This window comes from Apodemus sylvaticus, chromosome 10, assembly GCF_947179515.1.
Source record: "Apodemus sylvaticus chromosome 10, mApoSyl1.1, whole genome shotgun sequence".
Classification (NCBI taxonomy): Eukaryota; Metazoa; Chordata; class Mammalia; order Rodentia; family Muridae; genus Apodemus; species Apodemus sylvaticus.
In genome coordinates this window covers 3,515,562-3,659,740 of record NC_067481.1, presented here as the reverse complement: position 1 = coordinate 3,659,740, position 144,179 = coordinate 3,515,562, and the positions used below count along the sequence as shown (strand labels likewise).

At 51.4% G+C, this 144,179-nt stretch overlaps 1 non-coding gene across 1 annotated transcript; it reads left to right on the top strand.

The window, feature by feature from the left end:
- The first annotated feature begins 118,415 nt into the window (after positions 1-118,415).
- On the top strand, positions 118,416-118,488 carry Trnak-cuu (transfer RNA lysine (anticodon CUU)). Its single transcript has one exon. It is a non-coding gene; the product is annotated as a tRNA-Lys (tRNA).
- The last annotated feature ends 25,691 nt before the right edge of the window (positions 118,489-144,179 follow it).

Sequence of the window (144,179 nt, the reverse complement as noted above, 5' to 3'; positions counted from 1 at the left end):
AACCCATCCTTCCAACTTCATGTTTGCCCAACCATACATCCATCCATCTATTTATCTAGTCACATGGCCCCCATCTACTCACACCTCCAGCTACTGATCCCACACACCCTTTCATCTACCCACTAACAATCTAGCTTAGCCACCTATCCATTCATCGATGATGTAACCCCAATAAGCATAGTAGATTCTCAGAACCAGGGTGGGGGCAAGACGCATGTACCACTAAGACTGAATGACAGAGCATGCACACATCTTGGCTTGCATTAGACAAACTTGAACCAAAACCTTAGCTCCACGTTCACTATGCGTGGTTGCTTACTTGTCTCTCAGCATCAGATTGCTTGCCTATAAAACGGAGGTCACAGTTTTATCACTGGGTGACTAGGAGAAGCAAGATCATGTACATGGGATACTTGGTTTAGTCTCTGGTCCATGATGAACACTCAATATGAAATGGTCTGTGTCCAGATCATCACCACTGTCATTGCCATCGGCATTAGCCACATCACTGTGGAGACAACAGTTACAGAACCCTCATCTTCCCAGCATGTCCTTCGAGGTACTATTTTGCAGTATTTTCCCACAAAGAGCCAAGTTTCTTTCTCTACATTGCGTGAATCTAGGCTCTGCTGTGTAATGATTTTGGTTAATGAAGCCCCAAGCCTGGGAAGAAGCAGCCTTACATGTTTGTGATTGTTCATTGTCCTATTGTACAGAGGCCAGTGACACAGATATACCCTGCCCAGTGCAGAGTCAGTAAACTAAATTATAGACCTACAGAGAGATAGACATGGCCTGCTTACCCCAAGTGGCCCACAGACCTGAGTGCTCTGTATCAGTCTTGCAGGGAATTTCTATCTGGGAGCTACAAAGAACTCAAAGTATCAAGCAGGCCAACAAATATATGAAAAGAAAAAAGTTCTGCATAGGGAAATGCAAATCAACACTACACTGAGAGTCTTTCTCAGTCAGATGGTTATCATCAGTAAATCAAAGAGCAGGCACAGGTGAGAATGTGGGGAGGGGAACTCTTCCATGCTGCAGCTGGGAATGTCCATAAGGCTGCATGGGGCTGTGTAAGGCTGCATGGAGGTCACTAGAAGCAAACAAAGAAATGAAAAATTTAAAAACAGAGCCACCATGTGACGTAGCTCTGCTCCTAGGTACATGCCCAAAGATTCAAGTCAGCATTTCCAGAGTCACGTGTTCGTGGAGGCCAAGGCAAACAAACAGCCTGGATGCCCACAATAGATGAATGGATAAAGAAAATATAGTAGTATATATGTACACTAGTATTTCATTGTGTCATTGAGAGAGAGAGAGAGAGAGAGAGAGAGGGGGGGGGAGGGAGAGGGAGAGGGAGAGGGAGAGGGAGAGAGGGAGAGAGGGCAATTACATTCTTTTCAGGAAAACAGGTGGAAGTGGAGACTACCTCTTAAGCCAAATAAACCAGATTCAGAAAGACAAATAGCACATGTTTACTTTCATACTCAGACTCCAGATACTAAAATGAAGAGGGATGCGAACGTACAAGTGGGGGGAGGGGACCAGCAGGAGGGGCCCAAGGGACAGGAGCGTGTAACCTGAACAAAGTACATGCTAAACATTTAAGAAAATGCCGTAATGAAGCCTATTCCTTTGTAAACTATAAAAATATATTAAACAAAAACGTCCTATTCATAGCTTAACAGATTACATATTGCGATAATAGTTTAAATGTTTTGGACTGAACAGACTACCTCAGCTCTGCAGCACTATCGACTGCCCTGTAACTCCGAGCTCTGCCCCCCTTAGAAGCCTTCTCACCAGCAGCAGATCCTGCTAAGCTCCATGCCCCTGTCCTCAGCCCTGCCAGCTCACAGAAACATCAAGGGCCATTGCAATTGGAAAGAGCAACGACCCTAGCAGGGAGAGCAGCGAGGCTGAGGAAACACGGTGCTTCCGGTGCTAGCGGCCTCTGGTGCTTCCGGTGCTGGAGATCCGCACGCCAGCCAGTTTGCTAGTCCACCTACTCATTTACTTCTAATTCTAGGGAATGCGGTTGTCAACAGCTCCGGGGAGGGGCTGTTGGGTGAAGCTCTGTCTGGATTGCTAAGAGGAGATTAGGCCTCTGAGGAGGGCGCTGCAGCAGTGCCCCACGGGCACATTAGGGATTCTGAGCAGCGGCTTGCCGTAAATCACTTCCCATTCAGCCCTGCTGTTGAGGGGCTCGAAGGTCGATTTTCCACGGTTATGACAACAAAAACGAAAATTGGGTCAAACTTGAAAGGTATTATCTTCCTCCGAGCTGCTAAATGCACGATAGTAATGAGGTTGGTTAAGCAATCCACCCTGGCAGCCCTGAACTACTCTGACTACGGATGAGCCAGGTGAGTAGGTGGGCAAGGGTTGCCCTGCCACTCCTCCGCCTGCCCAGCGGAAGGACCTGTGCTCTCGGCCTTCTGCCACCAGAAACCTCTCTGGCTGCAGAGATGGGGCATTTGTACTTTTAGCCACTCCAGCCTCTGGGATTCTCTCAGCTGGGAGAAAAAAAAAATCTGGACCAAGGATCCCAGAGTCCAGTCACTGGCGGGGCCAGTCTTGCTCTGGGTCCGCCCCAGTCGTCACAAGCTGGATCCTGGAAGAGCTGGGGTCCTGTGCGTGGTCTGCTGACAGCCCCACCTACAGAAGGATGCCAGTCTTCCACTGGGGCAGGCCCTTTGCAAAGTTCGCCCATCTCAAGACCAAGCATCAACTATGTGTGCACAGAGCCTGCCCACAATCTCCCAAGCCTGGCTATCAGCAGGCTTTGAGTCTGACTGAGGTTATACAGTTCTTACAGAGTGACCTGTCCCGGCCCGCTGTCTTCATCACTAGAAAAGGAGACTAGAGATATTGGAGAGGGGTAAAGGGGAGAGTGGGGCTCTCCCAGAGTGTGTTCTATTTGGAAATGGTTTATGTGTGCAGGGTGCTTGTTAGACAGGGTCTCCTGCATCCTCAGCTAGCCTTGAACTCAAAGTCAGGAAAGGACCTTGACCTTCTCATACTCCTGAGAGCTAGGATTGTAGGTGTGCCACCATGCCTGTCCTGTTTGTGAATTATGTGACATCCATTAAAATGGCTGTCCTCTGTGCACAGGACACACATACATCACCCAGCTGTGGGGAGGGAAGGTGTGGGCATAGCCTGGGGCCATTGCCTGATGCTCCATATGGTCCGAGATCGCCCTTACTATTCACTTCCCAAGCTGAGCTTGATGTGAGGCGGACTGAGGCAGAGTGAAAGGGAAGACCCCAGCAGCTCTGCCAGCATGTCCCAAGGCTCTGCACTGCCGCTGACCTCTGAACCCCAAGATCCGTGCTGAGTCACTGTGCTCAGTCACAAAATGCCACCTACTACCTGTATCCACTTACACGAGAAACCTAGAGTGGCCTAAAGTCGTGGAGAGTCAAAGCCAAGAGGGAGACTCCAGGGGCTGGGGGAGGGGACAGAGCACCTGTGTTTAATGGGCACAGGGTTTCAGTTGGAGGAGGGGGAGTGGGAGGGGCAGGGATGAGAATGTTCTGGAGATCAGCTGGGACGGCCACACTACCATGTGTATGAGCTTTTAATGCCACTTCAGACCATCAAGAAGTTTCGTTTAATGTAGCACAGATTTTACTACTTTCACCATTTTGTATTAGATAGATTCAAAGTTCTGTGTGCATGCATGGCCCATGAGCCCACCAAGACCGCGGCCCTCCCTGAACGCTTCCTTCACGCCCCTTCTTATGTTCCATACCCGCTGAGTGGTGGAGCCACATAAGCCTTGCTTGTGAGCTGTCCCTGCTGTTGACACCGTCACCAGCCTCGCCGCCCCCATGCCCATCCGTGGTGGTCCAGGCCTGCCTTTGTGGAAGGCACCCCAAAGCCACATTTATATTGGTTCCTTTAAAGTTCTGTCTGTCGGCTCAGTCCAGCAGAGCAAAGGCACAACAGGCACATCCCAAGAACCAGTTTCTCAGAGAGCTGCAATTTGGGGTTCTAAGATCTGGGGGAGAGGCATGCTGGGCTGTGGTGAGGGTTCCTGGCCTGGCTAGGCGTCGGCTACCTTTTTGCTGTGTGCTCTCAGTGGGAGTGAGGAAGAGGATGACTCTCCTCATCTGGACACTGATCCCTCCCTAAGGGCCCCACCCCCATGACTTTATCTAACCCGAATATCCTCCCAAGGGCCCATCTCCAAATACCATCCCAACTGGGGGTTTGGGCTTCAGTTCACAGCAGAGCCCTGTTCCCTGCAGATATTGAGCAAGGTGGCAGCCCTTGTGCTAGGGCCCAAGGCCAGTATATGTATCTATCCACTGAGCTCTTAGCAGCTAGAGCTTGGGAACGTGGGGGTGGCTTTAAATTTTCTAGTGGCCTCACCAGAAACGCTAAAATCTAATAAGGGGCATCAATCCTTATGATCTTTTTCATCGAACACAACGTCTTCAAGATGTTTTCCTTCCAACGTGCAATCAATAGGAATACTCTGGTGTAAGACTTTATACCCTGCATCCTGCACTCAGTCTCCTGAAATCTTCGTTTTAAGTGTTCCACACGTCAGTGTCAACTCACCACATTCCCAACACTCCTTGACACTATGGCCATGGCCGCCATGTTGGATGTGTAGGTGAGAGGCTGTATCCCGCATCCCTTAGGATGGAGCACACAGCCAGGGGGTGACGAGAAGCAGTGGTGGTGGTGGTGGGGGGAACAGGAAGGACAGTCCTCTGCCTGTCACCTCCCTCCAACAGTGCATACCAAACCCCTCCACAGGCCAGGACTCTATTAAGCTCAACAGGAGCTCATGAACCACGCAGGACATAAAATCTTCCTTCTATCCAGACTCAGAGTCCAGCAGACCTGACACCAGGGCCACCCATCTGTGACACAGTCGAGGATAAAGAAGAGTTGGGGGTGAGGAATGGAGCACAAGAGAAGGTTCCCCCAACCCCACACCTCTCCTGCAGCCTTCCCAGTTGTGGCTGCCCACACAACTAACTGCTGGTCACTGAAGACAATACAGTGTAACATGATTTTCCCTGTCCAATCACATTAAAATATTAGTGCAGCAGGAGGCCTGTGACTGGACAGGGAAAAGGGAGGCGGAGCTAAGAGTTGCAGAGACAGAGGAGGGAAAGAAGCCAAGATGGAGGTGGAAGGGCAGGAAGAACCTGAACCAGTGTGGCTTTAAATAGATAGTTATGATATCATAAAGGTTAGAATAACTGAGATAATTTGTCTAATCTAGATGGGCAGCTTCTATCATTAGCATTTGGTTTGGAAATTACTGTATCTTCATCTTGTGAATTGAGAATGTATTGATATATAAACCGGACTTGTTAATTGCAAGCTTCTAGAGCTTTGTTTATACTGGGTTGCTGGGTGTTGTGGTGGCTGACCACCGGGTGGGTCATTGCATGGGGCTGGCGTGGCAGCAAAGGGGACTCCGGAGCTCCACCTCTGCCAGAGAGTTGGTGGACAGAGAATAGCTCTGCAGGACTGCATCGAGGTGGAGAGTTGCCCTCACAAGCGCAGGAATGTGCCGGTTTGTTTTTAATATTGGTACAACAATATCGTACCAATATGTCTGTCAAATGCAGAGAGAGGTTAAGGAGAGCGCATGCATGGTAGCCATTTGCAGTATATACCCCCTCCCCTGTGGTATGTGTGTTTGGGTCACCCCCTTCCACAAGACCACTATTGTTCACGCAGACAGGGTCTCTCACCGATTTTGAGCTTATGTCTAGGCTGGCTGGCTGGAGAGCCCCTGGGATCCTCCTGTCTCTGTCTTCCCTGTGCTGAGATTAAAGTGCATGCTACCAGGTCCAGCTGTTTTATGTGGGACCTGAAGATCAAACTCAGGTTCTTATGTCTGCTGTCAAGTACTTTACAGAGTGAGCCATCATCCGCACAAAGTCTCTCTCCACAGCACATTCTTAAAAGACTCCCCTTGTCCCCTGTCAGGGAGCTGCCAGCAGGACTCTCTTGAGTCTGCAGAGGTCATCTCTGTCCTTGAGGGACCCTTCCTTATGACACAGACTAGTGTCTATCGCTGCAACAAATGACCACAGCTGAGTAGCTGAAGACAGCAGAAACATACTCCGGCCCCAGCAGGAGGCCACAAGGCCAAAATCAGTTTCACTGGACATGCAAGGAGGTGACAGAGCCATGTTCCTTCAGCAGGCTGGAAGGAGGGGGTCTTCCTGCTTCCTGCCACCTCTGGAGGCCTCTGGCATCTTTCAGCCTGTGACTGTATCCCTTCAACCTCTGTATGTGGGGTCACAAAAGCTTCTCTTCTGTCAATCAAATGTTCCTCTGCCTCCCTCTCGAGAACACTCGTAATGATGTACAGCGCTCGTCTGGATGGTCCAGGAAGTCTCCATCTGGAGATCCTCACTCACACATGGTGATGTGCGCACCTTCTAGAGACTAAGGTGTGGTATCTTCTGGGATCCACTCTTCAGCCATAGCTAAGCATAAAAACTTTACACAGGAGCTGAGGAGGTAGCTCAGTTGTTAGCGTGCTTGCCCAGCGTGCACAAAGCACCAAGTTAGATCTTAGCATAAACTGCACATGATGGGGCAGGCTTACATAATCCCAGAACTTGAGGAGTAGAGACAGGAGAATCAGAAGTCTGAAACCAAGTTTGGCTCCATACTGAATCAAGGCCAGACTGGACAAAACCGAGACCCTGTTTAAAAACAACAAAAAAACAAACAATAACAGTAACAACAAATGCCTGGATGCCTCCAGGGGTGAGATGAGGTAAAGGAAGCAAGAGTCAGAAAGTCAGATTCCCCCTCCTCAGGGGATAAACATGGCCATTTTTCATGAGGAAATTGTTCTTGGGAAGGTATTAACATAGCCCCATGAGGGTCAACCACCCTCAAAGGTAAAAACTCAAAGCCCAGTTGTGGGGTTGTGGGGAGAGTAAGACAGGTTTGGTCATCAGGTCCCAGCACCCTGCTCATCATCATTGCTGTCATCAACACTTCAGGTGAGGGACCCCAGAAGACACCAGCCAGGCCACCTCACGCTCCACCACAACATCCCAGCACACACCAGCCCCATCATGGCTGCCAGCACTGGATGGGTCTTGGCCAACAGGTGCAAGGCCCCAGGCTTCTCTGGAGAAGTTCAGGGTGTGTGTTGTGCATTTTCCCTCAGGGACTCCAGTGGGCTCCACTCCAGCTGCCCACTACTGTCACCAGGATCCTCCCTCCCCATTTTTCCACACCCCTTCCCCTCCACTTGTTAAAACTGCTTGCCTGAACAAGAGAGATGACTTGGTTGGTAAAGGGCTTGCTTTACAAGCATGAAAACCTGAGTTGGATACCCAGGCCCCAAGGGGAAACACCGTGTGCCTTAGGAGGCAGAAACAAACATATTCCTGCGGCTCTCCTACCAATGAGAATTCTGACCAGTGAGTAACTGGCAAACTTAGGCCAATGAAAGACCTGGTCTCAAAGAAGGTGGACAGTGTTCCTGGGGCTGACAAGCAAGGTTGTCTTCTGGCTTTTAAACACATGTACACCTGAACACGTGCAGGCATGTAGGTGTGCATGCATGTGTGCAAACACACACACACACACAGAGAGAGAGAGAGAGAGAGAGAGAGAGAGAGGCGCAATCCCATGCACCTCAGTGAATACCTGAACCCAAATATTAACAAACCCTATATATACCATCTTATCTTGTACATACAGACTTATGCTAAGATTTAAAAGTTAAACACACAAAGAAGTTTGATCTAGGTAGATGGCTGAGCAAGTAAAAGGTTTGTTATGCACTTTACTGAGTTCAGTCCCCACCTAAAAAGCTACACGCCATGGTATCCATCTGTAACCCCAACAGTAGGAGGCAGAGAGTCAGGTCCCAGGGGTTTGCCAACCAGCCAGTCTAGCTGAAATGACCGCAGACAGCATGCTGCACATCCAGTGAGAGGGCCTACTTCAAAACACAAGTAAAGGGAGATTAAGGATGATTTGAGATATTCGGTGTTGACATCTAGGGTTGTGTGTATGTGAATGCAAACACACATATGTGTACACATGCATACACAGGACAGAGAGGAGGGGGGGTTAATAGTCATAACTAATAGTGAAATAGAACCGTTATAAACATATATTACAAAAGCACTGGTGCTCTAGCTTCGCTTGTGCTACCCTGCAGCCACATGTATCCTGTGACAGTCTGATCAGTTCCATGGCTGAAATGGCTACTAAGTAAACAATAATGGGTACTAAGTAGACAACAATGACTACTAGGTAAGTAACAATGGCTACTAAGGAAACAGCAATGGCTACTAAGTAAATAACAAGAGGATAGCACAAACAATGTGATACATTAGAAGGGGTTAACTTGCACCTCAGGTTGGATAAAGCAGGACAGCAGAAGATTCACCCTATTGAGAGCTCTGTGTAACTTAAAAAACTTAGGAATGTTCATTTCTGGAATATTCCACTACAGCCAAGAGTGGACTCCCGGGTCTTGCTGCCATCTGTTAAGTGGTTGGTCTCTGTATGGTACCAGGCTCAGTGCACCTCATTCAGTCTATGCCAGAGAGGTCTGTCATTTCTTCATTTACAGTTTGGGACAGGAAGGCTGAGAAGGCATTGTCTAGGTCGCACATGCCGGGATGTGGTGGAGGGAGGGTACTTCCTGATCCTCACCCCCAAGCATATCACACCTATAAGTTCCAACTTTGAAAATTCCCAGTTTAGCATGGAGACTAAACAAGGAAACCAAGATACCTGAGGAAGTGAAGAGAAGCTAGAAAAGGAAAAAAAGAAACAGATCCTTCAGGAGCCACTGCAGAAAGAGAAAAAGCCTGGGTGTTTCTGGGTGAGGCTGCCTAGGAGCATAAAGAAGGGCGACACAGAGCAGAGGAATGAGGGACGGCCAGGCTGAGTCCAGGGCCAGTCACCTGCCTGGCCAGATTGAGCACCTTCAGAAGAGGGACAGAGGGTGCAGAGTCTCCGGAATTGTCACTTGGCTCCCATGATCCCCAAATCATGAGCCAGAGGCACACCCAGGAAGCTGTGAAGTGGCCATCTGCTTGGACTGCTGGGAAGGCAGACACTGCCGGGCAGAAGGCTGAGCATGTGACCTCTTCCCTCCCAGCCTGGCCTTAGCTTCCTCACCTTGTTCAATTCCCACCAAGTAGCCCAACTCAGCACCCCAAGATCCTGGACCCAAGTGGGGAGAGAAAGGGAGATAGGAATAAAGTTACACAGAGGCCACTGAGGCATAAACTGAGCTGGCCCCTCCCCATCCGCTCCACCCTGTGCGTTACAGAGGTCGGGGCAGGGGTTCAGAAACCACAATCTCATGGAATGCAGGCCAGGGTTTTCATCACTGAAGAGAAGGGGGGTGCTGGGATTCATGTCTTCTCCCTATGAAAGTTGTCTCTGGGTGACATGGAAGAGGAAGGAGTAGGGGGCAAGAACCTGACCCTGTACTGCTAACCCAGAGGCCTGAAAGGTCTAGATGGCATTGTGTCGCCAAGGACAGCTGCTTAGGGGTAGCTATAGCTGATGTTCTCACTGCCTGATAATCTAAAGGATCCATCCCGGAAATGGACTCCTGCATGGACTCTGATATACTTGGAACCACTGTGGGTGGTGTCAGAGGAACCTGGCCAGAGGTGAGACTCTGCTATCCACTGACAGAGGTGACTGCCTCCCCGATAGACCAGAAGGGACAGGAGTGAGTACTCATAGCTCCTGGATATCCACCTGCTCCTGCTAGGTTCGTCCATTCAGCACCCTCATCTACTTTAGATGGTGGTCCTGGGCCTACTGACGCCCTCCAATCTGCATGGATGACCCTAGGTGACCCCATTAGGATGTACCATGGACATTAGCACTGCTATCCCTCAGCATCCTTTCCACAAGCCATTTGAGGGAGTTCAGACTGGTAAATTCAGGCTCCTACAAGCACAATCCTGAATCAGGTGCAAGGAAACCATTACGCATGCCAGTCTTGTGAAGCCACCAAGTATAACTTCAGCTGCTGGGATGGACCAGAACATTAGGGCTCCATATCTCAGCCTTGGGGGAGGTGCAGAGGAGGAGGGATAGTCCTACTGGCTGCCTCCCAGCCATCCCGTCCACCTCAGTGGTCAATGTGGACCTGGGACAAACAGAAGGCTTCCCTTCCCAGAGTCAGGAGGCATGCCCCCACCACCATGCCTCCCGTGGCTCTACCGTCTGCACAGGGGAGCTGAAATCACAGTGTTCTCTGAGTAACAGCTTTGAGGCAGCACTGTGACACCTCTAGAGTTCACCCAGGACAAGTTATTCACTCCACACCCAACCTCAGACCACACCTATTCAGCAAGGCAGGGATCGTGGGTCTGGCTCTCAGGAGTAGCTGGCTATAGTCTACAGCTCCAGGAGGACATGTCCCAGGATTTCATCAGTGAAATCTTCTCAAAGGTCCAGAGACTCGCTTAACATAGAGGAAGTATCTCATTGACCACTGAACACATAGGGAAAGTCTGACTCAGTGAACACTGCTTTTTGTGACCTAGGAATCCCACAGGGGATTCAAGGGAAACCAAGCAGCGGTTCAGGCCAGTTCTCCACAGAACCCTCTGCTAAAAGGCTTCCTCTCTGTCTCACTGATGTCCCCAGACTGGCCCCTGGGACACAGGATAGATGTTCAGAGTCAAGGACACAAGGAGGGACTGTGGGCCTCAGAGTCCAAGTTTCCTCAGCAGCTGTGTCAGAGGCCTGCAAATGTCCTGACAGGAGGAGAAATATCAGTGGACCCCAGCAGTCATTCAAAGGAACAGGGTAGGGATGGGGAAGGCAGCAAAAAGAAGAAAACAGTGACACCCCTGAGCCCCTATGGGGACTGAGAGGACCTGTCAGGGCACATCCAACAGGAACAGCTGCCATGGGCCAGCCTAGTCCGCCAAGGGAACCCCTATGGCACACAGGGACCTTTGGAGTTCTTGAGTTTTACCTGCTTTTGATTAATCAATCTCATGTGACAGCATGGATGTCCTTCTTGGAGGATCTGCAAGAGACCCAACCTTTGTCCCTTGGGCTTGAAGGTAGGTGTGGCAAGAAGCCCCAGGCTGAATGTTCGAGGCTCCTGAAGGACCTTCATAGGACAAATTCTCAGTTAGGGCATAGGAGGGACCAGGATGTGTGGCAATGCTACCAGCTCCTTCATTGGAGATTTGCCTACAGGGGGCCACTTGAGCCTCACCTCAGGGATGCCTGCCCCACTCTGCCTACCTTCTTCATCTGTCCTCTGGGATAGGGAGCCAACTAATCTCAGCCCGCCCACCCCTCCCTGCTGATCTGCCTTTCAACACTTTCTTCTTTCCCCCCCCCCCACCTCCTCACTGCCTCTCCTGTAGGCCCACCTGGGGCTCAGCTCAGGCACTCTCGGAGCTGAATTGGGTTTTAATGACTCCGGTTCGGGTACGGCAGGCTACCCCTTGCAGTCATTCCCTCCCTATTATTGAGGAACTACACTCTCTGGGCATGGTATGGTATTTGAATGAGAACAGCTCCCAAAGACTCACATGTTTGAATACCTGGTCTCCAGTTGGTGGAACTGTTTGGAAAGGATTAGGAGGTATGGCCTTGTTGGAGGAGGTGTACCACTGGGAGATGTCTTGAAGGTTTTAAAAGACTCCCAGAGTGCCCCTCTTGCTCTCTGCCTCATGGGTGTGGGTCAAGATGTGAGTACTCAGCAGTCCCTTTCTTGGCTAGTGTGGACGCTAACCCTCTGAAAGCACAAGTCCAATTAAATGCTGACTCAGTTGCGGTTTTACTGCTGTGAACAGACACTGTGACCGAAGCAACTCTTATAAAGGACAACATTTAATTGCGGCTGGCTTACAGGTTCAGAGGTTCAGTCCAGTATCATAAAGGCAGGAATGTGGCAGTGTCTAGGCAGGTATGGTGCAGGAAGAGCTGAGAGTTCTACATCTTTCATCTGAAGGCTGCTAATAGAATACTGGCTTCCAGATAGCTAGGATGAGGGTCTTAAAGCCCACACCCACAGTGACACAGCTATTCCAACAAGAACACACCTCCTAATAGTGCCACTCCCTGGGCCAAGCATATACAAACCATCACACACACTTTATTTTGTAAGGCACCCTGGTCATGGTGATCTATCACAACAATAGAAAAGCAACTAGGACATATCAGATCCTCCCTTGAGAGTCTAGCCACTGACACTCTCTTCTGTACCTTTAGCTATATATAATCCTGTCCCAGCGGTGTGTGGTCCTGGATATACAAAAGTATATAGGAGGTGAAAGGTTAGCTAAAAAGAGGGACTCTAGTATAGCAACTTAGTGGGTGGCACCTGTGCTGTGGTGGCTTTTTGGTGACATAGCTGTGATGGGTTACCCGTGTCCTTGTGAGTGACCTTTCCCCATGCGTCTGTAAGTTCATTCATTTACCAAGCTGGACCTGGATGGAATCATTTCTTTAGTCTCTCATTGGTACTATGAACATTTCTTCATGTCTCTCCAGGAGCACAAACCTGTCCTTAACATCCCCAAGTCACCAGGGAGAACCACTCAACCTGTCTGCTGTGGACCAGAGGCCCACATTTCCACAGCACTATCTGTGATCAGGACACAAACATAACCTTCCATAACACCTGAGACGACAATCACTAGGTCAGAATTAGCACACACACACACACACACACACACCCTTGCTGTGGAGGGGAGACACTTGAGGAACTTTGAGCTCTTCCACCCCAGTCTCCTTACCCTCATTCTGGGTTAACAGAACCACAATGTAAGACAGGCACTGGTGTAGCTCTCAGGTTGAGATGAACAATCCAGCCCTGGGCATCCACACCAGCATCTGGATCCCCTAGCATACCCTGACCCTCAAGTTGGGTCCGGAAAAGCATCCTGAAGAGTCAGAATGACAGGGACCAGCCCAGGGGCCAGTTAACAGTGATACACAGAAGTCAGAACTCAAGAACTGCATTTCAGAATAGGTGGTTGTCTTAGGGCTACCACTGCTGTGGTGATCTGGCTTACACTTCTAAATTGTGGTCTGTCACCAAAGGAAATGGAGCAAAAATTCAATCAAGACAGAAACTTAGAGGCAGGAGCTGACACAGAGGCCACGGAGGACTCCTACTTACTGGCTTGCTCTCTATGGCTTGCTAGATTTGCTTCCTTATAGAACCCAGGACCTCTGGCCCAGAAATGGCCCCATCCACAGTGGACTGGGCCCTCCCACATCAATCACTAACCAAGAAAACACCCTACACTTGCTCGTCTGCAGCCTTACCTCATGGAGGCATTTTCTGGATCTAGTTTTCCTCCTCTCGGATGACTTTGGGCTGTGTAAAGTTCAACAAACTAGCAGCTCAGTGGTGCTTCCTGGGACAGAGAGAGGAGAAGCCTGCAGCCCTTCCTGAGTCCCCTGCGGGCCTGAGAACACAGCTCAGAAAAGCCAAAGGCCTCCTCAGGCTGCGAATGTGGCAATGCCTTCCTTCTCACACAATGATGGGTTTCCGTGACTGGAGAGCCAGAAGCAGCAGGAAACTCCTCTAGCCTTTCCTTCCATCCTCCCCGTACAGACGCTACATGCTCAAGCCCATATCCCACAACCTTGCCATTTGCGGACTGGAGCAAGAGGGGTGCCATGGATTCGCAGCCCCTCCCTCTGAGGCATCCATTAATATTCCCTGAGTAATTTGGGGCTGTAATTACAGCAAGTGATTAACAGGCCTGAGGTAGTCTGTCTCAGAGGGAACAGATTAACAGCCCAGCTTGGGGATGCCTGCGCTCACCTCAGAACCAACGGTGCATCTTAAACAGGGCCCTGTGCCCCCGCTAGCTGGTGATTAATGGGAGGGATGTGGACAGAGGACGTTTCTCTGGCACCTGGCACCGGACTGAGTGCTACCCTTGCTGGTCAGGTACAGGGGAGGGGTAGGGAGGGCAGCCAAGGATTGAGATGTGAACCTAGAAGCCCCAGGTGGGATGCCCATCTGCCTCCCCACAGGCCAGTATGGACTCCCGGGCTCCTGCAGCTGCCCAGGAAAGGAAGCAGAGGGAGTTGAAATTCCAGTCAGTAGCCAAGTGCACCCCAGGAGTGGGCACTCAGCCCCTGTTCCCCAAATGGTATACAATCCACGGCTAACCCCCTCTGGCCTCCACACTCCGAGACAACACTCAGTGTTGTGCTAACAGGCAGAGACTCCTGCCAGGACTGTCATCTCCCAAGATCAGGTGCCAAAGTCAAGAAGAACACTTGCCCAGCTGGCAGAGGGAGTTCAGGAGTCTCCAGCTGGGTGGTGACCTCCTGAGAAGGAAGGAAGGAGAAAGGAGCCAAGGGGGCATTTGCAGACAGGTGCACATGCACACATGGGTATGCACGGGAGTAGGGGGTGTCAGTGTGAGACATTAACCACTCACTTAGATGTTGATCTACTTTAGGAAGAGCCTACTGCGTCGAGGACTGTGAAGACAAAAGTCACTCATAGGAGTCATGGTCCTTCCCACGAGGCTCTCGCTCTTGCAGACATGCGTCATCATAAATGCTCACAAGCTCCGTGACAGGGGATACAGGGAAGTCACACCAGTATGTCCACTTAACCCATATGGGTTGGGAGTAGGGACAGGGAGGGTGTATCAGGGGGAGGTGACATTAGACAAACCCCAAAGTCAGGTGCTGACCTGTCAGGCGGCAAGTGTCAGACGCATGACACCATTAGCTGTGGTCACGGGCACACCTATCAGGTCTCACCCCATCCTCACAGTGGGGACTTGTAATGGCAAAACACTGGGTTCCAATCCCAGCCCGTGCTCTCCCCAACCATGTGGCCCTGGAAGGCTGCTGCTCTCCCTGAATTTCTGTGCCCCAATCACACAGGGCAGCCATGGGTCTCTGGCTGTCCGTAGAGCCCCATGCTGAGCTAGCAAGGCATCCTGGCACCCACACATACAACAAGCCACAGCAGTGTCTGCACCCACAGCTCCTTCTTTCAGATGTGTGTTTCATCTGTGGCTGTCTGCACAGACACATTCCTGTCCTAGTAGACCCCTAAGGTTGGCACACCATGACATTTCCTGACCATCTGATGACTGGCCTTAGGATTTTAGGACTTCCAGTCAAAGTGTCAAGCCCAGTATAGACAAGTGACCAGTCTCACCAGCCTTCACAGAGCATTAAGACTGGTTCATGGTTAAACCTGTAATCTCAGCCAACCAATCAGTGTTCTTTCCTAGTAATTTTACATACTGAGAGGGTGACAGGGACAGTCCTCTGCCCCTTTGGGTTTGCTTTTACGGAGTGCTGATGTATAAAGTGGGAACCTGCACAGCCAAGCTGTCTGATCTCCAGCCTGACCCAGACCCTGGGAACCCTGGGATATACAGAGAATGAAATCCGAGTGCCCAGACACGTTCACTCTGCTTGGGTCCCCACATCCAGGGCTCCACTCCAGTCTTCCCACTCAGGAGTGGGCGGAGTCCAGACTCTGCCATAGGGTTGTGGACTCCAGCATGCACAAACTCAGAAGTCGCTCACTCCTGTGAGCTCACCAAAGGCTTCTAGTGCCCCGTCGAGTCCTCGCCCAGCACAACAAGCAGGTTCTAGAATCTTCCGTTTCAGCCCACACTCTCCTGAAGATCAAGTGGGAAAGGCTGCATTCAGGCCTTGCTCTCTCCCTAACGTCTTGGCTCTCAGGTAAGTGGAAGTCCCAGGAAGTCCCATGTGGCAGCCATGTGGCCCGCGTGGCTCTCTCTCTTCCTGTGGTGTGGTTCTTTCAGAAGAACAGAAGATGAGAGACTTTTCAGAGAGACAGGATGCTGCCCCCATTTCTGGACACACAACCAATTCCTCTCTTCTCTGCCTGGGTGAGGGAGTTCTCTGGCCTCTCCAGCACAGCCTCTAGGATCCTGAAGCAGGTGCTGGGTCCCACCCATGCCTCTTCAAGAGAGAAAGAACTCAACAATGGACCAGGGGATTAAAGGTTAAAGAGTGGCTGTTGCTGCTGGAGAGGCGGCTCAGCAGTTAAAAGCACTGACTGCTCTCCCAGAGGACCCAGGTTCAATTCCTAGCACCCACATGGCAGCTTACAACCACCCTAACTCCAGTTCCAGAGAATCAATGTTCTCTTCTGTCCTCTGATAGCACCAGGCATACATGTGGTACACAAACATACATATGCATGCATGCATGCATACATACATACATACATACATCATACTGGCAAAATACTCATATAAACCAAAACATTTTTATAAAAGGGTGGCTTCCACTCTGGACAAAGGGCAGTGCTTTTTGTCTGTATCAGAAGGACTCTTTGCCTCACAAAAACCTGGTAAGCCACCATCTTTTTCCCAGTCCCCTGCGTAGCTGGGGTCTTTGGGAATCTGAGGTATATGGCCTGCAAGCCATGGTCCAGGGTGCACAGTTCAGGGCCCAGAGAGCCATGTGCATCCTCTGAGACACCCATAAAACCTGCCTCAGGTGAGGTCCCTCCAACCCTGTGTCAGCCATCATCGCCTGACCCTGGACACTCATAGGGGTTATCACTGGAGTCATAAAGCCCTGCCTGCATAACAGAGCTTCTGGCACACAGAGAACATGTCACCAGTGTCCACCATCATCACTGATCTTATCTTTCTTACATTCTCAGTGTCTCTGCTCTGTCTCCCCATTCTAGAACATTCTCTGCCAAAAAAAGCAACCCCAATTTATTCTTCATTTTCAACTCAATGTCACTGTCATAAGGCCACAAAGCCCCAGCTGCCCTCAAAGATGAAGCTGCTGTTTTGGGGTCCTCCTGAAACACCCAAGGGCCACTGTCTGCGTGCAGCAGATAAGGTAGGGAGCTCATGGTCACTGCAGAGGCAGCCACCGTCCTTTCTCTCTGCACAGAACCCAGCACGATCCCGGGCACGCCGAAGGCTTTGTCCCTGCAGGATGGCACGGCTCAGTCTGTCACTGGCGAGGTCCCCTTTGTCTCCATCCTTGCAGAAAGCTGCTTTAATGAGAACTCTCACCTCCAGGACCGCAGTCAAGGTCTCTTCCATCCAACCCACCCGGGGCTGGTGGTCCTGTGTGACCAGAGCCAGGAGCGTTTCCCCGGGACGGCAGATAAGGGAGAGAAAGGGAGGGAGCACCAGGCAGAGAGGAGAGCCAGCTGTTGCCCTGTCAGACAGCATTCTCTGGGGATGACAGACGTTCAACACCACAAATGAAGAAAAATGGAGTGTCCCCACTGCCGTGAATACTCCCATTACCTCAGGGCTTAAATAAAGAGCGAGAAGGGATAGGAAGAGCCAGGAAGATGCCTGCAGACTGAGCTCGTGACGAGTCCGAGAACCAGGCTGCTCCTTGGTCCTCCCACATCCTTTGCAGGCTGCACTCAGCCAGCCCCTCCTCCGCCCCACCCTTACCCCACCCCACCCCACCCCACACACACACCTGGAAACCTCTGCCCTGGACTCAGAGGCTGCACTCTGCTCTCTGGGAAGATAACAGAGTCTGGCGGGAGCAAAGCACTGCTTCCCACAGTAGCCGGGTTTTGAGACACCGGAAAGACCCGGGGTACTGCCTGAGGTCAGAGGTCATTTGCAGGACCAGCAGGCAGCCCTCCTCTCATGGTACTCCCAAGATTAAAGCCCAAAAACTTCAGTGAGAAGCTTCAGGTTGCTCAGGAATTCACACCTGGGGCGTTCTAGGCAGTGCACTCAGAGGCACACTGGAAGCATCGCGGGTGAGCACATCTTTCAGGATGCCACAGAACACCATTTAGTCCTTAGAAGAACCAAGTCCTCAACCCAGCACAGCATGAGGGATGTGAAACGCTGCTCAGCTGGGGAGTCTGGAGCAACAGTCCCTGGGGCAGGTCAGATTAGAGAGACAGAGTGGCCATCAGGACCCAAGAGAGAGGGAGGGAGGGAGAGGTCCTGGGATGGGCCAGGGTTTCAGTCAGGGATGCCAAGGGGGCACTGCAGATACACAGGGCTGATGGTCACCGTTATGAAACCTTAATGCCACTGACTGCCTGAGATAGTAAATTCCATATATATTTTTTGAAGCACTTTGCCTCACAATCATGAGGACCCAAGTTCAGTTCCCAGTTACCCCATAAAGAGCCAGGTGTGGTGTGTGCCTGTAAAGCCTGGGACACCCTGATCAGCCAGTGCAGCCTAGTCAGTGAACCAGGTCCCAGGGAGAGACCCTGGCTCAAAAAACAAGTGAGTGGCTTCTGAGGAGTGAGTGACATCTGAGGTTGACCTCTGAGCTCCACACACACTTCCACACACATACAACACATATACATACATACATACACACACATGCATACACATGCATATACACATACCACATACACATATACATACATACACATACATACACACATATATATACATACACACATACATACACACACCACACACATATACATATATACATATACACATATACATAAATACACACATACACACATATACATACATACATGCATATCACACATATACATAAATACACACATACACACATATACATACATACACACATACATACATGCATACCACACACATACATATATATATACATATATACATACATATATATGCACACACATGCACACACATACATATACATACACACATACACCTACATACACACATACACAAATGCATACACACACATCACACACATATACATTATACACGAACACAAAAGAGGAAGAGAGAGAGCAGAGGAGGAAGTGGGAAGGGCAGGTGGACAGGATTCAAGGACAGAGAGGTGCTGGGACCTGATCTAACGAAGCACCCAACCTTGTCTGTCCCTCAGTGGGGAAGCTGTATATACACAGCTCTAAAGAAGCCAACCACAAGGTGCAGAAGCCCACCCAGCCAATGAGGCCTCACCCTCAACTTTAGAGAGCAAGGGGGGCTGCAACGCGACCAGAGATTTCCACTTCTGAAGACCTGTCCCTTCCCCCTCCTCCCCACAAGGGCTTCGGGAGCACTGGACTGCACGTGGCTCCTGGCAGCTCCTACAAGCAGCTTCCTGAACGCAGCTGGCCCTGGGTCTGACCCAGCATTGCTCCTCTGAGTGCAGGCAAGGCTGCCCAGAGCCCCAGACTCCATAATTACATGGAGATAAGACCATCAGGTGTAATTAAACAGCATCCATGGCAGACCACTGGCTCTAGCCCTGCCCCCCACCCCCAATCCTGTCCCCAGGACTACAAAATAAATTATCCTGTGAAGTCTGCAGAGGTTGAACTATGGAAACAATTAAACAGAAATTAAATCTAATTCATTTATACTCTGAGCACAAAGTGGATAATGTAGGTTTTTTTTTTCTCTCTCTCTCTCCTCTTTTTTGCCCTGCCATTGGAGGACGATTATGGGAGATTAATCATGAGGTAACGCAATGAAAGTGATCTATCATGCATTAACATCCGTGGCCGGCTCTACGCCATTGATAACAGCAGCTAGAAAACTTAGAGGTGATGCTGTGCTGGGGAAGCCAGAGAAAGAGGGGCCTGAATGATGTCTGCATGGTCAAAAACCTCTGCTCTCCAGATGTGGCCGTGCTGGAAGATGCCTCAGAGGCCAGGTGAGCTGAATGTGGGATTTGCAGGGCCCTGATTGTCTATCTCCTCCCCCGTGGAATGTTGGGCTCAGAGGAAATGCTGCTGGACAAATGGCCTGGATGAATAAACTAGACCTCAGTTTCCCCAGCTGTAAATTGGGTGGAGCCAATACCTGGCTCCTTCAAACACCCAAGAAGACCAGATGAGCACACAAACAAGGTGATAATGAGGTGAAAGCCGGGAGGAGCAGGTATCTAGCTCACAACTCAGCAAGGCTTGGTCCTGCTTTCAAGAGAAACTATCTGAAAGATTGTCTTCCTAGCTAAGAGAGGACATTTCCTCTGAACAAAAGGAGGAGAGGGCTGCTTGCCACCCGGGGTGTGGTTTCAGAACACTGTGCTTGGAAAGGACCAAGAGAGACCTAGGGTTAGTACCCCCCACCCCCACCCCAGTGCCTGAAAATGCAAGGTCCTCCAAACAGATGCTCTGCAGTTCAACCAAGGTGCCCGGGTGCCAGGAAGCTCAGCTTTGAGCTTGTCATAAAAATAGGGAGGAACAAAGGCCAGCTCCTGCCAAGCTCCCGGGTGGCAGATGGCACTTGCCAGGAGCCCATAACCCACACTGCTCCCTGAGGGCCCACACATCGAGCACGGGCCTCCTGCCACCTCTCCAACAGGTGCTTGGGGACAGGGGAGGGCAAAACCAAGCAAAGCCACGGGCCAGCAGTGTTCTAAGGTCCTCTGACCCCACAGTCCACATGGCTGGGATCCAGCCCAGCTTCCTTCACCTGTGCTCAGGAGACACAGACCTAGGATAAGGACGGGAGGGACAGAGCTAGCCAGCCCTGCAGGGAGAGGCAGCCTCAGTCTGCCGGTCCAGATTTTTCTCTTCTGTCCACAATTTGAGGATCCCCAAGGTCACATGTGGTATCAGGTCAGCTGACTGTTTCCTAGGGGAACACCTTGACAAGGCCCGTGGAATGCCCTGCCTGGTCGGAGAATCTGCATGCCTGGTACCTCAGGCTACCCCAGTTAATCTGTGTGTCTCTGTAGGCCACGGTTCAGTCCTCCTGCTAGAGAGAAAACCAAGGTCAGCCTGGGCCTCATGACCAACATCCTGATGCCGAGGCTCCGGTAGGGTCCATGTTGGAGTGCTGAGCATATTTTGTCCCACATCACTGGGCACATCAGTGCCCCCACAGGACTCCATGTTGGCCTCCCCATCCCCTCTGCCTCCTTTGCATTCATTTGTAAGGAAGGGTTCAAATCTTTGTGAGTCCTTTTCCCAGGGAAGGCTGTTCCTGCAGGAGTGCAATGATTTCCTAGCAGGTCATCGGACATAGGTATGGCTGAGACAACTGCTAAAACTCAGTCGTCCCTAAAGCACCTCAGACACCAGCAACGGCAAGTGTTACCTGTGCCATCAAGGAAACGGAGGCAGAGTTATACAGTACAGTTTGTCCGCAGGCGGGGAAGGAGGGGTGCACGACAAACAGCAAGGGCCAGGGAGAGGAAGTGCCTGTCAGAGGCAAGAGATGCAGAGCGGTCACCAAGATCTTCTGTCTCCAGGGATGACAGGCAGGGTGGGGAGGAGCCTGGAGCCTCGGCCAAGTGCATACACACGGCAGGTACTGGAGCAGCAAGGGTCAGAGGCACAGGATGCTAAAAGCCCAGCACCATTTGCACACCAGGTTGCCCTTGTTACCACGCCCCTCCCTCACCTGCACCCAGCCAACCTCTCCACTATGCCTCAGGCTCAGAGACACGGGCCTGGAATGATTGTTGGCCCTGTGCTTCAGCCCAGCAACACCTCAGCTTGTGCAGCCAGAGCCAAGACCTACGTGCTTCTGCTTTGACCGTGCCTTACACACCCATAGACTTTCACACCCTCACTCACACATGTGAACACGGGTACATGCATTTGCATCTGTGCACAGACACTTCCACACAGGTACACACACACACATGTTCACACACATCATCAGAAACGATTCCATACACATTCATACAGCCACGTGCATAAGCACACACAGACATAGACACGAGGGCACATAAACTTCTGTGGGCTGATAGGTACAGACCCAAGAGTATCCATTTGACATTCCTAGGAGATATGAGGCCTGGTTGGGAACGGCGAAAAGGGCTAGACAGTACCAGAGAGCAGTTTATAGATGGGGATGGGAATTCTACCAAGTGAGGATGGAGGAGGCCAGGGATGGGGGAAGGCAGGGCAGGAGAAGGCACCCACAGGGATGGGAGGAGGTGGAGGGGCAGGAGAAGGCACCCACAGGGATGGGAGGAGGTGGGGGGACAGGAGAAGGCACCTACAGGCCATGGGTCCTTCAGAGAAGGAGTGTATCTTTGTCCTTGATGTCATATCTGCTCACTGGGTCCTGAGGCAGATCAGATGCCCTCACCCGTATCTGACTGAGCAGAGAGTTCTGGGGTCCCAATACCACCCTCTGCACACTGGTTTGCTGGGAGCCTGTTCATATCAATTGTATTTTGTTCAATATTATTTTAAGAGACAATCCTCTGTACACACAGTAGAAGTTTGGTGTTCTTAGTGGCGGCTCAGCACAGAGGCCCTGTCTTTAACTAAGCACTGACTCAGACGGCTAAGAGGTCTGGACCGCCCTGGCTGTCCGTCCAGTGTGTGCATCCGTGCGCAAGCAGGTGCAGGTGTTATCAGTGATGCCTGGGCTTCACATGGCCTGAAGGGGGACTACAGGGCAGAGGGCCAGGGTCCATGCTATAGCCCATTATGCGCTGTGGAAACCACTGTAGAGTGCTGTGAGCGAGGAGTATTTCCCACTGTGCTGCAGGGACTCTTTATCTCTGTCTTCTTAATACCGCTTTGCTAATATAAATTGGTAAAATTTATTCAGTCCATAACATATGCCATCTCATTAATAATTCTGTTGACTCTGGCCTTTTATTGAGTGTCCTAGAGACCCCAGTTTATAGTAGCAGGGTCAGGTCCACACTTGGGGGCAAAAGGGAAGAGAAAAAAACTGTCATTGGTGCCACATCCCAACCCCATCATGGATGGGCAACCTAGACACACTACAAAAGATGGGTGTCAGTGGGTCTGGGGACACCCCTGTTTTGTTGGGGGCCAGCCTTAGCTACAGTAAGGAGGACCAGGGTTGGCACCTGCCACAAGGAAGAGAGAAAGACTCCAGCAGGCATTCAGATGGCTGGACATGCTTCTGTAGTGGGGAAAGACGGTAATTTCCAGATACTGTGTCTCCCTCTCAAAGGTCACACCTTTAAGGAGGTCTCTGCTTTCTGTCTGCTTTTATACAATGTTGCAAGTCTGGGGTCCCACAGTGCTGTCTTGCCAAGGGAATCCCTGCAAAGGCCAGAGTCTCTGTAGACTCGTTCCGAACCAAAAGCTACCTGCAGTTGATACAGACCTGGACTTTGTTTCCAGACTCCATCCCATCACGTCACTGCACCAGCAGCGTGACTTAGGAGAGGTGCCCAGGAACCATCTGAACAGGATGGTGGGAAGGCACAGGGGAAGCAGGCTACCCTCGCTGCTTTCTTAGCCTGTGCCTTGCTACCTCCTAGCTCAGGAAAGTACCCGTGTCTAACTAAGCGTGCTCCCAGCTGTGAGTGTCTCAGGAGCAGAGACAGGAGGCACAGAGGTGGATGTAAGCACTTAGGCAGGATGGAAGATGGCAGCTGCCTGAGCATCCTATGAGGCAGTAAAGACGCCTAGGCCAGCAGCCCCTGCCTCTCCCAGGAGGCTTTAGCCAACAGCCATGCACAGAAGCAAACAGTAAAGAGAAGCCTGCGGGCTTCTGAGGGCTGGAGCCCAGCTCAGGGAAACAGCGTGAGCTTGACTTGTGCGAAGCTCTGGCTTCCCACCCCACACCAAAGAAAAGCAAGTGGCCCCTCCAACAAGGACACTTCCAGGTGTACACTTGAAGCACCAGAAAACTGGGTCTTGGACTGGTTTACATCCTATTCCTAGCTGCGTTGCCCACAACAGCCCTGGGTCCTTCCAAATGACGATACATTATTTGACTTTGAAACTTAGAGAAATTTGAAGCTGGGGAAACAGTTGGTTAGGCATGAAAGTTACACAAACCAAGGCATACGACCTACCCCAGGGGAGAGACAAGGCTAGTGACCACCCAGCCTTCCGAGCCCCAAGCAGCCCTCACTTGGGAAGGTTCCCGAAAAGTCCAGCATCCTGACACCGCCCCCCCCAAGTCTTCCTCCCATCACCCCTTGCAGCCTCAATGCTACGACATGGCTGCCAGGTCTACTTTAAGGGGCCCAGAGCTTTCTAGGCTTGTGAGAATCTGAGACGTGGATTCAAGTCCTCCTTCCATGAATTCTTCATGTTTCCCTGTCAGACCTTAGTCTCTCTCCATTGATAAAATCAAGAGTTAGGTTAAATGATCACTAAGACCTTTCAGTGGTGGGGCCCAGGATGCCAGAGGCCTGAGTTAATGATCCAGTCTGACTGTGAATGAGAAATGAGTCAGACACTAGCTCTCCAGAAGCAATGTCTGGAAGGGTTTCCTACAGGCACACAGCAACCTCAACCTTCTCCCTAGAGCTGATACTCAGAAGCCCTGACTCAGACCATGACACAGGCTTTAAGAGCCTTTTACAGACGCCTCTTAATTCAGCCAGCCAAACCTGCTACCCGGAAACCTGCCGAACTTTGAAGGTGGGAAACCAAGCGACACTTGGGCTCCAGCTTCTGGCCACCCTATCAGATGATTTCTCTGAGACCAGCAACAGAACAGCCATGCCCATCTCCCCATGCCATGAACACAGCTGTGGGCGCCATCTCCCCTAGCCCTGTCTACAAAAGAGGGGAATGCTTGCATCTCCCAGACGAGCCCTAAAACCAGAACAAACCCAAGGGTGGGGGGGCCTTGTACCCAAAGTAAGCATACCCACTTAAGGAAAAGGTTTTAAAAGACCACAGTCTGCTGCTCCAGAAAAAACAGGCAGACTATCGTGGCCTCTCAACACCTGGGCATCTGACATCTCTAGGTCAGCGCTAAATGCTTATTAAGGAAGCAAGAACAAAGTTTGTTTGCTGTTTTAAGACAGGACCTCAAGTAGCCCAAGCTACCTTTAAAATAACTAAAGTAGCCAAGGATGACCTTGAACTTTTGATCCTTATGACTCCACCTTTTGAGTGTTGGGATCACAGGTGTGCACCCCAACACACCTGGGTTATAAGGTGCTGGGGATGGAACTCAGGGATACCGGCATGCTAGGCAAGTCCCTCTACTAACTGCACCAGATCCCCAGACTACATGACCAAGATCCTTAACACGTGATTCACCATCAGACCCAAGTGCTCAGCCATGGACACTAAAGGAGCCCTCTGAGCCCTCTGGGTGCCCTCTCTGGCACTGTGGACTGTGGGATGGGTCACTGGGCAAGTGAGTGGAGGGACTGGATGGCCCTGTGTACTTCAGGACACCGGGAACAAAACCACCTGTCAATAGCACTGCTATAAACTCATGTCTGTGAGATCACTAGAAGGCCACAAATCTTCCAAAGTCAGCCAGCAGGAAGGACGTCCTCTCTACCCAGAAGTCCCTTCCCAAGTCACTGCCTAACCTCCCCAAGTCCCACGTGAGTTTTCCAAAAGTGGACAACATTGCCATCCCCATCGCCAAGAAAAAAAAACAAACACCACCTCCTGGAGGGGCTGGGCTCTGGTGACGTCAGCTGGCTCCTGCACACTGCTTTATTTCTCACACAGGCTTCTTCCAGAAGTGTCGGTGCCTCTGAAAGGTTGTCTGCAACCACACTGTGTAAATGGAACTGACACACCCCTCAGATCCCAGTGTCTGAGGGAGCATCTTTGTTAACCCTTGAAAAGCATATCAGAGTTCCAGTGGGCCGGCCCCATGGCGGCAGGAATGACTTTCCCAGGTTGTTGATTTAACTCCATCTCTTGAAATAACCATTCAAATGGTAGAGAGAGTCCTCCTCCCCAGGGCAGAAATGGCTGCCCAACGGTGTAGAAGGACCACCCCGGGAAAGGGCTTGGGCCCACAGCACAGGTCCCTCTAGCCTTTCGCATTCTTCTCAGCCTGCCTCTCCTCAAGACTCACCTGTAAACAGGGACTCCCGAGCCTCAGGTGACTTCCATGTAAGTTCTACCACCACCCTGAGGCTTCCAGTGGTCCCTGTGTCCTTCACCTGTGATCCAGGGGACAAAGGTGTTACCACATCCACTCTCAGTGAGCTGGACACACCTACCTAGGCATGGGGCCACTCTTGAAAGCAATGGGACTAGAAAGCTTGCCTAGCCTGGCAGCCACTTCCTGTCAGCATGAAGGCACTTAACAAGCACAACCTCAGGCAGGCAACGGCCAGTGAGACTTACCAAAGCAGGACAGAAATAGCGCCCAGGGGTCCCAGTCAGTGGACAGCAGCCATGGGGCTCAGCAGATAGCACCCTTAGGCTCACTGATGGAGCCAGATTCGTTGAAAAGCTGAACTGTGGCAGCATCTAACTTCTTTCCTAAAAGAGGCAGCCCCAGAACTGCCACCCACATGTCCTATTACCTTTCCTGTGACGTTAGATCCTGCAGAGCTGCCATGGGGCTCTGTCTGCCCCACTGACAGCCACTAGTAAAGACTGATGGATGCACAGTGGCCTAGACAGGAACCCAGCTCTATGCATAAATCTGGCCATAAGACAGAATGACCCTGACCTCCAGAGAGGTTGGAGCCAAGATTACTGAAGTCAACAGATTGGGGTAATGGGTAGACACTGTTGCCTCGGATAAAGCCAGCCCCAGAGGTCAGATGTGGACAGAACGCCCGACTCCATTGTACTGCCCTAGATGGTCATATAAGTCAGTACCCACCCCTGGCTCACCCTGTGCCTCAGGGGCTGTGTAGACTAGGAGTCACCTTCCACCTCATCCTGACAACCTAGACTGGGATAGTCACACAGAGGCGAGGGTGTAGAACATGGAAGTCTGGGATACAGGTCAGCCCCTCCCTTCTGTCAGTTCTGCCACCAAGCTGTCGGGGGACTTCTAGGCAGAGGACACAGAGGAGATGAGAAATTGGCCAGCACCCATCCCCAAGGCCCCACCTCTCCTGCTGGACCTCACATCCTCTGCCCACACAGCACAAGGCCTAGTTTCTCCCCTAAGTCTCCAGTCTGCATCCGTGGGTACCGAGAGCTTACCCTGCCTTTTTTTTGCCTTCTGTCAATCGTCCTTCTGTGAGATAGGAAAGTCAGGTCTTTGAGAAACACCTGGGCTGCTGGCTCCCACAGAAGGTGCCTGGCTTCCTAAACCCTACACACACACACACACACACACACACACACACACACACATACACACAAGAGAACGGGATGGGGGTGGCTTCTGCAGCTGTGCCAGGCACCTCTGTGTGCAGAAAGAAGGCTATGCTATAAGCCCCCCATGCGGTCCACTCCCCCCCCCCCGAGCCCCGAGCCCATCCACTCAAACCCCACTCTCCCATTTCTAACCCAGCAGCCAAGAGTGGGCCTGTTACCTAACCACGGCTCAGGTGTGTATGTCTTTCTACACCTCATTCCCTCCGCAGCGCTTTCTGAGCCATGGAAACGGCACCTTATGCAGATCCAGGGCTCCTCCATCTGCCTCTGAGAGTCCCCACTTCCCCTTAATAAGCTGTTTTAGGGGATGCGGAACATGCAGCAGATGACATGACTTTATTTTTATAAACCCAGTTGGTCCTAGAGCTCTGGCAGCCACAATAATAGAAGAGTGTGCCTGTTGCCGCCTTGCTGAGTCTGCCGACTGCACTGCTGAAGGGTGAGGGAGGGCTTCCCTGGTCGAGGAGGGTGGTGACCAGGGTCGCAGCAGACATCTCTCCTTAGTCCTACCCTGCTTCTGCCCCGGCAGCTCTTGCTGTGGGTAGAAAGAAGTGTCCCCTAAAAGGCTGTCTGAAGTCCTAACCCCAAGTCTCTCCAAATGTTACCTTATTTGGCAGCGGGGTCTTTGGAGATGGAATTAAGATGTGGTTGCATTAGAGTGTGCTTAATCCAACACAAATGGTGTCCTTACAAGGAGAGGACGCAGAGTCTTGCTCAGGATTGAATCGACTTAAGCAGAGGCTAGGGATGTGCTTCAACGAGACAAACTGGGCTAAAGGGGTGCTGAAGGAGAAGTCGGGGAAGATGTGCCAGCACCCTCCCCGCTGGCCTGCCCATCTGCAGAGGGCTAAGTAGTAGCCCCGCCCGACCGCAGCCTCGAGCGGCAGTGGCTGCCCCAGGGCTCAGCAACCCTGCCCAGGCACCAGACGAGCAGACAGACTGAAGCACCAGGTATCTGTCCTGCTGCCCCACCTGGCGTCCCTCAGTGCCCTGAGGACACTTTGATTCTTCAAAGGTCATTTCAGGGGCTAAGGAGATGGCTTCTCTGTTAAGAGCTCTGGCTGCTCCTCCAAAGGACCCGGGTTTGATTCCCAGCATCCCGGAGGCTGCTCACCACCAACTGGAACTCCAGTCCCAGGGATCTGACACCCTCTCCGGGCATTGTGCATGCATGGTGCATAAACATACATGCAAGCAGAATACCAATAAACAGAAAATAAAATAAAAAGGTTTTTTTAAGATTTCTTCACCCACAAAGGCACCCAGAGCTCTTAACAGCATCCATTCAATGTCCCAGGGCAGCTGTGCTTTGTTTTTTAATTAAAAAGAAAAAAAAAAGCAGGGAGGGGACTAGCTTTCCTTTCGTCTTGACAAGTTGCTACAGGATCCAAGAAGTTTGTTCACCTCCCATCTCCATCCGCCACGTTGGTCACTTGAACTCGGTGACCTGGAAAGTCCAGAGCAAAGTCTGGCATCCCCAGGAGGAATCAAAAGCGCAGAGGCAGGAGAATTCCCCCTATCATTCCCACCTTTGCAAATGTGCATGGGGCCAGCTACATGGCTCCCGGGAGAGAGAGGCACTGGAGTTCAGGAGCAGAGGAGCAGCCACGGCTGAAGCAGTAAGTGAGCAACGCCTCAGCAGTGGGCGCCCAAGGCAGTAGGTGCCAAGGTAGGCCTAAACCGAGGAGGGCCTTTGGGTCTACCGCAGTCTGTCAGAAAGAAGAGAGGCTTCGATGGGGTCTTGGTCCAGAACCAAGTTGAGGTCACAAGCCTAGGAAGATGAGAACTTCCTACGGGGCAGTGAAGAGAGCCCCAAGGAGGAGACAATAGTATCTGAGGTACCCAGAAGAGAATGCTAAGGACATGTTGGTTACATGAGAGGAAAGGAGGAGAGAGAGCAGGAGATCTGCACACAGCGAGCACATCACCGAGAGGGGCCCTGAAGGCTCTAACTTAAGGTGGGTGGCTGGCAGCCAGGGCAGAACCCACTTGAAGCCCTTCTCTCAGTGACAAGCTCTGGTTCAGTCAGCCTCACTCCGGGCTTTGGAGGCAGGAGTAGCTCTAGGGTGGCGGCCATGTCCGAGGGGAAGGGTGCGCAGGCATCCTGACAAGTGACCAGCAGTGCTCCTTCCTCTTAGGTACTGTGGCCTGGTTATCCTTGTTACTGCCTTTGACCAGTGCCACATTATAGCAGGAAGCCTGGGTGATAGGACAGGAGGTGCCAGATTGGAAAACAGGCACGGTCATCTCAGAAGACACGCATGGCCTGTGAGCTTGGGCCCCCAGTGTCCCAGCCCAAGATCCCTGAACTCCAGCCTTGAATTCATATCTATAGGGTCAACAGTCCTTCCTGCCCCCCCAGAGAACTGAGATCAGCCATGGTTTCCTGTGTGTCCTTAGGGAGAAAAGTGAGCACCCAAAAGGCACTCAGCTATCACGGCCCCGGCCCTCTCACACCCCTCCGCTCGCTGAGAATAAAAGCACAAAGGTGCTCATCCATCTAAGTGATTGATTTAGCACAGCCCTGCTGGGTCCTAATATACACGAGGGCCATGGTTCCTCATCCCCTGGCCCAGTCACAGCTCCCAGGGGGCCTGGTTGGCAACACTGTAAGTCGTGCTGGGGTCTATCTGTGAAATTCTTTATGAGGAAGCACCCAGCCCTGACAGCCGGTAGCCTGCCTGGCAGGTCTTTCAGTCTCTGGTGGCCTATGTAAACCACAGAGACACATGGATGTCTGTGACACATTTCAGTGGGTTGACCAGAGGCTGGAACCTCCACAGGAACAGCTCCTAGATCTTCTTAGTGACAGGCTCATAACAGGGGCTACTGAGTAGTGTGTAAGTTTGTGGGGGGTCAGTGGGAGTAAAGGGACTCTTCCACATGGCCCTGCATTCTCTAGGCTCGAGACTTGCCACCTGAACTTCTGAGACTACTGCTGGATCCGCAGGAAAGAGCCAGTAGCCCCTTCCTGGAAGAATTTGCAGAGGCAGCTGGTACTTCCATGCCCTTGAGAACCCTGAGCAGGCTCTTTGAGGTCTCCGGAATGGGTGCTCCGTCCCTCGCAGCCCCTGCTGTCTGACTGGGTCTTGAGGGAGTGGGTAGCTTGGGAAGCAAGTGCAGCCTGAAGAGGCTCCACTGGGACCAGAATCCCAGGCAGCGGGACTTTGAAGCCATCATCTCAGGACAGGCACCCTGTAAATTTAGAACGCATGATGGCTGACTGATGTCAGCATTTGTATGAACGGAGGGAGAGACAGAGACAGAGACACACACACACACAGACCCTACCATACGTCACCATAGCCTACCAACATACTCACAGGAGACAATGACTTTTCCCGAAGTAACAAGACACACAGGAGTCTGAGGCCTCGGACCAGCACCAGTGCAGGATACTTCCCACAAGGACCCCTTCCCTCTCACATCTGCCTAAAAATAAAGTCCCTCTTGGCACAAACCTATTCCTTCATCCCAGAACATAAGCTTCCCGGGAGGCTAGCAGAGGCCGGCTCTGTTCCTCCCCAGTCTGGATGCATTCCTCACAATCTATGTCCACACAGCTTCCGCAGATCCAGTCCTGTTGTCAGAGCTCACCCCGGAGTCAGCACACAGAGGGGTGCCAGGTGAGGCCAAGCCAGCTCACCATACAAGAAGAAACAAAACCCCTCCTACCTAGGGATCTGATGATTCAGCCCTGATCTGCAGCGTTGGCCACAGAGTCCCAGGAAGCCTTCAGTACAAATAACCTGGGCAAGGTCTGGAGCTTCCTGGAGCCCTCTGTTTAATTGCTTTGAGGCAGGATGCACCAGAGCTGCCCTGATTCCTCTCACAGACCTGCACGGTACCCACAGCATGCAGAGAGGATGAGGCAAGTGGGATAGATCCCAGCCTGCCATTGCTCGCGAGGAGGAAGAGGCAGGAGCCAAGCCCAGTGCTTCTGGAGGGGGCACCTGTACATGTAGCCCGTGTCTGTCTATAGTGGGCAGGGCTCTGATGGCAGAGTCAGGATGGCCCTCAGAAGAGCCACATTTATAACTGGGACTCCATGCAGAGTCTTGGGTGGCCCTGCCCGGAGGGTAGGGCAGGACTGGAATAAGAACTGTGTCCTGCAAAGATCTGTTCAGTGCTTCAGTGCAGACAAGAGGGGGGGGGGGAGAAGCCTATGGGAAGGGAAGCCAGGCTGGTGGTGTGCAAGGTAGCTGGTATCTATAGGGATGGAGAGGAGACTGCAGGATGGCTACAACCAGGAGGGTGGGGGAGAGAAAGGTGACAAAGGTCAGCGATGGGGACCCACGCCTTTAGGGTACAAGGCCCTGGTGTCATGATAGAGCTTGTTGTGGAGACAGGTCAGCCAGGAGCCCTTGTTTGTGGCCCCTCTGATAATGTTGAGAAGGGACCATGAGGCTGTCACCAGCACAGAACCCTGGGGACCCAGGCTGTGACTTTTCAAGATATATGTGTCTGCTGGGGAAATAATTCAGTCAGGAAAGTGTTGACAACATTCATGAGGTCCTAAGTCCCATCCCCAGAACCATGTTAAAAGAAAAGCAAGCAAACAAACAAACAAACCCAGGCATGTTGGCATATCCTTGCAATCCAGCTCTGGGGAGGGGTAGAGACCTGAGGATGACTGTGGCCTGGTGACCTGCCAGCCCAGCTGAACCGGGAGTTCCAGGTCTGTCAGAGACCCTGTTTCAAAATGAAATTACATATGTGTGTGCATGTGCATGTGTGTGTGCAAGTGTGTGTGTGTTGGGCCGTATTCTAAGGACCAATACCTAAGGTCAACCTCTGGTCCCCCACACACTCATGCACATCATGCTTGCACACACACACACACACACACACACACATGAGCTGTGAGCATTCTGGGGAAGGGTCAGCTCCTACTGAAATGGCTTTGAGCTTGACGGCATTGGGCGTCTGCCAACACAGCAAGGCCCTGCAGAGGCCTTTGCTGGTCCAGATGAGAGGACAGCACAGTCCTCACACAGAAGGCAGTTCTCACACATGTTCGTCACCTGCTCTCCTTCAGACACAGACAGGACACCCCCGTGGAAAGTGGGCATAGCCCTGTGTTCCAGAGATGGAAGTGAGGCTTGTGCAGCTACTAAGCACTCACTGGTGGGCAGCTGGTGAGCTTTGAACAAGCCATGCCAGCTCCTCTCTGTCACACGGCCTCTGTCCTTTATAGGCCCAGGGCCCCACAGACCAAACTGCCCACCATCCATAGCCAGAGATGGATGCTACCCCTATGTCATCCTCCTGGGGCAGCCTGGTCCATCCCTTAGAAACCCTCCCAGGCAACACACAACCCCAGGTACACCCATTAAACCACAGCCACAATGTACCACACCTGGCCATCTCCTGGCTAAGCCCCATTATCGCACTGGCTGATGACTGAACAGAGGAAAAGTACGGTTCAGGTTGGACATGAGCATACCCGGGCACCTCACCTGTGTGGGAGGGTCCCTATGCTTCCAAGAGACTCCTCTCCTTTTTTCAGACAGGGCTGTCTTCAAAAACTTATCCTGAAACATCAACACTAAGTCAGTCTGGCACATGTCCTGCCCATCCCAGGACACCTAAGCCTGAGAAGAAAAATTGAAAGAGATCCAGGTGGGCCCCCTAGAGCCCAGGGACCAAGCAGGAGGGAGTTTTGTGGCCCAAGAGGCATGGCCTGGGCCATCTCTGGTCAGGGGGTACAAGCAGCCTTCGGCAAAATCTAGTTCTAATTTTACCCTTATTATAATAGTTTTACATATTCACTGCAGAAAGATTTAGAAACTACACATATGCAAAAAGAAGAAAATAAAAATATCCCATAATCCCACTAACCCGAAATAACTTGTGCTAACATTTTGCGCATATATATGCTCCCAGACTTCCCTAGGCATAGGATATGTATTTTCGGTGCCAAGTGGGAGCAATACTGTACGGCCTATTCTGTAACCTTTCTCCATGTAACCCCATGTCATTATCAGATCACTAACTGTTCTACAATGTCATCTTGTAATGGCCAAATTAGCCCAAAGACAGCAGAGGACAGTTTGGGGGCAATTTTACAACACACACACACACATATCTAGGCATTAAATATGAAAGTGGACTTTGGAAAAACAAAACTTCTTTGTCTCTAGCTCAAACTCTGCAATGTCACGGAAACCAAAAAAAAAAAAAAAAAAAAAAAAAAAAAAAAAAAAAAGTTATCAGATTTGAGGACACAGCTTCCTGCTTCCTAAAGGGACGCGTCTTTGTCACCCTGAGGTGCTGATCCACTGCAAGGATGATGAATGTCATCTGAGGTATTTCTGGGGCTTTAAAACTGTGGGTCTCAGCATCGGGGTGGTTCCCGGTGAGAGGTCATGACTGACAGCCACAGAATTCGTGGTCCCACAAATTCACATCAGCTCTGCTGAGGGCGAGGTGCACCCCTCAAATGGAACAGCTGCAAAGGAGCGATCTGCTGAACAGGCCCAAAAGGCGGAGAACAGACAGGGACTGGAGCGCACCCAGAGGCTGGCTGGAAAGCCAGAAAGGGAATCCTAGACAGAGACAAGGACCGGCAGCAGCCATTGCTGGGCCAGGCCCTGATCTGCTGGGACTTCACGCCAGCGTGTCCAAGAGAAGAATTACGGGCTATATGACACCCCTGCCACTGGGAAGCTGTCATTTTCTGGCTTGATTTTTTGCCCCTCTGTGTTTTGGGGAAGGCCCCTCTGGAGGATAACAACCTGGGATGGATGTAGCAAAGTAGGGACCATCTGACTACACAGATGTCATTCTGTCAAGCGCTTCCAAGGCTGACCAGAGCAACAGGCCTCTGGGTACAGGAGAACTGGTTTTAGGGGACCACCACAGGTATATATGACATCCAGATCGATGCCCCTAGACTTTCCATGATGCCTTCTGCAAACAGAAGCCCTATGACAGCCATCCAGCTGGCCCGTCGATGAGAATGTCTCTCGGGCATCAGGACCCAGGCTCTGCCCTGCCCACTCCAGAGCACAGAAGACTTCAGTAGACCCAGAGCCTCATCCTAGGATGCTCTCCGGAGCCAGGAACTTTGACCCAAGCTGCCTCCCGTCCTGCGCTCCCACTGGGATTCTATTATCTCCTTGGCCACAGTCCAACATGGCTAAGACCAAGAAGGAGAAGAGGTCCTATGTTTCTGGGAATTGGTTCCCCACCCCCCGTCCCCATGCAATGCTCTGAAGGGTGTCACACGGAGGCTGTGGCCTTTGACCTCTCAGGCCCTTCACTCTGTCTCCTGTCAAACCAAACAAATCATTCCCCCGCCACGCTCCTCCTAGCCTCTCTCCTCAATGTCTGCTGTGTCTTCTGAGAGAAACTGAGTTCAGGTCCCCCTCGTTCAGCATAAACTCACGTTAGCCTGACTACATCTGAAAAGACCATGTCCGAATAAGACTCCTCCATAGGGAGGCCGGGCAGAGACACATGGAGACGCAAGGTTTCCCATAACTTCCGGTTTTTTCCTGGAATGTCCAGGAAGGATGACATCCCTCTCTTCTGAACAGTGCTGGCGGGTAGCAGACTCAGCCTCGCCCATTCCCTAGAAGAAGTGCGTCTTCTTTCTGCTCTGCAACGTTCCCTCTGACCCTGGCTCCTCCCACCTCAAAGTCACAGCCAAGATAGGACAACCTGAGGCTCCTCCCACCTGAAAGTCAGCCAGGATAGGACAACCTGAGGCTCCTCCCACCCCAAAGTCAGCCAGGATAGGACAACCTGAGGACCACGCCCCTCATAGGTCATCGCTCCTTGCCCTAGACCAGAACATTCCACAGGCACTTGGGGCAGGTGAGCTAGTGTGGAGACTATTCTTACAGTAGTATTAGCACAGCCACAAAACACAGGTTCCCGGGTCACATGCATGCCAGCCGTTACTTCAGGTCCAGAAACTTCAGGGTAAGATCAGCAGGATAGGCCTGTAGGATCTCTGGCTGTGATTCTCACGAGGTTCCAAAAGCCACTCCCGTGAGCTCAGATCTAAGCCCCAAGATCATGCAAAGGCCTTGACCACACTGGTCTAGAAACAACTCCTACCCTGTGTCAAATAAAATATGACTGTTCCCTATATGTAAAGAGCACCCTGAAATAAATAAGACTCTGTAGAAACAGATTATGCAAATAACCACTTCCACAAAAATCCAAGTGGCCCCAAAAAAAAAAAAAAATGCAAAAGGCACTGAGCATTCCCAGAGCTGGGCATATGTAAGTTAAAGGGCGAGGTGGTTTCTACACTTAGCCTGAGAAATATCCTACAAAAGTATAATACCTGCTGTCAGTAGCTATAGATAGAGGATCCCCCGAAGTGCAGAGACTTCTATAAATATCCTTGACTTTTTCTAAATAATCCAGGTGTCATTTTAAATTAAATCTTAAGACATGCAGATTTCTTGCCCTGGCAATCTACTTTGGGGATTTTCTCTAAGAAAGATAAACGTGCCAGAGAACGCACAAAGCCTGACACTGTCTATGCGCTGATCGTAAACAGGGCACTTCCCACCAGGACACGGGCAGAGGGCTTCACCATTGGGAAGTTAGATTTGTGGCAGGAGGAAGAGAGACTCTTGACTACAGTCCTGTTGTTAAGACTCATTGAGGTGGCCCTCTGATGACTGAGGAGCTATGCCAATAACTCGACCAGTCAAGAGTTCGCTATGCGAGCCCAAGCGCCCGAGTTCAGATCCCAGGCACCACGTGAAAAGCTAGGGTGTAAGCCGAGTGTCAGGGAAGCCTAGACAGAGCCTAGGGCTTGCTAGCCAGTCAGGCTGGCTGACTCGGTAAGCTCCATGGTCTCTAGTGAGAGACTCTGACTTGGGGGGTTAGGGTGAGCGTGGAGGGGCTGGACAGATGGCTCGGGGGCCAGGAGCTGCTCCTGTACAGAACCTGAGTTTGGTCCCCAGCACTACTGACATCAGGCAACTTAAGACCGCCCGTAACTCATCAGCTCTGGGGATCTGATGCCTACTTCTGGTCTTCTTGAGTACACACACACACACACACACACACACACACACACAAGCTAAGGAACTGATTACAAAATGAGCGCTCTCTCTTTCTCTTAAGTAGATGCAGCTGTTTCAGTAAATGGACACACTGATGCCTTTACACTTGAAACTTAGAAAAAATAACAAAGGTGGTATTTGTTATTTTGTGTGTGTCCTGTGCAATCTGTATTTCCTATTGCTACACAACAACAACAAAATCTCTTTCCCCCTCTGCCCCCCCCCCAAAAAAAAAGAAAGAAAGGAAACTCACCACTGGTCAGTCAGTCCCAGGGAAAAGAGCCACGTGGTCCCCACAACTCTGGTTCCTGCCTGCCTTGTCCTGCTTCTCACAGGTACCCAGGGTGCCCACTGAGCCTACGTTCTCCAGGTAGGTGAGCTACATCTGCTCACCTGTCCTAGAATGTCTAAGTGTATCCTTGTGGACCTGGTCGGCACATCCCAAAGCACTCATGTCCAGTGTGGTTATGGTTTAAGCTTTGGGTCTTTCTGATGTTTTGATCCCAGGAATCGACTGAGGAAAGCCTCAGGGCATGTGCGAACAAACTGGCTCCTCATCTTTAAGGCATGTAGCACCACTTGCCTCTCAGGGCTGGGCGGAGTCCCCCACTTCCTTAGCTCAGGTTGGGATCTGTCTCATAGTCTTCCACAGCTGGTGGATGTCCCACCCTCTTTCCCCAGCCCACAGAACACTGCTCCATCCAGCTGACTACCGCATGCTTCATCTACAGTTGCTGTGAGTGGACATTGGCCACTGGGCATTTCTGAGAGTTTTCAGGGCCGAGGTGAGCTCACCCCTCCAGCCTGTGCCACTGGATGAATTCAGAACATCCGTATTTTACACTGGGCAGGACACAGGTCTCCAGGCCCCTTCCCTGGGACTCCGCAGACACAAGAGCCTCCCCTGGAACCGCTACTTAACCCACATGCTTGTAGAGTTGGGAAGCCACCTGATGTTAGCATTTCAGCCCGCACTGATCTTTGTCAATTATGCGCCAATATTTGAGCCCTAACCAGCTTTAAATTGAATCAGGACAAAATCATCAGAATAAAAAGAGCCCAAGCCACAGCCTTTCAATTCCAGCACTGGGGAAAAAAAAGTTATACATTTCATAATGGCCTTCTACCCCATAATGAACAGGAAGAATAAATTAGATTCCAAGCTAAGGGTATATTTATGCAATTTCATTATGTGCCCATGAGCAAGCCTGGTTTTCACCAAGATAAAAATGAATACTCAGAAACACTCACGCTAAATAAATGGAGTGATTTAACAGCTTAACAGGGAGCGTGGAAGAGGAACTGAAGGACAATGTCAAAAATGGAAAAATAAAAATAAGAGACTGGATATACCACCCTGCACCGAGTGCAAAGTGCCTGCGGCGATTAGAGCCAGCTGCCTGCGGGCGAGCGGGCGACGGTGGTGCGGCCTGTCCCTTGAGGCAGCTCATCCCCAGCGCTCAGGTGACCTGAAGCCAGGAACACAGAGGAAATGTGGGCTCCCCCTGACACGAGCTCTGGCACTGGCTCTCTGCGCCCCAGAGGGCGGGCACGAGCCCAGACTTCCCGCCCCAAGCCAGCTGTCCTCACAGGGACCACGCTGGCAGTCAGGATGTCACTCCTCAGGAGGAAGCTTCCAGAAGCTCTTCTCCATTTTGTTTCGCTCCCATTTCTGGGTTGCTGGATGACTTTAGCATTAGCGGTGGAAGCAGTCCTTCCTCCGTGGGGTGGCCAGGTGGGCCAGCGTCACAGGGATTCCTGGGAAGTTTCCCAGCACCGCAGCTGTGAGAGCTTTCACCTTAGTGTTTCTTTTCATGGAAACAAAACTGAATTCTCTGCTGCCTTCGAACTTGGGACCATCAGCCTTTTCAAGATTCATTTTTAATCTTAATTTTTACATATGCATGTATGGGGGTGGGGTACACAGGCATATACATATGTGTAAGTACAGGTGCCTCTGAGGGCCAGCAGCGTCAGGTTTCCCCTAACTCCCCCCACCCCCAAGCTGGAGTTACAGCAGTTCAGAGATGCCCAAAGTAGGTGCTGGGAACTGAACTCAGGTCCCCTGCAACAGCAGCACCTGAAGTAGAAACTTCTGGTTTCTTTGGAAAGTTAGGTGTGTCAAATGAGGCCTTGCTGGAGCACACAGGTGAAGGATATCTTGCTAAAGCAGACATGTAAAAGACTGGTTCCCTGAAGCAGACACAGGTGAAAGAATGTTTTGCTATAGCAGACACGGGAAAGGAGGCTTGATGAAGGAGTATAAATATGACCCCACAGACAGTGGGGGATGAGCCCTGAGCCTTGGTTTGGTTTGCTCTGCCTCACTATTATTCCCTAAGGACACGCATGTATCAGTTCACCTTACATAGAATTGTTAAGCTCAACTTGTGACAAGCCGGCCATTAAGAGAAACTCACCCAAGAACTGCTCGTGAGGTTCCTGTCCGCAGCCTTGCCTCAGGCCAGCTGGAGAGTCTGGCGGTTCCTTCGGGACTGAGCTGCAGTTGCTGGTTCGCGCCTGGGGTCTGCCTCTGCCTAGAGGACTGATCTGCAGCTGAGTCGTATTTGGCGTTTGCTACGGGATTGAACTGCTGCCCAAGAAGATCGAACTTGTCCCCAGAGAACTATTGCTGAACAGGTCCACTTCCCCCATAGCCTGATAACTTTTTCCTTCTACTACCTCAGGTGGGTGGTGGGCTAGAGGAGAGGTTGAATCCTTATTAAAAATGTACGCCTACAAGTACCTGCTCTTAATCCCTGAGCCGTTGCTCCAGCCCCACTTCTTTTTAAGGCTCCATTTACTGTGCTGTGCTATAAGCCACAAAGCTGCAAAAGTTGATAAAATAATAGGCCTATTTATATTTCTTAACAGATATTTACAAAACGAGTGTAATTCTCAAAACCTCCAGGGGTGTCTAACCAGGAGGAACTCAGAGATAAGCAGCTCAGGGTACCCCTTGGCGGCCGCCGCTGCTTCACTTCCCGGGCACCAGTACCAGAAATACCAAGGGCTCCACGATATAAGCAGGAGTCACAAAATGGCCACCTGTGGTTGTCTTCCCACCTCCTGGATGTGGAAACTGAGGCACAAGGGAGCCCAGCTTCATGGCAGAGAGCCTGGCTTAGACCAATTTGACCAGGAGAAATACTGTAACAGCAACATTTAATGTTTTAGTAACATTTATAGTTTCTTTTTTTTTTTTCTTTGTTTCTTTGTTTCTTGGTCTGGAGGTTTTTTTTTAGCTGTGTGGGATGTTACTTTGTTTTGAGACAGAGTCTCAGGTATCCAGTCTGGCCTTGAACTCACCAGCAGCTGAGGATCATACTAAATATCTGAACCCCCATCCTCCTGCCTCGGCCTCCTCCCACTCCCTATCCCCCTCCCAGGCTATCACAGGCGAGCACCACCATGCCTGGCTCTAACAGCCACCTTTTAAAAAATAAAACTCAGATAATTTTCAAAGTAGGGCCAGAAATGTGGCTCAGTAGGAAAAGCCGGCAAATATGACGATCTGAGTTCCACCCTGGAAACAGGTAGACAGAACCAAACCCGAGAGCTGTCTCCAGATCTCTACACACATACCACAACATGTACATACATGTATGCAGACACACACAGTGGATAAACAAGAATTTCAACATTTTAAAATGCTTTTTAAATTAAGTAGAATAAATAAAATGGGTGAAACTAATCTTAATAATAGACCCCATTTAACCTAATCTACTCCAACTGTAACTGAGGCATCGTACACGATGAACCAGTCCTGAGGGGCAACACTGTTCAGACCAGTGTAGTGAGTCCATGTGCCAGTGGCCACAACCCTGTCTATGCAGGCATGGACTCCTTCAGGCTACCTGCTTCATACATGTACCCCAGGAGCCCAATAGGCAATGGCCTGCTGGGGACCACACTGACTGCCAAGATCTTCCTCACTTTCAAGGTTAGAGATCCTCCAAAAGTACCATGCAACCATTTAAAGCACACTTTATCTGCAAGAATTCAGGAACATTCCAGGGGCTCTGAGTGAGACCCAGGGGCCAGTGCCATCACCCTCCAAGGACAAAATTCTCCAGTGACAGAGAACCTCGGAGCACAGCAAGGTACTGGGATTTCCATGGTTGGTGACAGAGAACCACTAACTACCAACACAGAAAAATCAAGAACTTCCAGTCAGCTCTACCCTCCCTCCTTACTAAGCAAAGGAGACAGACAAGCCAATGACTAAACTCCAGGCAGAAAAGAGCAGGTACTGAGGACTGCATACTCTGGGCCTGTGCCTACATCATGGGTGCAGAGCCCCTCAACTCATTAGCACAGATGGTGCTGGAGTCAACATATAGGCCAGGTATTGGCTACTGCCCAGATAGTATTCGGGACAACTGGTCAACCTGAAGAGCCACTATCAATGTGGGCCAAACCGGGCAAGAAAGGACGTGGGGTGAGCTGGGAGAGTTGAGGCGTGGCCCGAGCCACGTGAAGAAGTGGGCATCAAGCAGATGACAGGCAGCTAGGAGACACCAAGAGACTGAGGAACTCAAGGGCAGCAGCCCTCCTGTGTGGTGTGGCAGACATGTGGCCTACGGGGCTCTGACCATCACACTCTTGGTGACCTGAGTAGCCACAGTGGCTCCAAGCACACACAGTCACTATTTCTGCATCACCAGTTTGGCTCTCTCAGTGACCTTGTGGACCATACCTCGGTATTCATGTGATGGAAAAGTACCAGAAGCTTCCCTGCTTCGGGCACCATGAGGCTCCGACAGCTGGTGCCTCAGCCCCCTCACCGTGTGCCTGCTCCACAGTCATGTGATCACAGTGCCTACGGAGGGAGGCATCGAGGAAATGCCTCCCCTGTTGGTTGCTGGAGAACTGGTTTGCACAATCATTTCACGAGCAGGAGGGAAGAGAAAAAGAAGCTGAGGATACCCGCTCCTCTCATGAGCTTCCCGGTATCTTAGAAGCCACCTCCACCTTACACCTGCCCTGCCAGTCCCAGAATCCCGAGCCCACCTGTGTTGCTGTGTCCACTGCAGCTGCTGCCAGACTCCACAGGCTGCACCTGACCGGCATTCTCTCAGCTGGACTGGGGCCAAGGCTGCACCCTCGGACTCTGCCGTGTCTCCTCCTCCTCCACTCCTTACATAACCAGGCCTGTCCTCACCCCCACCTTCTAGACATGGGGGTGTAACATCTGCTTGTACTGTTCCTCCAGGAGAGGACCTTCCCCCACACACCCGCACCCCAAACTCACACTGCCATCTCCCCTAGAGTGGTGAGGGACAAAAAAATACCATAAAATAAAAACATGTTGCACCCACCTCCTCGTTAACAGGGGGAAGGAAAGCTCCTACAAGTGACTCTCTCTCTCTCTCTCTCTCTCTCTCTCTCTCTCTCTCTCTCTCTCTCTCTCTCTCTCTCTCTCTCTCTCTCTTGCCATCTTGTTCTTGAAAAACAATGAAGTATCCTAGGAGGCAGGAACACAGAGGGCTGGCAGTGTCCGGCCTCTTCATCTCCCGGGCTGGAAACATCTTTGAGATTTCTTATTGTTAAAGCAGAAGGAAAGGGAGCCGCTCTCTGGAGCATCACACTGGGGCTCACAGGAGATGAGAAGGTCCCTGCCTCTGTCCTGTCCCTGTCTCCTGACCCCAAGAGACATGTTTGAGAAAAGGGAGGGCCCCTGCTGGAATTGATTAGCCACACAAAAAGTTCCCTGACAGCGGATTGGGACCACTCCAGCCATGCTCAGTCTCCTGAAGGCCCAGCAAGGTCTGCTGGTGGTGGCCTCACCTAGCAGCTGCCACCTGCCACCTTGCCTCTTCCCAGCCAGCCCCATGCTGCCTTTCTTTCTAAATACCTTTCAAAGCCCAGGGGGGAAGCCTTTCTTTCCCCCAGGGAAGGTCTATTACATCTCCTTTATCCAACCCAGGCTCTGGGCAGCACTGCCACTCCCCTGAGGCCCTCACCACCGCCACCACACCTTACTGTATCCCTCAGCAGGTCCAGTACATGTTCGTTCTCTCTCTCTCTCTCTCTCTCTCTCTCTCTCTCTCTCTCTCTCTCCCTCCCTCCCTCCCTCCCTCCCTCCCTCTCCCTCCCTCCCTCCCTCTCTCCAGTGTGTGTGTGTGTGTGTGTACAAAAGCCACTTTGTCAAACCCACAGACACACTTTACAGGCGTGAACAATGAATCAAAAGTGAATCCCTTCAGAATGAGCAGGTTTCTTAGAACTGAGATGGCGTCCCGTGAGTGGAAGGCAAAGACTGTCATCCTGGATCTCCATCTGTCACCACCGCACCCACGCAGGATGTCAGGGGACAGATGACCTCAGTCTGCTTTCCCTCCAACACCGAGGGACTGGTTCCCAGCCGAGAAGCATGCCTCACTTCTCCCTCAGTGACACTGAAGCCTGTCCCTGTTCCTGCACGCTGGTGAGCTGGGATACATCAAACTTGCCCCCCTCAAGATCCCAAGTTGCTGAGGCACCTGTGTGGACACTGGTCTCGCTGCCCCTGATGATAGTCTCCAGAAAACACCAAGGAGCAAGACTGGTCCCATAAAGTAAATAGTGGAATGTCCACTCCCTTCTGGGTCTGCCTCTGCCATCCCTGGGCATAAAAATCAAGGTTTTGCTTAGGCCCCGCCCACCTATCACCCCTTTCCAGCTCTCAGGTCCCACGGGGAGACTGTAACAAGCAGGCATGATGCTTGGGCTGGTGTGGAGAGTGGACGTAGGGTCTTTTTGTCCCTTCTCTTCTTGAAATCAGGACTGAACTCTCAATAAGACCATCAGGCATCTGAGCCCAGAGGGATGTTTAGCACCTTCCAGAGAACTCTGGGGCAGAAAAGAGAGCACTGCTTACTCAGTGCTCAGCAGCTGCCTGCCTGGTGTTCACTGCACATAACCAACCAACAGAGGCAGGCCAGGGAGAGAACCAGACGGGACAGAGCAGGCAGGACCACTGCTGCCCCTCTTCCCAGAATATTCTCAGTGATTAGACTACACACACACACACACACACACACACACACATACACACACATCATGCATGCATATACACACATATACATACAGCAGATATACATATACACATACATATATATACACTTATACATATACACATATACATACAGCACGCACACACATACACACCATACCCAGATACATACACACATGGGCACAGACACACACATATACCACACATGTACACATACATGTGCATGCCTGTGCGTGTGCACACACATATAAACATATACCATACAGAGACATAGACATGCACACACAAACACACAGAGGCACACATATATACACATACACAAACACACAGAGAGACATGGATATACACACATAGGCGCAGACACACACATACATATACACACAAGCATACACACTCATACACCACACATACGCATAAACACATATACCATACACACACACACACATAGGCACACATGCATACACACACAGGCACAGACATACACATAGACATATACACAGGCATACACACTCATACACCACATGCAAACACACACACACACATAGGCACACATGCATACACACACAGGCACAGACATACACATACACATATACACAGGCATACACACTCATACATCACACACACACACATATATACCATACACATGCACACAGACATAGACCACACACATAGACACACACACAGAGACACACACCACACACAGAGAGAGACACACACACACCAGCCTCCATTCCCCATGGCTCTGACTGATCCTTTTGTAGTTGCACTAATGTCATCTGCCATGTCCCTCGGTTAGAACCAGCTATGCCCTGCTTTCCCTGCTCAGAAGCCCTGGAAGTCACAGGGTGTTTCTTTGCCTGGTCCCTTACTTGCCCCAAGAACAACAGAACATCAACAGTTCTCAGCAGAGTTGCTGCGCAGAGTTCTGGCTCCCTGCAAGCAGGTGATTATCTGAACTGCTAAGGTAACTTTATGAAGAAGGGAAGGAAGGTGGTGTGAAGTTCTGGGTACCCCAGATGCCCTTTCTGCAAGAGGCCAGGCTCACAGACTTTGTTTCGAAGGCCTCTGACACATGCAGTTCTGAAACAGAGTCCAGTCAGTGGACAGACACAGGCAGGGGCGCCCTGTCATCCACAGTTCTCTCACTTGCCCACACAGCCCCAGGGGGGAAGGACCAACTTGTATTTGTGGCCCCTGGGACTCATCTTGCGCAGAGAGAGAAGAGATCACAACTCCCTCTTGTTCTCCAAAGGGCTCATGTACGTATGATGAGGCCCCCCAGCACCCCTCAAAGCCTGCCCATGTTCCTTCTTCAGGAGCCCCAGGTACCTGGGATGATGGTCCAGCCCAGGAAGGCTGCCTCGGGAGACTAGAGGGAAACCACACTCCTGAAGTACGTGTGCTCAGGGGCTGGGGAGACGCTCAGTCAGTAAAGCACTTATTACATTGGCATAAGACTCAGATGCAGAGCCCCAGCACACCCCCAGCCCAGAGCTTTGAGCACGGATTGCAGGCGTGCTCCACAGCACCCGGCCCACAAATCTTACTTAAATGCTAGTGTTTAAGTCTGTAGGTCTCAAGGAAGATGCTGGCACTACCAAGCCCTTGGGTGCTGCTGACTAGGCTGCCTGTCTGGGAGCCATGGAGTTCCCATTACAGAAAAAAAATATATAAACAAAAACAAACAAACAAACAAAAAAACCCAAGGCTTTGTGGATAACAGAGTAGAGGACTCTGAAAAGACAGAGAATACAATGTTCTGGAAGAAAGATCCAGATCCTCCTAAACTTGATAGTTTGAAGAGGTTGAGGCATTGAGCTCTTTAAACAGGAGGGAGTGGAATGCAGGCAGCTGGGGGGGAGGGGCATTTAGGAAACACAAGCCAGGAAACAGCAAGCAACTGAATTACCATCTCACATACCACGAGGTGGCCCCGCCTTCATGCACTCTGCCACCGAGCACCCCAGATGTGTGCTCTCCACAAGAATGACCACATCTATGACATCATTTTCCTGGTTGTTTGGCTTCCCAGTTAGGACCCCAGCTCGGTGTGGGTTGGACTTTCTGTCTGGTTTGCTTTGTTGCTGCTTTCTTTTCTCCCACCATCGTGGCTCCAGGGCCTGAACGAGGCCTGGGACTTAGAAATCAGTCAGGAAATATTTACTGAATGAACGGCTTTACTCTGTGTTTCATCAGGAGTTTCTGCAGGTGGACAGAATGTTCTTCAGGAATGCGGTTGGTTGTCTGTGCCTGGTCTACATGAGTCTTACTGAGTTGGATCCTAGGTGTTCCACTTAATTACTGTTGCTACAAACAGGTAGATAAATAGATAATAGGTAGATAGAGAAGCATATATGATATGATATTAATAAACAGACACATACATATATATACATATATATATGATGTGTTACATATAAACAAAGAATAGATACATACATATATACATACATATATGGTATGTTACATATAAACAGAGAATAGTTACATAGATATATATATATATACAGATATATACATGATAGGTCATAGATGATCTATAGGTATAAAGATAGATGATAGATGCCTAAATACATAGATAGATATATTCATACATGCTAAATTATAGACAGAAAGATAGAAAGATGCAAGGTGATTACAGGTAGATACATATATACACACAATAAATTATAGATAGATGATAGATACAAACATACATAGTGGGTTATAGATAAAATATATAAATACATATAAATATACACATGCATGGTGATCTATGCATACATGCATAAATACATCTGTATTGTGTAATGGATATCAGATAGGTACATACATACATATATACATGCATACATTTATACATAGATTCCAAATACATACATCCATAGATACATCTATGTTATGTAATGAATTTTAGATAGGTACATGCATACATACATCCATACATTTACACATGATGGATTATGGATACATACATTTACACATGATGGATTATGGATATATACATTTACACATGATGGATTATGGATAGATTAATAATGCATACATAAACATATAATTAGATTTCTTTTTGTGTTTTTTTTAGTTTCTCATCAGTTCTCTGGAATTTTCCAACTTTGCACTTGTATCAGGTACCGGAGACTCTTACCTCCTTCTTAAAAGAGGAGGCTAAGACTTTGGGGTCCAGGTGAGACAGTGGTGACAGCTGTCATCCTTACTTCAGACTTAATTTAATGGTTGCACACCCAAGAAAGAGTCAGCAGGCTGGAGAGATTGTTCAGTGGTTAGAGCACTGGCTCCTTGCTTGGATGACCTGGTTTCAGTTCCCGCCACCCATGTGGCGGCACACAACCATCCCTAATTCCAGATCCAGGGGATCTGATGCCCTCTTCTGACTTCTGTGGGCAACAGATACTAACATACTGTACAGACATCCATGCAGGCAAAAGACTAGTACAAGTGATGCGGATAAGCAGACATATAAGCGGACCTCGTGCCGAACGTTCCTTATTCCTGGAATAAACTCCGAGTGGACGCGATGGTGATAGAAGGGGCTTAGATAAGAACTATTATCCTAGTGCACTGTTTGGATCCCATTTTACAATATTTTATTTAAAATGTTGCATCAATATTCATAAGTGAGACCGCCTGCCATTTTATTTTTATACAGCCTTCAAATTAAAAAATAAAATTATATCTTCTCACTTTGTGAAAGAGCTGCGGACACTTTCCTTCTCTTGTGCCATGGGATGGTTAATTAGCAGAAGCGGGGCCGGTCTGAGGGGGCTGTGACCGCTGCAGGACTCTTGACCCTCATCCTTTGCGTAAGAAGAGCAGCGGTTCCCGACCCCTCAGTTCCCATTCTGTGTCCCAGATCTTCGACTCGATCGGACTAATAACCCCAGGGATGCCTTTGGATGTTTTCAGAAACCCTGGTCCAGGAAGGGTTAAGTGAGGGGCGGAGCCGCCTGGAATCCCAAGGGTGCATGGGCATCCTGACTGAGTAAAAACCGAACCAGCACCAGCATTAGCCTGCCTCTGCCTCCTGACCCTGGGTGTGGTCACCGCCTCCGTAGGCTGGGTTGTGGACTGTGAGGAGAAACCTTCCTCCCTAAAGTTGCTTCTGTCAGGCAGCAGGGGGAAAGCGATGCACTCGATCGATCGATCAGATCTGCCATCCATTGTTCACCTGCCGACTCTCAGAGAGCTGCTGGCCTCTTTCCGTGAGTCTGGCTTCTGTCTGTTTGCTTTGTGTCTTTTCCTAACTTTCTAAACCCCGAGCTCTTCTGTCTTTATCCTCCCACTCACTGGCCACACCCGCCCTCACCAAGTCCTCCGGGAGGGAGCAGCTGAAGACTCACACCCCAGCACATGCCACATGTATCTGCCAAGAACCTATAAGCTGCACTGTGATCCCCTCATGGAGTCCCAGAGCAAGTTTGCCAGAACTAACCCAGCAGGTCACAGCAGGACAAGTGCAGCTGACAGCAGTGGGAGGAGAAAGGGTGAGGGTGCTGAAGAGAGATGGGATGATGGTGAGAACGGTGAGGGAGGGTAGAGTGATTGGTGGTGGTGGTGATGATGTCGATGATGATGTTGACGATGATGTTATCTTGATGATGAAGATGATATATTGATGATGATGTTGTTGATAATGATGTTGTTCATGATGAATTAATGTTGATGATGTTGATGAAGATGTTGATGTTGATATTGATGATGATGTTGATGTTCATGATGAGTTAATGTTGATGATGTTGATGATGAAGATGTTGATGATGATGATCTTGTTGATGCTGCTGGTGTTAATGGTGATGTTGATGGCAATGATGGTGGTGTTAACCATGGTGATAGTGGTGCTGCTGCTGCTAATAGTGATATATTGTAGGTGATGGTTGTAGTGGCGGTGGCGGGAGTGGTGATGATTATAATAATGGTGATGTATGGTAGTCATGATCATGATGGGTGATTTTGACAGTGACTGTGGTGATGGTGACCATTATGATGTTGGTGGTGGTAGAGATGATTCTGGTGATGATGTGGTGGTGATGGTGGTGAAGGTGATGGAGGTGGTTTAGGTGGTATCAGTGGTGATCGGGATGCAGCCTGTAATTATGCTAGAGGGGGTTTTGGTGGCAATGGTGACATAATGGTGGTGATGATCATGGTGGGGATGTCGGTAGTGGTGATGACACGGGGTGATTGTGGTGGTAATAACACCGTGTTCTTGGTTGAAGTGGTGACAGAAAACAACAGCAGCTGCAGGTGGTGGTGATCGTGACATCATGTCAGAACACCAACACGCCATCACCGGGATCCAACATCTTAGAAGACGAACAAATGTTCCCCAGACAGAAGGAATGAATGGAAACTGTGCCATCAAAGACCACAAGGTGACGAGGAGACAAAAAGCCAAGAAGAGTGGGAACAACCGTTTGTCACGCCTCTTATACATGACAAGTCGGGGCGAAGCAAGGCCAGCTGACCCCACTGCAGATCCTCTGACCACATCTGAACACCCGCTCCACTTCTCTCCAAAGCTCGGCAGCTACTTGTCCACACAGAGAGAAGAGGCCCGGGGTGGGAGTGGGTGCTGGGAACCACTCATGGGGAGACAGGAGGAAATCTGCAGCTCCAATTAGAGAGGCCATGAAGTTAACAGCTTCTTGAAAGACACATTAGTTCAACATCTTTGTAATTAATGACGAAACAGGCCGCGTAAAGGAAAGACCAGAGCAGTGTGTGCTTACAAAGGGCGAAGTAAGAGAATATTTCAAAAGAAAGCAACATAGCAATCCGTCAGGCCTTGGGGTGGGGTGACACCTCCCTAGGAATTGGAGGCAGGACAGAGTCGCCCCATGGAGATGGGAAGAGGGGCAGGAAGGACCCTCTCAGGAGTTGCTATTCAGTGGGGCCTCTAGATGCCACAACAGAGACAAGACAATACAGACTGTTTACACCTGTCCCCAACATCCCTAACAGCCACCATGGCCAACAGATACCAGCAAGCATAGGGACTGGTACTCAAACCCAGTTCTCCTATGTCACTCAGGAAGAGAGAGAGAGAGAGAGAGAGAGAGAGAGAGAGAGAGAGAGAGAGAGATTTCAAACACAAACACAAGCACAGGAATCTAACTGCAACACACCTCCATCCCACAGCCTATGGGTTAAAGGAACGCCCCAAAAGAGCCAACCTCTGAGGGCTCTGGTAACCTAGGTAAAGGTGGACTGGACCGAGTCAGAGCTGCTGATCAGCCCACACTCAAGTGTGCTACCTAATTAGCACTTGGTGACGTGCCTGAGAGGCTCTGGAGAGGTTTCCTTTGTGAACTGGACCAGATTGCCTCTGCTATGCCATCACAGGTTGAAGGGATTGCTGTCACGGTCAAGAGTGGTGTATTAGGTGTGATAGGTCATCCAGTCCCTCCCTCGATCTCTTTAATACCTGAGCTAATGATCCAGAAGGTGATGAATGGGTCTCGAGAAGAACCTGCCTAGGACAGGACCCCAACAAGATGGGAGGCAGGTGCCACAGTCCTGGGCCGGGACAAGGGAGGAACAGAAATGGCCAGAGGGAAAAAGAAACACTCCAAGTATGTTAAGATTCAGCTTGAAGAAAATTTCCAGGTGTTCAAATCCGGGCTAAGGCAGATACTTCCTGAGCTAAGGTGACCCAAGGAGGCAGCTGCAGAATTCATGGGTCATCTGTAATAGCAGCCAGCAGAACAGCATGTTCTGCCTAGATGGAGCATTTATTTGGCTGTTTGGCAGCAGGAAATAAACCCCTGAGAAGGTGGGTTGTGGTGTAGACCTGCACACGCATCCACCTGAGTGTCCACATACATGCCGAGAGGCCCTAAAGACAACATCTGGAACATCTGGGCTCACTGAAGAGCTTAGGGAAGAACTGAGAGCCCAAGCCTAGGAGAAACCATGTACATGTGACTTAAGTAGAACAGGGTCGACACGGAGCGAGATGCAGGGAAAGACGGACAGCGGGGGTCAGTGACAGCACAGGAGAGCTGTCCTAAGGCCAAGCACAAGAGCCACAGCCGCATCCGGATGCCCTCGTCAGCCGCCTCCAGCTCCACAGTGCACGATGAGGCTTCCCTGCTTGGGGTGCAGTGCTTGCTGCTCCAGATGAGGAGAAGCACCTGTCCTACACATTTGGAAATTTACTGGAATGGCGATAGTCAACTCACAGCCCCAGGGACAAGGTTAGCTGCTCACTCGCCACATTCTCAACCCCCATGGAACACCGCTGAGGCGCCATGAGCCTGCTGAGAGGCACACGGTGTGAGGCAGGGGGCTGGCAGAGGGCAGCAGAGGGCAGGGATAGGCCTCAGAAACAGAGACTGAGCCTGCCTCAGGAAGGGCAAAGCGTGAGCAGCCACTCACTGGGTATTCTTGGAGATAGTGGGTATTCTCCAAGATCTTGGAGCCCCTCACCTTCAGATCCTTAGAAACTGGCTGGCTTCTCCTTGAGCGGACAGCAGCATCCAGGCAGCCCTTACTCCCTTCTGGACCAGCTCAGTTGTTCTTACTAGAAGAGAGCCCACTGGAGGAGGGAAGGAGGGAGCCTGTTGTTTGCTTTTTGTTTGTTTAGGTGGTTTGTTGATGTTTGTTTGGTCTTGCCTTACTGCTGACTCTGGAGCCTAAAATAATACTTATCATGAACTACGTACTACTTGATTTCATGCAGGATAGATGGGCAGGTGGGTGGATGGATGGATGGATGGATGGATGGAAAAGTTAATTATAGAGAGATAAATAGATAGATAGATAGACAGACAGATGATAGACAGGTAGATAGAAAGATATATTAATGATAGATAGAAGCCAGGGTGGTGGCGCACGCCTTTAATCCCAGCACTTGGGAGGCAGAGGCAGGCGGATTTCTGAGTTCGAGGCCAGCCTGGTCTACGGAGTAAGTTCCAGGACAGCCAGGGCTACACAGAGAAACCCTGTCTTGAAAAAACCAAAAAAAAGAAGAAAGAAAGAAAGAAAGAAAGAAAGAAAGAAAGAAAGAAAGAAAGAAAGAAAGAAAGAAAGAAAGAAAGAAAGAAGAAAGGAAGATAGATAGATAGATAGATAGATAGATAGATAGATAGATAGATAGGAAGATGGGTAATAATAGATCGATAGATTAATAATAGCTACATAGAAGATGGGTGGATGCAGAGATAGCTTAATAATAATAGATAGATGATAGATGGGTAGATGGAAAAATGATAGATAGATAGATAGATAGATAGATAGATAGATAGACAGACAGATAGATGGACAAATTGGCAGTGGAGAGCCTGAGCAGGCAGACACCCTACTTCTTTCTGACGATGGCCCAAGAACCGCCTGGAACCAGTACTCTGGTGTTTCCATCACCATCTTCACGAGGAGCAGCGCATGGCTAATGAATGGCAACTAGCCATTTGACCCTGCTATGTCCAGGAACATCAAACAGTGCACACCAGTGACTACAGGCACGCAGTTCATGCCTCGGGGCCTGTTTCTCATCTGAGACAGGTACGGAAGCCATCACTGCCGCCCAGCCTCACGGGGAAGGGGACACTTGTCAGATACCATAATTCATACGACCCTGCCATCCAATGGCACTGCCAGCTCAATAGGTTGTAGATGTTGACCTGGCTCGGGCCTAACCCTACACACTGCCTGAGGCAGCTCATCAGCATCTCAGCATCCCCGCTGAGATGTTGAGGAGCCAACACTTCACCTGGTAGCACAGGCATCCTCCCAGCCTGCCGGCTCCTCCCTGCTCCTCCCAGGAGAAGGAGATGCATTCATATGAGGCCCGGGTCCTGGCCACACCTGTATGGGGCAAGGCAGAAAGTGAGGCAAGCAAGGGTTTGACTCTCGTCTGGTGGGGAGGAGTCCAGTTCCATGAGTCCTGGGCTAGACGTGCAACAGAGTGAATTAATGCATTCCCAGATGCAAACTGGCAGCCACCAAGTGCCACCATGGGACTTCACATGGAAGACTCAGTCACATAGGTTAGCAAGATTACTAGCGAGATTATCCTCACCACACCACACATCCCCCAAAACAGCCAAGATCCTGTCAAATAGACCCGTCCAGTGGCTTAGCCATTCCTTATGTTTTCATGCTATCTTCAAGTAATGGCGCAGAGGCCAAGGCCTCCGGAACCCCAAAGTGGGAGGCCTGAGCTGGCTGCACCCTCAGCTTCCTCTCTGTCAGGGTCCACAGAGGAGCCAGGCTTCTGGCTCTCCCTCCTCCACGACCTCCCCCTGAGTACTTGACTCCACTCTGTTTTATTCTTCTCCCCTTGAAATTCCAAGTGGGAGGCATGCTGGGCCAAGCTGGATGCTGCAGATTAGATTGCATCTGTCTGGATATAAATAATTTACTGCTGGATGGTCAGGGGGAATTTAATTAGCTCTTGTTCTCCTGTAGAATCAGCCCACCACTGCTAAAACATTTCACTCCGAATTAGCCTGAAAGGGGCCAACAAGGCAAGGCTAATTTTATACACATGACGTCCCCCACAGCTTCTGAAAATACACATTCAGCAAGAGATACCACAGGGCCACCACTGGCCGCCTCAGTGTCAGGGGCTCTGGGCAAAGTCCAGGGAGGGCCTCAGGGTGATCTTCTCCTGTCAGCCCCTCGCAGAAGAACTGGGTGCCAAATGGAGTGAGCCATGGAGGGAGGGAGTGGAGGTGAGTGGGCGGTTGAGGAATGCAGGTGAGGGATCCAGAACATAGCCCAGGGAAGGATGAAAATTAGAGCTTGGGTGGGGCCAGGTGAGGAGCCAGGTGAGGGGCCAGGTGAGGAGCCAGGTGAGGGGCCAGGTGAGGGGCCAGGTGAGGGGCCAGGTGAAAGGTCAGGTGAGGGGCCAGGTGAAGGGCCAGGTGAAAGGTCAGGTGAGGGGCCAGGTGAGGGGTCAGGTGAGAGGCCAGGTGAGGGGCCAGGTGAAAGGTCAGGTGAGGGGCCAGGTGAGAGGCCAGGTGAGGGGCCAGGTGAAAGGTCAGGTGAAAGGCCAGGTGAGAGGCCAGGTGAAAGGTCAGGTGAGGGGCCAGGTGAGGGGCCAGGTGAGGAGCCAGGTGAAAGGTCAGGTGAGGGGCCAGGTGAGGGGCCAGGTGAAAGGTCAGGTGAGGACCATGTGAGGGGCCAGGTGAAAGGTCAGGTGAGGACCATGTGAGGGGCCAGGTGAGGGCCAAGTTAGGATTCAGGTGACCCCTCCCCAGCATCCAACAGGAGCTTGCTGAGTCACATGGCTCTTGGCCCTGAGCAGTGTGGCTCTGCTCCATGCTGGCCTCCCGCCTGCCTGGTGAAGTCACAGCCAGATTGGGACCTGCAGCCGGCTCACTCACGGTCTCTGCTGGCCCCTGTGCAACGGCAGAGGGCAGTGGTGGCGTGGGCAGCCCTTCAGGAACACTGAAGCATGTCTGAGAACAAGCCAGCTGGATCAATAGCCCTTAGAAACCACCGCAACAGAAAGACATTTAAAATGTGGGCGACGTAGTCAATGGGTCCTTGAAAGAAGATCAAACACCTCCAAGGGATGTTCAATGAGAAGGGAAAGGGGGACAGGCTGTGGCTGGGCTTTGAGCAGACTGGCCCTGGGAGACAGCAGCCCATGGAGCAGGAGGAACCACACTTCAAGCTGCAAAGAAAGGGCTCTGTGCCAGCACCCACTGCCTACACCCCTGTTTACACCAGCTCCCCTCTGCTCCTGACCCCCACTCCCCAGCCCTCAGCTGCTCCTGACCCTTACCGCCCCAATTCCTGATGCTCTAAACACCCACTGTCCCAAGCCCCTGTTGTTCGAGACCCCCATTTTCTTAGCACCTCATTGATCTACATCCCCGCCATCCTATCTTCCCACTGCCCCAGCCCCCACTGCCCCAGCCCCCACTGCCCTAGCTCCCAGCTGTCCCTATGGCCTTGAACCCCCAACCCCCTTAGTCTGGAAGCCCCAGCAGCTACCACTCAGACTACTTGATTGACCAACAGTCTGGGTCCCTGGAGGGTGCCCGGCAGCCCCTCTGTTGGCATTTCCTGTTGGCAATTTGGAAGAGTGGGTGTGCCATTGTTTAAATCGCTAAGGGTTTGATTACTGGTGACATCAGCTTCCTTCCCATGCACAAGAGAAAGAGGACTTGCTGTGCACTGCTCTTCGTTCTTCCTCCTGGATTTCGAGGTCAGGTCTTTGCTTTGGAGTCAAACCGCTCCATTGTTCTGTGGGCTCCTGCACGGGGCAGCGACCGTGCCTTTCAGTTGGATTGTCTATCACAACTGTCACTCACACACTTGTTGGGCAGAGCAGAGGGCAGAGTCGAAGCTGTGTTCTCCCGAGATTCCTGAAATCACTCACACAGAGAAGCTGGGAAACCCAGAGCCCTAGATCTAGAAACCCCACACACCATCAAATGAAGACCAACAGCCAACTCTGCACCCAGGCATCTGAGCCTGTCTCAGCCTCGCTCAGCCTCTGAGCAGAAGGCATTCCAGGGCCCCCTGGAGGTCAAGCATGCCAGGGACAGGGGCCTGTATTCAAACTGGGCATACCGGCTTCAGGATGCCATCTGATGCAAGAAGCTGCCTTCTGCCTTCTGCATGGTAGTTTCAGTGGGCTGGTAAAGGACACAGCCCCTCCCCGCTTTCAGCAAACGCAGCCCTGAGAGGGCAGGCCCAGAAGGAAACCCATTCTGGTGACACCAACTAAACAAAGGGACAACCAAGGAAGTCACAACATTTTGTGATGATCGAGGAAATGCAAGAGCCGTCACGCCTGGTGGTCTTTCCATCTGCAGAATCAGCAGAGATGGAGCCTGAGAAGAAGAGGAAGCTCTCCCCAGCCTCAGAGATGCACACATGTGGGTGAGGAGGCTGCCGTCTCCTTGCCCAACAGATACCTCAGCCAACTGTCTTGGAGCCTTGGGCTGGTGCTTCTGACCCATGGAGGGCTAGCTCCAGGAACTGCCCCTACAGTTCAGTCAGGTACAGAACAACTGTCGTGAACCGACAACCAGGAACAACACACTGCTATGCACAACACATAGGAAACAAATTATGGATATTTCTCAACACTGGCAGGGCCGGGCCAGTCTGTAGTTTCTGAAAACGGGGGTTTGGGTGGGTGCTTAATGCTGAGGGATGCTCGCAGACAATACTGAGTGAAAAGAAGACAGCACGCAGACTATATATAAAGATCGTCCTGATTTTATTTTAAAATATGGATTCTTTTTTAAAGACTGGTAGGAAATGTACCAAAATGTCGTCTCCTGGTGGGAAGATTAAGGTTACGGCTGACTCGGGCTCCTGTCTTCATCCTTTTCTGTGCTTTCTCTACTTCTCAGAAAAAAAGAAAATATTTACTATAATCATAAAGAAATTCTATAACTGGCAGAGGATAAATCTAGCAGGATTTCTGGCTGGAGAACTCGCTTTGGAGTCTTGCTTGGCTACTCAAAAGGCCTTTTGAAAGTGGGGCACATGGCTCTGAACACGGGACCCCGGTGCAGTCCTTCGTGGGGGAAGTCCTGTCTTGGCTGCTGAGTGATTCCTCTCATGCAGTGTGGCCACTTCGGCCTTGTGACAGCACTGCCACGATGCTACCCAAGCTTGGCTCGCTAATCTCCTACATCCCATCCCTGACACGGGCTTGGAAAGCTTGGATTACTGCCCCACAAACAAAGCCACCTTTGAGCTATTCCTCCTGGCCACACCTCACTTGATTTAGCCTCATGCTCTGACCGCTGAGATCTATTCAGTTCCCATATGTGGTGGTTTGAATACGCTTGACCCAAGGAGTGGCACTATTAGGGAGTGTGTCACTGTCAGGGTGGGCTTTGAGACCTTCCTCCTAGCTGCCTGAGAGATTCAGTCTACTCTTGCTTGCCTTTGGAACAAGAACTCTCGGCTCTTCCTGCATCATGCCTGCCCGGTCGCTGCCATGTTCCTGCCTTGATGATAATGGACTGAATCTCTGAACCCATAAGCCAGCCCCAATTAAATGTTGTCCTTTATAAGACGTGCCTTGGTCATCTCTTCACAGCAATGGAAACACTAAGACACAATATCTGAACAGCCCCTGCCTCTCCAAGCTTTGTGTCACCCCAATAACTCTGCCAACTGTGTCTCTATCCTGTCATCAGCAGCCACAGTGATCAGGAAGGAGATGACAGCCCTGTGGCCCTGTCTCTGGAGACTCCTCATCTGCTTGCCCCCAGCTTCTGTGTTGTGGATGGTGAGCAGACTCCTATTTGGAATGGCCCCACGCTAAGCTCCCTCTGCTGTGTCTGGCATGGTCTCTCATCCACTAACAGTGACCAAACATGCTGGCAACTCCAGCAGGACCCTCAGGGGTGGGTAGGAAGCTGCAAGGGCTCTGGCACCCCAGTCATCCCTGTGACAGGCTCTGTGGGCCAGGGGAAGATCTGGAGCTCACAGCAGACTTAAGCCAAATCGATTCCCAGCCCTCCCTGTCATGGTGGCATCACCCATGCTGTTCCCCTGTTCCCCTAACGCTGACAGGGAAGCATTTCTCCTGAGTGGAAGGAACCAGCCAGTAAAGAGGCAGACAGAAGGACCGCAGAGAACCAGGTGCCAAGATGCCAGCTAGACCATGGCCACACAGGAAACCAGGAACAGAGCCCACACACTTGGCTCTGATGGCCCGGTGCTCATCACCTGACTGGAGCCTCCTTTCCTTTTGGGAGTCCTGGAGAGTCACACCCACAGTAGCAGGTATTGGCGGTTCTCGCTGCTCCCAGGCTGGATGTACCCTACTGCGTGGGGAGCACATCTTCCTCTCCAGTGATCTTTTGTGGACCCATGGGTCATATCCACTGCCTAGCTCTAGACCAGAACGATCGCTCACAGACAGTCAGCAAGGACGTGAGCCCTGGCTTGCATGTCTGCTGCATACTTTACCAGTATAGTCCATTCTTCAATCCACCTGGGGCCATTTCACTGCTACCAAGGGGAGGCTTGTTGCAAACATCACACCACACACAACACTGTCTGGCAGCCAAGGTCAGCTTAGGATAGATTTTGGATAGAGAGGCAGACAGATGGACAATGGGAGGGTGGGTGAGTGAAGAAACACGCTGTCTGCCTTGTCCACTCTCCCCACACTGACTGCTGCAGCATCAGGACCATCAGAGCAAGCAAGACTTCAGTGAGCTCAATGTGGGTCTGCCTCAGTGAGGTGCCCCCAACACTGGTGGCTACCACTGGTCCCTAAGCCCTCCTATACCTGCCAACCTCTCCTTGGGGACACCTAAAGGTCCCATTCCTGAAGCATCTGGCCCCATGCACCAGGAGAGACCTGTGGCCAGCCTGGCCCTCACCCTCCCTGGAATGGAGAACTGAAGGAACCCCAGGTCTCCCGGAGGCTTTGGAAGTTCCAAGGACCTTGGGAGGCCATGGTTCTTGGGAGAAGCTGATATTCATCATGGTCTCTAAATAAGTATCCTGAAACCAGGAAGCAAAATCAGGCCCTGGCCTCAGAACCAACACCCAACTGTGCACCTGATCCCAGGGCCAAGTTCCAACCTTGCTCCAGGAGGCCTGGCCAGGACAGGCTGTGAGCCTATTTCTCCACCTGTTTGTCCCTGAGGTTGCCAGCCACTATGTCCTGTGCCATTTATTTATATACTGCTGGGACCGAATACCTGATGGCAGTAACTAAGAAGGAAGTACAGTTTAGCTTGGCTCACAGTTTCAGAAGGATTTTCCATGTGTGAGAGCAGAGGCAATCATCCTAGGCAGGAAGTAGAAGGGGCAAAACCTTTGCAGTTTCAACACTAAGTGCCCTCTTTCTGGAAGCTAAACCCTATGTCTCAAAGGTTCCACAGCGCCACCAGCTGAAGACCAAGCATTCACACACACAAGCCTGCCAGCCAGCTGGGGACCCCTCACATCCCAACCCTAACAGTGTTGTTGATCAAGCTCTTCCTCCCAGGCCAGGGACAATCAATCGATCGCAGATCCTACCAGAAGTCATGTTTGTGTCTTCTCTGGTTATCTGTTCTCTCTCTCTCTCTCTCTCTCTCTCTCTCTCTCTCTCTCTCTCTCTCTCTCTCTCTGCTTTTACATCAGCTTCTCTCTGCTGCTTCAGAATCCAAGATTGAAATTGAAGTGTATCCGAATAATTTTATCAGATCGCATTAAGCCCAGAGCCTTACGTTTGTGATGTAGAGCTTTAATTAAGTTCTCAGGCCCTGATCAGTATCTCGCTGATTCTCACTGGGTCATGTCAAACAAGAGTCGGGCATCGGGGTGCAGCAAATGTGTCCAGGGATAACATACGTGGGGACCTGGCTGCGTGATACTCAGGCTTCCCTTTTTGGTGCTCAGAACAGAGTCTAACCCAAGCAACGCTTGAAACAGGCCCTTCTCCGCTCTCCGCCCAAGCCCCTGGTCTCATTCTGCCGTCCCAGCTTCCCCAGGAGGAACCCATAATGGAAATCAAATGAGTGGGAGCCCCTGCCCTGGCCATCGCGAAAGGAGCAAACCTGGACACCAACGAGGGACATCCTCCACTCAAGCACGTGCACCCTGCCACCGTGGTGCCCCTGCTAAGAGCTGTGTGCAAAGACTCCATCAGGCAGAGGCCACGCACCCACTCTCCAGACAGGCCTCTCCCCCAGAGACGTCTTGTCATGAAAGCAGTTTGCACACAGCACCCCTGCAGGAGCCCTTCATAAGTCTTGTCCGCCCATCATGTCTGAACAGGAGCAGAAGGACGGGCTCCATGCTCAGCTTGTCACTGAGGCACAAAAGGGCCACACGGTCCTCCTCATCCTCACCAGAGGGACCGGTCATTGTCACCCTCATCCTCACCAGAGGATGTGTATCTACAGTCAGATGCTACATACGCTCCATGAGTCTTAGCACAGGCAAAGCCGTGATGGGGAAAGGGAAGGAGGGCTTTCAAACTGGGCTCAGTAAAGGCGGTGCCCCGCCCAGCCCAGGCACCATGTTCAGGGTGGGAAGTGCTAGGGCTCCAGATTCCATTAGCGAGGCTCTCTAGCTAAGCTGAGAAAGCCAGCGCTCCAAGTGTCTCTGGACCGCTGAGGAGAGACAAGCCACCTCCTTGGTGGGCGGCCCAGGCACCTGTCTCTTTAACAGGCTTCTCCATCCGTCCACAGCTGTGACCACTTGATGTGGACAGCCCAAGAGCCACATCTGGACTTCCGTGCAGTGACTCAGGCCTGGAGCCTGTGTTGGAACACCCCAGTCGAGCTGAGTGGTTCCTTCCTCCCTCCCATCCTCCTCCAAAATGGCCCTTTCCCCCTCCCTTGCATAACCTGCCTCTCCCTCCCTTCCTGGCCTCCTCTGAGACTTTTCCTTGGTAGATTTGCAGGGCCCAAGCCCTGGGAGATGCCCGCTCACAGGAAGCGAGTGTCTCTTTCTCCTCTCAAGAAGCCAGAGGTGGGAAGAAGGGCAGGGGAAAAATGGGTGTGATTCCCCCCCCCCAAGGATGCTACTTCATCAGAAAGCATTCATCACACAGGAGAATGGTAAAGGAAGGGTTAAAAGGAGAAGTGGGAGGGAGCAAGTCTGGAAAGCCGTCCCTCTGCAGGTACAAGAGCAACACAGAGGGTCCCCCTCCTGGGCAGGTCTGCTGAGCCCCCAGACTGCGCTACAGCTCAGATTCAGGGGTCTCCATGAAGGGTCAGGATGTCATTTCCCGTTCTGTGTGGGCGCTGAGGATGGGAGACTGACCATTGATTAGCACATTTGTCCCCAGCTAGTGTCTGCTGGAACCCCTGCAGTCTCACAAAACCCCTGCTTCCCGGAACCACCCTGCTGGGCTAAAGCCCAGCCGCTAACAATGTCCACTTGGCATAGAGGGCTTCTAGCTCCTCCGATCCTCCCCCACCTTGCATTGACACGACACATCCTGGCATTGATGGGGGGCTCCCGAGAGTGAGTCCCAAACTTAGACCCTGGGGGCCTGATGAGGGCAGAAGGAATTATCCAAGCCTGTCGAACCTAAGCATGGTGGTTCGATTGTCAAAGTAACAGGATCTCAAATCACCTAGGAAACAAATCTCTGCCTTGATTGAGAAAGGAAGAGCCACCCTGAGTGTGGGCGGCAGCATCCCTCGAGCTGGGGTAGCACTCTGAATAAGAACCAGGAAGCCAACTGCACATCAGCATTCCCCCCTCCCCCTCCCCTCCCCTGACTGTGGACACTGTGATGAGCAGCCCCTAATTCTTGCAGTCATGGCTGCCTTCGATGACACATTGCTCCCAAAGCACAAGCCAGAGCAAACCCTCATCCCTTTAACTCGCTTTTGACAGGTATTTTGTAACAGCAACATCTTAATGCACTGAGCCATGGAGCAGTGCCACTCTGTGCCATGGAGCAATGCCACCCCGTGCCACGGAGCAGTGCCACCCACTCTCTCCATTCCAGCCATCTCCATCACAGATTCTCCCTCAAAACCAAGGAGTGGTTTTGGCAAAAGTAGACGTCCAGCTTCCCACGATTACTAGCACCCTGCAGACAGGGTCACTGCAGCACCACGACATAAATTGACCCTGTGTCGTCCATGTACGTCCCAGAGGGAGAAGGCAAGATGCAAGTTCTTCACTTCCACCCACAGATGGGCAGGACGAGGTGCATACGAAGTGGGAACCACACCCAAAAGGCCCTTGATGTTGGTTGTATATGTAGAAATGCATTTCTAAACCAGAAGACTCAAATTCAAAAGCCACTGAAATGTTACCTGTGGTAAGCAAGGCTCGTGTTTACAATGTCACTCTCTGTACCTTTCCTGAGCCAGTAGACTTAAAGGTGACAATGTGTGTTGACAGCTGAGGTCCTACACACGTCTCATAGTTTCTCCCTTATGACAGAGCTGGCTCCAGATCCCAGAACAGGCCGGCAACCAACGTCCTTCTCTTTAGACATGGCAGGATGGGAGGAGCTGGGGCAAGACCAGCATCCGCAAGGACTGGGGTGGCATCCATCTGCAGCTCTGACCAATGCCAAGCTACGTTCCCCTGGCACAAGGATGGCTCAGGGGTCCCTGTGCACCCGGTGTGGGCAGCGGTACCCACAAGCTCCTAAAAATAAGCACCCGGTACCCTGCTGTCCCTCCACCTGGCCCCAGAGCACCCTCGCTTCCTCAGACTACAAGCTGGCTGTCTTCCCAGATGGGCAGGAGGCAGAGCTGGGCCAGCCTGGAATAGATGCAACCCAGACTTGTCCAACAGAAGAAAACACTGATCGTCCAGGGTTGTGGTGCTCTCTGGAGCAACCACAGAGTCCAGAGACCTGAGGTCTTGTGACAGTCCCAGATATGGGCATTCAAAGACACCCAAATCCTTAAATAACTCGCGGTCAAGCAGAAATGCAAGGCTGATTTGAGCCCAACTCTGAAGAAAATTGTAAGAGAGGCTGAGCTTCCACAGTGCCCGGGGCCCTTGAACAAATGGCTACAAACTCTGGCTTCTGAGGGCTGTGTGCACAGGACTCACCCACGTGTGGGCTGGTCCCTCCCTCTGGAGACAGGTGCACAGATGAGAGAGCCAGGACATAAAGCCATCCTAGCCATCCTGGGAGCCCCCACTGCCTCCGACCTCCCACTAAGACACCTTCTACTGAGGTGCACCAAGGGTCCCTGGGGTGGGGGCGTGGCAAAGTAAAAATAAAAACTTTCTGTTATATACAGCTTTCTCCAGAAAGGCAGAGGCAAACGGGGGCACCTCTGTGGTAAAGTGCGTTTGGTATGCGGATCATTCCAGAATTCTGCATTCCCTTGAACTCCTGAGCCCTTAGGCCAAGCACACGGGGGCAATTACATAGACTTCAGATGCCATGATCATTTTCTCCTGAACTTGGGTGGACTACAGTCAGGTTCTAGTCCAGACACAGCATCCAGCCCCATGCCTTCTTCATCTCCCATCATTTGTTTCTTGCTGACCTTCCTGATCTATATATAGTTTCTTTCCTAGGTGGGTTAGGATGATTCTCTGGGTGGCCTTAGACTCTGACAAGGGCAGGGCAGTGCAGTTCCCGGGCAACCAGGAACAACAGTTTCTAATCAAGAAGGGAGACGGGAGTAGGCCGTCCTGGGCCAGGCCCCTAGGAAGCTATCATACAACTGGACACAAATGAGCCCAGCTCGGTCCTCTCTGAACTCCATAGCTGTGGCTCTGGTCCCTAGCCAAGCCCAGGAGCCCACACACCAGCCTCAAATCCAGGCCACCCCAGGCTGCACCTCAGGACTGACACCCAGCGTGGACTCTCCCCTTCGCCTGTCTATCCATTAATTCAGACATCACGAAGCACTCCATGTGACTTCACAGGTCCTCCCACAAAGAGACAGGTTCTATTTTCTCACTCCTGGTATCAGAGCCACTTCCAAAGCCTCACGCGCACGGCTTCCTTCTGCTTTGTGACGAGGGACCCAGCCCCTGAGACATAAACAAACCTGAGTTACCCTGCTGGAGAAGAAGCCACGTGAAGCCAGTACTCGCTGCCCAGTCCAGCCAGCCTCTCTGCCCACCCACCAACTGCCTGCAGATGTGGGAGGAAGTCCGTGGAACACTGCCTACCAGAAGTCACCAGAAGTATCCGGCAGGCCAGAAGCAGAAGTAAGCCATCATCACAAGCTACCATGGTTTGGGGCTTGCTTGTTATACAGCACTGGCTAACTGATACACCCTCTCCAAAACAAATGGAGACCTGAAACTTGATCCTACTCATGGGATTAGCAAAATCCTGTGGGGGATGTGTGGTGGACTTCATTCTCTAGGGCTTATAATTGAGTTACTCGGTGAGGTCTTTGGTTTAAATTTTTTTTTCTTTTAACATATTTTCAATCAGAATGAGCAGATGCAGTTCAGAGCACTCCCGCCGAGCTCTCGGAAGCATCCATCCCTGGCTTTCTCCAGAGAGGCTCGTCTTGTCTGCTGGAGGCCTGTGTCCTCATGTAGCTTCTTCAGATGTGAAAAGCGGGATGGTTTTCCTTCCCCAGCAGCCGGGGCGCCTGAGTGTGGGAGAGACACGACGTGGCGGTGGCTGCCATGGCTGCGCCTTTCACGGCTTGGGTTTCGCATCTGTGCGAGGCTGGTGGTTCTTATCTGAATTCTAAGCACAAATAAGCGGGACTTATTTAAAAATAACTGGGAAAATTCCATGCTGGAGGAGGGTGGGAGGCCTTCGCTACAGCAGATGCAGAAACAGAACGAGGCTGTTCCAGACAAGCACGGGGGGGGGGGGGGGGGCTGTCCACCCCAAAACTCCCAAGGTGGAACTCACTGGTGCCGAAAGACCAAAAGGTAGAAGGCAGAGCCTCAGAACCTCTAGACCTTAGACTTTCTACTCTCCAGGGCAAAAACAAGATACACAGCGAAGAGACGGGAGCCCAGCTGGCAGGCGGCTGGCACTAGGGCCTGGCCCCATGGAGCTATTCGGGGCCTTGTGTTCCATCCAGTGAGGCACCCAGGGCCAGCGTGTCCTTCTGATGAGGTGCACGGGGCCAGCGCAGCATCTGTGTTCCAGGGGAAACTCCAGGGAGCCACAGAAAAGTGAGAATTCACTCTCACTCGTGTCAGGCTGACCCTGGCTGTGTCCTTGCAGCTGGGGCTCTCTTTGGGAGGAAGAGGGTTATGGGAGTGGGGTGAGGGTAGAGTTACTGGGGTAGGGGGATCACTCCTGCTTCCTCAAGAGAAGTCTAGACCTTCTAATGTATGGCCAAGCCAGTCCAGCCCTGGAGATAGTAGGATTACATCATCCACAGACGACAGAGGCTATTCAGCAATGCCCCTGGCCCAGCACGACAGAAGTCATCCAGTCAAACAAGGTCTCCACCTAAAGCGGAGACTCACCCAAAGCTTCTCCTATGTTCAAGGATAGATGAGGGAGTTACAGGACTCTGCCCGGGTCTACATGGAGGCCAGCAGAGACCATGTAAGAACACAGGAGGGATCTCTGTGAGGAATTTGGCAAATTCACTCGTAGGGGTGGGAACATTTGAGTTAGGCCTTGAGTCATGTATAGAAATTCCTAGGTGGGAGGTGGTCTTGGGCTATGGACCACCCAAACCTAGGTCTTAGCTCACAATAATGTCATAAACAAATGAACCTTACCGAGGGCAATGTCCTATCACTGAGCTGTAGGACCAATGAGGACATCCTTGGCATCAAATCCTTCCTAACCATGTGAGGAACCCAAACTTGTCCTTGCCTCAGCCAGAAAAAAAAAAAAAAAATAGCAAACTGGTTTTCCCTTCTGCGCAGCTCCACTGTGCTTTGAGTCAACCAGGCCAGTGAGGGATCAACAATACTAAATGGAAATTTCCAGAGTCACTAACCGGAGTTCTGTGAAGAGGATCTCCTCCTTCCCAGCTTCACCCCACCCAGTCCTGGAGTCATTTGTGCAGACCGCCTGTGCTGCATTCACCGCCCACACGTTACATCACCACCACCTAGGCTGTGAGATAGATCCACGTTTGTGTTCAGAAACATTTCACTTCATTAAAACCTCAAAGCACGTGCGGGAGATGGCTCAGAGGGGCACACAGGCACACAAGGTAGCATGCTTGTCCCACAAATGCGAGGACCTTGGGTTGATCCTAATCATCTGTGTAAAAAGCCCAGTGTGATGGCCTGCATTTGTAATCCCAGCTCTGGGGAGGCAGAGACAGGCGGACCCCTCAGACACGCAGCCTAGCCAATTCTGCTGCCTGAGTTCCAGGTTCAGCAAGAGACCTGTCTCAAGAACCAAGACGAATAGTTCCTGAGCTACCAAAGGCTGCACCTGCTTGCACTCAAGCACACAGGTACACAGGCACACAGGTGGTACTGGTATACAGGTACAAATACACACATATACAGGCACACAGGCACACAGGTACAGCACACAGGCACACAGGTGCACAGACACACAGACACACAGGCACACAGGTACACAGGTACACAGACACACGGGTACAGGCAGACAGGCACACAGGTATAGGCACACAGGTACACAGGTACACAGCCACACAAGCACACAGGTACACAGACACAGACACGCAGGTACATAGGCACAGGCGCAGGTACACAGGCACACAGGCACACAGACACACAGGCACAGGTACAGACACACAGGCACACAGACATAGAAACACAGATATAGGCACACAGGCACACAGGTACAAGCACACAGGTACACAGACACAGGTACACAGGTACACAGGTACAGGCACACAGGTACACAGGTATACAGGCACATAGGTACACAGGCACGCAGGCACAGGCACACAGGTACACGGGCACACAGGAGCACAGGTACAGGCACAGGTACACAGGTACACAGGTACAGGCACACAGGCACACAGGCATGCAGGCACAGGCACACAGGTACAGGCACAGGCACACAGGAACAGGTACACAGGCAGACAGGCACAGGCACGCAGGCACAGGCACACAGGCATGCAGGCACAGGCACACAGGTACAGGCACAGGCACACAGGTACACAGGTACAGGCACACAGGCACAGGCACACAGGCACAGGCACACAGGCACACAGGCACAGGCACACAGGTACAGGCACAGGTACACAGGCACAGGTAGACAGGCACACAGGTACAGGCATAGGCACACAGGCACACATACACAGGCACACAGGTACAGGCACAGGCACACAGGTACAGGCAGACAGGCAGACAGTACAGGCACAGGCACACAGGTACACAGTCACAGGCACATGGGTACACAGGTACACAAGCACACAGGCACACAGACACACAGGTACAGGTACACAGGCACACAGGTACACAGACACACAGGCACAAGCACACAGGTATACACCCAAGCACCAAAGTCTAACAGTAAAGATGCCAGCAGTTAAGAGTTGGTTATTGTCTAAGTTTTGCTCTTGTATGACATTGTTCTTCTCACTGCGCCTCACTAAGAGAGTCAGGCTGAAGGCCATGCCTGGTAATACACATCTGTAACCCCATCTGTAACCCCACCTGCAACTACATTTGTAACCCTACCTGTAATCCCACTTATAATCTCTTTTGTAACCTCACTTATAATCCCACCCGTGAACCCACCTGTAATCTCACCTGTAACCCCACCCATAAACCCAGCATTTAGGAGGTGGAGTCAAAGAGATTAAAATTTAAGACCAACCTTGGTTACATAGAAAGTGTGATGCCAGACTGGACTAAATGATATCCTCTTTCAAAAACTCAAAATAATTAAATAAATCAAATTACATACACACAAAATAATAATAATAAATAATAATAAATTATATATATATAATTTATATATATATATATTATATATATATAATATATATATATATATATAATACACACACACACACAGAGTATATCTAGGACTGTCTAAAACACCTGGATACCTTAGACCCCACCCCATCCCATGACTTGGGGTGACCCCACCCCACGGCTGAGAATGGACTATTAGTCTAGTTGTCAGATTCTTGCCCACTCCTTTCCTGGCATTAGACAGGCACCTCTCCAACCACAGTGGCTGACATCCCAAGAAATGAGTTTAGGCTCATGCTGAGCTGAGCCTCATCTCCCCCCCCCCCACCTTGCCCTGAACTCTCACCGGTAGCCACCAGCTCAGCACTGCAGACCATGGGTGCCAGAGGCCGGGTCCCAAGGCTCAGTCCACAGGGCCGCTCCTTCTGCAAGCTCAGAGAAGCTGCTTCTCCTTGCTGGCCACAAACCTTGAGCAGTCTTTGGCTAAAGGCCATCTCCCCTTTCCTCTGTGTTCCTGTGTCCCTGTGCCCCCTTTTGATAAAGACACATCCCACCAACAGCATCTTTGACTTTTTCCACTTGCTTCCAAATAAGGTCGCATTCAAAGCCACTGGGGTTAGGGCTTCAACATCTTTTGGGGGCCACCCTCTCCCGTCCCAGTGTTCCCTGGTCCCGGTGTCCCAAAGGGCCAGCCCTTCATGTGCTTCTCAGGAAACCACAGACAAGAGCTGAGCCCCCAATGTCCCTACACACAGTCTCCCATTTTCTCTCTTCTCCCTGCCTCCTCTTCCTCTTTCCATCCCCTAACCAGTCCACCCAAGCCTCTGTCCATCCAGGTCACAGTGGGAGAGAGGGAAGGGGAGAGATGGAAGGAGAACAGGGGAAGAGAGGGATTGGGGAAAAGGGGGGAGGAGGAGGGGAAGGGGGAGGGGACCACAGGAACAAGGGGGCGGGGCACATGGTTCCTGGAGGAATGAAAGGGAAGCCAAGGGAGAAATGTGGGCTTGGAAGTGCCTTCTGGTCACTTCAATTTGTCTTACTTGGCCCCTCCCCCAAAGCCACACCCATTCCTGTTTCTCAGAACAAGGGCCTACAGAAGAGGGACCAGGACAGACAGACACACCCAGGCTCGTCGCTTAGAATGTAAAGTGAAGAACAGTTTGGAAGCAGTGCCAGGGTGAAAGGGCTGAGCCGCCCCTCGGGGGGACCGCAGGAGCCTGCTTGGGAGAACTGCAGTTTGTTCAGGAGGCAAACCAATGCCTGTGCCAAACTCACTCTTCACACACAGAGAAGTAAGCTTCCAACATCAGGCATTGCCAAGTTCATGGCTGCCCGCCCTCCCAGCCCCTCAGCTGGAAAAGCACACAGCAGTGTGCTTCCAAAGGACCATAGACAGACGGCTATGGTGCAGGGTTGTCTACCTCACGGCACCTCCCAGCTAGTGTGGGACCTGGAGACCATTGCTCCAGGAAAGAAGGTGTAGGTCAAGGATCCTGGTGAAGGTCACTCTTGAGGAGACGCACTGCAGGTGGAGCAGGTATGGGGCTGTCCACCTGTCTCACCAGATGCTCTGGGCCTGGCCCTCAGAGTCCACTGAGCCTTTCTAACTAGAAGAGACATAAAACTCCAGGAATATTGGCACAGCCTTAGGATGAAAATGTCTCTCTGCAGATCAGCTCTCTCAGAGAGACAGAAGGACGTCAGGGACATGCCCCCCAAATCTCAGGGCCGTCTTTAAGAAGCCTCTGGGAGTTCAAGACTATACGCAGCTTGCTCGATCCAGCTAGGTAGGCACTCACCCTTCTGCAGCACAAACATTCCGTGAGCAGCTCGCCCGTGGCTGTCCCCCTGCCCCCACCACCACCTTTCCCTCGCAGAGACACATCCCTTCTGAAAGCTGGGATGTCATCCCTCAAGTACCTGCCATGCTGCTGGGAGCTGTGGGAACAGGAAGCTGTCCTCTGTCTTTCTTATTCCAGAACCAAGGCACCCAGGAAAGCTCTTCCCCCATGAGTGAAGACCCGGGAGACACCCGTAGACCCTGGGCGCTGGATATCCAGTGTCACATGTTCCCAGAAGCTCAGGTACATCTAGGGACCAGGGCTCTGGGAGTCATTGCTGGAGGGAGCCCATCTGCTTGGGGGCCTCCTCTGGTTTGCCTGGTACCACCACCAATCTGTCCCTGCAGTACTCTTGAGGACAGAAGCACACCACCTCCAGGACAGTCCCACTAGTCTGTGTACAAAGGGCAGAAAACACCATAGCAGCAAAGACCGTTGCTGTGAGGTCGTGTGGAAGAAAGCAGGCGGCTGCTCTGCACCTCCATGCCTGTTCCGTCTTCCGGAGGAATACCTAGAGAGAAGCACCCACAGCCATGGCACATCTAGAACGCTCTCACAGGAAGGAGCCTTAGAGGGAATCAAACAGCCATTCTGCCTGCCTTCACTCCCTCCTACCCTCCATGTTTCCTGGCTCTCACCTATTCTCACCCACCCCACCTCATTCCACCCCTGGTCCCATGCTCCCCCACCCCTGCTTACCCTGAAAGTCCCACCCACAGCGGGCTTTGCTGGAGCCACTGCCTGCTAAATGGGACATATAGAGATGTGAACCAGTGACAGACGACGACGCCAGGCCTTGGGGCGGCTCCCAGACGACCCATGTGGAGAGTCGCCATGACTCTCAGGTGACGAGGGGTGGGCAGTGCTCAGCGAAGGAGCACAAGGTTCTGAGTCAGGGGCACTGAAGGGGGCCCTCGTGTGTTCGTTGGCAGTTCACCTCCACAGGTCCCGCACACTGCAGCCCTGCTCCTGGCTTAACCAGACTGCATTGCCTGCGCTGCTCCTGCCTAAGTGTAGGACGACCGCTGCCTGCCCTGCGACTGAAGCCGGCTTCCTGCTTCCCCTCCGCTCTTTTGTTCACACCAGGTCTCCATTGTTTCTGAACACCCGCTTCTTCACGCGTGCGTGTTCACACATGCGTGTCAAGTTTTATTCCAATCCTTAAATGAGGTCTTGGCTGAGAATCTACCATTCCCCCGGTGGCCTCAATCTTGCAAAGATTGCTTTTTTAACGCTGTTAGGCCTTAATTCCAGGAGGCTTCTTCTCCATTACGGAACCGGGTCAGTCTGCCCTGACACGGCCAGAAAAATCTCCCATCAAGCGGGGAGACGGGGCCTGGGAGGGAAGGCGCGGGAGCTGGGAAAGCCGAGTTTGGAACCCTCCCTTAATTCGATGAAATTCTGGAATGATCTAATTTCTGGGAGCAAGTGTGGCCTGATTACTGCGGATAACTTCATGATGCGATTCAGTCTCCGGCAAACACTCGTTTTCTTCTCTGCGTCTGGGTTTTTCAAGCGGCGGGAAGGGGATGGCTGAAACACATATTCTCCCATCGCACCTGGCTCGAGTTCAGATCCCGGATGTGAACAGAAGGTCATCTTTCCTGGCCCAGTGCCTGTCCCTCCCCCCAACCCCGGCAGGTCCGGTCTTGAGGGCCAGGAAAGGAAATTGAGAGAGGACACCAGTAGCCAGCTCCAGGACATAAACCAGCTCCCTGCAGAACCCCAGGGCTCCAAGGCAGAGTCCCTCAGAATCCATCCATCAATCTTCCTCCTTAGTCAGAGACTTTGAGGTTCAGGGGACAGAAAGTAAGCATGTGGTAGAGGGAAAAAAATCTCTGTTCACATCTCCAGGACCAAAGTCCCGTCTCACATGCCTGCAACACGAAACAATATAAATGTCTGAGAGGTTAGGGGTCATAACCTAGCTTGTCATTGGGAACAGAACGAATGGTGGAACCTAAGCACCGAGACCATGCCAGGACATTGTGAGGAGATTGCTTAGCCTATAAAATCTGACTCAAAAGCATGAGGACCAGAGTTCAAGACCCACATCCCTTGGCAGGCCTGATGGTATGCACCTGTAACCCCAGAACCAGAGGGGTAGAGACCAGAGGATCCCTGGCACTTCATATTCAGACACTCTGGTCTGATCAGAGTCATGGCCCTCCTTCACACTCTTCTGCCTCACACTTGTCACTGACAGTCATCCCCCTGCTTCACACCCTTCACTCCTGCTCATCCCCATGCCTCACATTCAATGACAGATGTTGCATCAAAGGATGTGAATGATGTTCACAAGGATGACACCAGAGGTCACCCTCTGACCTCCACATGTGTAAGCACACATGTGCACACACACACATGTGCACACACACATGTGCACACACACACGCACAAATGCCACCTCATGGTTCCAAAACTGTGGGAGCTTTAAAGACTAAACGAAGAGACCTAGAAGCAAAACTGTCATTCTAGAAGGTTCTGACTAACGCTGTGCAGAGAACATGATGCGGGCAGCGGGGTCCTGGAGAGGGAGAGGAAAACAGCCTGTGGGGCCAGCAGCATTTAGTGGGTGAGTCAGTAAATGTTAACCGGGTTTCAGCCAGTTGTCAACCAGGTGTCAACCAGGCCCTCGCACTTTCTGGGCAAGCTAGTAAATGTTAATCAGGTGTCAAGCGGTGTTCAGCAGGTGTCAAGCAGGTGTTCACCAGGTGTCAAACAGGTGTTCACCAGGTGTCAACCAGGCCCTCTTCCACAAGCCAACCTAACAAGCATCTGTGTTAAGCCTCTGGCTTCCTAAACATCAGTGCTGCTACTCAGGACAGAGAGAGAAACAGCCCTTGGGGCCAAACGACTTGTGAGGTCAGCATTTACTGGGTGAGTCGGTACTGGGTTTTAGCCAGGTTTCAATCAGGTATCAGCCAGGCCCTCTCATTTACTGGACAGCTAGTAAATGTTGACCAGGTGTCAAACAGGTGTCAAACAGGTGTCAAACAGGTGTTCACCAGGTGTCAACCAGGCCCTCTTCCACAGGCCAACCTAACAAGCATCTGTGTTAAGCCTCTGGCTTCCTAAACATCAGTACTGTTACTCAGCCCTCAGCTTAGGAGCCTGCTCAAAGGGCACCTGGAGGGCCTCACTGCAGGTTGATGAGCCTGTGAGACTTGACAGAGCCTTTCTAGGAGAGCAGTGTGACAGCAGTCAGTGATTTAAATATAAAATGTAAGTGGATACGGTATCGAGTGTTGGGGCTTTAGAAAATGAAGTCCATGCCTTAAATTTTCCACCAAGGAACACTGTGTCCAGTCTCAGGCTCTGATGTCCAGAGACCAGAGGGGCAGGCAGTACCAGGTCTTCCTGGCTACACGAGGAAGGTCCCAGCATAGACATCCTCAGCCCACCCTGACAGCCCTCAGAACCATGCCAGCACCTCCAGGGTTTCCACAAGCCACTCTCGCTAAGCGTTGACACTCTATTGGGTTTCACGCACTGCCAGAGGGGTTTTGCTCGCCGTAATTCCTGAAGAGAAGGGCGGGCTCTATAACATCAGCACATGCAATGATGTATCCTACCCCCTCCAGAATAACAACTCCTACTGCTGTCTGGAGACATCAGCCTGGAAGATAGAAACAGCTCCCCCTCTCACAAACAAACAGAAACAAACAGATAAACAAAGACAGCCTAATGCAGTAGACAAGAGGTAAATTCAACCAGACCGTAAAAATCAAACACCGAGACACATGGGCTCCCAGAGCAGATCCATCCTGCAGGCCTGGAGATCATTTTGCTCACCTAGGCTCCTAGTGTCTCCAACTTGCTCACTTGGCCTTGGCCATGTGCAGAGAGCACTATGGGGCCCAAATACAAGACGAACACAGGACAACATGCATTAATCCAAGGTCTGTATGTTAATGCATGGAGACCATTAAGTCTTCCGTTTCACAACCATTCTTTCACAGCTATCAATAGAAGCTGCACTAAGTCCACGGTGCACACAAGGTCAGCATTCTGCTATGCTTTGAACCCTACCCTGTGGTGAACATGATCAAGCAGTGGAGCATTGTGGGAGACGGCGTGCCAACTGGACGATGAAGGCATGGGCTGGTCCCTCGATGCATGTAGGCTGTGCATCCTGAAAACCTTCTCAAAGAGAATGTGAAGCTGCAGACCCTGACCTGTGGGGCAGCAGCGTCTCGAATCCCGCAAAAGCATAATGCTGAAGACCGGCCTGGTAACGGAGACATCAGTGGTACATGCGCAGGTTAAATATAAATAGCACTGATTTGTCTGCCATCTTGAATTAGTCATTCAACTCCTGCACTCCATCAGCATCAATAATCATGAGCAAGTCTCCAAAGAAAAGGTGGTTCTGTCAGTCCCAAGGGGTGTGCACCTAGAAATTCTGGAAAGCAATTTCCAGAACATTCTCAGCATCATCTTGAGCAATCCAGAACCTTCTAGAGCAATCCGGAACCTTCCAGAGCAACCCAGAACCCTACTAGCTCCTCCCTCTCCATCTATCTCCTCACTCCAAACCCAGGAAGGAAAGCCAGCTCACAGACAGACCCGAGAGGCCCTCCTCCTTGTAAGTGTTCCACGGTTTGGCAGCTGACCCTAGCTCCAGGGTGATTTATAAACCCACTCCCAAGTTCTTGTGCAGGGATGACAGTAAAGAAGGTTATATGGTGAGCTGCTCCATTTCCTCTCCAGATCAGAAATCCAGAGAGCTTCCCTACAGACAAGCAGGTGCCATGTTCCTATGGTGGCTCCTTTTCCAGGCTCCAGGCTCCAGGCTCCTTATCAGAAGGTTTTGGAATGCTGTAGCACCAGGCAGGGACCCAGAGTAAACACACACACACATACACACACACACACACACACACACACACACACACCAGTAGATCCCTATGAGCCACTGAAATAGGAAGACCAGGGACAAGAATCCCACAGGTCCATCTGCTATGTAGGGCAGAGTTTAAAAGCCACCAATGGCCTCATTCGGGGCCCAGAATCCCACTGATAGTGACTAGAGACCTTTGGGGGGCTCTGAAGATCTGCCATGGTCCCTGCCTGCTGCTTGCTAACAATCTAAAGGGACAGGTGCACACACACACACACAATCTGTCACCTTCCATTTTTCCCCACCAGTGCTGAATTCAGCTCCCAGAAAAGCGTGCTAAGGACAATCGCCCATAAGGAAGGCTCTGTGTGTCTTTCCTGCAGATGTCCTATGTGGCAATGGCCATGCACACAGCCATCAGTCACTGTAACAAGTGCCTGCAGCAGAAGTCCAGACCTTCCCGTTGCTGTCGTCACTTACTTAGCGTTAATGAACAGTTCCCAGAATGCCCTGGGAGAGTTGTACATGTCAGCTCAGGCCTCGGTCTCCCATATGCCAGTCACAGCACCTATACAACCCAACCGTTTCCTTCAGAAAATGCTGCCTGGTGTCATGGGTGTATAGATTTGCCAAAATGGTGACAAGAGTGCGTTCGCTGCCCAGCTCGCTGCTGAGGTATCCCTGCTGAGGAGAAGCAAGGCCATACTGGGGGTAACAGGAGCATGCTGGCACAGTGGCAACCAAAAAAACCCTCAGGTTTGTGCTAGGAATGAGTGAGGGCTGGTGATTTAGCAGATTAGAGACATCTTCAGCGGACATAGAGAAGGCTTTCGGCGCTCAGGGGTCAGAAACAAGAGTCGCACCCCAAACCCCTCTGCAGTCCCCATGCTATTGAGTGGCCTCAAAGTTCAGCATTAGTCCATGAGGAGGGATGCCCCAGTGATGGTGTGGAGTAGGAAGACTAGAATGTTGTTTGCACAGGAGACCCCAGAAAGGCTCTCAGTTGTCACCTAAGTCTCCCTACCCGGAATGTGTCCCCTGGCTCCACCTAGTGCACCCACTATTACATCATCCTGGGTGTCCCACACAGGCTAGAAAGAAAACCAGCCTCACCCTGTGATCAACAGGAAACTTATTATCCCACCACCACCAAGAAACTCCTGGGCTACAGAGTCCCCAATCCAAAAGTGGCCAGCCACCCAGCCCTTTAGGGGAGTGGGCAGCCTGACCCCAAGACATGGAGCATGGGCGAATACTGCCTGTACCTGTACCTGGCTGGTCACATAGGTATTATGTGTAATATAGGATCATATATAGGCATATGCTCACATAATATAAATAGCCCGGGCTCCCTGACTGAACTTCAGCAGAGAATCATAGTAAGATCTCATGTAGGAAGAAGCCAAGCCAAGGGGTCCTGGTTGGCTTCCTGTTCTGCTAGGAAAGGCCTTGTTAGAGAGCACTGCCTCATCACAGCTGCAGAGCAGGCCTGCTGGAGCGAGCCAACAGGTGTGGGGCATCTCAGGTACTATTTCCCCAGCAGGTCCAACCAGGCACAAGCGAGCAGAGCGCTGGGGTACAAAGCCAACAGAGACAGCCCCACACAAGCACGTCGCCCTCTTGTTAAAGGCCTTAACTTAGTTCTCCTGGCTATAATTATTTTAGCGTGGGAGATCAGTTCTGTCTCCAGAATCTCACACTCCAAGGTCCTGGAAAATCCCCATTCTCCAGTTCCTTCCCTCCATGCAGGAGCTGAGCAGGAACAGATGAAGGGGGCCTGGATGAAAGGCTTAATTCCTACCCGGTGGCTTCCCTCCGAACAAGAGAGACCTGGCCACTGCACAGGCCTTGGAGGTAACCATGGTAACTTGAGGGAGCTTAAAACAATAAGTTTGTGAGTTTGGGGTTATCGGTGCTTCGGTGGCTAGGTGCCAGCCTTCCTTAAGACAACAGAGCCCTCGAGAGAGCACCGATGGGGCAGTATACAAGGGACCACCTCTACCTGCTCCTCACCATGCCTTCAGCAGTGTCTTACTTTGAGCCCAGAGACACACACCAAAATCAAAACAAACAAAACGACAACAGACTCCTGGGCTGGGGATATTGTTGGAGTGTCTGCCCAGCGTGCATGAAGCCTTAGGTTCAATACTTAGCAGCACATCAACCAGGAGTAGTGGCACTTGCTTGTAAGGCTAGGACTTGGAAGGCAGAGAGAGGTAGGAGGATCAGAAGTTCAAGGTCATCCTTAGCTACAACTCCGGTTGGAGAGTCGACTGGGATATCAAACTGTAAAAATAAATAAATTAAATAAATAAATATACATACATACATGCATACGTACATACATACATATATACATATTTAAAGATTCAAGAGGTCACTGGAAGGGTTCAAGTGGGCTCAGTGAGTTTAATGTGAGCCACTGTCCCAGGGCCACCCTTCTTTGAGCAGGGACAACAGTAAGAAGGACGCCCTCCCGCCTGTGGCTGGCTACCCCTCCTAAGCACACATACATGCAAGCGTGCACACCGCCATCCATCACCAAGAGAGACTGCCACAGCAGGCAGCAGTGAAGTATGACCTCCTCGGTGACTGCGGTGTCCATGGCTCGACAATGGCAGGGCCCAGCCCACCCCGTCTGCGCCCTGCACGCTGACTCTGGGGGACAGAACAGCCTGTGTCATGGCTGCTTCGGTGGCCAAGGCTGGGGCTGTGAAAAGCAGGAGGATTTTTTTTTTCAGAGAAGAAAAATCCTACACGGCCCTTTCAGCCTTTCGGCGCACATAATTGTAGTATCCAAGTTAATGAAAGGCCTGGCCTGCTGACTGCATAACCACTCATGCCCCAGCCCGGGCCTCACGGGGAGCAGCTCCATCTCCGTGTGGAAATCAGACCACAGTGGGGTGGTGGCGGGAGGGGCGGCGGCGGAGGAAAGAAACACACGGAATAAAGAGCTCTTCCAGGAACGACAAGTCTCCCACGCGGGATCATATTGGTAATTAGCCAGTGGGAGGCCTTCGGAGCGCTGGCATCTCCTCACCGCAAAGACAAAGTTTCCTTGAGGAACCTGCCAGCATCTTCAAGGTACTGAAATAACACAGAGAACAAATGAAGAAGAATGACTGTAGGGTTTGGCGGCTGCTTAGAAGTCTGGCGGCTGGCGGGCTCACGGACCACCAGACACGCAGAGAGGTCGAGGGGGTCCAAGAGGTGAGCTTGCACATATATGGACACGCGCTACACGATATATGTGCATGCATGTGAGGGCAGGAACGGACAAGAGACCATAAACATGCAGGATGCATGTCCTCGAATCTGCACACACATGCATGTGTGTGCCTTTACACACCTAGCCATGCATGTAGACACTGGAGTTGTGGCTTTTGTATCGTCCAGATGCAGAGAATAAAATCCCAGTAAAGATGAGACTGGGAATCTCCCCTAAGTCCTCCAGTGTGAACCATTAGCAAGAGGACACAAGACCTCAGGGCCCCGAGTTCAGAGCACGTCAGCCTCCCTTGCAGTCTCTTCTGGAATCTTCCACCCCATGCCAAAGGAGGATTCTGCTCAAAGGACGTGAGATGCAGTCTGGCAGTGGTGTCTAAGTAGAGGTGACGGATTTATTCCAACCGTCCTGCCTCTTAACAACCTCTCTCTCCTCCAAGCCTGCACAGTTTTAATTGTCCATCAGGCAGGGCAGGGCAGAGCCATAAATCTTTCCTCGGGGCTGCTTGACCCTCACCAGATCCCACCTGGAGAGCTGGCTTGGAAGTGCAGAGAAGGAAATGAGGAGGCGGCTTCAGAGGTCACAGATGCGGGGTCACAGACAGGGAGGGGACTTAAGGCTGTGCTCTGCCACTGTGACTTAGATGCCGCAGAGTAACACTGCAGCTGGAGTCTGGCAGGGCCTCAGTTTCCAGGGTGCTGGCTGGTTATGGCTGGTGCAGTGCCCTTCACCCATTCCAGGAAAAAACACCGGACCTTGGGGCATCCCAGAGTTCCTGTGGCTAGCTGCAAAGCTAAACAACCTAGAAGAGAAATGCTGGCAAATGAGGTGTCCCTGCACTCCTCCTGGGGTGCTGGGTCCTGACATGATCCAAGGACCTTTCAGGTATGTCTGGAGAGCTGTACACCTGAAAGCTCAGACGCACAGTCTGAAGCTCGCCTCTTTCCCTCCAACAGCCCTGATATCCTCTGTAATTCCAATATACGTTAATGTGTCTCACAGTGCTGAGCCGAGGATGATCACCCAGAGTCCTTCCTCGACTTCATTTTCTAGCACTGATTTAGTTTATGGAAAGCCATCCTTGGGGCCTGCGGTTTTCCAAGGTAGGTCTTGTGTGTCCTCTTCATGGGGTTTGAGGGAAACATACCAAGGGTGGCGGGGGGAGATTTGTTCCCTGGAAGACAGGCAGACTTATGGAGAATGAAAATTAGTCTGAAGGAGGGACACCTTCAACAAACAAAATCTGACCCCACCATTAATCCTGGGTGTTCTGTGGAGATCTCTATTTCATCCTAAGGGCTGGCACCCCTGTGGCATCATTGCTGCTGAAGTACGGATGGACAGGGAAGCCGAGGCCAGCCGTCGCACAGATGTAACTAGACCTGCTTTTTCTAATTTAAGGCAAACCAGTCTGGAGTCCCTGCCAGGGTGTGGCACATAGTCAAAAGAATGCAGGGTACATGTTTGTTCTTGGTGGCACACGCCTTTAATCCCAGCACTTGGGAGGCAGAAGCAGGCAGATTTCTGAGTTTGAGGTCAGTCTGGTCTACAGAGTGAGTTCCAGGACAGAGCCAGGGCTAAAAGGAGGAGGAGGTAGGAGGGGAAGGAGGAGGGGAGGGAGGAGGGGGAAGGAGGAGGAGGAGGGAGGAGGAGGGAGGAGGGGGAGGAGGAAGAATGATCCTGTCACCATGTCCAGCCTCTTACATGCACCCCTGCGGTTCGATCTTGGGACGCCATGCTTGCACAGCAAGTGTCGTGCCTGCTGAGCCGCCTTTCCTGAGTGTCCCAGGATGAGGTGCAGAGAGAGAAAAAGAAATAGACACGCCCTCTGACAGTCGTCTCAGAACCCTGAAACCAGAGCTTCAGAGATCAGGGAAAGAACAGTGCCCCCAGCAACAAACAGTTGTCGCCGGCCGCACATCGCACATCGTAGCTGCCCGGCTTCCGTCCTCTTTCGGGCACCACTGAAGGCATGCAGCTGTCTCAGTATCAAGTGAGCTGCCTCGTGGGCTGTCAAGGAGTGTTGATTGCAATACTGTGCCGCTGACAACCATAATTCTCACCTTAAGTTCCTCTGGCACTTCTCTTTCCTGCTAAGATTCCAAAGTACTTGACTAATGTACCCTAGGATAGCACCGCCTCGAGGCCCCATTACAGGCCCTTAGAGGGAGTGCAGGAGGAAGCTCGAGATCGCGTGCCCACCCGCAGTGTGCCAGCAGCCTGTGTAGGCGACCCCTGTGGGCCTGCTTCCCCCTTGCCTGTCCCTGCATTAGCAACGCCCCCCCCCCAAAGCTGAGCTTAATGGTATCTCCTCAGTGAGGGAAGAGTCAATATCTTAGAGAGGCAGGCAGGCTCTCTGTTTATTTCTAATGGGTCTCTCAGAGCTACGCCTTGCTTTTTCATGTGCTGCATCCTGAGACCCTGCAAACATCTCCATGCTGTGGGTGGGGTGAAGTGGAGTCACTCTGCTTGGGAGGAAACGTCTTAGCAGCATCTCACAGGCTCAGGAGTCCAGGATGATGAGGAGGGTAGCCATGATAGATCTTTCTCCCAGCTCGCCATGACCAGTACCCCAGATAGATAGATAGATAGATAGACAGACAGACAGACAGATAGATAGATAGATAGATAGATAGACAGATAGACAGATAGACAGACACACAGTTTTCTTGAGTCCCATCAGGAGAAGCATGAAGCATATCCAGAGGGCAAACTAGGGGGCGGGCAGGAGCCTGACCTCTTGGGCACCGTGTCCAGAATGACCCCCTAATGCACAGACCTTCTCATGGGACCTCATATCTCCCACCCGACCACCGGGTGCTCCTGAGCAGGAGCTGCTAGGCTCTAAGCTGGAGACACCCACATGCTAAGGTCACCAGAACAAGGAAGGGTCGTCTGACATCTCTGCCTCACCTAGATTGAAACTCTGAGCGTCCCGTGCGGTCACCTGCGAGGACACCCGGAGCTATTTGCAAGCAGCATCGTCTTGTAATCAGGACCTAACTCTGGAGCCACCCCTTCATCCCTCATGTGCCCTGGCACATGCCTGCTCCTCTGCCTCCACACGCAGGTGCCTCCCACACAGAGGCAGGTGGTAAAACCAGTCTACACCAATGGTCCTGCTGCAGGACAAGTCTCGGCTGAGCACCTGTGGCCTCAGAGATATGGTCGGTAATCTTGTGCCCCTCCCAGAAGAGGCTGCTACCAACCAGTCAGGGCCCGATGACTGTCCCTGCACAGACCACAGTGCCGCCATGCTAGGCTATGCAGGCCATCTCCCACAGGCCCTGAGGTCTCGTAAAATGCAGTTCATGCCCAACTTTGTTTATTCTAGGAACTGTGTTCTGGTTCAGTGTCCGTCTAATTGTCCCAGGTAACCGGCGTTCTCCTTTTTCTTTTTCTGTTTTTCATGTGTATGTGGTACTCTGTGTGTGTGTGTGTGTGTGTGTGTGTGTGTGTGTGTGTGTGTGTGTGTGCGTGCGCGCGCGCGTGCGGGTGTGTGGGTGCAGGTCACATGTAGACTCTTTCTTCCTCCTTACTCACTGAGCCAGGGTCTCTCAATCAAACCCAGAGTTCACCAATATGGCAGGTTTCCATCGTCAGTTTCTGAGGATCACCTACCTCTGCCTTCCAAGGCTGGAATTATAGCAAGCTACCATATCCACCCAGAATCTCACATGTGCTCCGAGGGTCTGAACCCTGCTCCTCACTCTTCCACAGTGAGTAATTTATCCACTGAGCCATCTCCCCAACACAACAGGTGATTCTTTGAGCTGCCCTAACCATCCAATTTCAAGGGATGGGCCGTTAACAGTTTGCTACTGAAGCTAACAAAATAAAGGGCCAGGCCAAGCCTTCAGGAAGATGGGCAGTGGTGGCATGTGGGTTGGGAGACTAGAGAAGCCCAACGGGGGCCTCACAGGGGTCTCATGGGGACCTTACTGGAACCTCACAGGAACCCAGCAGGGGCCTCACAGGGCCCTCATACACACTGAGATGAAAGCACTGTCCTCAGTTCCCTCGCTCACCGTAGTTCTCACAGTGATGGCAAGTCAGGGTCTGCATGGTGTGTGGTGACCCTGAACAGCTGGACATGGCAGAGGACTTGTCTGGCATATGTAAGGCCCTAGCTCTGTCCCCAGCATAGCAAATAGCAATAATAATAATAATAATGTTTTAAGTCATCCTGATGCTTCTCTGATGGGAACAGTGCACACAAGCCCCTCTCTCTGCTGCAACCATCAACAACAAACGGGGATGAAAGGCAAGAGTCACCTCAGTCCACACCCTGGGATGTCAACTAATTCCAGGAAAAAAAAAATAGAATTTTCCCCAGGAGGTGTTGGCACACGCCTTTAATCCCAGCACTTCGGAGGCAGAGGCAGGTGGAACTGTGAGTTCGAGGCCAGCCTGGTCTATGGAGTGAGTTCCAGCACAGCCAGGGCTACACACACACACACACACACACACATACACACACACACAAAACATGTCTTAAAAAACAAAAATAAAAAGAATTTCTTCCCACCCTTCTTTAATATAGTGAACAAACCACATATCTGAACTCAGTAAGGATTTTAAATTATTAAAGTTTAGTGACAAATTATTTGTTTATTTTTATTATCCTTAATGATATGTATATGGGGGGCGGGACACAGGGGTATCTGATATCCCTGGAACTGGCAGTGTAGGCAGGTGTGGGCTGTCTAATGTGGGTTCTGGGACCTGAGTTCAGGTCATCTGCAGGAGCAGAATTCATTCTTAACTGCTGAGCTATTTCTCCAGTCCTAAGAAAGTATTTCTAAGTGTAAACCTTGCCTCAAACTAAATTCACCCTTTATAAAATTATTATTTTATGTGTATGGATGTTCCGTTTGTATGTTTGTGCACCGTGTGCATATACGGCCCACTGAGGCCAGAAGAGGGCATTGGATCCCCTGGGACTGGAGTTACAGACAAAATGAGCCACCATGTAGGTTCTGGGAATCGAATCTGGTCCTCTAGAAAATTAGTGCTCTTTACTACTGAACCATCGCTCCTGCGCCCCCCGCCCCATCTGTCTTTTTTAAAACGCATGTAAAGCTCATGTCTTGGGGCTTCTGTGGATTTTATAGTGAGCCTCATCAGAAGACCAGCCAGCTTGTCTGTCCTCATTCCCCTTGCCTAAGAGAAAAAATGCTTGTGGTTCAAGGCCCAGAGCGTGAGCCACTGCTTTCCAGGTACCTAAGACGTGCATTTTGAAGACAGTGGGGGCAGCCACCCCTGCTGCCTTCATCTTTAAGTTGAGGCTGGTGACAGGGACAGGGGGACATCTGTGAGCAGAGCCACAACCCTTGGAATCAAAACTGCTCATAGACAGAAATCTGAATAGGTCTTGGGTCTGCACGCAACTGTCTCACGGGCCCAGCAGCGAAGAACCTAGTGTGAGGTCACACATAGGGAGATTTGAAAATGAGACCAGATGCCTTGGGGAAAACGACACTCAAGGCCCACCTCCAGTACAGAAGGTCACCGTGTAACCTCAGTTCCTCATCCCCCACCTTATCAAGGAGAACCACAGAGGGATGGAGGTAGCGCCTGCCTGGGCGCGGGCAGTTTCTTTACCTGTAAACAGGACTGGTTTCTAAAAAAGGTATGTGGCAGCTTTCAATGAATTGTTCCCCCATCTGAATACTCGGTCCCCAGTCAGTGGCACTGTTTGGGAAGGTTTAGGAGGTGTGCCCTTGTTTGAGAAAGTATGTCATTGAGGGCAGGTTTCGAGTGTCTAGTGACTCCTGCTTCCCACTTACAGCCCATGATGAAAGCCCTCTGCTTCCTGCTCCTGCCTCCAAGCCCTAGCTCTACTTTCCTGGACTTAGTAACTCCAAATACACTCATCTTTCCACAAGTTACCTTGGGCGTGGTGCTTATCACAGCAAGACAAACATAACTAACAGAGGTTGCAGCAGAGATGGCCCGCCAACACGTGAGGTGGTGGCGTTCCCACCCAGGCGGCAGACTAACAGCCAACTGAGGCAGAACACACAGGAACACGGAGCCAGGAGAGCGGCTCTCCACCATGTTCCTGTGCCTGGGACCCCGGCGAAAGGCCTCCATACAACGATCAAAGCCGTAAGAGGGCAAAACAGTTCTAGCAATGTGCACTGGGTCCTTCCGCTAGGAATGTGTCCTGGCCTTAGGTAATGGGATCTTGAAGAAGAACTGGGAATAAGACTCTTCTGCTTCAGGGCCTAACAGGAAACTGAAGACCCCCTCAGTGGGTTGGTGTAACAAGGGATAGCAGGAGCCTCTCGCTTTCAGCCAGGGGTCACAGTAGGAGCTGACTGTGTACTGTGCAGGGCTAGAGACTAGATACAAGAGAAGGCTTTTCCAGCTTTTACTCGTAAGGAGGTTTCTGGCGTCTAAGGCTCCCTTCTTTGAGATGAGAGGGTTGGGGCTGACGGGGAAACAGCCCAGCTCATCCTTGCTTTCTTCTACCCTCTCTTGCTTGACCTCTGTGCCTTGGCCCACCTGCCAAGCAATCAAGATAGATGGCCAACGGAGGCAGGAGGGTACGGAGAGCTTGCCCCTCAGACCTAGAACGGGCAGCAGCCAGATGGCATAGAGCCAGGGCCGCCGAGAAGCACAAGAGCCTAGGCCCCTCCCACAGAGCTCTGTTTGGCTTTTGACAACCAGAGAGATGAATACCCCGCGTCTGAAGACTCCGTGGACTCGGATGCCATGGGGAGGCACCCGTTAAAACCTTGGCTTTCTTAGCACCAGCTGTCAACTGGACACGAAGCTAGAGTCACCTACAAAGAGGGGCCCTCAACCGAAAACCGCCCAGATGAGCTTACCCTGTAGTTGTGCCCACAGGACTTTTCCTTACTTGCTAATTGACACAGGAGTACCCAGCCCGCTGTCTGCTGTCCATCGGGGATGCCCCTCACAGGTGGTTCAGGCTCTATAAGAAAGGCAGCTGAGCAAGCCAGGGGGAGCAAGCAGCAACCCTCCATGATCTCCATGAGTTCCTGCCTCAACTTCCCTCAATGGTAGATGTAATAAACGTAAGACGTAATAAACCTCTTCTTCGGGCCTCATTTGGTCCGGGTTTCATTCCCTCAACAGAGAAGTGGACTAGAAAAATCACAAAAGCAAAAACGAAGGCCGTAGTCCTTTCCCAAGCAACGTGGTTTCCTCCTGCTGGCCATCCTGCACAAAGGACCCTTTGCCGTGGCTCCTGAGTTGGGGGCAGCTAGTTCAGCCTCTCTCTCTCTCTCTCTCTCTCTCTCTCTCTCTCTCTCTCTCTCACACACACACACACACACACACACACACACACATTGCAACCTACGCGCAGATGCAATGTGTACGTGCACTTGAGCCTGCCCCAGGCTGCCAGAGGAAACATTCTCACATGCGGTAACAGATCTTAATACTCTTCATTATCTCAAGTCACCTTCTGAGGCATGTTTTGGTGTCAAGTGAGTGTTGGGGAAGCTGTGATAACACAGTAATTTACTAAGAGCATTGCTCTGAAGAGCATGATTATCAGGTGCATCGGATGGGTCCCCAGGCACCCATGCAGAGCACTGGTCCTCTAGCGTGGAGCAGGCCCTGCCATGCACCTAGAAATCACCTCTCCTCCCCCACTGGCAGCTACCCTGACTCTCAGGGGTAGCACGGCAGGAAACCCCAAAAGCATCCACCCAGGCCAGGAAGCACAGGGTGCTCAGAGAAAGAGATGAAGCGGAACATAAGAATTAAACAGGAGACCCTGCTGCCTCAGATGGCAGCTGACTTCAGAAAGGCAGCAGAAAACAAGATGTTTAGGCTGCCCTGAATGTTTCATGAACCTGTGAAAATGCTGGGCTGCTTCAGGAGAGAAGAAGGGGAGGCAGGCAGCTAATCAAAAAGATGTTGATACAAATGGGAGGTGTCTGCGAAGCTGGGGCCCACGCAGGCAGGAAGGCCTGCTGCAGGCGAGGACGCAGGGAGAGGCGGGCTCCCCGGCAGAAACAGCTCCACGGAAGGGGGAAACTTTCTAGATGGTTTCTCCCCCTCACTTATTCAAAAATAAAAAATTCCTCACCGCACGCGTGTCAGCTGCGTGCCAGGTTCCATTTGTCTTTTTAACAGAGTATCAGGCAGGAGTGAAGGAGATAAATAAACAGGGAGACAACCCACCAAACCTCGCGAGCTCACCGATGGACTGGAGAGAGGTGAGCCTCGTGCCACAGTCACTCAGAAATAACATTGCAATCTTGGCCCATGGACAGATTCGCCTCTCCTCACTGCCCCAGATGATCCCCCACCCCACCCCCAATCCAATCGGCACTTCTGGGTATGACAGATGCTCTGCTGGTCCAAGCCTTCCTGTTTAACCCCACAGTCTACCCAGGTCCAAAAGATGCCTTGCACTGTGGGGGGAGGGGAGGGCAAAACAACCAGACTCTTGCCCTGAGGAGCAGGGCCTCTAGCTTCTACATAGCAAGGGAGCAGGCAGGTACCAGGATGCCGGATAGAAGGGCAGACAATGGAGGCCAGACCCTGTTGAGCCAGCTTAACTAAGACCAGGCACTAAGAATGGCATCTTCTCTTCCTGTCTAGTCCATCCCCACGCACCAAATAGTCCTTCCATCTCTCTTGTGTGGCTGCCACAAGGCCACACACTGGGGAATAGCGCCCAGGAGACCTCTTTGCTGTAATTACCTCTGCTCTGCCCTGGAGCGCCCTGACCCTGGTGGCATGGGGACCCCTGCTGTACCCTCCAAGCAGAACGAGGACAAATAAGCCCCAGGCCTCAGTGACCACAGGACATAGACAGGCAGAGGCGGCTGGAGAATGGAACAACGCAGCTGGGCCTAGCCCTGTCCTTGGTGCTGCCGCCCTCTGTGCGACAGCGTGGCAGGTCAGCCTCTGCTCCTGACCAGTCTGGTCCCTGCTGAAAGGCAGTAAATTCACCCAGGCCCGCTGCGGCTCTTCCTGAGGTCGGGGAGCCTTTGCGGCAGAGGTGAAGGCACAGCATTGCTAGAGACCCGATCTATGGGGATTTTCCTAGACTCCAGGCACTCCCTATAGACCCAAGATGATCTGGTTGCTTGGGCCCCAGGCCTCCTGGGACGATGGTCCCAGAATAATTGTCAGGATTCTTTTTCATTGGCGAGAGTGGGAGGGCAGGCAGAGCGGTTGGAAACGTTGATCTGTACCAGAAATCTCCAGGGCTCAGGGCAAACAGCCTGTACGACCTGGCCAACCCTCCCCTGGCACTCAGCTGCCTCCCTAGGAGCATCTAATGGGGTCTAATGCGCCCTCTTCAGCTCGGCCTTGCCTCCCTAGGCTCCTATGGGTTCCCCCATCTCCCCCTCTACCGCCCAGCGTTCCCAGAGCTCCAAGCCCAGCCGGGAAAGGAGGGGTTAAGCGCTGCTTCCCCGAGTGTGCAGTGCGCTTAGCTCCCACGCAGGGAGGCCTCTGGTCCCCGGGGAGGGCGGAGGCGGCAGCTTGAGCCTCCCTCTGGGCCCAGGGGAGCTCCCCGCCTGCGGGAGACCGAGGGGCTGGGCCTAAGAAAGGCGCCCCCTGCCCCACGCACCCACCCTACAGCGGCCTTGACCACCTCGCAGCCGCCAGTGCCTCTCTTCCACCAGCAGGCGCCTTCTCTACAACTTTCTCCCTTCCCAGTAGTCGCTCACCTGGAGGGTCTGGTTTTAATTAGTGTAATATCCCCGTTACCAGCGCAGCCTGATTAAGACATCCGCCCCGATCCGCGATGCGCACTTAATGAGCTCGGTCTGCCATAATGTTTGTGCTTACTTTTTTTCCATTATTTTTTGCAGACCAGTAAAACCAAAGCTGAGTTCTGCTGAAAGACCTCATTACCCGAGACCCTACTCCATTAGCCCGTACCTGCTCTGGACCCCAGACTCCCCGATGCGCGCCCGAGGCGTCCCCAGCTTAGCCTACGTTTATGACAGAAAATTAACGACCCTGTACGCGCCAGAAGGCACTTCACCTCCAGTCGGAGGAGGAAGGGACTTGCCCAGAAGATGAAAGGATCCCTCAGTCCCGGCCCTTAGCTTCCACTGTGGGTATCTCGTACATTGAGAGACTATCCGCGCCACCGTGACCATTAAATAATTAGCGTGCGTCTGAAAAGCAGAATCCAAAAGGGTGAGCGGGGATGTGTCTCTGCCATCCTGGACTCTCCTCACCTCACTGCCCCCACATACACTAGCCGACGTCAGTGGGCTTCCTGAACAGCCAACCAACCCCCAACCTCATGTAAGACCCAAGATCCTGGGTCTGCTCCAGCTAATAGGGTCTCAATGCCCCACCATGCTGGTCGCCGCGCCTTGCTCCGGGTACAGACTGGGTGCGGAACCTGGGTGGCCAGGACGCTGAAGGGCTGCATGCCAATGGATAGGGGCGAAGCTTCATCAGGGAGCTCCCAAAGGATCGCTGGTCTAAAGCCACCGCCTGACACCTCATTCCTGAAGAGGACAGCCCCAGGTGAACCCCGCCGCCCTCCCGGGGCCACTAGTCAGAAAGTTTGGGATAGGGTTGTGAAGGCCACCTTCGCAAAGCTCTCCCAGACGGGCTGTCCCAGCCCTGTAGCTGTGCAGAAGCGAGGAGTAACCTCCGATCCTTGCTCACGCCTCTGAGAAGACTCGGCCCGGAGCGCCCCCCAGCTCGCGGACTGGAAAGCCCTGCGCGCCACCCGCGTCCGTTCCACGCATGACGGGGCGCAGCGGCCCTGGTCCTCCCGAGGGAGTCGAGGAGGACCTCAGCCCTCCCACAACTCCTTGGGGTCCTCAGTCCCTCGGCCGGCTCTCCTCCCCCTGCTGCACCCCAGCAGCCATCCGGAGCGAGTGTGGCGAGAGTCGCACGCCGCAGGGCATCAGGGTCGCCAGCCCTGCTTCCAGCCCCGGGGGTTGGGGCCGCCTCCCTGATGCGCACCGGGGGCCGGGAGCTCCGCGCGCCGCGGCTTCCCCCCATCCTGGGAGTTCCCAGAGCCGGGCATTGTGCCGCCGCCGCCGCCGCCGCCGCCGCCGCCGCCGCCACGGGCACGCAGCGCGCGGGACTCCCCGGTGTCTCCATGGAGCCTGACCCCGGGCCTTCCCATTCACAAAATCTCCCCTCTGGTTTCCCCGGCGGAGCCCGGAGCCGCGACCCCAGTCCCCTCAGAACTCGGGAACCCCGACCCCGCGCGCGGACCCCTGACCCCCAAGGGCGCCACCCCATCCTCGTGCGACCTCAGGTCTGTCCCCAGCCACGCTCCGCAGCCCCGCGTCCCCGCCGGCCCCGCCTCCCACTGCGGGGTCCCGTGCGCCCCTCCCCGGGCCGTGCCCACAGTCCCAGCCGGCCCCTCGCGATGGTCGTGACCGAGGTGGAAGCCCCCGGTCTGGCTACTCACGGGTTCAGCGTTCCCCGCGGCAGGTGACGGGGCCCAGGCGGCCATGCCCCGGCTGCATCCCGGCCGCCCAGGCGAGCCGGCGGCAAGGGGCGCGAGAGGCCGGGTTGGAGCGGCGGTGGCGACCGCGGCGTCTCCGGCGACCACGCGAGCTACTGGAGCAGGCGCCCGACTGCTGTCCGAGGAGGTTTCCGCTGGTTCCGGAGCAACGGCTCCCTGTCCCCGCTCCGCTTGCCTCGTCGACACTCTCTCTCTCTCTCTCTCTCTCTCTCTCTCTCTCTCTCTCTCTCTCTCTCTCTCTCTCTCTCTCTCTCTCTGCCACCCCCCCTCGTTCCTCTGGCTGGCTCGGCTGAAGCGAGAAGGCAGCAGGAGCACGCGGCGGCAGTGGCGGTGGTGGCGGCTGCACAGGCGGAGCGCGCAGCTCGGCGAGGGAGGGAGGGGGCTCCGGCGGTCGCGCGGCCAGGGAGGGCGGCGGGGCAGGGAGGGCCGCGAGCCAGCTGAATGTGGCCACAGGAGCCCTGGAGTCCCAGCTCCAGCCTCGAAGAACAGAGATACGTAGACTGGTGAGACTTGCAGGGCACCCTAGAGCTCAGAGGCAGCTGGGTTCCTCCGAGCTCACCACCACCGCTGTGGTCTCACCGCCCCTTCCTCCCTTCTTCTGGGCCATCTCAGTGTAAGTCATCACTGACAGCAGGACTCCTGAACCCTCATTCCGCTGGGACTGGTTTTTCTCGCTCTGCACAGGGGTCCCTAGAAAGACTTGTCGCTGAATGGCAGGAATGAATATCCCCTCCCCCACACCTCTCCAGCTAGTCGGCAGCGCCAGCGCCGGCGCCTAACTGGCCGCTGGGGAAGACCCTTAATAAGCCTGGAGTTCCATGCCTTGCCTTCCTGAGAATCACAGGGCAGGCAGGGAGGCAGGAGGCCTATCCTGGAACAGAACACAGGGAGGACACACTTGTCCCGCTGATAATCCTATGGCCTTAAACATTTCCATCCATGTCAGTTAGGAGAGCCTAAAAATCAGAAAAGTTGCAGCCTCTCCCAATCCAGGGGAAGGGAGACTAACATGGTCTGAAGTCTGGTATCTCCAGTCTTGGGAAGGGAAGGGGGCTGGGAGGGAGGCATTCCCTCTGAGTTGTCAAGATGAGACCCAGCCATTACAGTGGGGTCAGCTCCTGGCATTCAGCCCCAGAGGCGAGGAAAGAGCCTAGATGTTTTCCCAAAGCTTGGACTGGATCCAGCTACTGTTCCCTATAAAAAACAACCACCATGCAGTTCCTGGACTTGGGGACCTGCACTCTCAAAGGACATTTGCAATCTAAAAGAGATTTAAAAAAACAAAAAACAAAACAAACAAAAACCAAGCCTGATACAGGTTGCTGGATGCTGTGTGTAAAACCATCAGCTTCTTTCTTGCACTTAACTACAGTTTCCCATCTGAGGCACACATCATGGAGCCTGGGGCTCTGTGGGTAGGGCAACTAGACAGAGTAGAGAAGAGAGAGAGACTCTCTGACTCGCTGGGCTGCACACTGCCTTCCCTACAGAGTGAGGACAGACAGTGTCAAGCTAAGTGGCTGTTGCCTGCTCAGGAGCTTTTAATTCTGCTCCTTCGGCCGGTCTGGGCCATTGATCTGTCTTGCCCAGTGGGAATCACGTGCTTTAGAGCAAGTAAGCAGCCTAGCCCTGCAACTGAATATAAATGCCTTGTCTCTGGGACAGTCACAAAGGTCCCTGAAAGGGCACCAGCCCCAAATTTGAGATGGCACAGTTCTGCCCCCACAGACCAACTGCGTGGCCTGGTGACCCAAGCTTTCGTGGCATGGATGCTGCCACGGATTGCTGGCTGGGCCCATCCACATCAGTCGCCAACCTGTCTTGCCTCCCTAGGCCAACGGTGACTCCCTCCTGATTCTTCCCCTCTTAGAGCCCTCCCAGAGACCAAAGTCTGGTTCCCCATACTGCACTGCGCAAGCTGTGAGCTTCAGTGGAAGAAGGGCTCAGGACTGAAACTCTAGCCACACACCCATCTCTGGAGGCCATTCCCAGAAAGGTCTGCAGGTGGCACCAAGCCTTCTTCCAGTCTCCAGACAGGTTCCAGCCACACAGAGCACAGTCGGCCACTCAGAAAGCCTTGTACTAAAGTGAAGCAGGCACCTGTGGCCAGGGGCAGCCATGTAGCCTGTCCGGGAGGTTATCCCTCACAACAGACCCCAGGGCATGTGCCCCGTGGGCCCAGAGGCCATCAAAGGATCTGCCCAGGAAAAGGGTGGCAAGGACTGTGAATGTATCTCTATTCTGAGATTAACAAGGATGTTATTTTTAGATTGTGTACACCAAGTGAATGTAGTATCCTCAGCAGCCAGAAGAGGGAATCAGATTCCCAGTGGCTGAAGCTATAGGCAGTTAGGAGCCTCCTGAAAGGACGCTGGGAACCAAACTCTGGTCCTCTGGTCCTCTGGTAGAGCAGCAAGTGTTCCCAACCACTGAGCCATCCAGGAACCCTGTAGAAACTTCGTTTTTAAGAATATAAGGATGGGCTGGGCGGTGGTGGCACACGCCTGTAATCCCAGCACTTGGGAGGCAGAGGCAGGTGAATTTCTGAGTTCGAGGCCAGCCTGGTCTACAGAGTGAGTTCCAGGACAGCTAGGGCTGAGAAACCTGAGAAACCCTGTCTTGAAAAAAAACCAAACCCAAAAAACAAAACAAAACAAAAAAAGAATATGAGGATGTAGAAGATCTAAAGAGCAACCCCCACCCCTGCAATGGCAACTAGGAAAGGAGCAAAGCTACCACTGTGGCTGTTACAAGGCCACAGCTCACCCTCAGAAAGATACAGCAAGGCACAAAAAGAGACTCTAAGAGGATTGTGATGTGAATCTGTCAGGATCTAGACTCTCAGAGGAAACGGGTATCTATATGTGACCCTAAAATACATTCCTCATGTTGTGGTGGCCTCCGACCATGAAATTATTTTCGTTTCTACTTCATAGCTGTAATTTTGCCACTGTTATGAATCCTAATGTAAATATATGATACGCAGAACATCTGACACAACACCCCTGTGGGGTGGGTCTCCACCCACAGATGAAGAACTACTGCTTTTTGGGAAGATTCACCCTCAATATGGTTGATACTATTCTATGGGCTGGGGTCCTCAACTCAGTAAAAGACAGGAACAGTTCTGAGCACCAGTGCCCATGTCTCTCTGCTTCCTGATTGACGATGTGACAGGAGCAGCCGCCTCACTCTCCTGAGACCACGCCTTCCCCGCTGTGACGCACTGCGCCCTAAGACCGTGAGGCAAAGTGAACCTTCTGGGTTGCTTTTTAAGTATTCTGTATCAGCACTGAGAAAAGCGATCAATACGGCTTTGATCACTTAATAATATTTTGTGTTGTTCCCTCACAAATACTGCAAGGCTGGCAGTGTAGCAGAGAAGACAGCCACATGTTGTGGACTGCTGAAAAAGGAAACAGGGCTGGCAGCAGGCTTGGGAGCTGACCTGAGTCCCTCATGCTGCGGTGAAGGCTAGCACCAGAGTGCATGCTGGGAGGAAGGCAGAGTCCCAAGTACCCAGGAAGCCAAGAGCTCCACAGAGCCCCACAGCCCAGTTATCCTGACCCTCTAGATCAGGAGTCTGGGCCTGCCCTCAGGACTCTGACCAGCAATAGGAAAGAACCCTACACCTGCCTTTAGGATTCCCAGCCAGAAGAACCTGGGCACAAGCCCCACTTAACACTGAAGGTCCATCCTGCAGGCCTCTCCACCACACTGGTAGCCCAGACTCCGCAGAGCCACACGCACAGGCTCTGAAAGAGGAGCCACTAGGCAACCTTCCCTGGGGGAGGGGCCAAGGGGGGCCTGGAGGAGACAGGCATTGAGCAGGGAGGAGAAAATATCAGAAATAGACATATTTAATATCCTCAAAGAGATCAGAGGAGATATTGCAACCAGAACCAGGAGCAGGATGCTATTTTAAGAACATTTAGAGAACAAAAAAGGGACGGGGAATTAAAAGCATGCGAGCCGAAACAAAAAAAAATAAAAAAAAAAAACCTCAGCAGACTGGTTGGAAGATAAAAGTAAGGGAATGTTCCAGAAGGCAAAGCAAAAAGACAAAGAGGGGGAAAATAGAAAAGGAGGAGAAATTAGATGGTGTGCTCATGAGAGCTGGTCCCCGCACAAAGGAAGGAGAGAAATGGGGGACATTGCAAATTATTTAATTCAGGAAATTCTCCACACAATGGATAGTAATTGACCCACGTCAGAACATAGTCTCACGAATACAAAACACTGAAGATGGAAAGAAAAATAAATCTCAAGTTTCAGGTTCCATGAAAAACAAGAATGAGCATGGCCCCGGGAGTCTCAATGGGGCAAGATAGCAGACACTGGATGCTGGAGCCTCCGGATGCTGGAGCCTTAGGATGCTGGAGTCTCAACAGGACGAGATAACAGATACTGGATACTGGAGCCTTAGGATGCTGGAGCCTTAGGATACTGGAGCCTTAGGATGCTGGAGCCTTAGGATACTGGAGCCTTAGGATGCTGGAGTCTCAATGGGACAAGATAGCAGATACTGGATGCTGGAGCCTCCGGATGCTGGAGCCTTAGGATGCTGAAGCCTTAGGATACTGGAGCCTTAGGATGCTGGAGTCTCAATGGGACAAGATAACAGATACTGGATACTGGAGCCTTAGGATGCTGGAGTCTCAATGGGACAAGATAGCAGATACTGGATGCTGGAGCCTCCGGATGCTGGAGCCTTAGGATACTGGAGCCTTAGGATGCTGGAGTCTCAACTGGACGAGATAACAGATACTGGATACTGGAGCCTCCAAATGCTGGAGTCTCAATGGGACAAGATAACAGATACTGAACACTGGAAACTTCAGATGCTGGAGTCTCAACCTTTCTAGTGTCAGACAGCCATTGCTAGACTACCCAGATGACCTGTAAGCCATCTAATAAATCCTCTTTTAAGAAACATATACTATGTATTCATTCTACCAACTTTGTTTCTTTAGAGAATCCTGGCTGGTACATAGGCTCTCAACTGAGCCCCAAGTCTTTACTTCCTGTCTTCTACCAGGCTTCTCCACCAATGAGTAGCAGTTCAAACAGGTGTGTGACTGACTCCATTTTTATAGGAATCACCTTGTGTGGCTCAGCAGCCAAAGCACTGCCGTAAAAGCAGGACCTGAGTGGTAGCCCCCACAGTGTGGTAACATGAGGCTGTAACATTAATGCTTGTGTTGGGAAAGGGACAGACAAATCCTGGAGCTCACTGGCTGACCAGTCTAGTCGACTGGTGAGCTGTGAGTTACATGAAAAACCCTGTCTCAAAAACTAAAGCAGAGAATAACTGAGTTAACCTCTGGCCTACATACATACAACACACATACATGCACATACATGCACACTCATGCACATCTATGCAAACATACAAACCAAATGTGTGCACTTGCATGCATACATACACACATGCATTCATACACAAACACTCATTCACATACATCAAACACACAAACCCATATGCGTACCTTCATGCATACATGCACACACACATACACTCACACACACACACACACACACACACACATACACACATAACCTCCATGCGTTCCCATCTATGCCAATTTACATGATCAACTATAAAGTGTTCATGGAAAGTCAAGCTAAAAGGATTTCCCATAGCCCACAGGTGTCCCGCACCCTAAGCTGAACTTCTGCTACCGCATGGTGCCCAGCTGCCTCGACTGGCCTTGTCATCTGGCAGAGAGCAGTCCAAGGTTGCTTAACACCGTCATCAACTCAGAGAGGCAAAGGGACCCCTAGTCAGGCAAACCCAGATGTGTCTGTGTCTTCCTATTCCCATCCAGGCCCTCTGACATGTCCTTTATCTTCAGCCTCTCCTCTTTGGGCTGTCCTTAATGGGGGGTGGGGATGCCGGTGCCATGACCTGAAGGAAAGTAATAGTAAAAGAACCCACAAATGCTCCCACACAAAAGCACCAGCCGGCACTCGAAGCCGTACCATGAACACGGTGTCATGGTGCACGCCTAAAATCCCAACACTTGGGAGAAGAGCTGAGGCAGGAGGATCAGGTTCAAGGTCATAAGTTTGAGGTCATCTGAGCATAAGTCAGGTGCTCTAACCAGATCACCTAAACCATGCTGTAGCCCCTGGCCACAAGGCTAGTGGTGAGGCAGAAGGGATCCATTTCAACAAACACCCAGCTGTCCTTGCTCCGCAACGTTCTCACAGGTGATGGTGCTCTTGCCTCTCTGCCTCTCTTCCTCTACCTTCCTGCTCCCTCCCAAGTTCTCCTCAGGGACTCTCTCCTCCAACCCCAAGACCCCTCCTCTTCCATCTCCCCAGTTCTAGAAGCCCTAGTCAGACAGCCCGAAGACACGACAGGCCTGGCCCTCCCCTCCGGACATTCCTGCCTTGTGCTGCTGTGTCCCTAAGTTCTGGCCTTCATCACAAATGGTCCCACTTCCACACTACCTCCCCCGACCCACTGAAGTACACTCCTGACTGCCCAGCAGCCGGCCTGAGCTCTCCCTCCTCCAGGCACACTTGGCACCTTGAAGGCAGCCAGCTTTGCTACCCACTCTATCCAGAATCCTCTCCCAGCCCTCCCCAACTCTCTGTCTCTCTCTCTCTGTCTCTGTCTCTCTCCTCTCCTCTCTGTCTCTCTGTCTCTCTGTGTGTCTCTCTGCCTCTCTGTCTCTGTCTCTGTCTCTCCCTGTCTCTGTCTCTCTTTCTTCTCCTCTCTGTCTCTCTGTCTCTCTGTCTCTCTCTGTCTCTGTCTCTCTGTCTCTCTGTTTCTCTGTGTGTCTCTCTGTCTCTCTCTGTCTCTCTGTCTCTGTCTCTCTCTGTCTCTGTCTCTCTCTGTCTCTCTGTCTCTGTCTCTCTTTCTCCCCTCCCCTCCCCTCCCCTCTCCTCTCTTCTCCATCAGGGCTCTGGTTTGGGCTGCTCCATCTGCTTCTCCTTACACATCAGCTTCCCCGTAGAGCAGAGCGCGGGGAAGGCCCCCAGCTCCGCTGTCCCCGCTCACTGACTGTCATCCACTCCCCACTGTCGTTGGGACAGAAGTCACCAGGGCTGAATGCCTCGGCCTCAGAGTGGCCCCTTTGTGTGCCACCGACAGGGTGTCCTGCAGCTCCCTCAGCAGCAACAGATGTGGACCCTGCCTCAGATGCTGCCAAGGGTAATGTCCAACTTCTCCAAAAGAGGGTGAGCCGCTGGCAAATGGTCCTGCCTCCCTCAGCTGGGGGAGATGCAGAAGCGAACAGGTGCTCAGGGCTCCGGGCCATGGCTGGTATGGGTCATTCTCTGTAGAGGCCTTGGAAGGAATGAAGGTTTTCCAAGGTTCCATTCAACTTTAAAAGCCAGAGGATATGGCCAGCTCCAAGAGCCTCATGGCACAGAGGCCAGGGTCCCCACAGGGGCTCTGCACACTCCTCTGCAGTCTCTGAAGGCCACTTGCCTCAAGTGGGGCACACACCATATCTTCCAGTTCAGTCCATGATTATACAATAATACCCACCCAGAAAACAAATTAAAAATAGGAAAAATCCCTCAGAGCCGTGGGTCTGCTGCGGCAGGGTGGTGTCGGATTGCTAGGCAACCCCAGGCAATCCTGCAGGAAGGAGGTTTGTAGGAGCTGCTTGCACAGAAGAAGGGCTCTTGTCCCTTTTGTGTGGAGGTGCTCAGGCGGATCTGAACAGAAGTCCTGAACAGAGAGGAGGTGCGGCTCTGGCGGAGGGCAGAGCTCACGTCCTTCTTTGGACAATTGGATTTTCAGGAGGATGACAGAGAAGGGAGGGGTGGCTGTGTGATGACTAACATCTGGAGCTACGCAGGGAAATCAGCCTGATTTCGGCTTCCCGAGGCCCAGGTGTTTGGAACTGTGCAGGCAAAACAAACGTCAGGATGCTAATGGCTCTTCCTGGTTCCCAGAATCCTTTCAGCAGGAAGCAGATGCAGGCTAGGTTTGGAAGGCTGGAGAGAGCCAAGGGGGAGAGATGGAAGAGACCCTGGGGGGCAAACAGGAAAATGGATCCAGAAATAACGAGGGCCCACGGCTAGATTTGTTCTCCCAGGAGCAAAATGGAAGCAAGGAGCCCACACGCTTCCTTCACAGCCCAGCCAAGTCTTAATCTCATTAAAACATTTGTGGATGTGGAAATATTGACTGGAAGCATCGAATGCTTAAAAGGGGCGATCAGCGTCGTGAAAACAGTGGACATTTTCCATTTGATTGGAAGTTCCACCAAACACTTAGGGGGGACCCAGAGCCCTGTGCCACCACAGCAAAGTCTCACGAAATCAGCGCCTTAACGGGGAAATGTCCACCAGGCAGGGGCGAACCCGAACACACCTGCCAGCCCAGGACTCCGGAGGCTGAGGCAGAAGATGTCAAGTTCCAGGCCAGCCTGGACTATTTAGCAAGATCAAAAGCAGTAAGCGATCTGTGGCGCCGGCTCAGAGGGTACCCAAGTTCAGAACCAAGAAGCCTTGTAAGACAGCTTTCCTCAACAAGACATTGTTAGTCCATGCTCTGTCAAGGCAATCGAGAAGCAAATACAAACAACATGTATGCCATACACGTGTGTGCAGACACAGAGAGAGAGACAGACAGAGAGACAGAGAGACAGAGAGAAGGAGACAGAGAGACAGAGACAGAGAGACAGAGACAGAGAGACAGAGAGGAGGAGACAGGAGAGAGAGATAGAAAAAGATACAGAGAGACAGAGACAGAGAGACAGAGAGACCAGAAACTATGTATTTGAAGGGGAAGGTATCGCCAGGCCATGTACCCCCCCCCCCAGGGCTGTAGCGGAGACTGTGCCCTTCCCCGGCTCTCCTTAGTTCACAGCACTGTGGTAGCTGTGGACGGACAGCACTGCTCTAGCCTGCATGTGTTCATCCGGTCATGAAGAAAGGACATGGTTTCAGCCACAGAGGCAGATGAACGTCATGCAAGTGGACCTGATACCCATGTGACCTCCATGTGACCCATGCTTGACAGACAGGATTAATGTTCACTGTTGTTAGGGGATTTATTATTATTGCCATTATTATTATTTATAGTTTCATAGGTTTGGTTGTTTTGAGACTGTACTGGCTTGGTTTGTGTGTCAACTTGACACAAGCTGGAGTTATCACAGAGAAAGGAGCTTCAGTTGGGGAAGTGCCTCCATGAGATCCAGCTGTGGGGCATTTTCTCAATTAGTGATCAAGGGGGAAGGGCCCCTTGTGTGTGGTGCCATCCCTGGGCTGGTGTTCCTGGGTTCTATAAGAAAGCAAGCCGAGCAAGTCAGGGGAAGTAAACCAGTAAGGAACATCCCTCCATGGCCTCTGCATCAGCTCCTGCTTCCAACCCTGCTTGAGTTCCAGTCCTGACTTCCTTTGGTGATGAACAGCAGTGTGGAAATGTAAGCTGAATAAACCCTTTTCCCCCCAACTTGCTTCTTGGTTGTGATGTTTTGTGCAAGAATAGAAACACTGACAAAGACAGAGACAGAATCTCACCACGTAGCCATGGCTGGCCTCAAACTTGCTATGTAGGCCAGGCTAACCTCATCCTCACAGAGATCTGCTTCTCTATCGCCTAAGTACTGGATTTCAAGGCCTGCACCAAACACTGGCTGCTCTGGCTGACTTTGGTGTCAGGGGCTTGCCACCTTAGTAGACAGCTGTCTGAGGAAAGAGCCTCCTCGGCTGGAAACCATCCTTCCCCACTGGCGCCTGCCTCTGGGTGGCTGTCAGTTTCTTTTTCTGTTGTTGTTTCTGTTGCTACATTGTATCTACCCTGCCCACTCTGCCAGCTCATGGGGAATTTCACTCGATCTGTGCAGAGTGAACCTGGCTCCAACCCTCTGCAGCAAACACAGGCATGGGGGTCACAAGGCAGGGTTCCCTGCTCACACTCCATTACTGATATGGTACGGACAGCCTCACTTCAGGCTGGTTCTTCCAGACTGTTTCTGAGCTCGATGTCTCTGAGTACAAGGGTTGGGGGGGCCCAGCTGCTCCTGCCAAGGCCACTGGCCATCTTGAAGATCTGCTGTTGAGCTGAGTCCCCTCACCTCCAGGAGCCAGAATTACTTTTTTGGGCTCAAGGGCAGTCATGGTGTCCCCCTAGAGTAAGCAATCCCTGTTTTGTGGACTCAGGGAATGCTATTTGTTTTGAGGATGTGCTGATAAAACCAACTGCACAGGTCTACAGGGGACAGCTGATGTATATCCCTCTGAAATCCAAACACGCTCCTGGGGCCACCTCAGAGGTTTCCTCCTGTCCTGTGCCCAGCCACCCATCTGCTCCCTGCCTAATCTGCATAACACAGGTAAACCTAAATTTTCTAGATTGTATATACATAAAATGATGGGTATTGCTGCTGCTCCTGGTTTCTGTCACTCAACACAATCCCGAAGAATGGTCTGCACAGCTGTTTGCATCAAAGATGCCCTTCACTGAGGGGTAATAGTCACCTTGTGGATAGGTTACCACTTGCTTACCTGTCTGTGTATATTTCGCTTATTTTATTTATGGAATCAATATGCGTTTGAGTTGTTTCTGGTTTGGGGGTAATTCAGAGCAAACTGCTGTGAACATTCATGTGGACAAACCTCTTTATGTATGTACACATCCCAAAGACTTTATGTATCTGTTTGTACACATGTGCTCCCCTGTGTGTGCACGTGTGTACGGAGGCCAAAGAAGACTGATTCTCCGCAGCTTCTCTCTTGCTCTCCATCTTGCTCTTTGAGACAATGTATCTCACCAAGCCTGGAGATGCTCAGCTCAGCTAGACTGCCTGCCCAGCCAGACCTCTGGATCCTCCTGTCTCTGACTTCTCGTATTGGGGTCACGGGCATGAGGCACCATATCTGAATTTTTAGGTGAGTTTGGGGGATCTGAATTCAGATCCTCGTGTGTGCATCCGAAAGACTATCTAAGGAGCTGCCACCCCAGCCTTATTCTGTTTTAAATAAATGAACTAAGCAACAATAGACCACTTTCTGCCTCTGTCTGTTCCTCTATTATATACAGGATTGGGGGATGGAAAACTGTTATACTCTAGGGAACACAGCCTCTGAGGTGAGTGGGGAGCTCCTATCTGTGACTGCTCCAGAGAAAGATGTGCTGATGAATAATTGATGGGAAATTGCTCATTATGTAAACAGAACAGGAACACACTACAGTTGTGGAGACAGTGATGATGGTCTACATCCGGGGCAACATGTGACATCTGCATGAGACCAGACAGAGGATGTGGAGGGAGGAAGCACAGAGTGGCCTTGGCCAGGGATGAAGGGGACAAGAAGCTTCCCTGGGCTGATCCTCCATAGAAGTGCCTTCTAACTGTCCCCCTACCCCAACCCAGCCAGAGATACTTCCTGTCTGCACTGCTGCCTCAGCCAGGGTTGGATTCACAGATCATCTTCCTGGCCTGGCCAACACACCACGTGAGCTGAAAACAGCCCTGACTCTTCTGCTAGGGAGCGTATGGCTCCCCAGGGGACCCAGGGCTGCTCTAGTATTGAATCAGTTATCAAGACCCTTGGGTGCCCAGGGGACTCACCTTCCACCAGGCCCAACCACCTGAGTTTGATCCCCAGGTGACACATGATAGAAGAAGAGAGATGACATGGTGGGCATGTATACATTTCCACATGGTATACCATGGCACACATGTGATGTGGGTGCTTGGGCCCCTCTGGGCTCTGACGCTAGCAGCAGCAACCCTGACAATGAAGCTGGTCCCTCTCTCTCTCAGATCACAGCCGGGCTGGCAGCTGGATGCATTACTGTGACCAATTGTACAGAAAATGAAATGAAGGGGCAACCTCCAGATCCCGTGCTAAAGGGACAGGACACCCTCTCTGTTTTCTCCCCTAAGAGGTTTGTGAATTGAGAACTATCTTAGGCCAAATGCAGAGATGTCATTTTAAGGATGGGGAGCCACGGGATAGAATGCGGGCATCCACGTGACCCTCTGGAGCTCAGCCACTTGATTTGAACTATCAGTTCCAAGAAATTCACCTCCAGGAGAGACAACCCTGAAGGGATAGTTCAGTAGGTGAAGTGCTTGTCATACAAGCAGAAGGTGCTGGTCCCCACCACCCATATAGCAAGCCAGGGATGGCAGCGGCAGACAGAGCCCTGGAACCTGCTGCCCAGTCTGGTTGGCTGCGTTGATGGGCTTCAGGAAGACCATGTCTTCGTTAGGGCTTCATTGCTGTGAAGAGACACCATGACCAAAGCAACTCATACCAGAAAAATGGCTAATTGGACCTGGCTTACAGTTCAGAGGCTTCGTCCATTAGCATTATAGTGGGAAGCGTGGCAGCCTGCATGCAGACATGGTGCTGGAGGGGGGCTGAGAGTTCTAAAGCTTGATCCTCAGACAGCAGCTGGAGGCTATATCACACTGGCCAGACGGAAGTATATATGAGACCGCAAAGCCCACCTCCACAGTGACACCCTTCCTCCAGCAGAGCCACACCTACTAATACTGCCACTCCCTGAGCCAAGTAAACACATGAGTCTACTGAATCATTCCTAGTCAAACCATTCACACAATGTTTCAAAAAATAGCAAGCAGGAGAATGATTGACAAAGAAACCAAGTATTGAGCTCTGACTCCCACATAATGCAGAGAGAAACGTGAACACACAGGAATATGCATACACGTGAATATGCACACACATGAACATCCTCATACATATATGAATGAATACACGCATGAACAAGCACATACAGTCACATGAAAAGAAAATTCATTCCCCACACTCCCAAGGCCCTGTCTGGAGTCTTCTTTCTCTCCAATCCTGTTGATAAGATTTCAAAATGACCCTTCCTTCTCCAATCAGTGCGTCGGGCCCCAGAATGAAGCTGGAGACTGGCTGGGAAGGTTTTGTTTCTGACCTGTGTCACTGTGTTGTGAACAGGAATAAAGTCCTAGATGCCTTGGGGAGCAACTAACTCTCCTTCTGCCCAGAAAAAGCAGAGGCCATGAGAGGCCTCCTCCGCCAAGTCACAAGCGTCTTTAGGAGAGGGCTGCAGGCAGGGAGAAGGTGGGTGCCCCCCTGGGCATGGATGCTAAGTGCCTGGCAGATGGGAAGCAAGCATTCAGTGACCACACAAGGCGAGAGCTTCGAGCAAAACGTAGGAAGCCCGCCACCCACCCACCCACGGAGGAGCCCTGACATCTCTATCAATATTTTCATCCACAGTCCCACACACTCACACAACCATCCTCTCCTCCTCTCCTCCAACTCCATCTTTAGATGCCAAAGACGGCCGCATATGTTGGAGGACATCGTCACAGGCAGGGCTGGAAGAGGCAAGCCACAGAGAAAGACTTAAAATGACCCAAAGCAGCTGGGCCTTACCACTCACCAAGCCAGTGAAAACCAAAACTAACAACCTTCCCAACTGCCCTACTTGACAGACAGGTTTGTGAGCTGGTGCATGCACAGGTGAGGCAAAGGGACCCCCACCCCCTCCCTGCCACCCCCATGCTCTTCCATGGAATCTCCACGTACTTTACCTTCATCTTCTGGGGGGCAGAGTCACGTGCCCATCAAACACTTTCGACACACAGCTAAGCTCTAGCTGGGAAATTTCACCTGTAGGATTCACCCCGGGAGAAGCTCATAAACAAATCTACCTAGGAAGATTTACGCACCCAAATATCCTCAGCACTGAGGCTAACATCAAAAGGCAGAAAACAAACCAAATGTCCAGCTCCGAGGCTGCTTGGTAAACAGTTGGTGCGTTCACTAAAAATCCTACCACAGAAGAAAATCGGGTGGCATTGACAAGTATTCATAAGCCACAGGAGGGGGGCAGAAGGAGGCACTGCAGGAAGGGCACTTTTAAGGCTGGAAGTCAACTCCTCTGCAAATTTGGACAACAGGTGATTTTGTGTTTTCTTTCTCTCTTTCTTTTAAATTTGATTGCGTATTCTAAATTGACTCAATTGGATCTGAATTGCATTTCTAATAGAGAAAAATCCTAAGAAGTAAATTTTTTTCAAATTTGATTAGAAACATTAAAGTCAGTTTGTTTCCCTGCAAGGGAAGAAAGGATAAGAATGTGACACTGTCTCCATAAGGACAAAGACCCACCTGGAAGGGTCTATGATGCTCCTGGACACATTCCCCACCTTCAGAGGACAGGGGAGTGGTACAGGGTCAGCCCTACCACAGCTCTGCAGCTCCCCCCCCCCCCAGGTCCAGTGTTAACTACACAAATACACCACTGTCTTTTCTCAAAACTGTGCTTTGAAATAAAGACCAAGAGGTGGTTTTGTTCAGGCTGAAGGAGAAAGGAGGAAAGCGCCTTGCACGGTACACACCCCCACCTCAAGAATGCCTTCCAGGATCATTAATCTCAGGGCTGGTCTCCATACAGCATGACAGAGGGACAGCTGCAGGTCATGCTCACCAGTGAGGCCCTATGAGACACCCCTGGGGCTGATCATAATTCAAACTCGTGTTTTGTGAGGTGTGTGTGTGTGTCTGTGTGTCTGTGTGTGTGTCTGTGTGTGTGTCTGTGTGTTTCTGTTTGTATGTATGTATGTCTCTGTATGTATCTGTCTTTGTGTGTCCGTTTGTATGTGTGTCTATTTATATATCAGTCTGTCTATGTGTGTTTGTGTCTGTTTATATGTGTGTCTGTGTATGTCTGTCTCTCTGTGTGTCTGTCTGTGTCTGTGTGTCTATCTGTGTCCATGTGTATGTGTGTATGTGTGTCTGTGTCCATGTGTCTCTGTGTGTGTTTGTCTGTCTCTGTCTGTGTGTCTGTGTGTTTGTGTGCCTCTGTGTGTGTATGTCTGTCTGTGTGTCTGTGTGTGTCTATGTGTGTCTGTGTGCATATGTCTATCTGTGTGTATCTGTGTGTGTCTGTGTGTGTCCTTGAGTGCAAGTGACCACAGTTAACAGGCATACAAGGAGTTGTGAGCAGCCCAATGTGGGTCCTCTGGAAGAGCAGGAAGCACTTTAAGCACTGAGCCATCTCTCTAGGCCTCCCCCTTGGTTTTTGAGACAGGGTCACTCACTCAGCCTGGAGTTTGCCTATTTGGCCACACTGGATGGTCTATCTCTGCCTCTCCAACACTGAGCTCCTAGGCACACCACCATGGCCAGCTTCTGTGGGTGCGAGAGATCCCAGCTCAGTCCTCACAATTATGGAGCAAGTACACCACTGACTGGAACAATTCCCCTGCCCCAGAAAGTGTCATCTGCTTTTTGTTGATATTGTTTGGTTGGTTTGGTTTGGTTGGTTGGTCATTTTTCATGACAGAGTTTCTCTGTGCAGTCCTGGCTGTCCTGGAACTCACTCTGTAGACCAGGCAGGCCTTAAACTCACAGAGATCTGCCTGCTTCTGCCTCCTAAGTGTCATGATATTCAAAGCTTATAGCTTATAGCTCCCAGCTGACAGGAAGAAAACTGAGGCTCTGAGATTCCAAGACTTGTTCAGAACATAGAAGAGGGCTTCCCCACAGTAAAGACTATGGTAGAGGATGAGAACACCCTCCCTCCCCCCCCCAGACACACACACACACACACACAATCAGTCAACAAACTCCTAACCCCCACCATGCCCCTCCAACCACCCACCCACATACACACACACACACACACACACACACACACACACACACACACAGAGATGCACATTGGATCGGTCCACAAACACCTGACCATGCAGCCAGTTGGGCCCAGGTGCAGCTGGTAAAGGCTTGATCCTGAGACTCCTGCAGACTCCTGTCTAGAGCCCTTATTCCCAGATGGTGGCAATATTGTGAGGTTAAGTAACCTTTCCAGGATGGGACAAAAGCCAGTGGAAGTGGGGCAGCCTTTGAAGCACACAGCCTCCTGAATCCAGCCTGTTTTCTCTGCTTCCCACATGAGCAGCCTGCACCTCTGCCCTTCCCACCATGACATGAACTGCCCCATGTCTTCCCCACCAGGACAGACCGCCCCATCAGAAACCATGAGCCTAAACAGCCTTTCCTCCACAGATCCTCCTTCATGAAGTCCACTTGGGAGGTAGAGGCAGGAGGATCAGGAGTTCAAGGTCATCCTCAGATAGCTGAGGCCATCCCCAGCTACATAAAACCCTGTCTTAGAAAGGAGAGGGCTGGAGAAGTGGCTGCATGCTTACGAGCACTGGCTGCTCTTACGGAGGACTCAGGTTCAGTTCCCGGCGCCTGCATGATGGTTCTTACCAGTCTTTTTCTAAACATCCTGGGCACCAAGATTTGAAGGTCTGGAACTCTATGAACCAGGCAGACCCTGCTTCCGGGACCTTCTCAGCAAGCCCTTGCTTATCCCAGGAGGATATACCAACTCATAGAGCCTCAGGTAGAAAATGGTGTGATCAACAGGGATGCATCTTCATGATCCAAGGCATGGGACAAGGGCAGGTGAGTCCTCCTGTTCTGCTCCTACTGTGGGAAGCATGTCAACCCTTGGGCATCTTGGGAGTACCGTGTGTAAACTGCTCCTTGCATGACACCCTGACAGAGGGCACTCAGCAGACCACCTTCTCAAGACAACAGCGCTCTGTGCCCCTTGCCACCTCCCACCAGGGCCAGAGGCACCCCACAGCTGGAGAGCTGGGCACTTAACAGCTGGAGGCTGTAGAGGAAGATGGTCCAGCCTCGAACCCTACAGGCTGTGAGCCTCCTTCTTCATGAACATCATTTCAGAAACCAAGAGACAGCTCTATTGGGAGAACAAGAGCTAATTAAATTTACTGGAATCATTGAAGGGGAAACTACTTAACATTCTGAATAGAATTTAATCTTTGGAAGCACGAGCAGCCCTGATTCATCATAAAGGGTTTTCTACCATCCGGGTTCACAGCTTAAGTCTTCCCTCTTACACACCCCTCTGACTCTCCTTTCATACACAAACTCTCTGTAGTGCCCAGCAGGGATGAGGCAATCCAAGCTTATAACATCTCAGCCTGACCTCCTCAACAATGCAGACAGCACCTTCCCCCACCACATATTTACATATAGAAGTCACAATGCAGCATGGGGCAGCCAGCCTGGCCTTAGTGTGGTCTGTGCCAGGCCCAGAGTATAACAAGAACACCATATTGTCACCACACCAACCAGGGCTGCCTGACCTCATGGAAATACAGAAGTATTTCAGACCCACTTCTAGAGACCAGCGACCTGGATGCTAGATCATACAGGGGCACCTAGCACACCTCCAGGCCTTACAGATGTAGCTGCCCATTGCTAGTGCAACATTGCCAGGTGGACTCCAGCTGCTGGAGATGGCCCATGCCTTATACCTTTGATGAAGCTGGGAGCTAGACCACACAACTCCAACGTGAGGAATCACAATGTGGCAGACAGCTTTATGTCAACTTGACAAACTAAAGTCATCTGTGAGCAGGGAACCTCGATTAAGAAAATGCCTCCATGATATCAGGCTGTAGGTGATTCTCTAAGGCTTTTCTTAATTAGTGACTGATAGGGGAGGTCCCAGACCACTGTGGGTGGAGCCATCGTTGGCTGGGTTCTATAATAAAGCAGCCTGAGCATGCCATGGACAGCAGCACCCCTCCATGGCCTCTGCATTAACTCCTGCCTCCAGGTTCCTGCCCTGTTTGAGTTCCTGCCCTGACTTCCTTCTGTGATGAACAGTGATCTGTAAGCATAAGCCAAATAAACCCTTTCCTCCCCAACTTGCATTGGTTACAATGTTTCATCATCTTAATGATAGCCTTAACTAGAGTAACCAGCACCAGCTCTGTCTACTGCCACCACTCTCTCAACACAACAGGGCTCGAAACCCAGAGTGCCACTCTCCAAAGGTCATCCCGAGATGAGTCTGCATCTCCCTCCCCAGCGTCTCTTCCATTCAGTTTCCTGTTCAAATGGATAACCATGCCAGCCTCCAGTCCCCAAGTCCCTAGAGCCCTCCGCAACACAAAGCAGGCTCGCTTCTGTCCATGGTTCTGAACCTGTGCCTCATCAGCCTTCAGGAGATCATCCCTTAATCTCCAGCTTCTCTCATGACTAGCTTTGAGAATCCTGCCTGGAGCGAGGCAAGTGTGATATTCTAAAACGTAAAGTCATATCCGTGCCCTGTGCCGCAAGCCTCCCCTTCCAGTTCAGGAGGAAGAAGTTGGGGGCGGGGCCACTCAGGCTCCACCCACACCTGCCTGCCTGAGCCCTACCCACCTAACCCAGAGCCTCTGCTGAATAAGAGGGCTCTCCTTACCTCATGCCATTACAGGAGGCCCCAAAATCTTCCACCTTGCTGTTCTCAAGGTTCAAACCCACGTCCAAAGTGGGCTGATGACCATAGACAGCATACAGCCCAGAAGCTACCTCACCCTTGGAACTGTCCAAGGAGTCCCTGCAGCACATCCGTGACAATCTGTGAAGCTCCTTGCAGAGAGCCAGTGCATGATCGCCATGGTAACACAGAAGCAGAGGCACGCACATCTACAGGGAGACTTCAGGACAACTGACCAACTCGGCCCCAAGCTAAAGAGAAGCCGGGGGTTCTGCATGGGCTGCCTGGGCACAAGAAGACCCAGCATCACTGTCCCTGGAGCACCATTCCCTCTGCTGTAAACCGGCACTGACCTGGGTGAGCACTCCAGGTTCTCCAGGTGCTAGAGGTGTCTACTACCATAACTCAGGCACGAGCTCAAGGCACTGGTGATACACAGGCCCAAGGCTCAGAAGGGTAGGGGCTGAAGAAGGAACTTCCTGGTATTGCCAGCCCTCAGCCTGGATGCTCAGGCCCAGCAGGAGAGGCCAATTGCTTGAGGACTCCATGTAGCAATCATACTGTCTGTCCCTGGAGGCTCCTCTGGCAGCTTAGGAGCCAGTGAGCTGAGGTCTGGCACTCAGGGGCTTCCCCAGTCAAGTGCACCCAAGGGTCCCCCCGACTGTTCCCTGCATGCAAAGCGTGAATCCAGAAGCCTGGAGATTTTACTCTCACATGACAATAATCTGAATGGTTTTAAAGGTTCCATGAACAAACAAACAAAAAAAGCACATCATACCACACACACACACACACATACACACAAGACTTTTGACTACAAAACAAATACTGCTATACTCTTCTTATGTAGGGAAGCACATGTTACAGATCAAGTCGGAAATGCACAAGGTAGAACAAGTGATTCACATGGAGCAAAATTCAGTTTCCTTCATAATCAAAAAGTCTTGGTAAATTAATAAGTAAAAGACAACCCACAGAGCAGTCATTCGATGTAAAGTTACAAACAACCATCACACAGGCGGACATCCTTCAAGTCACTTGAGTCACCTGACAGGCAGCAGCACTCAGACTGAATTTACCCCTACTCAGTACAGGATAAGACCTCTGAAAAGGAACCAACATGGCTGCTCAGCAGGAAGGGGACTCTGCTGCCAAGCCTAACCAACCACCGAGTTCAATCCCCAGGATCCACTCGGGGATTGCCTCAAGTTGTCTTCTGGCTGCCACACATGTGTGGCATGTATGTACCCCTACATACAGATATAATTAATAAATAAAAACGTTAAGATCCTTGACTCCTCAGTAAAAGGAAACTCTCTGATAAACAATGGATTGGCTGCACATTGGTAAACATCTTTTGTGGAAGGGATACTTGTTGGCCTACCAATTTTTAGATTCATACACCATCGACCTGATAATTTCACTTCCACGAACCTCTCCTACTGACCTAACCTCACTAGAAGACTAAGAGATGAGTGGACATGGAAACATAATACTTTCCTGGTAGGAAAACCACAGAGGGGACCAGTCCATCTGCAGAAGCCAGACTGAAGAACATGATGCGATTGTACAGTGATTGTTCTAAACAGGGTAGATCATGGGTGGCATTGTACGTTGGATGCTTGGTCTGAGATATATCGTAAACAAACAGAAACTTCCAGAATAACACATATGAAATTTGTGTTAGGCAGAGAGAAGAAATATGTTTACACATATGCATATAAACATATATGCCTAACATCATGTGTATAGAAAGTTCTGAGAAAATATACAGAAATTTTCAGATAGATCTTGGAGTTGGGGGACTGAGAAAGGACTAGAATGTCCTTGGTCTCCATTTTTTAACTTTCTCTGTGTTTAATGCTTTTACTACAAGCAAATGCATAGTTGATATAAAGATTTTTTAAAACTAAGAATAATTTTAAAGCTAGGCATGGTGGCAAAAACCTTTAGTCCCAACACTAAGGAAGCAGAAGGCTGGCAGATCTCTATGAGGTCAAGGCCAGCCTGGTCTACAGATCGAGTTCCAGGACACCTAGGGCTATAGAGAGAGAAACTGTCTTGATCAAAAGTAGTTTAAAGAAATAGACGTAGAAGCATAGAGAATCTTATTATTTATTGGATTGACCTATTGTCAGTCTAAAATAGAATGTTACATGATGCTTTAGAAAACACTTACTAATCCCCAGGGGAACATTATAGTGGACACAGAGAGATAAAGAAACAATAAACTTAGGGAGTATCGTGACTTAAAGTAAACACTCAGAACTCAGAGGAAGACAGTGAGGAATGAGCCAAAAAGAAAGAAATGCAATGTTGGAAAATGATAAAGGCACAGGTGTGTGGCTTAACAACAGATAGTCTCGTTACAGGGAACAGATTAAATTCTCCAAACAAAGGACAGATGGTTCAAGGTCCAGGGACTGTGGGGATTACACAAAAAGATCCCCAGATATTCATGTAAAAGCCCAGGTATGGCAGCAGTATGTTCCTGTAATACTAGCACTGGGAGGCGGTAAGTTCCAGAGGCAATGAGAGATTTCCTTAATAAAATGAGGTGAAGAAATTCTTTAAGAAGATATCTGGGCTGGTGAGATGGCTCAGTGGTTAAGAACACTGACTGCTCTTCCAGAGGACCCAGGTTTACTTCCTGGCACCCACATGACAGCTCTCAACTGTCTGTAACTCCAGTTCCAGAGGATCTGACACACTCACACAGATATACATGTAGGCAAAACACATAAAATATAATATAATATAATATAATAAATATATTTAAATAAATATAATATTATATGTTACATATAATAAATAAAAATAAACTATAAAAAAGATATCTAACACTGTCCTCTGACCATCAGGTGTGCACACATGCACACACACACATACACACACTACCAACAACAACAACGACAACAACAGTAACAAAAAAATGTCCCAACAATATGCTGCCAACAAGAAACTCACTTAGGGGTTACACACACATAAGCTGAAAGTGTAGACATAGCAAAAGCTGTCCCATGCAAATGGAGATGAATTTAGGAGGCTGTGGCTATACTACACAAGATCGACCATGGCGCCACAATTAACACAAGAGATCTTGAAGACCATTAACTATATTCTTTAAAGATAATTGAACATTAAAATAGTTGTGAATATTCATGCATGTAAAAGTGTCCACACATAAGGTAAATGCCAACTGGTCTGAAGGGAGAGATGAACAGAAATACGGTAATAGTAGGAGATGTTGAAATCTGATGCTCTGTCATGAAAATCTCACACAGAAAGTCGGAGGGGAGAGAGCAGAGCCAAATGGATGAGTAGACCAACTTTCCACCCAACAGCAGAAGACACATTCTTTCCATAGACATCCCCATGACAGACAATGAGTTAAGGTCACAAAAGACATCTTCACAGAGCGAAGGCACAACCATCCTAACTCTGTTCTCTAACTGCAGTGGGAAAAGCTGGAAAATTCAAATGTCAAACAGCCACTGGAACACAGAGAAAGTGAAAGGCATGTTTGTGGTTGCCTAAGATGGATGAGAACAGGAACTGCAGAGCAGAGTTCCCTGGCACAGCAAACAGCACCATGAGGGAGAATCACAGCAGTGATTGTCTTTAAATAAACAGACCAGAAGGTGGTTCACAAGGAGACACTGGCCACCTACCTGACAACTAAGCTCAATCCTCAGAACTGATGTAAAGGTGAAGGAGAGAACCACTGAGTCATCTGACTGCCACATATGCTGTGGCATGTGCATATGCACACACATACATACCCCACACACACATACATACCACACATACATGTACATGCATGCACACACACTCATGTACACAGAGACACACATGCAAACCACTATGTCACACACACATACACAAACTGACACACCAAACCACACACATGCAAAAACACACCATAAACATAAACACACAACACATACACACACATACACACATACACAAGCCACCATAACACATACACACACACGTGTGTGCACATGCCATGCATGCACACACACATACACACATACATACACAAGCTACCACACCAAATCACACACACACACACACACCATAAACATAAACATACAACATACACATACAAGCACACACAACACAGCACACCACCAATAAATTTTTTTTAAATAGCCTGATAGGCTTTTAAAGAAACATCTCAAAAAATAACATATTTTATGTGTCGAAGAATTACAAAAAGAGTAAACTAAACCCGAAGTTGACAGAGGGGAAGAGTAAAGATTACAGTAGACATTAGTCAAACAGAGAATGGAAAAACTAATAAAAAAGATGAGTGTGATTGTGATGGTTTGAATGAGAATGGCCTCTGTAGGCTCCTGTATCTGACTGCTTAGTCACCAGGGACTAAAACAATTTGAAAGGATTAGAAGGATTAGGAGGTGTGGCCTTGTTGGAGGAACTGGTGGGCTTTCAGGTTTCAAAGGCCAGGCCAAGCCCAGTGTCTCTCTCCTCCTGCTCCCTGAGGATCTGGATGCAGAGCTCCTGGCCAGTTTCCCAGCACTGTGCCTCCCTGCTGGAAGTCACATTCCGTGGCACAACTGACTAAGCCTCTGAAACTGTAAGCAAGACCCAGTTAAATGCTTTCTTTTATAAGAGCTCCCAAGGTCATGGTGTCTCTTCACAGCCACAAAACACTAAGACAATTACTAAATCTTTCTTGTTTCATTGTATTTTATGAATATGAGTGTTTCGTCTGCACTTGTCTGTGCACCATGAGCTGTGCAATGCTCTTGACTCCAGAAGAAAGCATCGGATCCCCTGGGACTGGAATTACAGATGGTTCTGAGTACCCATATGGGTCCTGGTAATCAAAAAACCCCAGTCCTCTGGAAGAGCAGTGAGTGTTCTTAATCACTGACCAGCCCCATGATTAAGAATCTTTTAATTAAAACTAAACAAATATAAAATTCTTAGCTAGATTAACCAAAAGGAAAAAACTTAATACATAAAATCAAAATGAGAGAGAAGGCAACATGGACGCCTCCGAGGAGGAGGAACTCTAAGAAACCGTTATGAACAATTGTATGCCAACGACTGGCTAACACAGGTAAAATGGATTTATCAGTGTACAACCTGTCAAAGCTGAAAAAGAATTAGAAAACCGGAGAACTCGATCCTGATGGAGATTAACTCAGTCATTATAAACCTCCCAACCAAGGCCAGAAAGCTTCCCACCAAACAATGGGAATAATTAACACCAATCCTCTCACTCTTGTCAGAGACAAAATATACAGCAAAAGCTGATCAGCCAAACACTGCAGAACCTTTGGCTCAGCAAAGCCAGCAGTGGGCAGAGCAAGGAAGCCACCCATAAAGAGAGAGGAAACATGAAGACTGTATATCTGGTTGAACCCCCAAATATGTAAGAAACTAGTGTGCTAAGCCCCACATAGGATATCGATGTCACCCCCAATCCAGGGCTCAGGAAACATGGAGGAAGAGGGACCAGAACGGTCCATTCTGCAGGATGGAGAGGAGAGCTGTGAAATGCTGTCTGCTGAACCTGATATGGCTACTGCAGTGCAAACTCGATTTTGTTTCATTGTTTTTGAGACAGGGTCTCACTCAGTGTGCCTGGCCTGGAACTCACTAACCATGTTGACCAGACTGACCTCAAACTCAGAGTGGTACAGCCTTCGCCTCCCACATGGACCCTCACACCTGGTCCTGCTAGGCTATTTTGTTGCAGAAAAGAAGCTAAAGCGTCACATTCCACTAGTGAGACCTCCCAGAGATTCAGGGAACACTAAACCAACCACAGAATCTCATCTTTCCCTCACCAAAGCAGGTCATTTTTAGAAGCTGTCACATGTTTCAAATGCCTGAAATTTGCTGAATATGTTTACTGGTCACATGGAATTAAATTACGAGTTAATTACAGGAGACATAGAAAACATCTCAGGTATTTGGACTTTAAACAACGCATTTTTAACAAGACAAAAGAGATGCTTTAAAATACTTCAAGCTAGTGAAGCCATCCATGGTGGTGCATACCAGTCAGTAAGCCCAGCACCTGAGGGTGGGCAGCTGGGACTCTTAGATTGTGAGTCTGAGGCCAGCTTCTAAACTGTGGGCCATGACCACATGAGGTTGTATAACTTGAAGCCAGGGGGTCACAAAAATGGTAAAAATAAAGATTTCTGAACCCAAATTAATTCAAAATTGCATGTGTTGATGAATCTGAGATGTCCCTGAAGTGTGGCCTGTGTGAAATCTGTGACTTCATTGGGACCTGTGTTCTGAAGGTGATGCCATCACACCAGGCAATGCCAATAAATATAGTCCAAAACACCTGGGCTCATATTCATGACTGCTTTATGCAACAAAATCTGGGTTTCTACTGAACACGCAAGGTTGTCTATTCTTATAGAAACACAATGGCTTAATTACAGAATACAAAGTAGCTCCTCCTATTCTTCCTCAGCACGTGCCAAGTTAGATCTTTGGGTTGTATGGTGTTAGAAACTTTGACTTTAGAAATTGTCCTGTGAGTTTGTAGGTTTGTTGTGTGTGTTGCTAATTTGAGTTTCAGTCATACATGAAGGATGAGGTAAGGAGGAGGAGGAGGAGGAAGAAGAAGAAGAAGAAGAGGAGGAGGAGGAAGAAGAAGAAGAGGAGGAGGAGGAGGAGGAGGAAGGGGAAGGGGGATGGGGAGGGAGAGGGGATGAGGAAGGGGAGGGGGAGGGAAAGGGGAAGAAAAAGAAGAAGTAGAAGAAGAAGAGGAGGAGGAGGAAGAGGAGGAGGAGGAGGAAGGGGAAGGGGAGGGGGGATGGCGAGGGAGAGGGGATGGGGAAGGGGAGGGGGAGGGAAAGGGGAAGAAGAAGAAGAAGAAGAAGAAGAAGAAGAAGAAGAAGAAGAAGAAGAAGAAGAAGAAGAAGAAGAAAATGAATTTTGACTTGAGACTGAACTGAATTTGCAACAATTCCTGACATGTCACTTAACATACTTCCACTATTTAATGCTGTGTGTTTATCCAAAGATTTATTCTCTACATTGATGATTCTAAAATCCAAATATCGATCAACTATAAAAAACACCCAAGATGTGTTACTGTTACGTTCACATCTTGATTCTTTAAGTAAAAATAAAACAAGCACATGAATCTCATTAGCATGTAAATTTGATTTAATCTTTAATAAATGGCTTAAACATTTTATGTATGCCCAAAGAATTGTTTTATTTTTTTTATTGTGTTCATCTGTATATGCATGTAATGTGGTGCCTGGAAAGGACAGGAAAAAAGGTCAGATCTCCTAGTTGTAGATCATGAGCTACCCAGTGTATATGCTGGAAACTGAACTCAAGTCCTCTGCAAGAGCGGTACATGCTATTAATCACTGGGACATCTCTCCCACCCACCTGCTCAAGAATTGTTTTAAAATATGGCCCTTTATAATTTATTACCAGCAATTGTCTGATTTGTACACCTATGTTATAGACCTATATACCCAGGACTGTGTAAAAATTTCTCAGGCAAAAGGGGTCATGAAGGAAAAACTTTAAGTAGCTCTGCTCCAGTCCAGTCCAGTTCTGAGTTCGAGCACACAGGTCAAAGGCACAGTCCCCAAGACTGGCCCATTGAGATCTAGCCTCAGTTTCTAGCCAGCAGGTTACAAATTATGGTTCCCATATCTTCCTCCTTTGTCTCAGTTAACTTGCTACTCTGGTTTACAGACCCCAGAAAGACAAGCTAACTAACCACTTGCAAGCCTGAGGGGACCCAGGTCACCATCAGGGCCTGACTGGCTGGAAAGACACAGCATCCAGAAAGTCACACTGGCCACAGTTATATCATCACAGTGAGAACACACAGATTCAAGCCAGCTAAGGGGAGAGGCACAGGAGGCTTCCAGTTCCCTTGTCACAAAGCCCGGCAGGTACTTTCTAATAGTAACAACAGTCAAAGGTGTTGCTAGCCCAGAATATCCCCAGACACAGGTTCCACAGTCTACTGAGATTCACCAAGGAGGCACAGGGGGCACCCACATAGCTGATATCAGGGTCCAGTTTTTCTTGAGGTCAGCTGACACCTCTTGTCTCACACTGGTGTGATTCAAAGCCACCAAGCAAAAGAGGCCAGGACTCCCGGTGCTAAACAGTCAGAGTCCCTGAGGTCAGCCTTTGTGAGCTGGAGGTGGTGAAGAGCCCTGCTCCGGAGAGATGTTTCCAGATTCCCTGACTAAATGTGGTCACAGCCTGTACACTAGTTGGGGCAAAACCCTCTGAAGAGCAAAACCCCACAGTGCCTGTCTGGGACAGAGGACATGGACTCATGGGCTTCAGTGCTCTTGGCCAAGGACTTGTCTGCCCAGGGGACCTGGAGAAAAGAGGCTGAGGAGGAAGCGGTGGAATTGAAGAACATCGACCTAGTATGTGTGGGGCTTGGCTGCCAGAGAGGGGAACGTAGAGAGAGAGGCAGAAAGAAAGAAATGCAGACACAGCAGAGAGAGAGAGGGGGGAAGGGAGAGAGAGAGACAGAGTGACAGAGAGAGGAGGGAGTGAAAGGGGGAGAGAAAAGAAGCAGAGGCAGAGAAGATAGAGGACAAGAAAGGTAGAGAAGAGAAAACAGAAACTTGACAGGGAGAGAAAGAAGGAAAGAGAGGAGAGAGGAGAGGAGAGGGGGAAGGGAGGGGAGGGAAGAAGGGGAGGAGGAAGGGAGGGGAGGAGGAAGGGAGGGGAAGGGGAGGAAAGAAGGGAAGGGAGGGGAGGGGAAGGAAGGGAAGGAGAGAGGGGAGGGGAGGGGAGGAGAAGGGAGGAAGGGAAGAGAGGAGAGAGGAGAGAGGAGAGGAGGAGGGGAGGGGAGGGAAGAAGAGGGGAGGGGAGGAGAGAAGGGAGGGGAGGGGAGGGGAGGGGAGGGGAGGGGAGGGGAGGAGAGGAGAGGAGAGGAGAGGAGAGGAGAGGAGAGGAGAGGAGAGGAGAGGAGAGGAGAGGAGAGGAGAGGAGAGGAGAGGAGAGGACAGGAGAGGAGAAACTGCTGCTGCATAGCCAGGAACGGGCCCATGCAGTCAGCTTCGCACCACACAGACTGGCTCCTCTCTTCCTGCTCCTCACCACACAGACTGGCTCCTCTCTTCCTGCTCCTCTTCTCCCAGGCTCCTGCTTCAAGCCCTGCGCCTTCCACAGCCCAAGCACACACCAGCCTCGCCTGATGCTCTGCAGGTCCCTGCAACCCACTTATCAGCCTTCTAGAACCCCACAGCCTCCTGCAGGGATGCCTCACTTGACAGCACCGAGGGGGTCACATCTGCTGTGGGATGAGACTTGGAGCCTGGTCCGGGGACCCAGCGTCAGCCTGCAGCTGAGAAGGGGGCCCTCCAGACACCATGAGATGCAGCTGCCAGAGCTCAAAGGCCCCACAGTCTGAATCCTCGATTCCTACAGAGGTGAAAAGCACTTTATCTTTTTTTTAAACCTCTGCCTCAGGCCACCCAGGCTCCTCCAGCCCTGCCCCTGGTTCTCTCACACCTCCATTTCCTTCCTCTCCCTCTAGCCCCCTCTACCCTTTCACTGGCCAGGGAGCTCAGCATCTACCTGCCAACCTGCACACTGCTGTGTAAAGGAGTCTCAGCCTGTCTCTCATGAATCCATTGCAGAATCGACTCCACTCTGGCCCCCGCACTCCTGTCTTCTGTCTCGTGTACAGAAAGCTGGGATGCACTTGAACTTGTTTGCATGTCCCAGGTACTGCCCAGGAATCAGTGGCTCCATGGGTGGGGGGTGCGTGTCAGGAAGTAACAGAACCCCTGCCTCTACCTTTTGGCAATGCCTAGTCTTATGAAGCCCTCCTGACTGTCGAATATAAAGAAGTTGAGAAACTGAGTCAGCAGAGGTTTGAGGGTGCCTGTGGGTGGAGGGCTGAAGACTCTTGGCAGTGCTGGAGGAGGGTGGGGTGCCTTCCACCTGGGCCCAGCCCCCCTATGTACACAACTCTCAGCACATAGCTGGATATCCTGTGGGAACCAGCACACAGTGCCCTATTGCAGGACACCGGCATTGAGAGAGGATCTGCAAGGCCAGGGAGGACCACAGCGGGCCAGGGAGCACCACAGCTATAACCATTCTCCCAGCCCTTCTCTAGTCAAAATATTGCAAAGATAACACATGCCCAGGATGCCCAGGGCTACTGCCTGATCACCATCTGCCCACCCACTGTCTTTTCCCAACAGAATGGCTGCTTGTACTTACCGTATACCTGTATCTACACTGGATTTTACCACAAACCAAAAAAAGAGACAGAGCCACTGAGATGGCTCAGGAGGTAGACACCTACTACCAAACCCAACAACCTGAGCCAATCCCCTGAATCCAGACGGTGCAAGAAGAGAACTCCCACAGGTTGTCCTCCAACCAACACATGCACACATGGTATACATGTGCACACAGGTACATGTATACACACACACACACACACACACAAGCATGCACCAAAAAGAAAATTAAGTAATTATGTGTAAAGAGAAAGCAAATCTTTTAAAGGTCAAACTGCCTCCTGGCCTGACTGGTCTTTTACACCTGGCTCCTTAGCTCCTCCACAGCCTTTGTTATCTCCTGCGCAGCCAAGTCCCCTCCTGCCCCAGGACCTTTGCATTTTCTGAGCCATAGGAATGCTCTTCTCAGGCTAGAGAGATGGTTCAATGGTTAAGAGCACACACTGCTCTGGCAGATGACTGGAGATCAGTTCCCAGCACCCACAGCGACCAAGGAAATCTGCACTCCAGCCCCAAGGGATCTGATGCCCTCTTCTGGCCTCTGAGGCGCTTGCACACATGCAGGTTTGCACACATAAAAACGTATTTTCCTCAAAATAATATTTTTATTAATTTAGTACAGATATTTTTTAATTTAAAAAAAATCATGTTTTCCCCAGTTTCTTGTGTGATTCATGTACCCCCTTATCCAGTGCTTGGCCTAATCCTTCTCTTAGCAAAAGTGGGGCCCTGCACAAGATAATGATGTCAGACCCCAGCAGGGGAATCTGGGTCAGGTGGCACTGGACCTTCTTCTCAGCTTTCTTTCCCATGGGCAGTTTCACTGACTGGGGTTGAGTGTGCACCTGTGGGTGTGTATGCATGTCTGTGTGCTCTGAGTGTGAACCTGTGGGTGTGTGCATGTCTGTGTGCTCTCAGTGTACACCTGTGGGTGTGTGCATGTCTGTGTGCTCTGAGTGTGTACCTGTGGATGTATACATGTCTGAGTGTTCTGAGTGTGCATCTGTGGGTGTGTGTGCATGTCCATGTGCTCTGAGTGTGCACCTGTGGGTGTGTATGCATGTCTATGTGCTCTGAGTGTGCACCTGTGGGTGTATGCATGCCTGTGTGCTCTAAGTGTGCACCTGTGGGTGTGTATGCATGTCCGTGTGCTCTAAGTGTGCATCTGTGGGTGTGTCCATGTCCATGTGCTCTGAGTGTGCACCTGTGGGTGTGTGCATGTCCATGTGCTCTGAGTGTACACCTGTGGGTGTGTATGCATGTCCATGTGCTCTGAGTGTGCACCTGTGGGTGTGTGCATGTCCATGTGCTCTGAGTGTACACCTGTGGGTATGTATGCATGTCCATGTGCTCTGAGTGTGCACCTGTGGGTGTGTGCATGTCCATGTGCTCTGAGTGTACACCTGTGGGTGTGTATGCATATCCATGTGCTCTGAGTGTGCACCTGTGGGTGTGTGCATGTCCGTTGCTCTGAGTGTGCACCTTTGGGTGTGTATGCATGTCTATGTGCTCTGAGTGTGCACCTGTGGGTGTCTATACATGTCCATGTGCTCTGAGTGTGCACCTGTGGGTGTGTGCATGTCCGTGTGCTCTGAGTGTACACCTGTGGTGTGTGCACATGTCCGTGTGCTCTGAGTGTGCACCTGTGGGTGTGTACATGTCTCTGTGCCCTCCCACCATTGGAATGAGCCACAGAACAGGTGACTAGTATGTGTGCCCCAGGGTGAGGCATAGAATCCAGCCCAGCAAAGGAGAGCTTAGTCAGCACTGTGAACCGAATAGCTGGCCTGAGGCGCTGCAGGAAGTCACCTGACACTTCCACAGCAATGGCCCTGAAGAACCCAGTCCCTGACAGGGACCAGCTTCTCCCTACAGACACCTGTATTAGTCAGGGTTCTTTAGAGTCATAGAATTTGTGGAATGTCTCTCTATATTAAAGGAATTTATTGCAATGACTTACAGTCTACAGTCCAGCTAAACCAACACTGTGCAGCTGGGAATGGGAAGTCAAAAAATCTAGTAGTTACTCAGTCCCATGAGGCTATGTGTTTCAGCTGGTTTTCTGTGTAAGCTGGAATCCCGAAGAAGTAGGTTCCAACAGAGGTGCTGGCGCGTAAACGCAAGCAGGTGAAGAAGAGTGAGCCTTCTTCCTTCTTCCAATGTCCATATGTAGGCCTCCAGCAGAAGGTATGGCTCAGATTAAAGATGTGTACCACCACGCCTGGATTAAGAACTCACTTTGTCCCAGGCTGGCCTTGAACTCAGAGATCTGCTTGCCTCAGTCTCCTAAGATTAAAGGCATGTACTATACTTTGCCTGCACCTAAGCTCCTCATGACTACTATGCCTCAAGATCTGGGTCAAAAGTGTGTGTCATCCCATGTCAAGACCCATGTCGGATGTGCCCAGCTGACTCAGTCAGAAGAGCATGAGATTCTTAATCTCAGGGTCATAGGTTCAAGTCCCATGTTGGGCACAAATAAACCTGGGGGCTGGAGAGATGGCTCAGTGGTCGGTTAAGAGTACTGACTGTTTTTCTGAAGGTCCTGAGTTCAAATCCCAGCAACCACATAATGGCTTGTAACCATCAGTACAGCTACAGTGTACTCATATACATTAAATAAATAAATCTTTAACAAAGAAAAAAAAAGAAAAAGAAAGAAAAGATCCAGGTCAGAAGCCTGTGTCTTTCAGGGTTGATCTGGATTACAAGTGTCGCCCATTTCTGAACTACAGTTCATTCCAGATGTAGTTCAAGCTAACAAGCAGGAAAAGCCATCACGCCTTCAGGGTCCTAAGCTCCCCGGCCATGACAGGGCCGAGTGCAGAGACAACTGAGGAGCCCGTGTCTCTAGTTAATGCAAGCACCTGCCCGGGATGATGCCAAATACCTCTGCACAGACAGTCATTATCTCTAAACATAGCTGCTCCCACACCGCCAGCATCAGACGCTGGGAAACCTCAAGTGAGTCAGCTCTCTGCCACCTCCCCGCAGGGTCACACACATCCTGAAGGAACACTAGATGAGCATACGCCGTCAGAACACCGTCTAGCCCAACGCCGTCAGAACGCCGTCTAGCCCAACCCTAGAACGGGGCAGAGCAACCAATGCTGTGGAGTCCAGGGACCCCCAGACTCTCCCAACACTCCATCGCCTGGGTGACCCAGTCCTGCCTTCTTCAGATGCTGCCAGAGTCAGCACAGCAGGGGGTCCTGAGCAGGTCTGGGGTGCAGGGCTTGATATCAGCCTCACAGAGTTGGGGGTCAAGCACTGAACACAGACATGAACAGGAGCTTCTGCCCGACACAGCAGCCTCCCACCATTATCCCTGCCAACTCCAGCTCAGAACCAGATCTGTAGCCACTCCCAGGTCAGTGACCCGAGTACACATCTTCCCTGGGTAAGAAGCCTACAAACAGCTTGACATGTGTCACGGGGCAGATATGTCTACCCTTTGACCCACAGGAAGCCCATGGTCACTGTGGCTCTCAGCCACTTCTGTGGACAACTGTACATCAGTCGTGCCTCCTGCCTCCGCCGGCAGGCACTGCCTCAGATCTCAGATAGCTACTCTGTCCTCTGGCAAAGGGTGTCAGGATTTACCCCAAATCAATGAATGAGTTCAATCAGGCACACCCTCCAGCTTCACCACCACCTTTGGGGCAACTCTGAGGTATAAGATGTAGGCCACTCAGAGGTCCCTGCGGGGCCGACTGTCACCCAGGCATCAGATGGCTGAAATGCCAGTATCAGTACTATGCCCTTCGTGACCCATGTCCCCATCCCTGTGAATGCTTGTCCACTACCAAGTAAACTGCCTACCCTCAAATCCTATGTCAGGGTCAGCTTCTGGAAAGGTCAGATGTCAGCAGCCACCAGGCTCTCCCTCAGGTCAGCCTGACTGCTCTTGAATGTGAGAGACAGACAGATGACCGGATATTGAAGAAAACCCTCCAGCCTGAGCAGCAAGCAGGAGAAAACGCCATGTAGTCAGTCTCTGGGATGGCTGCCTACCCTCGTTCCTGCCTAGCAGGGGTCCTGGCTCTGGGTTGTCTGTGTGGCCAAACGAACATGGGAGGAAGAATGATGTGCCCCTCGGAGACAAGAGTTCCGAGAGACACTGCAGCTTCCATCTTGGTTCGCCCTCCCCCACTCGGATCCCTCCCTCTGAGGGATGCCAGCTTCCATGTCAGGCAACCATATGGAGAGGCGCGTGTGGCGAGGAACCCAGGCCTCCTGCCAACAACCAAGTGACTGAGCTTGGAAGCAGATCCCTTGTCCCCGTCAAACCTGGCTAACATGCTGGCTGCAAAGAGACCCTGAACCAGAGCCACCCGCTTTGCCCCGCCAGATCCTGGCCATGGAAACCAGGAGAGAAAGCCATTTGTTGTCTTAAGCTACTGCATTTGGAGGTCATCTGTGACATAATAATAGATGACACAGGCGGCTATATGCTTTGCAAAGAGAAGGCTTCAAAAGAATCTATCATTAACATCACACAGAAGCGATGGCACATCCATGAAACCGGAAGGAGGATGCTGGGAAAGCTAAAAATGAAATCGCAAATTTAAGTCAATAGAAGCATTGAGGGGAAAGGAAACTTGAGAAAGTTCCCAGAACACAGAACAAAAGCAAAGACGTATACAATAGGAATTGGATTTTGTTTTTCTTTTTAATTAAAGAGTTAGACTATGGAGCCAGGAGGTCCAACATCTGACAGATAGGCATTCCAGAAAGCTACTGGGACAGAGGATAAAATTATCAAAGAAAGAGTACCAGAAAATGTCCTACAACCGAAGGGCGTGAGTCTTCAGCATCCAAAAATGAAAATAAGGGCAGAGTATTGGGTTTTTACCCACCCCCACCCCCCATTTCATTGCTTTAATGAAAAACTGGAGGCTAAAGAAGAGGGTGGTTTAGTTCAGAACTAAGCCCTCGGCATGTTCTTCATGGAGGAGGAATCAAAGGAGAGTGAGTGAGGGGAAAGACAGGCCACCAGGTCAAGAGACCAGAAGCCAGAGAGTAGGGAAACAGTAACCAGGGGGAGCTGGACCCGGATACCTTAGCAGAGACCAGGAGCAGAAAGAAGGGAAACAAAGTAACCAGGGGGGGGGAGGGGAAGGGGGCGTGCGGGGCACTGGACCTATACCTTAGAAGAGACCAAGAGCTAGAAAACAGGGTAACAAACTAGAGTCCTGGGGAACCATGTTGTCTTAGAACTGCGACCCCAGCACCCCAGTCACCTCCACACAGCCACACTGGGGACCAAGCCTCCAGCAAACCTGTTGACATAAGACACATCCAAGCCATCCCGGGAATGAAGACGCCAAGAAGAGAACCCTCAAAACAGAAGCTTCCAGGGAAAAAAAAAAAAAAAAAAAAACCAACAACAACAAAAAAAACCAACAAAAAACAAAAAACCCAGCTTGACTCAAAACCCCCATGGCTCTGAACCTGTCTACAGTAAGAAGCAGATCTGGATTTAGTGGACAAGTGCTGCAGAAATGTAAGCAAAATTAGTTCAAACACAGACGCCTGAACTGAAATGACAGGAGAGTAACCCCAGGAAAGATTCCAAGAACACGCGTTGCACTAAGACTAGAGCCCGAAAGTAGAGAGATAACTCATTGGTTAAGAGCACTGGCTGCTCTTCCCAAGGACCCAAGTTCAAATCCTAGCACCCACATGGCAGCTCACAACCATCTGTAACTCCAATTCTACGGGATCTGACTCCCTCTTCGGAGCCCCATGGCAAACCCCCAAACATAAAAACAAATCAAGTAACTTTAAAACAATATTAGAGTGTCTCAGTCAGGGTTCTCTAGGGGAGCAGAACCATTAATGGCTGCCTTCACTCCCGGGAAGCTGAGAAGTCCACAGCTATTCAGTCCCTGAGGCTGCGTGCCTCTGCAGTCCTATTTTGTGCGAAGGTGGGTGGGGGTTCCTGGGGAGTCAGTAGTCCATGCTGGAAGGCTGAGGAGGCTGGGTTCTGACGCCAGCAGCAGCTGCAGCTGTGGGGGGTGGGGTGCAGGGAGGGGGTGTACAGCTCGGAAGCACTTCACCAGCAAGGAGCAAAGACAGACAGCAGGAAGAAGAAGCAGCAACATCCCCTCCGATCCCTTTCAGTCTTGGGGAGGGTCTTTCCCTTCAGGTAAATCTTTCTGGGAAGTCATAGATCTGTTCAGAGGTGTGTCTGCTGGTTGGTCCAGATCCAGCCAAGCCGCCAAGCAAGGCTGACCATGACAGAGAAGAAAAACTGAAACTGCTGGAGAAAACGGCAGCTTGGGTGGCCAACTGAGGGTGCCAAGGTCCCTGCCAGAAGACCTCAGGGCACCTCAGAGCACCTGATAGAGGGAGAAAAGAGGCCAGTGAGGTTTGACCACAAGAGGTTGCATGGGGAGATATGTTATGTTAGGTGTGTAAAATCCTAAGCTAGTGTAAAATCCTAAATCTTCGGAAGAGCAGTCAGTATTCTTACCCACTGAGCCATCTCTCCAGCCCCTATTTTCCCGTTTTAAATAGTTGATAATCCCAACAGGTAATATTTGAAAGTTATTGACCATGGTAGGACACTCCAAAGGGATATTATTTAGTCATAAAAAGGAATATAGCATGGCGCCCGCTAAAACCGTGGGCAAACCTTAGGATCCTCACACTAAGTGCCAGAAGTATCCAGCCCAGAAAAGGCCACAGAGACAGAAAGGAGAGAGGCCCCCAGGACCAGGACAACACTATTCTGGGCAGTGACCTGTGCTGACGCTGCAGATGGCAGCTCGGTGACAGGCATGTTCAAGGGGAGAATCCTGTGAAGACTTTGTCCTTCAGGCTCCTAGAACACAGACTGCATGGCTTATAAACAACAGTAGTTCGTGAAATCTGGGGCCTTAAGGCCCAGGATCAAGGGGAGTATGGTTACTTCTCAACAACAGCGCCCTCACATTTCAAACGGTGGTCAGAGAAAAGAGCTGTGAGGGGCTCTTCGGGGCTCTGGGGAACTCTCGAAGGTTCTTGGGCTCCCAAAGGGCTTTTTCATCTGGGAATGGGACTCATGGCCTTGCCTATGCTGGGTCAGACTTCTGCCAACACTAATAAGTAAATGAATGGATGGATCTCTTTTCTAATAAAACTTTATGTCCAAGAGCAGACAGACTTCACACATTCCCTCTTCCCGTTTCAGTGGTATCTCCCCAGAGCAGGCAGAGAGAAACTAAGACAGGCGTATCCAAATGTGAATAGAGCCGGAAGAGAAGAGGGAAGGAGGCTGGGGAATGGAGAGGTAGGGGGTGAGGGAGCAGGTCTATAGCGCAGGGAATTGAGAGGCCATCCTTGCTATGTTGGCTGTTCTTGGTGGTCAACCTGATACACCTGGAAAGAACCTCAGGTGGAGAACTGCCTCCATCAGATTAGGCTGTGAGTAGTGGATCTTTGATTAATGGTTGTTGTCGGATGCCCGGCCCACTGTGGGTGACTCCGCCCACCATGGGTGGCCCCATCTGTAGGCAACTGTATAAGAAAGCTCCTGAACTGCAGTCTGGGAGCAAGTCAGTCAGCAGAGTTTCTCCCTGGTTTCTACTTCACGCACCAGCCTCGAGTTCCCTCAATGACAGACTATATGTAACCTGTAAAAGGAAATAAACCCTTTCTTCCCCAATCATATGGCCATGGCATTACCACAGCAATAGAAACATAAGAGCAGGACACTTAAAACTTCTGTACCCTTCCACATAAGATCCCAATGTATGATTATTCACAAGTTTCCCCTGGGAACCAATGAGTTTATTGGGCTGGTATACAGATGAGAGTGAAGGGGTACAGGCTGTAACCAGGATGACCCTAAACCAGGCACCGCGTGGATGAAGGCTTCCCTGAAGCCACATAGATGAAGCGCCCCCTTCTGTTGACTTTGCCCAGCCTACCCTCTCCCTGACACACACACACACACACACACACACACACAACCATGTGCAATTAGGGCAGAACTGCATATTAGTTCCCAGGAGAATTGGCTAGAATCTCAGGTGACAATCCAATGATCCTTCCTGTCTCCATCTTCACTGGGAGAATGTCAACTGTCCACAGGCTCTATAAAGACTGACAACTTGCAAACAGATACAACTAATTTGATGAAGATGGTATCTGTTTTGCTTAGAGGATAGCCTTCTATAACACCTGTCCAGGAGGCCGATCATTTGGGTCTAAATCTCCAAGGAGGCCTCCCACCTCCACTCTCAGTGATCCCTTACTGTGTAAGGTCCCAGCCATACACAGTAACCACCCCTGGGCCTTATGATGGCCATAATATTGGGAGATGGCCTCTGTGAGCACCCAACATCATTGTGTAAGGAAGGGGTCATCTGGGACACCATTAAGAGGTTACCATTAAGTACCCCAGGATCTACCAAGCTACCTGTTTTCTCTTCTTACCAAACCGAGATGGAACCCAGGGTCTCCCACAAACCTGGCAAACACCACCACTGAGTCATGCCCGGCACACTTCCTTGCCTTTTAAAAGAAATCTTAAGCTTCCTTTGCCAGATGGATCCAACACAAGAGGGCGAGGTGGACAGAACGTCCCGGGCAGAAAACCCCAAGACCCTATGACTCGCTGCTGTTCAGGGAGGGAAAGGTGGGAACATCGCGTGCTTGCTCGTAAACCACAGTCAATGAAAGAGACCTGGGCCTTTGAGGTCCAACACAAGCTGTGTGGGACTCGCTCTATGGGTGGTTTTAAAAGTCTGAGAGAGTTTACTACCATAAAAGGGAAGAGTCCGTAGTGCTCCTAAACAGGAGAAGGGCCTAGAAGGAGCCTCGGAGACCTCGAGTCCTCTACTTCTCCTCCGTGTTCACATGTGTGGGGTGCCTCTCCCCACCCCCTTCCTCCACCTTCTCTTGCTCTCTCTGTTTCTGTGTGTCTGTCCCTCTGGACACGCCCTCCATACCTACCCTGCCTCTTACCTGAAGCTCCCCACAGGCTCCTCTGCAGAGGCTGCCAGAGCTCGGGTGGGACCTGGGTGATGAGATTGTACATGGTGATGGTATTCTGGGACCAGAAGAAAATCTGTGCCTGTCTAGGGTGGGGGCTGTTGTCTCTGTTGCAGCCTGGGCAGGAGCAGAGGGGGAGGGGCACTCTTTGTGCTGTTTCCACAGAGCTCTGACTTCAGGATCTGGCAAGCATCAGAGAAAGATGTCCTAGCACAGGGTGACCTGCACCCAGTGGTGGGCAGAGAGGGGGAGGATGTGAGTCTAGCTTACCTGTAGCCTCTCTCAGACAACGTGGGCCCTTGTTGCTAAAGAGAAATCAGTCCCTGTGCGAGGCTAGTGTGTGTGCATATGCGTGCATTTGTGTGGACACCAGAGGTCAGTTCCTGCTGTCTTTACTCAGGACCTGTCCACCTTGTATTTTGAGACAGTGGGCTAGGCTGACCATGAAGAAAATGTTCCTCAGACATAGCCACAGGCCCAGCCAATGGAGGCAGTTCCTCAATTGAGTTTCCTCTTCCCAAGCGACTCTAGCTTGTGTCTGTCAAGTCGATAGACAAAAAAATAACCAGCACAGGGTGGAAGGTAAAGGGGAGACTAACAGAGGTCTGGAGGGAGCACCCACTGGTGTGACTACTCAAAGTCCCTTGGCAGCTTGCCCCAGAGCAGGAATTGCCACATCCAAGTCTTCTCTGCACCTGGCTCAGACAGCCGATGTCTCTCCCCGCGCCACATGAAGGCCCAGGAAGGGATCCTCAGGGGGAAAGTGCTTCCATTTTGGGAAGCAAGAGAAGAGCTACAGCAGAATCGTGGGGAAAACCTTCATGGGGTGGGAGGGAGAATGAACGGGGTAGGAACAGTGACCAGACCAGCTCTCTGTCCCTCTGTCCTGCCGGCTCCAAACCTCCAGACCGCCCTTGAGGAATGAGCAGAGAAGGACCAGGCAAGAAAGGAGCGGGCTCTCCGACAGGCACCAGCCCCACTTGGGGAAGCTAGGTCCCTCCTGCGATGCATTTTATTCTCCAGTTGCCACGGCACTTCCTGTAATTGATGGCTAGGTTTTAATTAAACATTGATTAGCCACTAATTAGTCTAATGATCGGTCTTGGGGAGGAGGTAAGGTTATCAAACATGGGGTGGGGGTAGGGGATCCCTAAAGACTGCGGCTTAGGTGAAAATGGGATTTCTGCCTCCCTCCAGGCCAAATGTTTTCTATGATCCGGGCCATTGTTCTTCAGGCTTTCAATGCGAATTTTCCTAATCGGTTCACGTCTGATGGAGTCCCAGGTGACTGATGCAGGGAAGATTGAATCCATCGCCTCTCATCAGGTCCTAGCCTCTTACCACAGCTAAAGAGTCTCCTTTCACTTAGAGAGCCTTTCCTTTCTGTCTCCCTAATGAAGCCAGCCCAGACACTCTGTGGAGAGGGGGGAGTGTCAGACCCACTAAGGACTTCTGAGAAGCAAGGATAGTGAGTGGGTGTGATCTCCTCCCCCACTTGGACACTTGCGGACCCCCACCCCATAACCCCAGGTTACCCCTTTCTCATCCCTCGCCTGCTCACTCATACCTCCAGAGCTCTGGGTCTGTCTGGAATTGACAAGTCTCTCAGATACACAGCACCTCTCAAGCCCTCCAACTGTAGGAAATGGTCCTCCAGGTACACCTCCAACTTGAGGTCTATGAGACGGTGATTACGCCCATTCCCCAAGTGTCTTTGTCAGTCTGCACCCACACAGAACAGGGTGACATTCCTTAAAGCCTTGCCTGCTGCTGAGTGGAAGCAGGGGGGACACAGACAGGAAAGATGGACTCTGAGAAGGCTGGGGCCTTGGGAAAGTGAGACAGGTCCTGAGCCTGAACACCAGGGGTGCACACCCGAAAAGTCAGAACATGACTCTGAGGGTTCCCACACTGCCAGAAATGCCTCTGCCTGAGTGGAAAAAGCACAGAAAAGGCTTGAACTCATGATTCCTCCACTTATAATTTTAGCAAAATATATACAGTGCAAAATTTTACCTTCTTTGTATGCATGCATATGTGTGTCTGGGGGGCACATGTCTGTGTATCTGTGTGTGGGGTACATGTATGTGTGTCTGGGGGCACATGTATGTTGGGGTACCATGTATGTGTGTCTGGGAGGCACATGTATGTGAGGGGTATATTATGTGTTTCTATGGGGGTACATATATGTGTGTCTGTGTGTGTGGGTACATGTATGCATGTCTGTGTGTGGAGGTACATGTATGTGTGTTTGTGTGTGGAAGTACATGCATGTATGTCTGTATGTGGAAGTACATGTCTGTGTGTCTGGGGGGTACATGTCTGTATGTCTGTATGTGGGAGTACATGTATGTGTGTCTGTGTGTGGGGTACATGTATGTGTGTCTGTATGTGGGGGTACATGTATGTGTCTGTGTGGGGATACATGTCTGTGTGTCTGTGTATATGGGCACATGTATGCATGTCTGTGTGTACATGTATGTATGTCTGTATGTGGAAGTACATGTATGTATGTATGTATGTGTGTGTGTGGAAGTACATGTCTGTGTGTCTTGGGGCACATGTAGGTATGTCTGTATATGGAAGTACATGTCTGTGTGTCTTGGGGCACACGTATGTATGTCTGTATGTGGGAGTACATATATGGATGTCTGTGGAGGGTATATGTATATGTGTCTGTGGAGGGGTACATGTAGTGTGTCTATGGGGGATACATAAATGTGTCTGGGGGATACATGTAGTGTATCTACATATATGTGTCTGGGAGTATATATAGCGTATTTGTGTGGGGGTACATGTATGTGTGTCTGTGTGTGGAGGTACATGTATACATGTTTGCATTCATTAAAACACGTGTGTGTGTGTGTGTGTGTGTGTGTGTGTGTGTCAGTTTGGCACAAGCAAGGCAAGCTACACCCTAATCCGTGTCACTGTTCTGAAGTATATGCTAAGGACATACTGGACCTAATCCATGTCACTGTTCTGAAGTATACGCTAAGGACATACTGGACCATGTGTTGCTTGGCATTTATCAAGTGGACACAACCCTGACATATCTAGAAAGATGAAACCTCAATTGAGAAAATGCCTCCATTAGATCGGCCTGGGGTAGGGGTGCATTTTCTCAATTAACAATCTATCAAAGAACACCTAGCCCAGTGTGGGCAGTGCCACCCCTCTGCAGGTAGTCCTGGGTAGCGTCAGAAAGCCGGCTGAGAACATCATAGCCATATTAGTTAACTGAAAGCAGGCGTGGGTGCAGAGAGAAGCCCCAGAGCTTCGACAACCTCTCATGCCCACCACGACAAAGCAGACATGACTGGCACCACAGCCAGACACAGCCGCACATTCTCACTCCCCAGCAAAGATCAGGAGTAAATGCTATATAAATGACTTCAAGGCCAGCCTAGGCTACATGACACTTTATCTCAAAAAAGGAAGGAAGGAAGGAGGGAGGGAGGGAAGTTAGGAAAGAAAGAAGGAAGGAAGGAAAGTGGGAAGAAAGGAAGGAAAGAGGGAAGGAAGAAAGGAAGGAAGGAAGGAAGGAAGGAAGGAAGGAAGGAAGGAAGGAAGGAAGGAAGGAAAGGTGGAAGAAAGGAAGGAAAGAGGGAAGGAAGGAAGGAAGGAAAGAGGGAATGAAGGAAGGAAAGAGGGAAGGAAGGAAGGCAAGAGGGAAGGAAGGAAGGCAAGAGGGAAGGAAGGAAAGAGGGAAGGAAGGAAAGAAGGAAGAAAGGAAGGAAGGAAGGAAGGAAGGAAGGAAGGAAGGAAGGAAGGAAGGAAGGAAGGAAGAGGAATAAGAAGCAATAGCCTGAGGCCTTGGGCTGCTGGGCAGAGGCATCCCAGCTGATGACCAGCAGTCCCAGGACGCCCAGCCTAACCAGAGACTGGGGGAGCATGAGGCAACTTACAGGAACAGGCTCACATGGGCCGTGTGCAGTATAGGAAGGACACTCAGCAGGGCATATAGCTTGAGCAAAGGCACAAAGTCAAGGAACCCTGTGCCTGGGAGACAGAGAACAGGGACCCACAGGCCATTCTGGTTGCGTACAGGATGCCTGGCCTACCAGGACTGCCAACAGCTAGTTGCAAGCAGACAGATACTTGGGCAGGTTCCCATCCTAAATATGTCACCTTAGCAACAGGAAGTGTGACTGGGAGGGAAGCACTGGAGGCCAGGATAGGAGGCACTGTGCGGTCTTACAGGTGATCCCTAGGCCCAGGCAAGATGAGGAGAATGTAAGCCTGAGAAGCTAGTTACAGACCCAGGCTACAGAGGACACCTGAGGGAGAAAGCAGAAGACAGACAGAGAGCTGTCTTCACTTCAGGATGTCAACATGATTGCCCCCATCATAGAACCTGAGCATGGAGGAGCACTTGAGCAGGAAGGAGCACCTGACCCTGGTGGAGTATCTGAGGAGGGAAGAGCACCCAAGGCTAGTGGAGTATCTGAACCGGGAAGAGCACCTGAGGCTGGTAGAGTATCTGAGCCAAGAGGAACCCCTGAGCTTGGTGGACCACAGCAGCCGGGAGGCACATCTCTGGCCCAGGAGCTGCAACTGTACATCCAGCACTTGCTAGCACAGGCTGCCCCTGTCTCCTCCCAGCACACTTTCTCTTCTGCTGTCTCTTCTCTAGACAGCTCTCAGGCCATCTCCTCGCAGAAGCTGCTCTGCCTCCTGTCTGTCACTAAGTCGGCATTTGATGTTGTCCTGCTCGAACCCCACCAGCCCCACAGCCCTCACCTAGATGGTTCATATCCAGATGTGCAGACCACGCCACCTGCCCCACAGCCCTCACCTAGATGCTTCATATCCAGATGTGCAGACCATGCCACCTGCCCCACAGCCCTCACCTAGACGGTTCATATCCAGATGTGCAGACCACGCCACCTGCCCCACAGCCCTCACCTAGACGGTTCATATCCAGATGTGCAGACCACGCCACCTGCCCCACAGCCCTCACCTAGAAGGTTCATATCCAGATGTGCAGACCACGCCACCTGCCCCACAGCCCTCACCTAGAAGGTTCATATCCAGATGTGCAGACCACGCCACCGCCCCACAGCCCTCACCTAGAAGGTTCACATCCAGATGTGCAGACCATGCCACCTGCCCCACAGCCCTCACCTAGATGCTTCATATCCAGATGTGCAGACCACGCCACCTGCTGCTTACATGCCCGTCCCACCCATCCTGCCTCTCCTGGGCTCAGCTTGGGGCAGCTCTTTATGCCTCTCCCTAGATGAAGAGACTCCAAGAAGGCTGGGTGATAAAGCCTTGAAACTGGGGCTGCAGCAGGCAATAGGGAAGGCTAGCCCACCATGGCTGCCTGACTAAAGTCACTACCAAATCTGCCTCCAGATCCCAGAAGGTGGAAACAGGGCTAGGCCGTCCTTCACCAGGAGGCGTGAGAGAGAGCACAGGCTATCTCAAGTGAGCTCTGGGGTGGAGGGAGGGTGCTCACCACAGCTGTCCTTTAACTTCTGAAGTCAGGGTTGGGCCCGCCTACTTAGGCCAAGCCCATCAGGTACGGAAATCAGAGCCAGCCCTGGCTGGAGAGAAACTTGTAGCACTGCGGCCATGACAACAGAAAGTTCCAGATGCTGTGGGTTGCAGAACATCGAGAGAGGCTCTCAACTAACTGCAGTGATGACTCCTCAGGGGAAGCAAGGAACCGACAGATCTGAGGGGTGCACAGGATGTCAATCACGGCATAAGCAGGCCCAATCCCACCGAGGGGTTCTGGACCTTGAACAAGGCTCAGGGCAAGGATCAGAAGGTGACAGGACACAACATGGAAGCCTAGTGTGGCCATGCCCAAGTTCACTTAGTCACTTGACAAACAGGTATTACTGCCAGGGTCTGAGCATGAGGTGCAGAGGTTCCATGCTGAGTGGGGGAGGAACAGGAGTGAGGCCATGACTAAAACCTGGTTGCGGAGCCTGCCAGGGGCCACTACGAGGAGAGGAATGCTATGATCCTCTCATGTCCCCTCTCACTCCTCAGCACCTGATTTCAGAGTTCTTCCACACACGGGCTCAGTTTCTTGCTACACACCCCGGACACAGCTCACCTGGTCTGTGGGCCAGCATGCCAGACCAAGGAACTGATTGCTGAGCACAGCTCATAAAGGTGGTTTGAAGGAAATCAGTGGGGTGGGGTCCCCAGGAGGCAGCTGTCCTGGACCTCCACACAGACGGGGTGGTAACCTCCCCACCAGCAGCTTCCTGCCCCAGGGACCCAGCAGCAGCAGCTCCTGCCTGGCTCGCATTTAAGAGTAAATCCCATGAGCCCGATGCACTTAGGGATCTTGAGTTCACTCTCAGCTGCCATTCAGAGTTCCAGAAGGCGGTGCTGGAGGTGACTACCCCCAGCCAGGTGCCATCGCTGCATGTGGAACATTCCCGTGTGGTTCCCGAGACATGTAAGTACCAGCAGAGATGAGCATCAAGACTGTGAACAAGGAGAGAACCAAGCAGATAAGACCAACCCAGAACTGGCTGAGAGTGTGCGCCCAGACACTGGCCTGCCGCAGACCCTGCATGCCCCGCCCAGCCGCACCGCTGCTGTCGGTGAAGCTATGGGAGACACATGCATGCACACAACACGCACATATGACACACATGCACAGCATACACACACGTACACTCAGCACACATATATAGCACAGGCACACAAAACGCACACACACATATATAACACATAAACACGCCACACATACACAATGCATGTACACAGCACACACATACACACATACATACACATACTATGTACATACATACCATGCAGACATTCACTCACATACACAATACACACACTGCACGCACTCACAGACGCACACACACACCATCTGGTCACAGCTACTGAACCACATTAGCAGCATGGAGAGTGGTGGTCTTTCCTGAGCGTCCCTGCTTTCCTACAGAGCCACCTTCCCTGGCACCCCCAGCCCTTCCCAGCGTACATAGGCCCAGCCCTGAAGCGCCTGCCTGCTGATGTATTTTGGGAGGCGAGGCAGATGGCTCCAGGGGTCTTCCCAGCAGGGAGAAATGAAAAAGAAAGTGGTTTTTTTTTTCTGTCTCTGAGCTTTCACCACAAGCTCCACCTGCCCCACCCCCAAAGCCTTCCCCTGGCACAGGAGGGAGTAGAGCAGATCCCAGAGGCAGAGGCAACTGCAGCCCAGGCCACAGCCGCAGCTCCCTTTCTTCTAGCCAGCCCTAAAGTGGACCCCTTGGGGATAAAATGCTCATAAACGACAATTTCTCCCAGGCAGGATGCTGCACTGGCCCCTCAGGGTCTGGAAAATACATGTGCATGGTGTGGCGGCATCCACAGATCCCTCTGCTGCACACACAGCCAGGCAGAGAAGAAGCCTGAGTCACAGGTAAGCCTAAAGGCCAGTGGGGATGCCACGAGTGGGAGACGCCAGAGTCCTGGGCAAACCTGAGCCTCACAGTCTCCAAGCCCAGCCTGGGGCAAAGGAAGCTGCCCATCAGCTCCCCGGGCCCATCCTGCTGCAGGCCCTGCTGGCCCTGGGGAGCAGCCCCAGTCCCTGAGGAGGAGTCACAGTGGTACTGCTAACAACGTAGGGACTGGGGTCACTGCGAACACCTGCACGTGTCCACAGGTGGCGCGAGGGTGAGAGGGCGCGAGGGTGAGGGGGCCTGAGCACTGGAGCTGGAGCAGAGGGCACGAGGACACGCGTCAGCACAGAGGAGCCCAGCCTGGGAGAGCGCAGGTCTGCTGCCAGCACCCAGCCTCTTACAGTTCCAGCTCCAGGGAACCCGACGCCTCTGGATACTCCTGCCGCTTGGACTCACACAGCATAACACACACACATGCAGACATACAAACATACAGACACACAAAACACAGACACACACATACACACACATGCACACTCACACACAGACACACACATGCACACTCACACAGACATACACTCACACACAGACACACATTCACACACACATTCAGACACACACACAGATACATGTAGATACACTCACACAGACACACATGCACACTCACACAGACATTCACTCACACATACACACATTCACACACACACACACATTCAGAGACATACACACAGACACACACAGATACACTCACAGACACACACTCACAGACATGCACACATAAAGATACACACACACATGTATAGTTCAAAAACAAAATAATTTTTAATTTTTTAATTTATTTTTTTATGTGCATTGGTGTTTTGTCTGAATATACGTGGGGGTGAAAGTGTCAGATCCCCGAAACAGGAGCTACCGACAGTTGTGAGCTGGCATGTGGGTGCTGGGAATCAAACCCGGGTCCTCTGGAAGAGCAGTCAGTGCTCTAAACCACTGAGCTGTCTCTCCAGCCCCCAAAATAAAAAATTATAATTATTTTTGTTGTGTGTGAATGAAATATGGGGAGCACATGTTCCCCAGCACAAACACACAGGTCAGAGGATAACTTCAGAGAGTTCGTACTTTCCTTTCACAGTTAGGATCTAATGCAGGAATCGAACTCAGGACCGGCAGGCTTGTGCTGCAGGCACTTTCACTGGTAAGCCATCTTGCCAGTCCCAATCCACCTATATTATATCCTACTTAAATACACCTCTCCCCTCGTGTCTACTAGAATTGTGTTACGCAGACCTTTCGTTAGGACGAAAATGAGCTGCACCCGGGTGGGCGAAAGGAGACCCCGAGGCCTGGAAGGCCAGCAGGCACATGCTCGTGGACGGCTGTCTGCAGGAGCCTGCGCAGTGTGCCACGCTATCAACTCCCTGGATATCTGAAGCCGCGAGTCAGTCCTGTTTGTGTCTCTAGAGGAGGGAGCACCCGAGCTGACGTGCTCGCTCGAGTCCCACAAAGAAGTGTGGTGAGGAGAGGGAGGGACCTCTGTGGGCAAATGAAGATAACCAAAGCTCCCCACAGAGACAACCTCATGTTCCCCACAGAAAGCCCCAGAAACAAATCCCATGAGCACCCCCTCCCTCCGTGGGATGGGCCATCAGATTCTTGACCAGTCACTGAGTAGACAGTAGCCCACAGTGGGCAGCTCCAGGCAGCACCCATGGCCAGACTCCCCTCCCACCCACTCCCGTGCTGTGTTGAACAGCCCACTGGAGTTTGGCAAATTCATCATCTGAAAGTCCCCAGAAGGCACCGCTTGGTGGTCATATGTGGCTGGCATGGGCTGGGTTGAGTTCCTAGTTTGCTTTAAGCACAGTTAATTCTCAGGTAATACTGAAAGGAAGGACTGGGGCTGAAACAAACTGCCCCTTGCTGCTCCTTGAATCAGAGCGAGCATTTGTCTGATGGCTGGGGCCTGGCGAGGGCTTAGCTTGCAGGCTCTGCAGAGACTACCACGTTCCCGAACGTTCTTGAGATTTTATGCGGTGACAGCCACGTGCACATCACATCCCTGCACCCACAGAAACCGCAGATAGATACCACAGCCGAGAGGAGGGGCCTGCGCAGCTCGAAGCAGCCTGCACAGAAGGCCTTCCTTGAGGCCCCGGCAGATGGGAGCTGGTTCTTGTCGCCAGGGCCATGCAGAAGGTTCTGAGGAGGCTTCTCGGAGGCTGCCACCTCCTCAGGCTGCTGTGCAGGGCTTGCTGGCAGTTAGAGTCCTAATTAACACGTTGAGAGGAAGCTCCATTTCTATTGGCTCTCCCTGCTGTGCTCTCTTTGCTCCTGGTTGATTCGGATTTTTCAGGATGCAGCTCCTCGGCACCTCACTACTGGGCCTGCTTCCCGATGGATGGTCAGTGCCATTTCCCACGGGCCAGGCCTCACGGCTCAGGCCTGTGTACCCCTTTAGTTGGTTCATGCTCCCCAACACTTGTGTCCACTCTGTAGGCCGAGCCCCAAGAATTCCACATCTGCCCCCCTTCCTCCAGATGCTTGCTAATTCAGACTCAGGCTTTCTCGGTATCCCAAGAACCCCAGGGACCCTCAGTGTGTCTGTGGAGAGGATCCTGAGGCCAGGCGCTCAGGGGCCGAGCAAGACTGTGAGGTTACAAGAACCAAGGGCATCCCAGTCCTGCTAGAGAGGAGCGGAGTGAGAAGGTGCCCTGTGTGGTAACAGCACCCATGGCTTACATGTGAGGTTGGTTGGTGGTACTGGGAAGTAGGGAAACCTCTAGGACATGAGACTTAGCTGGGAGGAAATGAGGTCACTGGGGACAACCTCACCCAGGGTCAGGTTTACGGCCTTGACACCCTAAGTGCGTCCTCTAGAAGTCAGCCAGGCACCCACACACACTTTGGAACGGGTTTGAGCCCAGCTGGGTTCTGCAGAGCACTCCTGCATGTGACACAGGCTCTGGCCTCCTGGCCGCCTGCTCAGGCAGCCTGAGCTCAGAGGGATAGGAGTGGCCAGCACAGGGGCAGGAGTCGGGCCCCTGAGTCCTTGGGACTGATTTTGCTGATCTCCATGTCTGTTCTTCCCTTGCAGCCTGGGCAGGAACAGAGGGAGAGGAGGCCCACAAAGAAGGCCCACTCAGGGAGTCACAGAGTATCACCCTCTACTGCTGGGGTTTTGCAGGGGCTTCATTTTCCCAACACTCCAGCACTCTCAGTCACTGCCGTGTGACAACTGATGACATACCTGTGTGACCCACAGCCCTTCAAGTGCACTTACATACATGCATGCACACACACAGGCACACACACACACCAAACACACACACCACATATACCATGCACACACACCACACACACACCACATACACACATGCAGACATCATACACACAAATATATCTCACAGACAGACACATACCACACATACATACACAGCACACATGCACACATACTGACACATACCATATACACATACATGCACAGACACCACACACACATACCTTGCACACAGACACGCCACACATACAAACACCACACACACCACAGACTCAAACACACACAGAGACCATATATGCACACACATGCACAGATACCATATACAACACTACACACACAGCACAACACATAGCACACACACACACACTGACACACACCATATACACATACATGCACAGACACCACACACAAACACATACCTTGCACACAGAGACACCACATATACAAATACCACACACACCACATACTCAAACTCACACACAGACCATATATACACACACATGAACAGATACCATATACAACACTACACACACAGCACAACACACACACACACACACACATACTGAGCAGTACCAAGGCTTCCTTCTGGTGTACATTCCCAAAGCCCTCCTCTACCGCAGTTCAGGAAACCCTTGGTCTGGCCCCATGATGGAGGCCCAGACTGGCAGAGCCACACTTCTGAGGATAGCACGCCTGTCAGGCCAAGGGATCTAATGTCATGCCCAAGGCTGCCTCCCACCTCCCAGGGCCTTGTGCCAGGCCTAATGGGGTGGGACCTGATCCTGTCTATGATGGTGCAAATGAGACAGAGGGCTGACCGAGGGCTCTGGAGAGCTGGCCACAGCCACAGGCAAGAGGTGCAGGGTGCGGGGTGGCTGTTGGCAGGAGGATGACTCTAGGAAGGGAGGCTGCCCCTGGGCAGGCGTCAGCTGGGTCCTGGCCGACTTGAGCTGGCAATCACCCAGCTGAAATGGGCTATTTTAAATCCTCCCAGCAATGCCTCTCAGGCCAGCTCGCCATCAGCATTCATTTGCCTAACTCAAAGAGGTGGGGGGGAGGGAATACCAAGAGGCGAGAATGAACCTGGAAATGTTTGCTCCCCCTGCAAGAGGTTGTGTGCGGGCGGGCGCGCCGCCAGCCAGCGTCTGCAAATTGGACCTCTTCCCTGGCCCTAAATTTAGCCAGCTGGAAATCCTTTTTCAAGTACATCCTATTCAACCTATTGAAATCTAGACCTGCCTGTGGAAGAGGAGGGGCGGCCCGCCTTTGTGAAGACAGGGCGCACCTGGGCAGGCGCAGACCTCCTGGACAGCGGCCGCCCGGTTTTGGCTGCCAACCCCCAAGAAACTCACTCAGCTCAGCAAGTGGAGGGTGGGCTGGCATTCAAGGCCACTGTCCCCAAGCTGGGGGGACATGCTGAGGTGACAGCCACAGCCGCCTCCTTAGAGAAAGCAGGGAATTAAAAGGCAGCAGCAATCACAAAATGCCCCGGCAGGAAAATAAGACGTCTCCAGGGCTTTTCCAACTCATGCAAACGCCCAGCCCGTGGGAGCTGCACCAGGGGCATGGAAAGACAAGCCAACTCCTGAGCCCCACACAACATCTCCCCCTGGCTCTGTGGCTGGAGCTGTTCACAAGGAGACCCTGGATCTCTATTTCACCATCTGCCAAAAGGTACTGACGCCCATACCTGCTTCTCTAGCCACAGCACAGACTAAAGAGGGATCTGTCCAAGAGCTCAAGTGATTCCAGGTGACACGTGAAGACAACATTCAGTCTCCCCCTCCCCGGATGGGCTGTCACCCAAACCATGAAGGATAAGGGAGCAGGGGAGAAATGTCCCCTTCGTGTTTGGTGATCCTGGTGCAAACCTCTGCAAGGGGCTGTGGGGACTCAGATGTCACTTACCTTACGGTCTCTTTGAGAGGGAAGACAGATAGTGGGGAGACACTAAGATGAACCCCATGGCCATAGTGGGGGGAACAAAAGGTATATACCAGTCAACGTGCAGGAGCGGGGCAGACAGAGCCCAGCCCAGCTTGGGGGTAGCTCATACCCTGTCACCAGCACACACCACGTGCTGAAAGAAAGAGTCCCATGATGGTGACAGACCGAAGTCTGGAACTGGGCCTTTGGAGGAGGCTGGGGTTAGGCACTAGGCCAGGCCCCGGGGGCCCGAAGGTGACAGCTGAGATCACATGCCCTTGTCCCTCTGGCCCCTCTCTGGGTCACGATTCCTTTCATTCTGTTTTGGTTTTGGGGTATCAAACATGGGATCAGTGGGATGGATGGCTCAGGCAGCAGCCATGGGCACTCGCTACCAGGAATGATAGCCTGAATTCAATCCTGCATCCGGTATGATGTGACTCCCACAGATGTTCTCTGACCTTCACATGCATGACATCACACACACACACACACACACACACTCACTCACACACATACACACACACATACACACTCACACATATACACACTCTCACTCACAAACACACATACACACACTCAAACATATACACACACATGCACACACACAATAACATGTTTAAATAAAACACAGACATGTTGTCAGCCTCATAGACCATGTGGTCTCTTTCTTTGGGTGGCCAGAGCTGTCCACTGGGACAGAGGCCACATGCTCCTGGTTTTTGTCTCACCAAAGTCACAAGTCAACAGCCAAGCTATAGACCCAGTTACCCCTCCTCTGTGGGTCCTTCCTTCTCTTTCCCCTGGCACTTCCTGGCCCCCCTTACTGCTGACCTCTGACATCAGGCCCAAGCTTCCGAGAGGTTTGCAAACCTGCCCTCAGATCCCAAGCCCAGAGGGTAAGTAGTCTCCAGGAAGGACCCGTCTTCTGAACGCAGGCTCGGCCCAGGAAGTTTCCTCCACCAGTTCCTGGGTGAGACATTGCAGAAAGCCCTTCGGGGAGACAGGGAGAAGGAGCCTGGACTGCGCCAAGGAACCTTCCATGCAGTGAGAGGGCAGGATGCTCACCGCTGACTGGGGTGGGGGACAACACCAGGACCTAGGAAGAAGTCACCAGTTTCATTTCTGAAGCAGACGCCCATGGATCTAAGGACCTGACATCTCTGTGTCCAGCCTTGGTAAAAGCACAGAGGTCTGATTCCACCCGGCCTTTTGGTCCCAGAGCACAGAACAAAGCTCTGTTTCTGCCACATTGTCATCCTTGAAGCAAGTTCCTGACACTTCTTCATCTTGCCTTCCTGGCACTGCCAAGGGCTAGGACTGTAAGACCACAGGGCAACGGGAGTAACAGAAAGGCCTTCTGGGAAGATTTTATACCCTTAGGAAGAGCTTGGCAGTGACCCGGGCCCTGGAGAAGGACTCAGACTGCCCTGAAGTGCTGGGTGAACCTTCTAGTGTAGAAACAGCTGCCATCTCTATCAGGTCCCCAAGGTTGGGGGTCTGTAGGCTGATGTTCTCTAAGAGGCGGGGAGGGTGGGGAAGGCCAATAGGCCCTCCCAGGGGACTCCAGTCACTGCTCTCAGCCATCTGTAAGTAACTGTGTGCCTGGAGATTCCCAGAAGTGTATCGTAACTGTGGACCTTCCACGTGGCCATGGCGAAGCCGTCATCCATGCTGAGTGAAGGCTTTCCAGTATTGCTTTGGGGTCACCCGTGCACCATGTTCACACGTCACCGTGTGCTCTGTGAGTGAGCCCAGTGAGCTCACAGGTCCTGGTGGAGCCATGGGCACCATTTACATCACCCTGGGGAAAGGATTCTCGAAACACCTCTGTCATAGAAGGTCATGGAAGGTACCCTCAGGTCACTCTCCTCCCTCGGTCCTCTCTCCCCACAGCTTCCTCTATTCCTGTATCCTCCTATCTCAGGGTTCACACCAGACAGGACCTCCCACTCCAGACAGGACCTCCCACACCAGACAGGATCTCCCACTACAGACAGGACCTCCCACTCCAGACAGGACCTCCCACACCAGACAGGATCTCCCACACCAGACAGGACCTCCCACTCCAGACAGGACCTCCCACACCAGACAAGATCTCCCATTCCAGACAGGACCTCCCACACCAGACAGGATCTCCCACACCAGACAGGACCTCCCACACCAGACAGGACCTCCCACACCAGACAGGACCTCCCACACCAGACAGGATCTCCCACACCAGACAGGATCTCCCACACTAGACAGGACCTCCCACACCAGACAGGACCTCCCATACCAGACAGGACCTCCCACACCAGACAGGATCTCCCACTCCAGACAGGATCTCCCACACCAGACAGGACTTCCCACTCCAGACAGGACCACCCACACCAGACAGGACCTCCCACACCAGACAGGATCTCCCACACCAGACAGGATCTCCCACACCAGACAGGATCTCCCACACTAGACAGGACCTCCCACTCCAGACAGGATCTCCCACACCAGACAGGACCTCCCACTCCAGACAGGATCTCCCACACCAGACAGGATCTCCCACACCAGACAGGACCTCCCACACCAGACAGGACCTCCCACACCAGACAGGATCTCCCACACCAGATAGGATCTCCCACACTAGACAGGACCTCCCACACTAGACAGGAGTTGTGTGTGTGTGTGTGTGTGTGTGTGTGTGTGTGTGTGTGTGAGAGAGAGAGAGAGAGAGAGAGAGAGAGTGTATGGCACACATGTGCAGGCTCACAGGTGCCAGGTCCTGCCACCCCAATCCTACCAGGAGTGGGAGCACATGCCTGTCCATGGGTGACATGCAGCAAACTTCCTGGATGCATGGCCTCAAGCGCCTCCACCGCCACAGCTCCCGTGAAAAGTGACCGACTTGTTTCTGAGCAAGTGCCTTTGGGTGGTGGGCCTGCGTGGATACTCTGCCCACACAGACCCTCGCCATTGCTCAGGCTGTGCTGCTGTTTGCAAATAACTAGGTGCACTCAAGTGCTGTGCTTGTGGAAATACACACACACATAGATGATAGGAATCTGCAGGACCCGAGTTCCCACAAGCTGTAAGGAGTCAGCAATCTTTTAAATGTTTGCGACCTCATTTATTTTATGTGTGTGCATGTGGGACCGCGTGTGATGCAGTATATGTGTGAAGGTCAGAGGACAACTTGAGACAGTCTATTCTCTCCTTCCACCATGTGGATCCTGGGGATTGAATTCAGGCAACCAGGTTTGGCAGCAAGCACCTTCCCCTGCTGAGCCCTCTCACTGGCCCAAATCTGCAAGTCTTGAAGCTTTCTATCTCTAGCACCTCTGCCTTCTCCGCTAAGGCCTGATCACGCAGAATACCCAGTGTCCAGACTCTGGGATCTATTGTCACAGATATGGATAGGTCTGGAAGCCCCACCCACAGCCACACCTATGTGGCCCCACTCCCAGAGGCCAGTGGGAGAAAGCAGGGAGGATGAGAAGAGAAACAGAGAAGCTCTCTGATTTCCATGACAACAGCAAGACTGGGTTGCTATGAGCTGCCCTGTGCTCTGTGCTCGGTGCTAGTGTGGGAGAACGGAACCCGGCATACTCGGTCTACCCACACGGGCCTGAGGCTCTGTCACACTTCCTGCTCTCAGGGTCTGCCATTGCCTGAGCAGGTGTGTGCCTCTGTACCATGTATGTCTATGCATGTGCTTCTGGGTACACCTGTATGTCTGTACATGCTTGTGTGCATCTATATGTGCTCCTGTGTGCCTCTGTGCCTGTGTGTATGTATGTATGTGTGTATATGTGTGTGTGTGTGCTGAGTGCATGTATGCCTTCAAGTACATGTATGTATATGTGTGTGCCTTTTGGCATATGTTTGCATGTGTTGAGGCTGTGCATGCCCATGTGTACCTTGTACATATCTGTGTGTCTACATGTGTGCCTACAGACCTCTGTGGACCTGTGTGCTTGTATACATGTATGCACTCTGTACCTGCATGTATGTACCCTATGCCTGGCCATTCTCCACTTTCCCTGCCTCTGCTTGCTCTTGGAGAGCCCAGTGATTTCACATAGGCACCAGGCCCAGGGCATTGTCCCACCAGAATTTTAAGCGCACTGGCTCTGTCCCACCTGAGATTTACGGTGACAGTCTGTGCAGGTTCCCACTGTGCTGCATATATCTCAAAAACACGCCTTTGTCCCTGCTGTGTCTGTAGGTGAGGAACAAAACAGAGTCCCATCCTACTGTCTTACATCTCAAGCCCAAACTCCTGTCCCTTTCGCTGCTCCACCTGGCTCTACAAGACTAGCTACAGGCCATGAACATGGTTGAGGAGGTTCACCTGCTGCCAACGAGCAAGAGAAAGCCAGCTTTGGGCATTCAGAGGCGACTCACTAAGAACTCGCTGACTCAGCCATACCTACCACAGCCAGGGAGGCAACTTCCTGCCCCGTTAGTCATCCTGTCAATGTCACAAAAAGGGGGTCCCAACAGTTTAACTACTCCCTGGAACTTGCTATGTAGCTCTGGCTTGCTTCGAACTCACAGCAGTCCTCCTGCCTCAGCCTCAAGTGCTGGGATAACAGTTATGAGCGACCACACCTAGATTGGGTCTCCACTTCTTCGCTGGCTGCTGGCAGGGGCCACTGTAGGCTCCTGGAGGCCTCACTGGGTCCCCAGGCTAACGTCAAGGTGTCCCTGTGTTCAGCTACCACAGAACTGTATCTCTAAAGCTGGTTCTGATGAGACATAGTCGGCTCTCAAAAGCTAGGACTCAGCTGGAAATGGCGGCCCCTCTGTAATCACAGCATTACGGAGGCGGAGGATTGCTGTGAATTTGAGGCCAGCTTGGGCTGAAGACCAAGCCAGCCTAGAGGCTACACGAGACCCTGTCTCACAAAATGGGGAAAGAACAGGGAAATGGAGGGGGGAGGCAGAGGAAGGGAGAGAGGTAGGAAGAAAGGGGTCATGAAAGTTGCAGGAGCCAGGGCTAGCCTGACCTAAGGATAACCCGTAGCCTTCTGAGACTCCAAGAGGACGTGATGGACGGATGGTCAGGAGGCCTCACAGGCCGCTACATGTCCGCACCCCTGAGATCTTGCTTGCATTATTTACCTTCTAGCTAGAGAAAGAGAGAGGAGAAATGTAAGAGGCCCGCTCACATGGCTATAGACACGGAAGCACCAGCACCAGCTCTCCGCAAATGGACCCGGAGAAACATGCTGTGACCCAGTGTGACCTTCTCAAGGGCCTGAGAGGAGGACACAAGGTCGGGGTCCCAGCCACACTGGGCTTCGGGAGAGACGAGAGCTGAAGTCACCCTTTCTCCACCTTCTGTTCTGTGCAGACCCCTGGCAGGTGGGACAGCGTACACCCACAAGGCGGCCATGTGCATCTCAAGCCACAGACCCAGGGTAGGCCCCCTCTGGGGACAAGGACAGACACAGGTACTCCACAGCCTCATCAGGTTCATCAGGCTGCCACCTCCCCTCTCTGTCCAGTCTCTGAGCCTCAGGCTACACAGAAACCCAAGCCCACTCCATGCTGGATCTGGGAGGGCACAAGGCGGAAACCGTGAAGAAGGAAGGAAGAAAATAAAAAGACTCTGGGACCAGCCAGACTGGAGGCTGGGCGAGCACACCAGGGCCGTGCCAAGCTGTAGCCATCAAAGCCATTCACATCTGCACCTGTGGGTGGAAGGCGGCTTCTAGAGGCCCCATCCAAAGTGGGGGCCTGGTCCTTTCCTCCTCCACAAAGATCTGCATGGCTTCTGCTGTCAGGGCCAGGTTCTCCCTACAGATGACAACATGGCTCCCGTAGGCTCTGACACACCACCTCCATCCAACAAGGAAGAATGATGGTGCCCAAGGCTCCCTCGATCACCATCCCAATGACCGTGGGAGCCCTCCATGATGGAGCAGATTGCCTTGTGGAAGTCCTAACCTCTGCAGCTCAGAACGTGCCCTAATTTGGGAACGGGGGTTTTATAGATGTAATCGCAGAAGATGAGGCCTCTCAGGGTAGGGTGGGTCCAGGATGACGGTGTCCTTATAAGAGAAAACAAACTCAGAGAAGAAGGCCAGGGAGGGTGGAGCAGAGACTGGGGTGATCCAGCCTCAAGCAGAGCAGCACCAAGGATGGCCAACGGCTGCAGGAGCTGGCCTGGGCAGAGAGGTCCTCCCTGAGCAGCGAGCAGGAATGCAGGCGGCCACACCCCAAGTACAGAACTGGGCTTCTGGGCTAGGAGCAAGTGCCTTCCTGCAGCTGTAGCCCTCCGTGTGAGGCTTGTGTTGCTTCTCCTACGTAGCTAACAAAAGCCACTCAAGGAAGGGACTCGCTTGGTCTCCGGGCCTATGGGACAGTCCCTCATGGCGGTAGGAACACGAGGCAGCCGGTCGCAGTGCATCAACCGGGAAGCAGAGTGGCACAGGCCATCTCAGTGTCTGGGACCCCAGCTGGTGGGATGACACCACCCATGTTCAGGATGGGTCCTCCCCACTCAATTAAACCTTTCTGGAAACAATTACCTAAGCATACTCAGGTCTGTGTTTCCATGGTGATTGTAAATCCCTGTCAAGTTGACAGTGAAGATTAACCATTGCAGGGAGTGTTGCTACGGCCAAACTAGACCC